This window comes from Emys orbicularis, chromosome 3 (assembly GCF_028017835.1).
Source record: "Emys orbicularis isolate rEmyOrb1 chromosome 3, rEmyOrb1.hap1, whole genome shotgun sequence".
Classification (NCBI taxonomy): domain Eukaryota; kingdom Metazoa; phylum Chordata; order Testudines; family Emydidae; genus Emys; species Emys orbicularis.
In genome coordinates, this window is record NC_088685.1 from 195250211 (window position 1) to 195394389 (window position 144179).

The following is a 144179-nucleotide window of genomic DNA, read 5'->3' on the forward strand; positions in this document are numbered from 1 at the left end:
CACTCAGTGCTAATTAGGATCCCCATCTGCACCCTGAATCAGGGGCTATGCCGTACCCCCTTAGCTCCATAGGTTGTCAAGCATAACTCAACACATGTGAGGATCTAGCCCATAATGTCCATAAATGATATTTCTGTGTTGTGTGGGGTTTTGTGGTTATCTTGTTTTTATAGCAACAAGTTCTCTAATCAGATTCATTCACTTTTTTAAGCTATTTAAACAGTCTTATCCACTGACAAAGGCATCACTAAACTTTTAAAAACTCGTATAAGTCTAATTGCTGTCTGGCAGTCTAACTGACAGATGCAAAAATAAATAAATCTGATTCAGAGCAATAATCTGAAGGGCGTAGGTCAGTGGTTTTCAACCTGTGGTCTGCGGACTTGCAGACTATGTCTAAGGGCTGGTCTTCACTAGGGGGAGATCAACATTGCTGCAATCGATGCAGCAGGGGTCGATTTAGCGGGTCTAGTAAAGCCCCGCTAAATCAATGACAGAGCGCTCTCCAGTCAACCCCGGCATGCCACCTCTCTGAGAAGAGTAAGGGAAGTCAACCGGAGAACGTCTCCCATCAACGCAGCTCAGTGAAGACACTGGGGTAAGTCGACCAAAGCTACGTCGACTCCAGCTTTGTTATTCACGTAACTGGAGTAGTGTAACTTAGGTCAACTTACCCTGGTAGTGAAGACAAGCCCTAAGATTTCCAAAGGGGTCCGCACCTCTATTTGAAATTTTTGAGGGGTCCCACAAATGAAAAAAAGTTGAAAGCCACTGGTGTAGGTGATTATGCAACTCCAGTCGTGATGCTCAATACAGGGCAGGTCTGTGTATATATTTCTGCAGATATTTTTAAACTATATTTATGCAGCTGGAGCTTGGACAGATGCTTCCTATAAATCTAATGAGAGAGAAGCTGCAATGTGCTAGTCTTCAGCATTTTTGTAATAGCTTTAAAATAAATGAAAGGGACCAAGCAGCATTTTTTCATGTGATTTGTAGGTGTAATAACCAAACAGAGCATGACTGAGGAAACAGAGATCAAAATACAGCTTGAAATATCTGTTCAATCAGTTTCTTTAAAGTTCTCAATTAACATTTTAGTAATTTTTTATTTCAAAAATTCTTGGGTACAGTTTGTTTTGTTGTGTATAATTAAATATTTTCATTCATCTCTGTGTTTTCCTTTTTGGCTCCAAGATAAGCTGGCTTTGTGTTTATACTTCATCCCTATAGACAATTCAAGAACATTAGAGGGGAAAAAAATCTGATCCTAACAGTTATTCAGCCCCTCCAACACCCCTTGATTTAAATGAGGCTACTCATGTGAGGCCCCAAAAGCTTCAATCAGCTTGAGAGACACTGCATTTGTTTTGTTCATATTAGGAAATTTATTTTTAAGGCATTTTCCACAGCTACTGGGTATTGTTGTGACTTAAGAGCATCTCTACATAGTTTTTGCATTGATTGCCTAAATTGACAGAAAAACAAATTTAGTTAAATCAGCACACCTCCCTAGTGTATAGGCAGTTACACTGGTATAAAGATGTGTTTATTGGTATAGCTACAAATATGAATACCTTTACTAAACCTACCAGTTTAGTTAGATCCGTGCAAAAACTCTGTGTAGGCCTAAGGCCTACTTTCTGAAAAATGACTAGTGATATTTTGGCAGGGGCTCAGTTTTTGGGTGTCTTTGACACCTTCAAGAAGCTTGAGTTTCAGAGGGCAGTTGCACAGCTATTATTTGAAATGTAAGGTCCAGGAGTAGTGAACAGTAGGGATGATGTTCTCTAGATTTACCACATATCACCCACTCTAGTTATTTTAACATACCTTTTTCTTCTGCATTATGGGAGTTGATCCTGCAAATCCTTATTCTCACACCAAGTCCTGTTGAGTTAAATGAAACATCACTCAAGTTTAAGGATGTTCAATACTGGGTTTAATGTCAGTTTTCTTATTGGCTACCCTAGTTCCTATGACCTTTGAGGGACAACAGTCCCATTAGATTCTGAACAGAATAGGAAATCTATTTTCCACATAGCACTGTCCCAATTCTAAAAAGCTATGTGTTTTGTAGTTTAGGACAGATGGGGGAATGAGTAGTTTTAGTGATGCCTAGAGTTCCTTCTGAGTCAATGTTAATAACTTTTTATATACACTAAGCTGTCTCTTTGGGCTGAAATGTTGCAATGTATGAAACAACTTTTTCCCCCCCATTGTTTGCATAGTTCCTTTCAGTAGGTTACATTTCTGATCTGACAAGTTTCTATAATAGACTAAATCCTGCTCCCTTTGTTCACACAAGCTATCACCTTAATTCAGTGATGCTACTTGAAAGAGTAAGTTTTGCCCTGATGTTATTTTTAAATTAAAAATATAATGTATTTTAGTTCCAGTTCTGCAATGTAAATTACAAACAAACACAGGCTGAAGGAGCGAAGGGTTTATTTTCTTGTTAAACAAAGTTGCAAAACAAATTACATTAGCTTTTCAGAATTTTCTTTATATTTTATGTGATCACTTTCACAACATAATCGGATGGTTACATATATAGGCACCTTAGCTACCAGCTTAGTTTCATGTGCATTATACCCAGAGGTGAAAGTAAGCTGATGCGGCATACCAGTAAGAAGGTGGCCGCCGGTACACAGCCGACTGTATGGGAAGAGGCAGCTGCCCCGGGGCCTGACTATTTTAAAAGGGCCCAGGGCTCCAGCCGCTGGCACGGGAGCTCTGGGGGTCCAGCGGCAATTTAAAGGGCTGCTGGCCGCCACTGGCATGGTAGCAGCAACTGGGAGGGCGAGCCCTTTAAATTGCTGCCGGAGTCATGGTCAGTGTGGGGTGGGCAGCGGTGAAAGGCTGACTGGGGAAGTCTGGCCCTGGCCTCAGCCCCAGCCCTTTGAGGGGCCCAGAGTCCCCCTCCCCCACCTTGCCCAGGACCCCGGCTGCCCTGCTTACCGGTAAGTCCGTTAAGTTACTTTCACCCCTGATTATACCCCAATGCAGATGTATTAGGGAAAGCCAGTCTTGATTCAGGATTTTTGGGAGCGCTGTAGATGCTCTGAAGGGAGATTAGACCCTGTATTTTAAAATAGCCCTTACAATTTCATCATCCATCTACACTCTAGCTCTCAACTGTGTCTTCATTGCTCCCATAGCACAAGCTATATTAGGGGAATATTGGAGATAATGGTGACCAGAGTGTTTTTCTGTACTAAAACAGCATTAGCAGCTCTCTCTTTTTTCTGTTTTGCCTTATTAGCTTTGTAACAGACAGAAGGGGCTGTTGTGTGATATCTGCTATGTCTATTCCTGGTGATTTTTCCCTATAGATTTTGGAATTTAGAAATCATTATCATCTAGTTCACTTCAATAGGTTCTTTCAAGAAATCAAGACAATTACACGGGGTTTCTCTTTTGTGAATTCACTTTCTTATGTTTTCCATCATTCACGTTGCCTCCTTTCTTAGTGTTAGATAATCATCAGTGTGAACAGTTACAAAGTCAACTATTGCTGGAAGCGTTTGGCTCCTCAGACCTCTCTTGACAATAGCAGAACTACGCCAACTTACAGACTCTGAGGCCTGGCCCTAAACTGGAAGCTGACATTGTAACACAGGTGTGCCATGCTGAAATCTGTAAGGGTAACTTTCCTGATACTAGCAGTGGGTACAGTCCACCCAACAGTTCCTCCCCCAACCACCACATAAATAGCATTATGTCTTGCAGAATACCTGACATATTTCTGGAACACTTTAAGAAAAAGCCTCTTTAATAATTCCAAATCCTCTCAATTTCTTCCTGTATTATTCATCTCTTTTTTTGTGCTTCATAGGCACAGAAACAGCTCTATGATGCACTCACTCAGTCTTGATTTTATCAGATATAGCAAGATGTGTTTTAAGGAAGTCCTCTTAATTTCTGATTTGGGTTACAACCTATGGGGCCATTTCACACTCACATATTAAAGTGGGAGCTTATTCATTTATACACAAGTTTTCATATGCTTCTATATACTTGAACTTCAGCTACAGTGGCAAATCTGGGCTTTGTGATTTACCACTGGTAGTGCAGACCAGACTCAAATGTTTTTGCTGACATAAAAATGACAAAAAACCATATACACTCCAGCCTCACCATTCCTACTGCTGGTAGACCCATATGGGTAGTGAATTAGCTGTCTTTCTGTAGATTACCCCCTTTGTCTACTTCATGCTAAAATTCTATCATGACTTAGAACTTTTTATCCGTCTTGCACTTTTTGTACAGGAAGTGGGATGTGGTGTAAACTGCAACTCTTTATCCTGCCACGCAAAATGTAACACAAACATATCGCCACTTTTACGGCTCTTTCACAGAGGAACTTGGACCTGCCAGTATTACGCCAAAGTAGCAGCACAATAAAATAAAATTAATCAATGAACATAGTAAGTATAGCCTAGGGATGATTAAAAAAAAATTCATTAAAACTGTTTTTCTGATGGAAAATTGAGTTTTCAACTATATGAAAATTTTCAAAAAAATTAGCTACTTTCTGTTGGAATTTTCAACTTTTGTCAAGAAAACCCCCAACATGTTTGAGTGTCAGCCAAAACCCCAAATATTTCTGTTCAGTAATTCCACTATGGTACATCAAAGAGTTGTAGTTCAGGCACCTCATGTCCCCACTCTCCTTCGTGTTGTGGCTTCCCAAGCCAGACTACATCTCTCATGCTGCACACGGGGGCTCAGCAAGAGGGGAGACATGGAACACGTAGGCTGGTCAGGGACCCTGGCCTACAGAAGATAATAGGAGTATGAGGTACCTGAACTACAAATTCCATGAGGTACCTCCTGAATTTCTGAACTGAATTTTTGGGTATAAAGTTTTCAGCCGCCCCCTGCAATAGTCAAAATCTAACCAGCACTAGTACATATATGGGGAAAATACTGTAGGCCAGATTCTGCTGCCCCTACTCATGTTGAGCAGTACCTCACTCCAGGAGTAGTCTCATTGATTTCAGAAATTCATATTAACAATATACAATTGATTTCTTATGGTCTGATCCTGACAATTCTCATTTACATGAATAGTCTTTGGCGTATTAAGGAGCAGGCTTTTAGACTGCTGATCTGGGAAGTGGTACAAACATCTAGATAAGAAGATTATGCTTATGGTATCTATACAAACATGCATCTACATTTTTTTTTTCTGGTTGGGAACAAAATTAGATGATATATGGTATGTGTGGTTTGAGGGAGGGGGACTTCTCTTTTCAATCAAAGGGTTTCAAACAGTATTCAGGAAAGCATATTTGGTATATCTCGCAAAGATCAGGGTTTGGACATCTCTCTAAATAATTTTTTTTAAAAGAAACCATTTACTGCTATTAATACATCTGCCTGTCAGAGACCCCTGTACATGGGACGGTAATTTATTTACAATAAGGCTGCAAATTAATTGAACAAGCATCAACTGATCCTGAGTTTTTAAGCCAATTAAAAAAACCTAACAGATCAACGTGATCCAAATGTTCAACAGAAATATAGGGGATAAACAAGTTATCATACGGTGCACAGTTCAATTTGTTGTCAGCTCCTGATAAGAGAGTCAAGTCACTCTTCCTCTTCCGAGCTTGAAAGACTCTAATCATTCAGGGTTGGAGGCCAATCAACATCAACAGACTAAAAGAGAAAGGGGGGTGGTGGGAAGCAAAAATCACTAGATCAGGAGAGCTGGTGTTTTAGAAGAGACTTGCCACTAGCGCTTTCTGCATATTAACAAAAGAATAACTTTCATTACAAAAGGGGAACAAATTCTTAAAAAGACATGACAAAACAGCATTGCACAAGAGAGATGGAGTGAGCTGGTACACAGTGGCATGGGGTATCTTGCATTTCTCTGGTGGCCCATACATTTCTGCACAGTGTAAGACTGCATTTTGAAAAAGCCAAAAAGCTTTTAACCTTTACAGTTTACACTAGGCTTTTCCAAATGTGACCTAATGCAGTGATGTTGGTCTGAGGCTGCAGCCAGCCAGCTCTAAACTGTATTTCAGGCTGATTAGGGTGAGTTAAATGTGATTAATAACTATTGTTATTGCTGATCAATACAGCAGAAACATCCAGGTATTATGGGATTGAGGACAGAGTTTGGAACTGTGGGCAGAGTTTGAGTAAAGTCCAATCACTCCCCAAATATGACTCCTCAACATGCATAGTTCATTCAAAAATTAAGATGGCTGATTTTATGTAGGTGAGATGATTAAGTCATCATTACTTCTGGTCAAAATGCACAAATCATATTTGACACATACTTTATTAGCAGCACGTCTAACAGTTAATGGGAATCTGAATTATTTTTCCCCCCGGCCTCACAGAGGCCCCATGGCCAATTCCCTTTGGGTGTAAACTTGTTGCCAGCTCTGCTCCCAAGGCAGCACATCCGTCACTAATGAAGCATCAGGCATTTGTCAAGTAGGGGTCACAAAGATGGCACATTAAACACCCTGGCTTCAAGATTGCCTAAATTAATCATACCTACTCCTTACCTAATCTACATCTTCATAAAAGGATTAGGTTCTTGGGCTAGGCTAAAATCCATTATTAGTAAAATGACTAATTATTTTCAAGTCCCCAGACATCGTTCATAGTTGTGTGCAATAATTGCACTGACACCATTCAGCATGAGAGCAATGCTTATCAACTGCAGTCTAGCATTAGTTCCTCATGTTCAGCAGTTTTCTTTCTAGGCTCATTCCCCTTTACAGGGATACAGTTAGCAAAGATAAAATCCTGATGCTGGCTGTTTCACATAAAAAAAAAGTATTAAACTGCAGCCATTTGTTTAAATATTAAACCCAAGCCTATGCTGTTCTCTGCAGTTAAAAAATGTTAGGAAAGCAGAATCCCCACAGTATCAATAATTTTTTACAATTATATTTCAGCAATTCCATTTGAAATTCCAGAAACTAAATAACTTATTTTAGTCCATCGTTTTCTTAAGGCAATCACTATATTTTAAAATATATGTAGTCAGATGACAATACTGATTATGATAGTAGAATTAAACATTTGTAGCACGTGTGCAGTTCCTCAAACGTATATGGGTGAAATCCTGGCTGCACTGTAGGCCAAACTCCTACCAATTTCAATGACGCCAGGAATTCATTTATAATTTAAAAGATTTGTAATCGGGATTCCAAACAGACGACTCTGTGTGTTTATTCTGTGACAGAGGCTTAAGAATTTAGGATCAGATAACTTAAGTCATTTTCTATTTCCTTCTTTTCTTTTTTAATGTGAAATTAGTGATCATGCCTGGTTTTTAATACTTGCAAAATCTTCCCTTCATCCTAAGATCTGGTACAGCTAGGGAGACCAGACAGCAAGTGTGAAAAATCGGGACGGGGGTGAGGGGTAATAGGAGCCTATATAAGAAAAAGTCCCAAATATTGGGACTGTCCCTATAAAATCGGGACATCTGGTCACCCTAGGTACAGCCTAGGCTTCCTCCCATACTCTGCCCTACCAATATGTCTAACTCCTGATTTGCAGGGACCATCTTTTGGTACAAGAAAAATTTAGTCTTCATGCCCATTTGCTCATTTGCCATCAGGGGTAATGAGACTAATATGGATAGGTGTTAATTAGAAACCAAGCTGAGGCTACCAGCAAGTAGTCAGATGTTATCCAGTGTTGCATTTGAATCAGTGGCATTGATACGAACGGTTATATTTCTCTTATTTCTGATCCAGCCCCACTTCTCAGAAGTTCTGTTAAAGGGAGAGGGTATGGCATGCATAATATGCAAAGCAAAACTCCCTATTGCTAAACGACACTCCACTATGCACTGATGAACATTATAAAGCCAGAGTTTAAATAAGCACGATATATCCAGGAGACCCTTCCCCAGGTAAGCAGATCCCTGCTCCCGTAGCGAGCCCCGAAGACGTCAGTGAAGGACGTCTATGACATCATTGGATTATATGGCTCAATGATAGGGTTACCATATTTCAACAATCAAAAAAGAGGACACGGGGTGCCGCCCTAGCCCCACCCCAGCCCCGCCCCCTCCCACTTCCCGCCCCCCTCAGAATCCCCCTACCCCCTACCTGTCCCCTGACTGCCCTCTCCTGAGACCCCCCCCACCCTAACTGCCCCCAGGACCCCACCCCCATCTAAGTCTCCCTGCTCCCTGTCCCCTGACTGCCCCAACCGCTCTCTACACCCCCTTCTCCCGACAGCCCCCCCCCAGAACCCCCGACCAATCTAACCCCCCCGTTCCCTGTCCCTTGCCTGCCCCAACCGCTCTCTACACCCCCTTCTCCTGACAGCCCCCCCCAGAACCCCCGACCAATCTAACCCCCCCGTTCCCTGACCCTTGCCTGCCCCCCCACCAGGTCGAGGGAGAGCTGCGAGCGCCACGTGCAGCCAAACACTGTGGTGCTGCTCTGCGGGGGAGGAGGGGGGACTCTGGCTGCTAGAGGCCCCAGTGGCTGCGAGCGGCTTTCAATCAGGCCCAGCCGTCCAATCAGCCACGCCGCACTCTGCATGAGGGGAAGGGGGAAATCCCGGACATTTCTACTTTATTAGAAATCCCCCCTGGATGGCCATTTAAAGCTGAAAAAGCCAGACATGTCCGGGGAAACCCGGACGGCTGGTAACCCTACTCAATGATGTGTTTAAAATGTTAACGATTATTTTGTATTAACATCATATTTTGCATTAATAGCAGTAAGGATGGTTAATTAAGCCAAAGCAAGAAAGTTTATACATACAGCTTATGGGCTTGTCTACACAAGGCATAATTCCAGAATAGCTATCCTGATCAACTCCATATGTAGATGCTCTTATTTTGGAATAAAACTGCCTTATTCCAAAGGAGCTTAATCCATTTTGCAATAGTTAATCTGCTTTAAATTCATACTGTACCTTATTTTGGATTATTTTTCAGGTGTAGACAAACCCTTAAAAATGCAACTGCTTTGCAGACCTCAAGATGGGATATATTACAGGGGTGGCCAAACTTACTGACCCTCCGAGCCGCATATGACAATCTTCAGAAGTTCGAGAGCCAGGGTGCATCTGCTGGAGCTCTGGGCTTCCCCACTCCCTGCAGGACTGTCTCAGGGCTTCAGCACCCCAGCACCTGGGAGGGCTCGGGGCTGAAGCCCCACTCCTGCTGAAATCCCGAGCCCTGCCAGGCTGAATCCCCAAGACCTCCCTCTTTGCTGGGCAGAAGCCAGAAGCAATGTGGGGGGACAGGATGTGGGGTCATGTCCCCCCCCAGCCCTGATTTTTGCCAAGTGTTGCTGGCCCCACTTGGTCACATGGTGCTGCCACGCCCCTCCTTGCATAGCAGCTGCTGGAGCCAGCAAGCTGGGAGCTGTGGCCGGCCGGCTGTGGGGAGAGGCAGCAGCCTTTCCCTGCAGCTCCCAGCTGTTTGCCACTGTCTCTCCAGGCAGAGCTAACACTTGGGAGCTGCAGGGAGGGGCCACTGAGGGTAAGGGTGGGGCATGATTCAAGATGTTGGGGGGGCCAACCTTTATATTGTGCCCTCACACTCTCAGCAGGCACCAGTCATCTCTGGCAGAAGCCCCTAGCCCCACCACCATGCCGCAGGGCAGTAGTCCTAAGCTCTCCCCCCACACCAGTCTGGTAGGTGGAGAATGGGGATGCATTGGGGGGGGGGGAGGAGCCGCGAGCCACACTTCAACTGTAAAAGAACCACAGTTTGGCCACCCCGATATATTATGAACAGTTTACCTCTACATCCAGCTCCAGAATGTCAGCAGTTCTCTTAAGTAGGAAGCCAATATTGGGTTTTGTTCTTCCAAAATCTCCATGGACAAACTCTTTAATGTAACTAGATCTTGCTTAAGGAAAAGTGAGTGTGGGCCTTGCGTGACCGGAGCTGATTAATGAAGAAAGGTGAAAAGGATATGGTGAAAAACACAAAGCAGAAATACAAAATCTATTTCTGTTCCTGATCACAATCCATGCTTGTGTTTGTTTTAAACTGGGTAGTGACATTTTACTAAATTCTAAACCTGTTACAGTAAACAGCAACAACCGATACTACATACCAATATTCAGTCATTAGAATGGTTTCATTTTAAAAATGTTATATAACTATTTCTCAGATAATAAATGAGTGAGTCATACTGCTAACTTTCCTTAAACAGACTCTTAGTACCTAAGTGTTAGGCAAATATTAAAACATAAAAACAAATACATTTAACCCAGGATCTAACAAACTCGCAAATACAAATTAATTACATATCTTGAACCTCCCCCACGCCCTCCATTGCATCTAGAGAATGAAACACATTTCTCCTGATTCAATGGAAGCTGGAATAGGACTCTTGGTATGTTTATTTACGCAGTTTTGGAGGCCCATATAAGAACTAGAACCAAGAGGGTGGATTAAAAAGTGTTTTTCAGGCAAAACTGAGAATTTAACACATCCACTCAGAATACACAGCAAGTTTATAATGCTACTACCCAAATCAATCTGAAAAGTACTATTGGCTATGTCTAATACTTAACGTTAATACTGAGAGGTTTTACTTAAAAAAACAAAAACAGCTGAGTGCTTAGGGTATACTACAGATGTAGAGCCAAATGCTGCCCCTCAAACACCACTGAAGACTTCAGTGAAAATACAGGCAAAAAAACCTCAGCAATTGGCATATAACATGCACAGATCTTTATCCCAATCTAGACTATGCCAAAGGCTTGCAACACTCCATTTTTAAATTACAGATAAATAAAGGGCCTGAAATCTGTGTATATCTATACATTTGTTGCTCTCCTGTACCTTGAAAATAATTATGGGCTTTTTTTTGTTACTAAGCAAAACAATGTATACCAATTGCATTTCTGAGCTTGTAACTTGTACATGTTTCAACTCAAAGCAAACTTTAAAAAAACCCTTAAAACCCAATGTATGAACTGTTGAAAAATCAGGGGTTTATAATGCAAACAGACTACACTAGCACTTGCAAAAGAAAACACCACCTGTATGACCACGGTAACAACATACTATTTCTAAAATTTATCATGCAGTAGGTCTAAAGGATACGTCCCTGCCTGAGTTTTCAGATGCAGGCGAAAGTGATGGTCATCTATGTACTTGGATTTCATGGTGTGAATGACACGAGATCTTACAGCTAAGGGCCTTCTGTGAAGAACCCGCAGAGGTGTTTTTTGATCAATCTTTAATTCCTGTTGGAGAATTTAAAACAAATAAAGAACTGTCCAACACAGAGCACACACAAATTAACACATATATAGCTTTTTCTTTTCATATAAGACTACTTTTTAATAATATATTCTGGTAGTTGAAGGATCTTCTGAGAAGTGTTTCTTCTTTAAGTCCTCCTCCAAGTATATCAAAGAAAAAAGGGGGCAACTATCTTTTAAAGTCTTATTGGGAAGGCCTCATGCGGATACAAGCTAGTGGAACCACAAATGCAGAGGCATAATAACCTTGAAATCTCCATAGTCTCTTGCTGGAATAACTCCAGGATTTACAAACTCAATGAGAGCCTCAGGGCACTCTCAAAAAAATTAAAGGCTTTTGTCTAAACTGCATCCAACCCTCCACAAATAAGAATTAGAAAGCAGAGCTGAGACGACCAAAGATTTCATCACATATCTTTAAAGAGCTTTCCTCTACAAAAAGAGGCATTGATTTGGGAAGCATCTTTTTCTAGTATGATAAAAAAAATGTTGAGCACCAATTGTCCTCATGCATTTTAATACTTCAAGCCAAAACACACACAACTTTTGGAGTAAAGACTAAGTAACAGTAGTCTCTACTTGAGAATGCTCTTGCTAGCAGACTCTTAAGGCCAATGTTCCAACACTAGAAAACCTGAACATAGAAATGGGCATTCTACCAGCCAGCATATCTCAACACAATGTGTCTCACCAACTGACACTTGGGACAGTCCATATTCCACCACTGCATTCTCTTCACTTCAGATACTTGTGTCAGACCTTTGGTTTGCATGATTTTGCACAGCCATCTGAATGTGGATTTATTTGCTGTGACTGTCCTCAAAGTGACTTTGACTGGGGCTGGACAGAACAAGCAGCTATAGCTGCTAGTTCTGCTTTAACCTCCTCCTCTGTTTTGCTCGTCTACCCTTAGCAATGTTGAGATGGCATGAAGGTAGGGTGACCAGACAGCAAATGTGAAAAATCGGGATGGGGGTGGGGGGTAATAGGAACCTATATAAGAAAAAGACCCAAAAATCGGGACTGTCCCTATAAAATCGGGACATCTGGTCACCCTACATGAAGGGCACTTGGGGAGAGAGATTTCCACCTCCAAAAGCACTTTGTGCTGTCTGATAATTGGCACAACATCTGCCTCCGATAGGCTAATAACTGGTCATCCTGGGTGAAGGAGAAGCACAGCATCAGTGACTGTGTGGTAGGAAAGATTAGACTTAACAGCATAAGAGGAATGGCAAATGGGAGAGTGGATACAATAAGCCCTAGAATAAAAGGGCACGAGGAACCCATGCTCAATGAAACACAGTGAGAGAGAAAAAGAGAGACACATGCACTACCTACCAAGAGGTAGGTACCTATAAAAGCAAGAAAAATACAGATACCTTCATATCATCTAGAAGTGCAATATCTTCCTTCTCTATTGCTTTGTCTGTCCATATTAAGGCACTGTAGGTCTTTGTCTTTTCCTCCTCACCTTCTTTCATATGTCCAATTGCCTCTCTAAACAAAAGAAATGGATCACACATAAGCATAACTACACAGTTGTATAAATGAGGATGTTTGCAGAATTCCCAAAGCATCGTTCTGAAATCCCTTGCCAGAGACAGTAAATACTGACCTGGTGACAAGCTGTAAATCTCGAACTTTTATTTTGTCTGAAGAGTTATTAATTTTCTGTGATGTCAGAAAAGGAATTAGTTAGCAAAGCTGCCCTGTTACAAAAGTACACGTGCTTTATGATTTTCATGAAGTGCAAATGATTTACCTGCTGAAGTTCCTTCATTTCCATGGCAGTAAAATGTATTCTATGAGGATTCACAAGCTCAATTGCAAAGGGCCTTCCTGGCAACATGCATAGAGTCATAAAACATAAAAACATGTTGTTCTAAATTAATGTTTGAATTTATGCATTAAGGTCGGAAGGTGTGAAAAATTTGTCTACTCTTATGCACACACATATGGGGTTTGAGGTTATCAGAGACATCGCCATCAAATGGAAGGAAAGAAACAAGGGACGTTTTTTGGCTACTAAACCTAAGTATTATCAGTAAGTGCAAATTACTGCTTCCCAGAAGACATCTTGTACAAGTCTGTGCTAATTAAAAAATAAAATAAGAAAAAAGTTAATTAGCTTATTTTCTGTCACCTACAGCAATGCCCAGGTGCAAGATGACGTTAAATCCAGCTCCCTCAACTAAACATCTGTTGAAATGGCTGCACTTTCTGTGCTCTGGGCCAGCGCTGATCCCAGGATATGCAATGCCTGGAATTATACCACAAATTAGCCAGCGTCTGGTACACCTCATTATTGATTTTTACTCTTTTTGCTACAGTTGTTTCATGTAGCTGAAAGCTATTGGAAGTATTAGCATAGCTGATTAAAGGAGCTACATCCAGAAAGTGAAATGATCATCTTGAAAGAGCAACAGGCATTTTTCTAACTAAAAGATGCAAAACAGAATTACATAACAGAAAACAATATATTTATTAATGTGACATAAATGGATTAAAATTAGGAAATGCAAGATAGAATATTTATAACAAGCTATGGATTTCTAAATGTTTGTATTTGGGCAGCCAAGAAGATTATGGTGAGGTCTATTCTCTCACACAGAGTTCTTTTTATGAAATAATGTCTGTCTGTGCCTCTAAATAAATACGTCAGTAAAATTATTGAGAGAATGTTTCAAAGTAGCATTTGTGTCACAAGCTAGTTTTCCATTTACAAACAACAAAATCTGTCTGAGTAGCTCCAAGACATCATTTTGTTCGGTTTATGCCTTTAATGAAGGGACATTCCAACCTTACCTCTGCCTAGCGTTCTCACATCCACATCTTCTCTTCCAGAGGATGAAAAATTAAAACCTTTAAAAACAAATATGAACAGAGAATGAGAGATTTTACCTTTAAATTTTTTAATCAATCTAAAGCTTTCTCAGCTTGTTTGTAGAAAAAGAAGAAAAACTGTTTAAATCGATTTTAAAATGTAGTCTGCAGTCTATTTTAACAAAACTGGAGACAGTCACTGTCTCATCCCTCAAATAGAGACTTCCTAGTTCCTCTGCCTGAGTGAGGGACATCACAACCTTGAGAAAGTTTGAAAGAGCAATTTAATCCTAAAAGGAATCCCACTCGCTGCTAATCCCTACTCCTTTTCTTACCCAGATGGAGTTAAATACCTAAAGGTTGTGACTGAACTCAATCTGAGACTCCAGCCTTTTGTTGTCCCCTCACACCGTGACTCTTATCCTGAACACACTCATGAGTTCCCAAGATTTCAGCGAGATTCCTCACTTCTGAAGCTATTTGTCTATTAGCCATACACTTGGCCAGAAGGGGAAGGGAACTTCAGGTGTCACCTACAAGAATAGACTTATTTTTTCTCTCTCAAGATATGGTAAGGATTAGATTGGTACTTAACGTCCTACCTCTGACTCCTTCCCCAGTTAACCTGCCTCAGGAGCAGTCACACCTCCATCCCTCCAAGGAAGAACATGGAAAAAATTCACACTCTGGATATGACAGTAGCTTTGTGGAGCTGTCTCAAGAGAACCCTGGAGGCCACACAAACTGGACATCTCTCTTCATTGTGTATGGGGTTTCCTCAGCTTCCACTGCCAGGTGAGTGAGGGACAGAAGCAGTGAGGTCTACCCAGCCATTCCATCAACCATTGGGGTACTTACTAGTTCTATCAGGTCACTAACCACATCAGCAACAGAAATGGGAAGGTGATCCCTTGCTTGAGTTCTGCAAGCTACCGGTTGGAGCAGACCTTCATACCTTTTCTCACCATTAATGTACAAACCAGTGTGGATAGCAGCTGTGGGAGTTCTGCATGCTAAAATCACGTGCCTCTCAGTACCTTCCCTAACAGTATGCTGGGATTACTACTTTGGGATTTTCCCAGTGTCCAGTCTGACATATACAACTGCGGGGGAAAAGGAATTTTGCTAATTTTGAATTAAATTTGTCCTTGTACCTAATGGTCACTATCCCTGAGTCTGGGGGCCAAGAAATGGACAATAAGCACCCTTCCCCTACAGATAAACTCCTATTTAATTGATTAGTGTTTAGACAGTTGATTTCTATGCACAGCAGAAAGGCAGTGTAACAAGACCAAGAGAAAAGGGTCAAGGTAGGTATTCTGGAACACTTGAGATAGAAGCAATTAATAAACAAGGCTTTCCAGCTGGGAGTATGAGGATCTGCAGCTCTAGAACCTGCTGCGTGCACACTACCTCCTAACAGCTCTGGCAGAGCATCAGTCAACAGGCTATGAGCCTTGCAGGCCCAAGCACCACAGGATGTGCTGCCCACAGAGGGCCTGATTGGCACTGCTTCCAGGGTCCCTGATGGGTCCAGGTGCAATAGTTAAGCCTGGAGGAGACACCAAGAATCTGTCTGTGCAACTAGGTGGATCCCCAGCCACCTGCTATGACAGACCCTGTTCCTTCATCTTCCTCTGATTCCTGGCTTCTGACTCTGGCTCCGACCCTTGGCTCCAGCTCAACCTGCAAGATCTGACTCCACACACTAGGCTTGACCGCTCATGCCCCAACCATGCCTGGGAGTTAAGCCCCACTCACCACTGGATGAATACATTCACACTTACTTCACTTTCACACTGCAATAGTCAGAGGATAAGATAATAAACCAATATGTTATTAATCTTTTTAGCATTTCTTAATTGTTAAATAGTGTCTTCTGTAATGAGCATTCATTTATAAATTGTTAAGAAAGAGGTGCAGGAGTTAAAACAGACTACCATACATGCTGGACCCACTGGCACTATCAGGCTCAGCTGCAGAACTATTTTAAAAGGGTAATACTAGACAAAATAAAGCAAGCATTGAATTATTTAATGATCAGGCATAACATAGACTATGGAAGGACCAGCCTTGGCTTGCAAGGACAGCTGAGAAGGATGAGAGAGTAGTTCTCTCTCCACGTGCATTCAATTTGCCTGTCTACTGAGGCTGGTAACCCAATGGGCCAGTTGTGGGAGTTGTTTTCAGGATGTGTAAGAAAAATTAACCCAAGTACTATGAATTAGATATACAATACTGGACACTCACTATCTGCTTTAAACGCTGTCATTAGGTGCTCTGAAATCAGCTCTTCCACTGAAGACTCCAGCTTTCGCTCTCCATCTATAATCCAGGGAGTTTGTGGTAAATTCCTTGAATATTTGTTGTACCTTCCTGTCAAAAGAACAAGTATGTTACCATTAATGCATCCAACACAGTGGTTCTCAACCCCCGCGGCCGGTGGGCCACTTGCGGCCCAATCAGCACACAGCTGTGGCCCATGTGACATCCTCAGTGCCATACAGGTAGTATATATATTGTGTGGATGTGGCCAACATAACACACAGAGTGCTGTATATGCGGCCCACAATGGTAAATAGGGTGAGAACCACTGAGCTCACATAATGGACTGGCGCTTTGAGTTCTAGTGTTTCATAGCACATTTTACCTAGTCTTATGGGGGTGTTGGAAAGATAAATTCTCATGTTTGTTAATAATAATTTACATACTATGGGGAGAGCACAACAGGAAGGCTCAGGAGGAAATTAAGAATGTTCTATTCAGTGCAGGGTTTGGATGATATATGTTAAATAAAGTGGGGTCCACAACTGAAAAAAGGGGGGGGGGTAAAAGGAAATATCAAATAACTTCTCATTCACTGAATGAGGCAGGGGCCGTGTGTTAACAATAGTATATGATTATGTAATTAAAGGTTGTATACACCTGCTCCAGGGGGCCAAATTAAGGCTCCACAGCAATCTTAATTCTGGAATTTTTGAGTACTTGACTTTGTCACCTTATTGTTCTTTTTAACATAGTTTGTTGGATGTAAGTAGTGTATGTATTCCTGCATCATATCACATTTCTCTTCCTTTTTCTTTTTTTTAAATGAAATTAAATGCAAAAAACAATGCTAATACATAGTTACCGCTGATATTTTACATCTTACGGATAGGGAATTCAAATGTAGGGATTCTCCAGCAACTGTAACTCAGCAATATTGCACACCTATATTAAATCATTAAAACTAACACCATGTACTAAATACTACACAGGCACAAGGGTTCTCGAATTACAGTTGCTATGGAGATTACAATTTTGAATTTCTGATTTCTGTGCATAAATAAAACAGAGATAGGAAAACACTAGATCAGAGCTATTCTCTCCATTCTGATAGTGGATATGTGCCAGAGAGGTCACAGTTAGAGCTGGTTAGAACATCATTTCATTCAAGCCAAAATGTTTCAGGGACGGGTTCGGTCACAGAGATCCCCTTGGGACTGTCACCTGACATGCTGGAATTACCTCTGAGCCCATTTTCCACTGCCAGCTTGGGACTCCAGAACCCTGCCTTGTTGAGCCAGACATGCTAGTCTGCTGCAACACAGACCCAGGTCTGGTCCACGCCCCCAAAGCTGCAGACTTTAACCAAAAACTGCTCAGCAAGTCACCTATCTCCAGCACCCAGATGCCCAGCTCCCAATGGGATCCAAACCCCAAATAAATCCGTTTTACTCAGTATAAAGCTTATACAGGGTAAACTCATAAATTGTCTGCCCTCTATAACACTGACAGAGAGATATGCACAGCTGTTTGTTTCCCCGGGTATTAATCATTTACTCTGGGTTTACTAATAAACAAAAGTGATTTTATTAAGTATAAAAAGTAGGATTTATGTGATTTCAAGTAATAACAGACAGAACAAAGTAAGTTACCAAGCAAAATAAAACAAAACACGCAAGTCTAAGCCTAATACCTTTAAGAAACTGAATACATGTAAATCTCACCCTCAGAGATGTTCCAATAAGCTTCTTTCACAGACTAGACTCCTTCTTAGTCTGGGCCCAATCCTTTCCCCTGGTACAGTTCTTGTTAGTTCCAGCTCAGGTGGTAACTAGGGGATTTCTCAGGACTGGCAACCTCTTTGTCCTGCTCCACCCCCTTTTATAGCTTTGGCACAAGGCGGGAATCCTTTGTCTCTCTGGGTCCCCACCCCTTCTTCTAAATGGAAAAGCACCAGGTTTAAGATGGATTCCAGTACCAGGTGACATGGTCACATGTCCTGTGAGACCCCAAGCCTCCATTCTTCCCAGCCTGACTCACGAACACAGGAAGGCTTACAAATAAACAGAGCCATTTACAACCAATTGTCCTGGTCAATGGGAGCCATCAAGATTCCAAGCCATCATTAATGGCCCACACTTTGCGTAATTATGATAGGACTTCAGAGTAATACTTCATATTTCTAGTTTCAGATACAAGAATGATACATTCAGACAAATAGGATGAACAAACTCAGTAGATTATAAGCTTTGTAATGATACCTTACAAGAGACCTTTTGCATAAAGCATATTCCAGTTACATCATATTCACACTCATAAGCATATTTCCATAAACATATGGAGTGCAACGTCACAGAGACATATCCAGGAGGGTCGGGGGAAGGAGAGAGAGAGGTGTAGAGCCTGATGATTAGGTCAACAGGAAACTCAAGCCTGGTCTACACTAGAAAATTAGGTCATTTTTACTACAACGGTCAGAAATGTGAAAAATCCACCCTCCTGAGCAGCAGTTACGCTGACCTAAGTTCCCAAGTAGACAGTGCTAGGTTGACAGAGGAATTCTTCCGTTGACCGATGTACCACCTCTTGGGGAGATGGATTAACTACATCAATGGGAGAATCCCTCCTGGCACGACAGGTAGTGTCCACACTGAATCATAGAATCATAGAACATCAGCGTTGGAAGGGACCTCAGGAGGTCATCTAGTCTAATCCCCTACTCAAAGCAGGACCAATTCCCAACTAAATCATCCCAGCCAGGGCTTTGTCAAGCCTAACCTTAAAAACCTCTAAGGAAGGAGATTCCACCACCTCCCTAGGTAACCCATTCCAGTGCTTCACCACCCTCCTAGTGAAAAAGTTTTTCCTAATATCCAACCTAAACCTCCCCCACTGCAACTTGAGACTATTACTCCTTGTTCCGTCATCAGGTATCACTGAGAACAGTCTAGATCAGGGGTCGGCAACCTTTCAGAAGTTGTGTGCCGAGTCTTCATTTATTCACTCTAATTTAAGGTTTCGCGTGCTGGTAATACATTTTAACGTTTTTAGAAGGTCTCTTTCTCTAAGTCTATAATATATAACTAAACTGTTGTTGTATGTAAAGTAAATAAGGTTTTTAAAATGTTTAAGAAACTTCATTTCAAATTAAATTAAAATGCAGAGCCCCCGGACCTGTGGCCAGGACCCGGGCAGTGAGAGTGCCACTGAAAATCAGCTCGTGTGCCGGTGGCACGCATGCCATAGGTTGCCTACCCCTGGTCTAGATCCATCCTCTTTGGAACCCCCTTTCAGGTAGTTGAAGCAGCTATCAAATCCCCCCTCATTCTTCTCTTCTGCAGACTAAGCGCTACAGTGGCGCAGTTTGTACCGTTTTAAGTGAGACAAGCCCCCACGTTCAATCCCTAGGCCTCATTCAGAGTGATTTGGGATGAAAAACTTTGCCCTGAATCAGGAAGAGCAGGGACTTGAACCTGAGTCTCTCACATCCCAGTACTCTAAACACCTACCCACATGTCATTTCCCAAATCACACAGCTCAGGTTTCAATCAGAAAACATACATTTCAACACAATTCCATTTTCATGAAAACATTCGGAAGGTTTTAGTTTTGTTTCAATGTGGAACAAGGCTGAATTTAGAAACCTCAAAAGCTGCCATAAAACAGAATTGTCTTCCTCTGATCTGCTCTAGTCACAGCCTCATGTTATCGCATGTTAATACAACACCTCCCACAGAACATAAGGAATGCTTCAATCAAGGAACAATCCTGAACTGGCTGGGAGATGGAACTGGGTTATCTAAAAGGACTTTTCCATCTCTCACTTCTATGAGAAATAAGAGTGTGTCATGGCAAGAACTGATTTATGAAGAATTGCAGGGTGCAAAAACCCTATTTTAATATAAAGTTAGAGAGACTTCTTCAAACTGAAATCTAGTTTATTAAAAACATAAGAGTTCAAAGCAGTTATAGGTACACTACCTTCCTCTCATCCCCTGGTCAGCTTTTATGATTTTACTATCACATTTTCCTGTTTTTAAAAATGTTCCTCCCTCCTCCCCTTGCTCTGTGAAAAACCCCACACAAACAAATGAGGAAACTGACTAATACTGCTTCTGTTGGGCAAACTGTGAAATGAATATGCACAAAGCATTGTCAAATGCACAAAGTAATCAAAATGTTAAGAGAGAGAAATACTACATCTCTCTCAATTTTAATAAACTTAGGTGTTACTTGTAACAATAGTAGGCTAAAGCCAAGCCAGATAGACACAATTTTCAATTTGACAGTTTCCTCTTAATATTGCAAATTTTTACTAAGAGTCAGGAAATGCAAAAGTGAAGCTCCTGAAAACATCATCAACTCTCATACACTCCACTCACTGGGTCAGATTCTGATTGTCATTTACACTGCTGTAAAACAAGAGTAACACCACTATAGTCAACAGACTTTGCTCTATTCTGGATTTACACTAGCCTAAACTGAGAATAGAATCCTGCACATTGTATATTACTGGATTTATATAACAAATAAACAGGGATGCGTATCCAAGGCTGTAGATGCCCCTGCCATAAGTTATTAAAACAATATGAGATCACCTGCAGAACACCAAGCCCCTCTTTCCTCCATGTCATAGTTCAGGGCAACTGCACCTATATTTCCCCTCACTGGTCCAGCAAAGCCACCCACTCTCAGGCTTCCAGCTGTCCAGCCGTAGCCTTTCTTGGGTGGAGATCCACATCTCAGTCCCTCCTGACTGGGGTATTTCCAGGCTGCACAGTTCCCTGCCTTCACTGTGTTATCCCCAACAGAGACAGGCTGCCCAAGCAGAACCTGACTGTTTTCTCTTCAGAGATGGTTAACAAGTGTAACTGCTGCAGTTATAAGGTATCACACAGGTTTCTATGCAAGACTGTATTATTCTTAAGGTAAAAGCACCACAGAGAAAACATATTAAAAACAATAAAAGAACCTACATGCATACTAATAAGCTTACAAGGAACACCCCAATCCTAACATGGATTCTGCCAGGAGCAGTCCTTCAAATCTCCATCCAAGGGGAGTCCTTGTGGTTATAAGTTCATCATAGCTTCAGCTCAGACTAAGCACCCAGTGCTATGAGGCCCCAGTAGACCCAGTCTTTCCAAGCCTAAACTAAGGATTGGGGCCCTTCATGTACCAGGGTCTCCTGTCCATTTGCTGAATCAGGAAGAAGGCCTTGAGCCAGTTTAAAACCAGGCTATTTATCCAAAAATCATTTGTTTGTCTCTTAGTCCCTGGAGAATCCAGTTTGAACTAGCATATGCATACCTCTCCAGGGGGGTGGCTTCAAAGGGCTGATAATGGAGGAACTACATTAGCATTCCCCTTCTAGTAAACAAGGTATATGTAATTCCACAACACATACACATTTGCATTTTTAATACAATGACCCCCCAAAGGTATTAAACCTAATTCAATAAGGTTTAACTTCATTCAATAAAGTTTATTCAGGATATTGCAGGAAACTGACAGTCTGTCACACTCCACACACATGGATTTTCTCAAAGGCCCACCTTTGCAGCAGCCAGTGAAAATAGATGTATGTGTTTTGCAGCAAACACATATTTGAAGGCCAACAGACTTGGGCTATTTTGATTCCATTAAAATAAATATTTCGCAGCCCAATTAGTAAATTAAAATATTACATATATTCAGTATGGAAGTGCTAGCTGGCCATGAGAATGTTAACTTTTCCATTTTAATATTTTATTTTATATCCTTTTTTCCCCCCCTTTAAATGTTCAACCTATAATACTTTTAGTTCTGTATTCTGATAATGATTATAATGCAATCTCATGCTTCAAGGCTTCAACCAGTCACCTATGGGGCTCAGGAAGGAAGGGGGTATATGGATCACCTGCTAGGATCATCTGGATCTATCTCACCTAATTGATTCCCTGCTATTGCAGGGGCCTCAGGTATTGGCAGCACCTCAATCTCTCCAGTTCTCTGTCTTTAGTCTCCTGAGGACTAAAATGCTTTCATTTAACTAACGTCACTGGGCTCAACATAGGGGTATCTGGGTGACGTTTACTGGCCTATGATATGAAGAAGGTCAGACTAGATCAGTGGTTTTCAAACTGCGAGTTGCGACCCAGTACTAGGTCGCTGAATGTAAGGCACTGGGTCGCGGCAGTTCTGGTCAGCACCACCAATTAGGTCATTAAAAGTCCTGTCAGCAGTGCTGCCCGGCTAAGGCAGGCTAGTTCCTACCTGTTCTGACACCGCACTGTGCCCCGGAAGAGGCCAGCAGCAGATCCAGGCCCTAGGTGGGGGGGACCACAGGGTTCTGCGCGCTGCCCCTGCCCCTGCCCCGAGCACCAGCTCCGCATTGCCAATGGGAGCTGGGAGGGGCGGTGCCTGCAGGTGAGAGCTTAGGAGCCGGACCTGCTGCTGGCCGTTTCCGGGGTGCAGCACGGTCCACAGTGCCAGGACAAGCAGGAAGCCTGCCTTAGCACCCCCGCTGCGCCGCTGACCAGAAGCCGCCTGAGATAACCCCGTGCCCCAACCCTGTGTCCCAATACCCTGCCCCAGCCCTGCACCCCAAACCCCTTATCCCCACCCCCACCCAGAGCCTGCATTCTCAGTCCAGAGCCCTGACCCCCCTCCCGCATCCCAACCCCCTGCCCCAGACCTGAGCCCCCTCCTGCACCCCAAGCCCCTCATCCCTGGCCCCACCCCATAGCCTGCACCCCTAGCCCAGAGCCCTGACCCCCTCCCACACCCCAGCCCCCTGTCCCAATCCAGAGCCCCCTCCCACACCCTGAAACCCTCATTCCTAGCCCCACCCTGCAGCCCTCACCCCCCACACCCTAACCCTCTGCCCCAGCCCTGAGCCCCTCCCACACCCCATACCCCTTATCCCCAGCTCCGTTGGGTCACAGGCATCAACAATTTTCTTCAACTGGGTCGCCAGAAATTTTTTTTGAAAACCACTGGACTAGGTGATCTAATGGTCTCTTCTGGCCTTAAACGCTATGAAACTATGAAAGGCAAGTTAAAAGTAATCTCTTTTCCTCTCTAGAGAAGTTCATTAGAACTTTACTCTTGCATATCTGTTTTCTTTTTCCCTATGCTTAATAACAAGAGTAATAATAAATAGCAGGAGTCCATTTGGTTACATAGTAGGGACTGTATGGCATATTTTAAAGAAAATAACAGCAAGAGAAATATTTTACCAGCCACAAAAATTGCACCATTAGTGCACTGAATTTCCAGAGCCGCACAGATATTCTTTGGTGAACTTGGGGGACATGGAAAATGCCTGAATAAAAAAAAGAGAGATTAAAAGACAAGCAATTTCAAAACATGATGCTGAATCATTGTAGCAAAAATTAATCCATGCAGTTGTTTCCATGTAAACAAAGTATGACTACAATGTAGCCTCCCTATTCATATTAAAAACTGCAAGATCCCTTGCGAATCATTAAGGGAAGAAACATGAAACACATTGAGCATAATACATTGCAGAATGTACTTTGTTAATTTATTTTGTCCACTGATGTTATAACTGTATGTATACTTCAAAGTATATTAGCAAAATGTACTGTTGTACGTTTTACAGAAATAATGAAATTCTTAATACTGTACAGAACCTAGCTACATCATCTGCTATTAAATCTTTGCTAGGAGGTGGGGAAAAGACCAATGATTTCTGTGCAGTTCAGCAAAGTGCATATTAGAAAGTTTCTGCTACCATGTTGCCACCTCATAATTTTATTGTGAGTCTCAAAATATTTGGTATTCTTCTTAAAGTCCCAGCTCCCAGAGTCATGGAATTATGTGAGAATCTTAGCATCATTTTTAAAATAAGTAATCTTCACTGTTTCAGAGAAAAGCTTGAAAGTACAAACTCTCAGGCTCAAAAGCCAGAAGTCAAATAAAAAACTTAAAATATATTTTTTAAAATCTCTTGATTTTTTGGGACTGACTCATGATTTTCAAATAGCCCGGGTTGGCAATATTGCTACTATACTATATTTTCAGTTTTAAGCATTCCAAGCACAGAGCACATAGTAATTTATTGCTGGTACAACAGGGAAGCAGCGATGGAATTGTGGCAGTTTGACTATGCAGTAATAATCTAAGGTTGTGCCCTTGTGGTACAATCTAGTCCTAAATTTGCCAATCATAAAATAATCTGGGGGAGGGGGGAACTGTTTTCATCATGTTCACTTTTCAATTCTTTGTGATCTAATTGAAGCATTGTGAGATTATTTCTTAAAAGATAACGATGACACATTCTAATGTCATCAAAAGACATGCAAATGCAACATTTCCTAACCAATACATACATATGATTACATATATCAGTAGATTTTTAACAATTAACGATACTTGTGTATTTCCCTCTAACATTTTCCTCCCCATCTTGATTCTGTACAGAAGCAGCCCAATACTAAGAAACACACAATTTCAATGTATACTTACTTACGGAAATCCTCTTCTTTTATCTTGTCCAAAGCCTTTATAATTGCCATTCTTGTGAAAACAGACTGTAGAGTGAAATGAAAAATAAAATATCTGAGTCAAGGAAATATGAGAGGCTGAAGAAAGGATGTGGGTAGGGTAATTACATCATTTTGCCATATGAGAAAAAAAAGAACTCAAATACTCTTACCAATATAGATTGGTTTTTTATACCTAAAGTTTAATTATCCTATATTCCTATGCCTGACAATGTTTCCAATATCAGCATGTGCTGACACCCTACTAATCATGATTGTTGTTCTTTAACAATACACGCTGGTCAGTATGTCTCTGATCTTGCCAATACTTACGCACATGAGTAACTTGACTTGTGTATGTAAAGCTACTCAACATTGGCATCTGCAGGATTGAGGCGTAAACATTTTTAAAGTGTATGTGTAAGCATTGAAACCTCGTATTAAAATCAATGGGACTTAGGCTCTTTTCTTTTACCCCATCTCTTTGATTCTAGAAGATATTCAAAAAATATAATTACTTGTTCTATCTCATTCTATGGTTTATATTCAGCTTCCTATAAATTGAAATACTGGCGTTTGGGTCAGGTAGCGTGGAAAATATCTACAAAATATGTTCCCTTCCACAAATCATTTCACAACAAAACATAACTTTTCCCCAAAAATATTTAATGTCTGTTTGTTTTTATAAATCTGGGATAGGATTTTCAAAAGTGCCTAAGTGACTAGGAGCACAAGTCTCATGACTTTCAATAGGACTTGTGGTCTTAAGTCATTTAGATGGTTTTGAAAAATCCCATCCCAGATCCTTCAAAGGTTCAGGGATACATAATAGCTAGTTCAGTCCCTCCATAAGCTGAAGGAGCTGCCAGATACATCTCTAACAACTTTCTACATTTTAGATTATATGAAAAAATATGTAAAAGCAAAAAAAAAGGTCAGTGGGACTGGAGGGTTCAGGCAAAATTTTCAAAAGTAAGAGCCTAAAATTAGACTTGTAAGGCCATATTTAGGCACCTAAATTAATGAAGTCGTTTTTAAAAGGGCTGAGCATCCACCCGCCCCTATTTATCTCACTGGGAGCTGCTGAGTGCTCAACACTTCTGTAAATAAGGATACAAATTTAGGCACCTATATATGGGCTTTCCGGTCTATTTTTAGGCTCCAACTTTTGAAAATCTTGGCCCCAGTGTACACTTAATAATAGTAGCAAATGTTATAGATCAATATGTACTGTTGACAATGGATAGTAGAAAGTGATGTTATGTATGGAAGACTAAATATGATTGGGCTAACGTATGTCTCAGATTTTCCATGGTGGAAAGGACTTTTAAGAGAGAAAACAAACCCTTATGAAACAATTACAGTCTACTGCTAAGGAAAAATATATACAACTTGCCATTTAAGTACATGCCCAGGACACATTCCTCAGTTTAATTTCTTTGAAAACAGCACTCCACTTGGATTTACCACCAACAAAGTGATATTTCTGGGTGCCTGCTCTGAACACCGTCAGATGTGCACAGCACAAGACAAGGTAGGTGACTCATAAGCCATGAACATGTGCCTACTGGGGATTTGTGCACACACATCTGGTAGTGAGGAAAGATATCCAGCAGGTATGGTGCTAGCCTGGGTTCAATTCCCTGCTCTGCCAAAGGCTTCCTGTGTGATCTTGGATAAGTCACTTAGTCTCTCTATGGCCATGTCTACGCTGGTGGTGGCATTTAAGATATGGGTAGCTACCATAGGTAGTCATTGTGGAGAAACTAAATGAATTCTTTGCTTCAGTCTTCACGGCTGAGGATGTTAGGGTGATTCCCAAACCTGAGCCGGCTTTTGTAGGTGACAAATCTGAGGAACTGTCACAGATTGAAGTGTCATGAGAGAAGGCTTTGGAATTAATTGATAAACTTAACATTAACAAGGCACCGGGACCAGATGGCATTCACCCAAGAGTTCTGAAAGAACTCAAATGTGAAATTGCGGAACTATTAACTAGGGTTTGTAACCTGTCCTTTAAATCAGCTTCTGTACCCAATGACTGGAAGATAGCTAATGTAACACCAATATTTTAAAAGGGCTCTAGAGGTGATCCCGGCAATTACAGACCGGTAAGTCTAACGTTGGTACCGGGCAAATTAGTTGAAACAATAGTAAAGAATAAAATTGTCAGACACATAGAAGAACATAAATTGTTGGGCAAAAGTCAACATGGTTTCTCTAAAGGGAAATCGTATCTTATTAATCTATTAGAGTTCTTTGAAGGGGTCAACAAACATGTGGCCAAGGGGGATCCAGTGGACATAGTGTACTTAGATTTCCAGAAAACCTTTGACAAGGTCCCTCACCAAAGGCTCTTACGTAAATTAAGCTGTCATGGGATAAAAGGGAAGGTCCTTTCATGGATTGAGAACTGGTTAAAAGACCGGGAACAAAGGGTAGGAATTAATGGTAAATTCTCAGAATGGACAGGGGTAACTAGTGGTGTTCCACAAGGGTCAGTCCTCGGACCAATCCTATTCAACTTATTTATAAATGATCTGGAGAAAGGGGTAAAAAGTGAGGTGGCAAAGTTTGCAAATGATACTAAACTGCTCAAGATAGTTAAGACCAAAGCAGACTGTGAAGAACTTCAAAAAGATCGCACAAAACTAAGTGATTGGGCAACAAAATGGCAAATGAAATTTAATGTGGATAAATGTAAAGTAATGCACATTGGAAAAAATAACCCCAACTATACATACAATATGATGGGGGCTAATTTAGCTACAACAAATCAGGAAAAAGATCTTGGAGTCATCGTGGACAGTTCTCTGAAGATGTCCACGCAGTGTGCAGAGGCGGTCAAAAAAGCAAACAAGATGTTAGGAATCATTAAAAAGGGGATAGAGAATAAGATGGAGAATATATTATTGCCCTTATATAAATGAATGGTATGCCCACATCTTGAATACTGCGTACAGATGTGGTCTCCTCATCTCAAAAAAGATATATTGGCACTAGAAAAGGTTCAGAAAAGGACAACTAAAATGATTAGGGGTTTGGAGAGGGTCCCATATGAGGAGAGATTAAAGAGGCTAGCACTTTTCAGCTTGGAAAAGAGGAGACTAAGGGGGGATATGATAGAGGTATATAAAATTATGAGTGATGTGGAGAAAGTAGATAAGGAAAAGTTATTTACTTATTCCCATAATACAAGAACTAGGGGTCACCATATGAAATTAATAGGCAGCAGGTTTAAAACAAATACAAGGAAGTTCTTCTTCACACAGCGCACAGTCAACTTGTGGAACTCCTTACCTGAGGAGGTTGTGAAGGCTAGGACTATAACAGCGTTTAAAAGAGAACTGGATAAATTCATGGAGGTTAAGTCCATTAATGGCTATTAGCCACGATGGGTAAGGAATGGTGTCCCTAGACTCTGTTTGTCAGAGGGTGGAGATGGATGGCAGGAGAGAGATCACTTGATCATTACCTGTTTGGTTCACTCCCTCTGGGGCACCTGGCATTGGCCACTGTCGGTAGACAGGATACTGGGCTAGATGGACCTTTGGTCTGACCCAGTACGGCCATTCGTATGTACCTGCTGCAGTGAAAAGGATGTGTTCACACTGTGGTATGTGGCTACATGTGGCAGTGAAAGGCTCTGGCGGGGGGAGGCAGTGGAGGAAAGCTCCAGAATCAGGAAGCCACTGAAACCTTTCCACACTGCCTTCTCTCTGACAGGGCCTTTCCCCACTGCTGGAATCTTTCACTGCGGTGGGAAAGGCTTCGGGAACAGGAAGGCAATGGGACACCACACTGCTAAAAATAGCAGTGGAGGTGTGGGAGGCACTGCATGGGCCTGTGGAGAACCATGTAGGGTACACAGCCTAAGGTTCTGGTGTGTCTTTACTCACCTAAGCCATGCCTCTCTGTCTGCACTGCTATTTATACCTGTGCAGGGGGGTATGCAGTGTATGTACTCTACACACCATGGTAAGTATAGGCATAGAGAACTGTGATATAGGCTGTGTGTAAAGTGAGGATAACAGCACTCCTCTACCTCACAGAGGTGCTGTGAGGATAAATGTATTAAAGCTTGTGAGGCACTCCCATAGTAGGATGATAGAAGGCATATAAGTATCTTAGATAGATTTGTACTTAACAGACATCTTAATATATTCTGTAAAAATGTACATTTATAGGTGATGAACAAATAAGACTGGCAAATTTAATTTACTTCAGAAATGTATGCTGAATCCCCTTCTCTCCAGGTGCATAGTAGTTATCTGCCTATGTACTTTCAATGTGCTCATCTCCATGGTATCTAGGCTCAGTCAGCACATAAACACCTATCTAAACATGAAACTTTCCCACTGTTTCTAGCTCCTGTTTCTCTTTGTTATTTCCTATCTCAAAGATATAATGTCTCTTCGCAAAAGCCTTCTGGATGGTATTTAAAAAAATATTATTTTCAGTTCAAACAGTCTCACTGCACTATATTTCTTCCATTGTGTTACACAAGTAGCACTATAATTACCAGAGCTGGTCAGGAAAATATTTTTTTTTTCTGAAATTTTTTGACTCAAACCAATTATTCTTCTGTTTTTGTCAAAAATTTCCTTCAACATTTTTCAAGTCTAATCAAAAAATGAATTTATTTTAGTTTTTGGTTGCTGAAAAATTTAAGTTTTTGGCAAAAATGGAAATTGCCCACAAACATTTCCATTTAATTGAAAAGCCATTTTACATCAGAAAAAGTCTGGACAGAATTTTTTTTCCAGCTCTAAAAATTACTTTCAGTCACTGGCACTAACTCAGCTCCACACATGAAAGTGACTTGTACAGAGTAATGTTTACACTTTCATATGGAACACTGTGTTACACAGACTGATACCCATTCCTGCATCTCCTAAATCATGTGTGGCTACCTTACATCTTTGGCACTAAAAGGCAGGTCCTGCTCCCTGCAGGCACTTCATTGCATGGCAAGGGGAGGAGAGGACGAGGATATGGAAAACCCACACAGGGTCTGCCTTCCCTGTGCTTCACGGGTGCTCTTTTCATGCCACTACAGGGATGAGTTTAAGTTTAGGCTGAGGAAAGGTGGATTCAGTGGTGACACCCTCTGTTGGGTGGTGTACAACAGTTGTGGGTACTACAGCAGCCATGTAGTCCCATAGTAAACAGGAAGCAGCATACCATTCTGCACATGTTTTGTTTAATTTGGAATGGTGGCCAGGGGAAAATGCTCTAGGACAATTTTATTTTTTCCCCTTTTGCTAAGACTAGATTCTCTCTCTCTTTTTTTTAAGCCTTATTTCAGCCATATCCTCCATGGACAGTAAGTAGTAGTCCTGCTATACTGATATTTTTAGTGTATCCAAACCAAATTCCTATACGTATTGGGAATGTTTTTGAAATGATAGCTCTCTTGCTGTAGGTCTGGGAATGGAATCCAGAGGCATCATAAACAGAAGAAAAGTTGAGAGTTGAGTGAATAAAAGGAGGCATATGAAACAACTGGAGAACCTTGTAGAGAGGAGGCAAAGAAAAATAGGCATTAAAGTAATGACTGAATTTCAAGAAACCTTCCTTTATTTTAACCATTGACATGAGAATTCTGATCCCAGAAGAATGATGCTGATGACAGATATGGGATTCTTACCTGTTTATTCTTTGCTGGCTTGAAACAGTCTGGACATACTGTGGCTCTAAATAGAAATAAAAAATTAATTGATATGATCACTTAAATAAAAGACACTTATCAAAATGAAAATACCCAGGTACCAGATCTAATTTTTGAGCAGCAATGCCCTACACTTTGTGTCGCTATCACTCTCCAGTCTGGGATGGAGTTAAGATTTTTCAATCTTAAATTGATGCCAGAAGGTGCCAGTCTATTTGACCTACATAAACTAAACACATTGACTTTTAATAGCATGCTATATTACTCTTCATTTTTTACTATACTTTTGTATCATTGTATGAAAAGGTTTCAGTGATGCGGCCCTCGGGCCAATGTACTAGTCCTCATGTGGCCCTCGTGGTGATTTGAGTTTGAGATCCCTGCTTTACTGCTTTCTCCTCCCCCTGCCACCACTCCCTCCACAGCTACATTATACTGCTAACTTGTCCCGTATAAACATTTTCAAAAGGTGTCCAACAGAAAGGGAGGAAGTAAGAGGGGAGGGCAGAGAACAAGGGAAGGGAACAAGAAAGACTGGGGAGGGAGAGGTAGGACAGCGAGGAGGGTGGAATAAGGACAGAGATGCAAGGCCTGGACAGTACCACAGCATTGTTTTGCCAGCAGGACTCCAGCTGCCAGCAGTCAGAATTGTGGGCTTCCCCTCCAAGCCACAGAAAGCTGACTGGAGAGGGAAATAAGGGAACTTTGATTCTTCCCTGTTCCCCCCTGGGTCACCTCCTAATGTGAAGTCCTCTCAGTCAGCGAAGAAGCTCTTGTAAAATAAGAGATTTGGGAGGGATGTGGCTGGTGGGCAGCAATAAAGTGACAAATTAGGCACTCAAAAGAGGAGTAAGTAAGGCAGTAAGGGCAGCAACAGATGAAAGGAAGTCAGAAAGGCCAGAGACATGCTCTAGTTTCTGATCTTGAGGATAGACAGCAGCTGCCAACTGACAGTATCCTGGTCAGAGAAGTTGTATGGGAAGGCACCTTCCATGCTCTGATTTAACACCTACCAGGAACATGTGCAGTGAAACTGCCTGAAGCTCTAGGGGCTAGTCTACACTTACCCGGTAGTTCGACGGCTGCGGATCGAAGTTCCGAGTTCGATTTATCGCGTCTGGTGTGGACGCGATAAATCGAACCAGGAAGTGATCCCCGTCGACTGCGGTACTCCAGCTCGGCGAGAGGAGTACCGCGAAGTCGACGGGGGAGCCTGCCTGCCGTGTGTGGACCGCGGTAAATTCGAAGTAAGGTATGTCGAATTCAGCTACGTTATTCACGTAGCTGAATTTGCGTACCTTACTTCGACTTGGGGGGTAAGTGTAGACCAGGCCTAGCTTTTGGGGGGAAAAACAGCAAGCAGGAAGACCATTTTCTCACAACATGCTCCCTCTAGCTGTTAAGGGATGTGACTACATGGTAGACAGATTTCCAGAAATCCTGGATTTCTTTGCCAGTGAGAAAAGGATTTCTATGGCAGCCGCTCTGCAGAGCAAGACCAAGTGATTATGTAGCACTTTGTGTGGGGGGGTTTTAAAGTCTTGTCTTTAAGTAGAACTAACTCACTTCTGATCCCTCCCTCCATACCCAAATTCCCGAAATAAGCGGAAAACCTCAGTATTATATACACATATGCTCACAGGTTATCAAAAGTACTTCACACACCATGTAAAGTCATCGTTTATTATAATATGAACAGTACAACAGGCCTAAATCAAATGCCTGACTCGACTTCATTTCTCTGTAATGGACCAAATCAAAATTCTAGATCCACACACTCTGACATTAAGGTTGACAATCCAGATTCAAACATTTCCAAACTTTAGGCTGTTTGGATTTGGTGCGCAGATTCGGCCCCTCAGAGATACCATAGATTTAAGCTGCAAAGAGGAACCTGGATTTGGGGTTTGGATTCAGGTCCAACTCTAGATCACAAATACTGGAGACATTGCATTTGCTACAGACAAACTCTAACAATGTTGCACAATATTAAGATAAAGATCTTGTTGTTTGTATTGCAACTTACAGGAAATGGCAATCCTCATCAGTTTCCGGGTGAGCAAACACCACACTCACTTCGAACAAGCTCTAAGACAAAAAAGAACGGTAACAATTTCCTTTTACTAAGTGCTAGCAATTTATTAACCAAATGTATAACAAATGGTTCAAGGATCCTTATTGATATATTAAAGAAAAACAGTCAAGGAGGAGGAGAAGAGGAAGATAGAATTGCAGCATAAATGGGAAACTTTTAAATGGGTCACCGAGAAGCCATTTCAGAAATATATCATAAGACTTCTATAGCACTCAACCATCTCAATGCACTTTACAAGCATTTTGTACATGGGGGAACTAGCACAGAGAGAGAATAACAGCCCAAAGCCTATTAGGCTTGGAAGGATTAGATCTTTATTGGTAAATGTCAGTAAACATTGATTTCACCGTACACACAAAAACCAATGGAAAAACTATTTCAATCGGTAATAGCAATTTACAGATAGGCAAAGTAAGAAAAATCCTGCTTGAGAACATATTAGAGTTTGATTTAAGGATATTAACTTTGCATATTTTGACATGTGATATTGACAATTGGTGTTTTAACAGTTACAAAGATTAAACTTTTTTGAGTCTGTCATTAAATGATTATCTGATCCCCTTGCTGTCTGACCTCCCCCATAATTTCCTATAACTGTGTGAACATTTAAATTGAAAAAAAATGCTTAAAATAAACATTGATATTATCTGTCAAAATTATATTTAAAAAATCAAATTCTTCCAAGCCTACCTATTATGGTCACTAAGCCTAGCAAATCATGGGACAAAACCAAACCAGTCAACCTTGTAAGCAGTTCATTCCAGGACTTAGTCTGCAATGACTGGATGCCTTTAAGCCATAAAAGAAAAGCAATGTGATTTAGTGGATTGACGACAGAACCAGGAACTCTAGAGTAATCTCAATGCTGCCCACAGTTCCCTTGCCTTCGGCAAATCATTCTCTCATTATCACACTTATTCAGATACCAACCTACCTCACAGGGCTGTTGAGAGGATTAGCTAATGTTTAAATGATTTTAAGTTATAAAGCATTAGGCTATGTCTACACTACAGAGTTAAGTCAACGCAATTTACGCCGACGATCATAAACCACAATAGTAACATCGCTTGTGCATGTTCACACAATGCTCCCTGTGTCAGCCGCATGCGTCCACAGCTGGTTCTTTAACATCGACAGAGAGAGCAGTGCACCATGGGTAGCTATCCCACCATGCAACTCGCCACCTTCTGCCTCTATTAGTTGTAGGAATGAGGAATGGATCACAGTGCATCATGGGTTCACCATCCCATGATGCAGTTTTTTCTGTCCCATTATTCCATGGGCTTCTAATCACATTTCGCCCCATTTTTCAACAGCCCCTGTAAACAGTACACCCACCATCTTTGCCTGAAATCAGGGATTCAGCACTGCTCTCTAGTCTTGTAATAAGTGTTGTGAACACAACACGACTGATCATGCAGTATTTATGAGTTGTGAATCTGAACAGGAATCCGTGATGGCTGCCGAGCTGCATGCCATGGAAAGAACCAATTCCAGATTACTTTTGGCATTCATGATTCAGTTGCACAGGGTGGACCATCGCTACTGGGCTCGGGAAACAAGCATCAAGTGGTGCGATCGCATCGTCATGCAGGTATGGAATGACGAACAGTGGCAGCAAAACTTCTGGATGCGCAAAGCTAGCTTCCTGGAATTGTGTGCAAAGCTCGCCCCTGCCCCTCAGCGCAAGGACACTAAAATGAGAGTTGCTCTCTCGGGGGAGAAGTACGTGGTGATCGCTGTGTGGAAGCTGGCAACTCCAGACTACCACCAGTCGGTCGCGAATCAGTTTGGAGTTGGAAAGTCCAACATGGAGTTTATGTTCACGCAAGTTTTCAGGGCCATTAATCACATCCTGCTAAGAAGAACTGTGACTCTTGGAAATGTGTGTGAAATAGTGGATGGTGTTGAAGCAATGGGATTCCCTAACTGCAGCGGGGCGATAGATGGGATGCATATCCCCATTTTTGCCCCAAACCATCTTGCAACGGAGTACATCAATAGAAAGGGGTACTTCTCTATGGTATTGCAGGTGCTTGTGGATCACCGGGGTCATTTCACTGATATCAACAAGGGATGGGAAAGGAAGGTGCATGATGCACACATCTTCAGGAACACTGGCCTGTACAGAAAGCTGCAAGCAGAGACTTTCTTTCCAGACCAGAAGATTCCAATGGGGGATGTTGAAATAACCATAGTGATCAGGGAGACCCAGTATACCCCTTACTCCCATGACTCATGAAGCCTTACACAGGAAACCTGGACAGCAGCAAGGAGTGCTTCAACAATAGGGTGAGCAGATGCAGAATGATTGTTGAATGTGCCTTTAGCAGATTAAAGGCTCACTGGTGCTTCCTTTACGGCAGGTTAGACCTCAATGAGGAAAATATTCCCATGGTCATAGCAGCCCATTGTACACTGCATAATATTTGTGAAGCTAAGGAAGAGAAGTTTCCCCAGGGATGCAGCATGGAGGCGGATCACCTGGTGGCTGATTTTGAGCAGCCAGATACTAGGGCTATTAGAGGGACACAACAGGGGGCTATTTGAATCAGGGAGGCTTTGAAGCAGCATTTCGACAATGAGCCCCAGTAACATGTCTTTATGTAATGCATTCAGCCAGGCTTTGTTTACTTGCACTGGGACTGCACAGCCTCCTCTCCCCACAGAGCCAGCAAATCCATCAACTCCGGTGTACTCCATGCGGGAGATCATTTAGTGTGTGGAGCTGCCATGGTCAGCTGGAAAGATGCAATGTGAGCTCTCCACGCTGAGCAAACAAGAAGTGGAATTTCAAAAATTCCTGGCCCTTTAAAGGGGGAGGGACAGATGCCTGTATACCTGGCTGCAGGGCAGTGGAGCTCAAACTGCTGACCAGAGCAGTCAGGATAGGCATTGTGTGGCACCTCCTGGAGGCCTTTATGGCAAAATAAGCAAGCGCAGTGTCTACACTGACACTGCGTTGATCTAACTTTGCCGCAAAAAGCTCTACACCTCTCATCAAGGTGATTTTGTCGGCTTAGCAGGGGAGTACATCGGCATGAAGAACATTGACGTGTGTACACTTCCACTGTTTTGTTGACAGAACTGTGTAGTGTAGACAAGGCCTTAGATCACTTATTTTTATGGTACACTTATAACTAGAGGGACTCAGTGTTTGTGGGCTCTAGAAGGTCTCTTGCTATCTTTAACGTTTAAAGACGTTTGTTTCTATATGTCATGACTAAGAAAAGACTCCTTAGTCTTTAACTCTACCAGCTAATTTGTATAAAAACTACTGCTTGCCTTGTCTCCACTAGGATTTACTTGCGATAGCTAACTTGAGGTAAAAGAGCACTTCTTTTGTTTACCAGATAAGACCAGTGACAGACTTGTCTATTTAATTAGAACCCATCAATGTTATGAGTAATTTATATGAATTCAGGAAAACAACAACTTTATTATTCATACAACACCTTTCCATCAGCAGGAACACCCAGCTCCTCCGAGAACAGGGGATGAATAATCCATTTGTATGTTTCTTTCAGCTGAACAACGTCCTCTTTTGCCAGTGATAGGCCCTGTTTTCTGAATCATAAAAAATAAACAATGAAAACTTGTATATGAGTCAGTCAAACAATCATACCTCTGACATTTCATGCTAAAAATAAGTGACCAGTCACTAACATAAAATTTGGGTATAAACAGGCCAAAACTATACCAGTGTACAGAACATGGTGTGAAGGACATGGTGCTGCTCTGTAATAATTTATGAATACTATAAACTTGTCTGATTGTCATATGGGATGCTTACTATGTCTATATTGGGTTAAATCAACAAGGCTGTGAGGAAATAAAAAGGAAGGCAAAAGAATGACTGGAGAAAACCCGCCAGGGAAACACTTCAGTGTGTTTGAGATATTGCCTGAGCTATTAACTGTGAAGATCCTACTATCTCAGCTCCAGCCAAATTACATAGCTTGTTTAGCCTGGGTTCCAATTGCCAATGCTTGTGTTACCAATATATCAAAAGGACTACAAAACAGGTCTGAGGACTCTCTCTGTCCAAAGGTCAGAGTGTGTTGAGGAGCTGTTTGTGGGAACAGACTCTCTCACATGGACCTTGGCTGATGGGTATGAAGAAATTAGGCCTTCCTAGACTCCCCTCACAGAGGGTGGGGGTGAGGACTGAGGTAAAATACATGAGTGTAGATGATACCTTTCGTTGTTTAAAATTATTTTTCTCTTATATTATGCTTTATTCCTGCTGTTAAAATTAAATAATACTTTGGTTTAAGAAGGCTGTCTGGTCCGCTGGCCACAAACTCCTGAAGGGGAGAACTGAAAGTGCCAAACTTAGTCAAACCTGCTGGCTTGAGCACTGAATCTGTGAGGTAACATAGCCTCAGGACGAGTCTAAGAGCAGGAGAATCACCCACCCCAGGGGAGGTGAAAGCATGAGGTCTGTGATCTGTGGAGGTGAACTCGGAAAGGCAGCTAGCCCTCTCACTGTGAGACAGGGCATATACTTGTTCAAGTTACAAGAGTATGTAGGCAGTACACCAAATAATTAAGGGCAGTGGAAAGTGTAACTAGCCAAAGATGTCAAAAATATTAAGAGAAAGCAGTACACACTTTTTTCAGCCCAGCAATCTGGAAGCTTACATACTGAGAACCCTTTGCCAAACAAGTAGCACATTTCATTAAAAAAAATATAGCATTACCACCCTTGACCCAAGCGCCAATGACAGGCCAATTTACTAAGAACTCACACCTTCCTTATAGGAGCTCACTGTGAAAGCTTCTCTAATGCTGATTAAACAATAAAAAGATGCTTTTAGAGATTAATAATTTACTGTTTAAACTAGCATTAAAGTAGGATAGAAATTGCTTTCCCACCTCTAAGTCTGAGTTCCTATACTGCCAATATCTCAAATAGCACTTCCCAGCATGATGGCCTCCATCAGAAGATAGCTCAATAACAATGAACTTTAAGCCAAATTGTTCCCCTACACTGATAAACACACATAGGGAACAAGAATCTCCAAAGTGTTCCTCTCATGATGCTTCTAACAGATCATTTTACTGGGGAAAGGTCTGGGAATGGGCATGGAGTTTGTCCCTCAGAACTCCCAGATCATAGGAAACTTGCTAGAGACCAGAGTCGTCTATGCAGAAGTCTTATGCCTCCGCTCCAACACTGCCTCCCAATCCTCCAAAAATTTCTTCTTCTCCCAGCCTGAGACTGTATACCCTTCTTGGTAAATTCCCCCATTGGTTTGTGAGTGGAGGACATTATGTCCCTGTCTCTCCCCCATATTGTGGGGTACCCTCTGAGTGGTCTGGGATAAGAAGATACATCACAGAGGTTGCACACACTCTCTCCTTACCTACTGGATAGATACTCCTTCAAATCACTGATATATAAACAAAAGGTCTCAATACTAATCTAATCACTGCATTAATATTTCTGGTTATATATTTGAATACCTATTACAGCCAGTATCCACAGTCTTTGTACCCTGTTCACTTAATACTACTTTTGCTGGAGACAGCTCAGTATCTTATAAGTTTATTCACAATTAATGTGATCCTTATAAGATTCAAAGACTTTACCCAAAATTGTAAGATATTAATTACTTACTGAAGGTACTTTAGCCATTAGTACAAATTGTTCATGTCCCCATGTTGTTACATTATTGGGAGAATTTTAGAATATTTAAAACTGATGTCTCACAAAAGGTGTAGATTTATATATCAGTCATATCTGAATGCAAATAATCAGTGTCATCAAACTATACATATTAATCATACTTTTTTCACCATAAGTGGAAAACAGCCTGTGAATCAGCTAGTCAACGGTAAATTCATCAACTTAAACCCTATATTCTTGAGAACCATACAATTAAAATATTGTATATTGACACAAAGTATATGAAAAGCCACATGTTAATAACCTCATTAGTAGCTACCCCAATAATAAAAGTGAAATGGAAAAATCATTAAAACACAGATGAAATTGTGTACCTTCAAACTAAGTGTGCACTAAATTCAACTCTAACTTCAAAAATTGAGATTGCTGAGAAATACAGGACTCCTGGATTCCTTAAGACATACAGAAACCTAGATGACCATTAACCTAGATGACCATTTTATACCCTGTCCCTACCCAGGTCAGTAGTAACAAACACATTACCTTCTGATAGTAATTCATTGGCTGATATTAAATGAATTGATGGACTTAGTCCAATCTGTAGTTACCTAGTGTTATTAAAACAGAATACCATTATATTTATTAGTACTTTGGTTGGCAGTCTAAGGGCCTGTCTATATGGGGAGTTGCTCCAGAATAGCTATTCTTGATTAACTCCACGTGTGGTTGCGCTTATTCTGGAATTAGAGTGCATATTCCAAATTAGTTTAGTCCATTTTGGACATGGAAGGCACTCTTATTCCAGAATAAGACCATCCACATATGGAGTTAATCAAGAACAACTATTCTGGAATAACTCCCCATGTAGACAAGCCCTAAGCCATAGTAGTGAGGCTGTGAAGGAAAGCTTAAACCGCTTGTGCTGTGCTCCTTCTTTTAAAGTGAATGTAATGTTCATGAAAAGTACTGGCATGACAGCTTGGAGATAAAATTACTTCTGTTTAGTCACAGAACAGGTATAGTACAGACTATGCATGCTTCCCTTCATAGCCCCACCAATCTGTTCTGCTCTTCTCTAGAAAGAACAGTTCTGAGTGATAGGATAGTTCAGTCTCTGATCATTCAATCCTCAGCTTCTTAGTCAACTGTGATGGTGGCTTCTGTCTACTGGGAACCAAACAAATGATTGACTCTTTACCATTAGCTAACAGTAACAGTTTTGGACATTACTGATCTGGGCTGGCTCTGAAGTGGTGACAAAGTGAAAGGCTCTGTTATCCTATTATAAATGTACCCTCACTGTATCTATCTGACAGACTGAGAACTTCTGATTCCAGTGATGTCATTTTGGCAACTTTCATGAGCACTAAATAAATTTCAAAACACTACATTGAATGGATAGCTCACACCCCAAACTCAGAAGCATTGTCCTAGAGATGCTGCAGTCACAATGAACATACTGAACAAGAAACATCCAATTTAGGCACAAATGTAGGATGTGCATATGCCAAAGCTGAAACTATAATCTTTTGCAGCTGCTCGGCATTCAGTTAAGTAGTAGCCTTCATATCAAACTTATAAAACAACTACTTGCTTGCTCTATTGCTCAAGTACCTGGATGCTTAAAGGTGCTTGCCAGCAAAAGGATGAAAGCAAATGAAGCATTTACTCCCTGGCTTCGTGTTTATTTTGAGTTCACTGTAAGTAAGGGGGGGAAGAGGGGAGGAAGAATCTTGGAGTATAGCTCCAGAGAGATTGCTGCTGTTTGCTAGCAGGGATACTTTCTCACTTTAAAAGCACCTATCAAGTGAATCACTTTGTTTTCCTACACATGGAAAATACAGTATTAATCATTTAGTCATAAATGTCTCTATCAGTGGCCCAATATTCCAGAGAAAGAAGTTCCTCATTGCTCCTACTCTGAAAAAAGTTATAGAAGTATCTCTTAATTCACTAAATCCAGTACTCTCTAGTATAAATGCTATAAAACTTACTCACCCCATTTCCTCTTTTACCAGCAGCCAGGCAGCATGCTATGAGCCATCAGCCACACAGAGGAGGAAGAGAAAAAAAATACAAGTGAAATCAAGCCCCAACAACATTCAACCATCAAACTATCTGACAGTGCTGTTAATACAAATCACTTTGTTCTAAAAGGGAAACTAATGTTTGTAAAGCCAAGAATTTCCAGATACTTATTAGGAGTTTAACTACACTTTCATTTTGCTTTGGAACTGAAAGAATAAGACAGGAGTAAACCCTCAATCCCACAGGTTTACCATATGATTTTTTTTAAAAGAGAAGATTATCAATTTTTTTTAAGTATTCCCTCTTTGCAGGAGTAGTCCCCTGTTATCTAAGTATGAGCTCTCCCCTGCTTACTGTCCCAAAAACATATCCAATAAAGAGCTCTTATCTCCCCTGGGGCAGGCACTCAGAAGCAAAGGTAATTTTTTTTTTTAGTTGGATCAATTTTCACTATGGCTATTGGAAATCTATGGGGGGAATTTTAACAAATGCTGCTCTGAGCTTTTATCCCAATTTTTTAAATAAAGTATGTGTGAAAACTGTACACACTTCTCAAATCTTTCACTCAAAATATATTTCTTAAAAAAAAAGAGAGCACATCTTTTTTTTTTTCTCATAACAATGAAACAAGTGATTTTATGGCAGTCAAGCAAGCATTTTTAAACAACTAAGTAGTATGCAGAGCACATAATGTTCCAGGACAATCTGGCAGTGGGAAAACTAATGGATGAAAACCAAAATCCAGGTGGATCACAACGGCCTGGTATTAAAAGAAGAAACACTAGAAAATGAACATTTGCTTTCCTATGTTACCAGTGAAACCTGTAACCTTCTATTGTTTCTCTAATACCTTGATATTCCCCTCCATTTGCTCTTTGGCCCTGCTATTTTAAATAACCAATATGACTCTTCCTGAGCTAGTCTGCAAGGCCACTCCTTCCATCCACACTTAAATCTTGCCTGAAAACTGACTTCTTACCCAATATCTACAATAATTAAGTCAATAAAATTTTTATCCTTATCTCTAACATTTTAGATTATCAAAATAATCTGTCATCAATCTTAACCCTACTTTATCTTAACCCTATTCCTGATATCCCAAACGCCTCTATTTTGTCCCCATCACATATTGTGTTGCATCTGAAATTTCACTGTGTCTTTTCTAAAGGACCTAGCACATTTTGGCGTGCTGTATAATTCAGGGCAAGAGGCTGGCCCTCTCTGATTTCAGACACTTCTGTCGAAATTAAAAATCTGCATTTATCACAAAGAGCAGTAAAATCTGAAGGATTATGCAGACTTTCTGTGGTGAGAGTTTCTGGCAGCCTCAATTTTCACCCCCTAATACTGTGCCATCATCTTCTAGCCCAAGATTAGCTGGGCAACAAAAAGGGCATAAAGCCCTCAACTGTTAAACCCTAACTTATAAAATTAGTAATTGATGAGGATGCTGTAACTCTGCCTAAGAAGGAAATGCCTTTAACTTGATTGAATAAAGTAGGTTTGTGTGTGTAGGATTTGCTTATGGCTAAATGCCATGGTACACTGGCCCATAAAGGGAAACTTGGATTTATTTGATCTGAAAAGAAAGACCAGTAAAAATGACTTTGTTGTAAATGCTGTCTGCAAAGACATTTCAGAAGTAATAACTGGGAAAGAGGGACCAAAAACAAAACAGGAGTTCTGACTATAATGAATTTTTGCTCATCTCATTTGAAAATTCTGATGTCCCGAACACATACAAGCTTCTGAATGACTATCTCATTCCTCTCAGTTTGAGAAAAGCGAATCAGGTTTCTCATCTGACAACACTGGCTCTAGGATAAAGAGTTAAAATGAAGTTCCCCATTTCAAACATTTCCAGAGAGATAGAACAAAAATTCTGTAGATGTCAGTGAATAGGTGGAAGGGGACTAAAAATAAACTAAAAATAAGCTAGTATTATGTAGCATTCCAAATCTATCTAGTAGTAGACTGGGGGGACTCAAAAGCAACCAATATGGAATAGGTTTCAGAGTAGCAGCCGTGTTAGTCTGTATCCGCAAAAAGAACAGGAGTACTTGTGGCACCTTAGAGACTAACAAATTTATTAGAGCATAAGCTTTCGTGGGCTACAGCCCACTTCTTCGGATGCATAATATGGAATAGCATTTAGTTCTCTGAAACTCATATCCCTTTAAGTATAAAGTTGGATACCTAGCTGAGGTCTTGTTACTTTTGAAATTTAGGCTACATCTATTGACTGCACACACTTTAAATCTTGTTACTGCTATTGTAATTAGAAGTGTACCTAGACGATCCAAGTCAAATGCAAATCACAAGAAACTTAACATCCAAAAATCATCAAATATATCTAAAATTTTATTGATGGAATATTAAACCTAATTCTATATATACATTACATTGTTTAAAATAAATCAAATCATCCCCATCTAGGTGTACAAATGTGATGTAAACCACATACCTAGCCAGACACCAAACCCTATTCCTCCCACCAAGCCATGCCTCCTTTTGTCAAACCACACATACTTTCTGCTGAGTCTGCTGGTTTGTGGGACGGGGATGGGGTGAAGATAGAAGAAGGCTGGGGAGTGGAGCAAGTGATGCTGGTTAGAAGTCAGAGGTGCTTTTGCAATACAGAATATTTCAGGGTTCACATAAATGTTTCACTTATTCCCCTCAGATCTGCACCTTGAGTGTTGAGGTATGCAGATGGGGAGATTTGAGTAGGACCTCTCCTTTATCTGCTCACCATAACCTTTTCAATTGCTCCATACAGATCTGTGGATCCTAGGTTCTGCTGCTCTACATGTACCCACTTACTGAGAAGTTGCACTAAGTAACCTCTCCCCAAAATGAGAGAGAGCTGCACGGCATCTGTATGCTGCTGATAACAACAACCCCAGGCCCCCTCCCCATCAGTCTCACATACACTGACTAGGATAATTTAGCCGTTCCCTGGATCAGAAAATCACTTCTCAGGGCAGAATATCCAAAACCACCACCTTGTGTTTTCCAGCTAAGAAGTCACAGTCCAAGGTAGAGTCAGCATGACCTCATGGTCAATGGTATCAAAAGTCAACAAAAGAGATAAAAGAATCAGCCTGGGCCCTTGACCACTCTCCATCATTAAGAGAAGATCAACCACTAATGAAATCAGTGGAGCATCTATAAAATACATGTGCCTACAATCTGATTGAAAGCGATACATCAACTGAAGGACTTCAAAGCAGAACAAAGTTGCTTATGCCACAATCTTCTCAAACTTCCAAAAGCATCCCTTTCCTAAACATCAGTAAAATAAGCTGATCACTTTTCGAGGTGCATTCCCCTAGGACTCCATTTCCTTTATTGGTGTGACGTCTTTCTACTGGATAAACCAAACTATTATTAGATTGCAATAATTGTTTAACACATTATACCTTCAATCTTGCCTATGCTCCCATTCACAGTGAATCCCATTTTCTACACCACAGGTAAACAACTACATCACTAATGACTTGATCCAAAAACCCAGTGAAATCAACTGGAATCTTTCCACTGGGCTTTTGGATTAGGCCTAAGTCACAAGAAGATACAAGACTCTCCAAAAACAGTCTTGTAAAGACTGAGTTCTACTGACTAGGCTTCTAGCAGGAAGTCAATCCATCTTTGGAAAAGAAAAGCTATCAATGACTTACAATATCTAACGCCAATATTTAAAAAGGGCTCTAGAGGTGATCCCGGCAATTACAGACCGGTAAGTCTAACGTCGGTACCGGGCAAATTAGTCGAAACAATAGTTAAGAATAAAATCGTCAGACACATAGAAAAACATAAACAGTTGAGCAATAGTCAACATGGTTTCTGTAAAGGGAAATCGTGTCTTACTAATCTATTAGAGTTCTTTGAAGGGGTCAACAAACATGTGGACAAGGGGGATCCAGTGGACATAGAGTACTTAGATTTCCAGAAAGCCTTTGACAAGGTCCCTCATCAAAGGCTCTTACGTAAATTAAGCTGTCATGGGATAAAAGGGAAGGTCCTTTCATGGATTGAGAACTGGTTAAAAGACCGGGAACAAAGGGTAGGAATTAATGGTAAATTCTCAGAATGGAGAGGGGTAACTAGTGGTGTTCCACAAGGGTCAGTCCTCGGACCAATCCTATTCAACTTATTTATAAATGATCTGGAGAAAGGGGTAAAAAGTGAGGTGGCAAAGTTTGCAAATGATACTAAACTACTCAAGATAGTTAAGACCAAAGCAGACTGTGAAGAACTTCAAAAAGATCTCACAAAACTAAGTGATTGGGCAATAAAATGGCAAATGAAATTTAATGTGGATAAATGTAAAGTAATGCACATTGGAAAAAATAACCCCAACTATACATACAATATGATGGGGGCTAATTTAGCTACAACAAGTCAGGAAAAAGATCTTGGAGTCATCGTGGATAGTTCTCTGAAGATGTCCATGCAGTGTGCAGAGGCGGTCAAAAAAGCAAACAGGATGTTAGGGATCATTAAGAAGGGGATACAGAATAAGACTGAGAATATATTATTGCCCTTAGATAAATCGATGGTACGCCCACATCTCAAATACTGCGTACAGATGTGGTCTCCTCATCTCAAAAAAGATATACTGGCACTAGAAAAGGTTCAGAAAAGGGCAACTAAAATGATTAGGGGTTTGGAACGGGTCCCATATGAGGAGAGATTAAGGAGGCTAGGACTCTTCAGCTTGGAAAAGAGGAGACTAAAGGGGGATATGATAGAGGTATATAAAATCATGAGTGATGTGGAGAAAGTGGATAAGGAAAAGTTATTTACTTATTCCCATAATACAAGAACTAGGGGTCACCAAATGAAATTAATAGGCAGCAGGTTTAAAACAAATACAAGGAAGTTCTTCTTCACGCAGCGCACAGTCAACTTGTGGAACTTCTAACCAGAGGAGGTTGCGAAGGCTAGGACTATATCAGCGTTTAAAAGAGAATTGGATAAATTCATGGTGGTTAAGTCCATTAATGGCTATTAGCCAGGATGGGTAAGGAATGGTGTCCCTAGCCTCTGTTTGTCAGAGGATGGAGATGGATGGCAGGAGAGAGATCACTTGATCATTGCCTGTTAGGTCCACTCCCTCTGGGACACCTGGCACTGGCCACTGTCGGTAGACAGGATACTGGGCTAGATGGACCTTTGGTCTGACCCGGTACGGCCGTTCTTATGTTCAATTTTAATAAGCCATACTTTTTTTTTGTTAGTGGGGAAGAGAAGAAAGTGGATTTAAGCAAAGAGCTGTTCAACCTAAAAGCACCCACTGTATCAATACAAATTCTAGAGGCCCAATCTTGTAGTTCTTTCATGGGCATAGCTCCAACCAAACTCAATAAGAGTTTTGTTGACAAATTCTGCTGGGAAGGGGAAAATCTAAAGTCAGTTCTGTAGTTGTCTCATTCTCGTCACTCTCCTGGGCTCTCTTGACTTAATATCTGGATATGGTGTTTTAAAAAAATCTTTGTAAAATAAACTAACCAGTCCCTATTGGAAAAAAATCCCTACAAAAAAATCTAATAAAGGGATTTGAGAAGGTATATCAAACTTAAAGGGACACGGTCAGGACTGGTTGGCCTTTTGGCTAAGACCAAGCGTCAGGTCAGTATAATATTTGCCAGAGGATGTGATGGAAAGAATGATTTCATAGGTCACTTTCACCCACACAGTGGTGGATGGACTGAATAATATAAAGGCCCTTTACATCCTTTAGTTAGGCCTACCCTCAGCCTTTCTGAAAGAACAAGCATAGAGTTTGGCCTGTCATGAAATAGGGATCTTTAAACCAATGCAAGAAATATTGGAGTAGGGAATAAGAATGCTTAAGATTTTGTTAGACACACAATATACTAACCCAGGGGTCGGCAACGTTCGGCACGCGGCTCGCCAGGGTAAGCACCCTAGCAGGCCGGGCCAGTTTATTTACCTGCTGACGCGGCAAGTTCAGCCGATCGTGGCCCCCACTCACCGTGGTTCGCCGTCCCGGGCCAATTGGGGCGGCGGGAAGCCGCGGCCAGCACATCCCTTGGCCCGCGCCGCTTCCCGCCACCCCCATTGGCCCGGGATGGCGAACCACGGCGAGTGGGGGCTGCGATCGGCCAAACCTGCCGCGTCAGCAGGTAAATAAACTGGCCCAGCCCGCTAGAGTGCTTACCCTGGTGAGCCACGTGCCGAACGTTGCCGACCCCTGTACTAACCGATGCATCCACTAAATCATTACTGAAGAAAAATGTAGTTGTACTGATGGAATATTATTTACCTGAACACACACTGTCTGATTCATTATACTGTGTATATATATAGTATATGATTAAGAGTGCCTCACAAGATACATGAAGTACATCTTAATATTGTTTGCATAATGACTCATGTTAAATTATAAATTAAAACAGTCTACAATAGTAATGAAGAATATACATTTGAATGAGAGAATATGTTGATTGCAGAATACCGTACTGCAGCACTTGTTAGATACAGATTTACACATCCTCATTTTAGATAGTATTTCTGGGTTTTTATTCATTCACATAATTGTAGTTGCACCTCCAAAATAGGGGAGAAAATGTAAAAAATTACAAGCTAGTGGTTTCTAAGAAAGTTTCCCAAGGGAGTTAACTATGTTAAGTGCTATCATGAGTCAAATTTCATATCTTCTCTCCTGACTTCAAAAGTAAAAGCCTTAAATAAATTGCACCAGAATTAGGAGTTACCAACTTCTCTGCTGCTGGCCTGTTCCAATTAAGAGGACCACTAGTCAAGAGATTCAGGTAGATGGAGAGACAAGGGTGTGTGGTCTGAGCACATGCCTGGGAGCCAAAAGTTTATTGTGTTGATTACAACATGAATATTTTTATTCTAATACTGTCTGAGGGACTATGGGAGCCAGATATGATATACTGTGTCCAGTCCCAGCCACCTTATTAGAAAAAAGATGAAGCGGGGAAATTCCAAGAGGTATACACAGTTCTGTAGGGAGTAATGACTACAGATATGACAAGCCTATTTGCATGAATGTCATGTGCCAGGACGGTGGATCACAACTTAAGCTAGAGGAGGGCCAGATGATAATTTCTCTAGAATTTTTTACACAAAGAGCAATTAACACTTGAACTTTCTCCCTTATGAAAAGGCATGATTCATTTCCTATTCAAACATATTTGGTCCCCACAAACCTGGCGTTCTTACTCATGATTTATTTGCAACAGGAATGCTGATTCATGAAACTGAGGGTAGAGAAGACTTTTTAATACACCTCTACCTCGATATAACGCTGTCCTCGGGAGCAAAAAAATCTTACCGCGTTATAGGTGAAACCGCATTATATTGAACTTGCTTTGATCCACCGGAGTGCGCAGCCCCGCCCCCCCGGAGCACTGCTTTACGCGTTATATCCGAATTCGTGTTATATCGGGTCGCGTTATATCGGGGTAGAGGTGTATTAAAGATACTAATCCTATGTAATTTCAAATGTGTGGCACTGCTTTGTGTCCTTCATTTTGGGCCTTTGTCCTATGTTTTATCCTTGGCAGGATGAGAACTATGGTGGTTAATTACAGTTAGTATATTATCAAAAGGCAGCACCTGAAAACTTCTTTAGTAGTTGTCTGAAAAGAACTTTACATGCTGAAAACATTCTGTGCCACACAAATGGTTAACAAAAGGGAGGATGTCTTTCTATCCTAAAACAATTTATGTTCTTGTGTAGTAAAGTATGAAAGAAGAATTGAGAGAGGAATTGCATCTTTACAGCACAAAGTATTCTGGTATGGACAATGTTATGGTATTTGCTGCTTTCCAGAATAATACATGCTAATGCAATATAAATAAAATAATCCTAAAATACATCGTCTTTAATGGAAATATGACTTACAAAATACTATAACATCATAAAAGGAAAGATACACATTTGTTGGTCTGAATTCTTGATTTGCCAACTCAATCTCCCCAGCTCGCATCCGACTGTAAGCTTGGTGTACTGGGGACTAGACAGCATGCAGCAGTTCAAGTCAGCAAAGGGAACCCATGTGAGTACAAACTATTTTTTTCCCATTTGCAGCCAAGCTTGTTTCCATCTGCTTTGCAACAATTACTCTACTTGCTTAAACTAATGTCAAAGCATCACTGAGACAGAATTGCAATGCAATGATGCCCTCTACTGAGGCATTATTGCAAGGACCCATAAGAAAAAAACAGCAACATCATTTCCTTACTCTTCTATATAGTTGAGCCATTAAATAAGATTTTGAGTGACAAGACAAACTCAACTCAACTAGAGCTGCCAAGCTGTGTGTTGCTCTTCGAATAATATATTTTAGTGGATGATGCAGGGACCTGATGACATAACAGCAAGAGTTGTGATTTTAACCCCCAGTTCAGCCCATCACTTTATTTTTGTCCCAATGAGGATAAGACAGTTACTGGAGTGAGGAGCAATGGGGCATGGAAGGCAGATGAGGGAGAGGGAAAGGGCTGAGTTAATGGGAATTACTGGGTACACCACACTTTTGAAAATCAGGCCCCTTATTTAAGTGCCTAAATATGGACTTAGGAGCCAACCTGCAGGCATCCATTTTTCAGAAATCTTAGCCAAGGTGCCTGACATTTTACAGATATCCAAAGAACCTGCTTGGATACATCTGTGCTCCCATTTTCAGCCATCTTGTAGAATGCTTGTTGAGTAATCTCCTTTCTGTATAACAACAGGACCACGCAGAGGTCAGAGGAAGAAATCAGGCCAACAAGATTACAAGACAACTTGTTTTTGTGTTAGTCTACCAGGTACGGCAGCTGTTGGACAGTACACACTGACCCTAACTCGGCCGTTTAGAATGGGAAGTGAAAAAGAATCCTATAGCCAACTGGAATTTCAGAGGGATTTTAGATAGGCAGAATGGGTGGGATCCACAAAAGGACGTAGGCGTTGCAACGCTAAGTGTCACAGCACCTAATTTTTTGGTGCCAAGAAAATCACAGGAACAATGCTCCAATCCACAAAGCCTGAGTTAGGCACCTAAGCAATGCATGGAGAGAGATAGGAGCCTTAGAATGGGATCCACAAAAGCCAGCATGCTAGGTGCAGAGCCGCCTAAGCTAGCCAATGGGAGATGCCACCCAGATGGGGGTTTGCTAAGCCTCACTTTTCTCTCAGCGATAGGTACCAATGTCTTAGCTGCAGGGAGGAGCCTATATTAATTTAGCAATCCACGAACGAGAACCTACCATCTCAAGTCAGATGGCTTAAATGCCTAAGGTGTTTCCCATGGGAATGAGGCGCCTACCTTGCTCCATACAAAACAGCTGGACGAGGAGATGAAGATGGTGTTGCCAAGTGTTCCCTCTAACTTTTTACGACCATGTGCGGAATGAATTTTGTTATGTGACATATCACCTTCATATTGGTGCACATAACAAAATTCATGTGGTGGGGGTGGGGCCGAGGGGTTCGGAGTGTGGGTGGGGACTCAGGGCTGGGGCCGAGGGTAGGAGTGTAGAATCTGGGGTGGGGCCAGGGATGAGGGGTTCGGAGTGTGGGAGGGGACTCAGGGCTGGGGCAGAGGGTTGGGTGCAGGGAGTGAAGGCTCTGGCGTGGGGCCGGAGATGAGGGGTTTGGGGTGCAGGAAGGGGCTCAGGGCTGGGGCAGAGGGTTGGGATGCGGGCTCTGGGGTGGGGCCAGGGATGAGGGGTTTGGGGGTGCAGGCTGCCCTGGGACTGCAGTGGGGAGAGAGGACTCCACCCTGCAGCAGCTCAGGGCAAGAGGAGAGGCGCCTTTCCCCGGCTATGGCAGCTCCGGCGGGCCTGGGCCGGGCCGAAGGTGGGGCTCCTCTCCGCAGCAAGTCCGGAGCAGGTCCATGTTGGGGCTGGGGGAGGGGCACCTCTTCCCCTGCCATGGCAAATCCACACTGGGGCCGGCAGGGAGGGGCACCTCTCCCCTGGCCACGGCAAGTCCGGGACAGGTCCATGTTGGGGCTGGGGGAGGGACACCTCTCCACTGGCTGTGGTAAATCCGCACTGGGGCTGGCGGGAAGGGGTGCCTCTCCCCCGGCCGCAACAGGTCCGCGCTGGGACCGGTGGGGAGGGGCGCCTCTCCCCCGGCCACAGCAGGTCTGTGCTAGGGCTGGCGGGGAGGGGCGCCTGTCCCTGCCGCAGCCCTAAGCCCCTGTGCAGGACTTAATAGGCAGCTGTGTGGCCACGCAGCTTAGAGGGAACTTAGGTGCTGCCCACCTTAACATTCAGCCCGGTAGTTAGAGCATTGACCTAGGATGTGACCCAGATTCAATTCTCTCCTCACTGCCAGAAGAGTGCTCTAACAATGAGATAAAAGTTATGAAGTGGGCACAAGCACCACCTCTATCTTGTCTGGCCAGATTTTGAATGAGACCCAATCCAGTAAGCAGCCTCTGACCACACCTACCGGATCGGTCCTGCATGCGGTCGAATAACTATCTTCCCTAGTTCATGAATTGCTTGTGGGCTTAAGTGTGTCCGATGCCTAGAGGGAGGCAGCTCAGAGACAGCACACGCTCAGAAGCAGAAACACAGGAAAAAAAGATTATTTACCTGTACTGTAACTGTTGTTCTTAGAGATGTGATGCAGACTTGTATTCCGCTTAAGTGTGTGCATGCCCAGCACACCAGAACCAGAGAATTTTGCCTACCAGTACCCATGGGAGGTGGTTCTCACGCCTTGTGCTCATAGCTCCTCCCCAAGCTATATGAAGCAGCACAGCCTCAACTACCCCTCACTGAATGCCCAGAGACTGGACTCCGATGCAGAGGGGATGGAGAGTGGGCCGTGGAATATGCCTCTGCATCACATCTTGAAGAACAACAGTAACAATACAGATAAGTAACCATTTTTTCTTCTTTGAGTAAATGCAGACATGTATTCCACTTAGGTGACTCACAAGCACTACCATCCTAGAAGGTGGGGCTCGGAGTCTATCTAAGCAAGGATTGCAGGACCGCTCTACCCAAACTAGCATTCGCCTGGATGATGCAGTAATGGCATAATGGTTCATAAACATATGTATGGATGACCACATGGCAGCCCTGCAAATGTCCAATATGGAGATGTCACGGAGGAACGCTATTGACGTAGATTCCACTCTCGTAGAATGAGCTTACACTCGCTGAGGAGGTTTAGCCAAAGCTATTTCATATGCAGTCTTGATACAGGATGTTATCCATGTAGAGATCATTTGTGAAGAGACCTCTTGCCCCTTCATATGATTCGCATATGACACAAACAGGCGAAGCGAAGCATGAAACGGATTAGTCATATCCAAGTAGAAAGCCAGACATCATCTGACATCTAACACATGGAGATGCCACTCCTCCAGAGATGAATGCGGCTTAGGAAAGAACACAGGTAAATATATCGCCTGGTTCAAATGAAACTGAGAAACAACCTTAGACAAAAGTTTGGGTGTGGCCATAAATTTACATTGTCTTTGGAGAATTGTGTATAAGGAGGCTCTGCCATCAGCGCCTGCAACTCAGATTCTCCTTACAGATGTTATCGCTACCAGGAACGCCCAAGCACAGCAAGCACCAAGTGTGGGGATCACCTCTCCACAGGATGGATCATGTCTAAACCCTGGTGAGTGCGTCACCAGGCAAAAGCTTAACTAACTCTAACACTAAATCTAACACTAATGGTGCTAGCTAACTATACACAACTAGGAAAAAACACTAAGATAGTGAGAGATTGTGATGTTAAGAACCACACAGAGCTCGGACTCCAGTCACAGGTGTTAAAAAGGAACTGCGGGGGGCAAAGGTGGCACCATCTCATATAGCATGGGGAGGGGTTATGAGCATGAGGCACAAACACCGCCTCCTACGTGTACTGCTAGGCAAAATTTTCTGGCTCTCGTGAGCTGGGCGCGTACACACCTGAGTGGAACACATTGCTGCATCTACTCAAAGAAGTAACTAGGGAACTTTTACCCTGAAAACTTAGGTGCTGAATGAGTTTAGATGCCTACTGGGTTTGGCAGGAGTTTTGTGGAAGGCAGTCGAGCCAAAACTGGGATTTAGCTGCCTAAACTCAATACTTAAGTGCCTAAATCTGCGGTTTAGGCACCTAAGTACCTTTGTGGCTCTGGACCTATGTAATTACCTACACTCGAATTTGCCCAAGATACAAGAAATAACACCTTTAATCTTAGGGTATGTCTACACTACGAGGGTAGTTCGATTTCTCTTAAATCGAATTTGTGGAATCGATATTGCAAAGTCGAACGTGTGTGTCCACACTAAGGACAGTAATTCGACTTTGTGAGTCCACACTAACGGGGAAAGCGTCGACATTGGAAGCGGTGCACTGTGGGCAGCTATCCCACAGTTCCCGCAGTCCCCGCTGCCCGTTGGAATTCTGGGTCGAGCCGCCAATGCCTTCTGGGTAAAAAAAAAGGGTCGAGGGTGCTTTTGGGTAATTGTCGTCATCCGTCCGTCACTACCGCCCTCCCTCCCTCCCTGAAAGCGCCGGCGGGAAATCAGTTCGCGCACTTTTCCGGTCAGTGACAGCGCGGACGCCACAGCACTGCGAGCATGGATCCCGCTGCGACCATCGCTGCAGTTGTGGCCATTGTCAACGCCTCGCAGCTTATCATCCACCTTTCCCAGAGGCAGATGCAGATGAACCCGGCGAGGAGGCTACGGCACCGCGGTGAGGGCCTGAAGTCTGAGACTGGCACAGACCTGTCACAAAGCACGGGACCCAGCGCCGAGGACATCACGGTGACAATGGGTCATGTGGATGTTGTGGAACGGCGATTCTGGGCACGGGAAACAAGCACGGACTGGTGGGACCGCATAGTGCTGCAGGTCTGGGATGAATCCCAGTGGCTGCGAAACTTTCGCATGCGGAAGGGGACTTTCATGGAACTTTGTGAGTTGCTGTCCCCTGCCCTGAAGCACAATGACACCCGGATGCGAGCAGCCCTGACTGTCCAGAAGCGAGTGGCCATAGCCCTCTGGAAGCTTGCAACGCCAGACAGCTACCGGTCTGTCGCGAACCAGTTTGGCGTGGGCAAATCTACCGTGGGGGTTGTTGTGATGCAAGTAGCCAACGCAATCGTTAAGGTACTGCTCTCAAAGGTAGTGACCCTGGGAAACGTGGAGGTCATCATAGATGGCTTCGCCGCGATGGGATTCCCAAACTGCGGTGGGGCTATAGATGGAACTCACATCCCTATCCTGGGACCGGACCACCAGGCCAGCCAGTACATCAACCGAAAGGGCTACTTTTCAATGGTGCTGCAAGCACTGGTGGACCACAGGGGACGTTTTACCAACATCAACGTCGGATGGCCGGGCAAGGTTCATGACGCTCGCGTCTTCAGGAACTTTGGTCTGTTTAGACGGCTGCAGGAAGGTATTTACTTCCCGGACCACAAAATAACTCTTGGGGATGTGGAGATGCCTACAGTGATCCTTGGGGACCCAGCCTACCCGCTAATGCCCTGGCTCATGAAGCCCTATACTGGCGCCCTGGACACTGAAAAAGAACTGTTCAACTACCGGCTGAGCAAGTGCAGAATGGTGGTGGAGTGTGCTTTTGGCCGTCTCAAGGGGAGATGGAGAAGCTTACTGACTCGCTGTGATCTCAGCGAAACCAATATCCCCATTGTTATAGCAGCTTGCTGTGTGCTCCACAATCTGTGTGAGAGCAAGGGGGAGACCTTTATGGCGGGGTGGGAGGTTGAGGCAAATAGCCTGGCATCTGATTACGCCCAGCCAGACAGCCGGGCAATTAGAAGAGCCCAGCGGGACGCGCTGTGCATCCGGGAGGCTTTGACAGCTAGGTTCCACAGTGAGCAGGGTAACCAGTGACTTTTAAGTTTCTGTACAGAGAAGCTGAACCTGCACCCGTTTCTTTTCCCAGTTACTGTTGACTATCCTCTCCAGTTACAGACCCCCTCCACCCCCTTCCAAAAAAATAAAATCAGTTTTATTTTGTTAATGAACACCGTTGTCTTGATTACTGTTTTCGCGGGAATGTTTTAAACCTGGGACGCAGACTGTGGTGGGGAGCGGGTGTAGTGTACTGATGCAAATGATCCTTCTAAAATCCAGGAATGACAGGATTCGCAGTGGCGGACTGGTTGTTTCAAAGGAGCCTGCCAGCCCTCCGGAGCGGGACTGCGTGTATGTGGGGGCTATGTGACTTTATGGCAGGGGGAGGAGGGTTACAGATCCCCTGCTGCGTGGCTCTGTGATCTAGGACAAGGACCGCTGCATAAGATCTGTAACTGCCCTCCCCCGCCACAAAGTCACAGAGCAACCCACCCCCCCACGCACAGAACATGAAAACCACCTCCCAGCCTGACCGGGGTAACTACTCACTGCACTGTGTGTGTGCCCTGCTGCTGGACCTGCCCCCGCCTGTGTACCCTGCTAAAGGTTACTGTCCTGTCCAATTACCAAGCCCCTTCCCCCCCTTCAGACAGACTGTCCCACAAAAGAACATGATTGAAACACTAATGAACAGAAACTTGTTTTTTATTAACAACCACACATGAAACTGGGGGGTGAAACTTGGACGGGGGCTTGGGTGAGGCGGGCAGGAAAGGACTTTTCAAATTTTGGGGAATGACAGCCTTCTGGTGCTTGAGCAGTCTGCAGGGGTCGAGTGAGAGTTTTCACGGACTCTGCCGCCCCTCCTTCTTTGGACTTTGGGCGAGGGGGGTATGGGACTTGGTGGCGGGGGAGTGCGGTTCCTGATAGACTGCAGCGGGGCTCTGTCCTCCTGCCTCCGTTCCTGCAGAACATCAACAAGGCGCCGGAGCGTGTCCGTTTGCTCCCTCAGAAGTCCAAGCAGCGTTTGAGTCGCCTGCTGGTCTTCCTGCCGCCACCTCTCCTCACGGTCCATGCGTGTCCGGTGCATTTGGGACAAATTCTCCCTCCACTGGTTCTGCTGTGCTGCCTGGGCTCGGGAGCAGCCCATTAGTTCTGAGAACATGTCCTCTCTCGTCTTCTTCTTCCTCCGCCTAATGTGCGTTAGCCTTTGGGAGTGTGATGTCAGGCTGGGTTGGGAGACAGTCGCAGATGTGGCTGTGGGAATGAGGAAAAGGTAGTGAATTCCTCCGAAACATAAATGTAGTTGTGAACAAAGAACATAGTCTTTCTCTGTGAACAAGACCATGCACCGCACCTATCACATGCGCACTCAGGACAAGGTCGAATTTTCGGACCTCGCCTTCAGTGCCTGGGGTTTTGCACTGTAGATCTGGGAAGCGTGGCAGGACACCGTAATCTCTGTAGCAGGCAAAGATGGTAAGCCGTAGACTTGTGGCTGCTTAAAACTTTAGTAGTACCACTGGCCTCCTTTCACATTGAAAGCAATGCCAGTCTCTGCTGCCAGCAATCGGCCAAGCATGAACTCTGTCCCTGTCCCACCCCCTCGCGGATGTCCCAGGGAAAGATCCCTGTATGCTGCCCCTCTCCCGCATCCACCGCGTGGCTGCAAACCAGCAGTTACAGTTCTGTAAAGGAACTTGCAAGCAGTCCCAATACTAACAGTCCCCTACCTAATTCAAAGCAGGTCATCATGAGCGACATAACTATCCTGAGGATCTTGGAAAAGAAGGAAAGGATGTTTCGAGAAAGCCTGCAAAGACCAGGGCCCTATGCCGCCATGCTGTGCAAGGTAATGATACCGGACTACTTGCTCGTCTCCTGGCGCGGGAATGTCTCCTACTTCGGAGGACCTAGTAAGGCCGCTCTCCCCAGGAACCTGATGAACAGGCTTTCCCATTACCTGCAGGAGAGCTTCGTTGAGATGTCAGTGGAGGACTATTGCTCTATCCCCGGACATATAGACCGGATTTTCATATAGCTGCAGTTGCAGGGACTATAGAGTGGAGCAGCTTGGGCAGCAGAATCATGCACAACCGGACACTGTTTGATTTTTTTTAAATAGTTGGAACTGATTACTTAAGCGCCCAGGGTAAAGAAATCATGAAGCACACCTTGTTCTTATTGTTAATATTCCAGTTTTTAAAAAAATAAATGTTTAGATGTTTAAAGCACTTACCGCTTGATCCTTCCCCTGAATCTGTGTCCGGGTTACATGCTGGGGAGGGTTGGTAGGGGATCTCTGTAAGGGTGATGAAGAGCTCCTGGCTGTCGGGGAAATCAGCTTGGTAAGCGCTGTCGACTGCCTCGTCCTCCTCATCTCCTTCCTCATCTTCCCCGTCCGCTAACATGTCCGAGGAACCGGCCGTGGACAATATCCCATCCTCAGAGTCCACGGTCAGTGGTGGGGTAGTGGTGGCGGCCGCACCAAGGATGGAATGCAGTGCCTCGTAGAAACGGGATGTGTGGGGCTGGGATCCGGAGCGTCCGTTTGCCTCTTTGGTCTTCTGGTAGCCTTGTCTCAGCTCCTTGATTTTCACGCGGCACTGCGTTGCATCCCGGCTGTATCCTCTCTCTGCCATGGCTTTAGAGATCTTCTCATAGATCTTTGCGTTCCGTCTTTTGGAGCGCAGCTCGGAAAGCACAGACTCATCGCCCCACACAGCGATGAGATCCAAGACTTCCCGATCAGTCCATGCTGGGGCCCTCTTTCTATTCTGGGATTGCACGGCCATCTCTGCTGGAGAGCTCTGCATCGTTGCCAGTGCTGCTGAGCTCACCACGCTGTCCAAACAGGAAATGAGATTCAAACTGCCCAGACAGGAAAAGGAATTCAAATTTTCCCGGGGCTTTTCCTGTGTGGCTGGTCAGAGCATTCGAGCTCGGACTGCTGTCCAGAGCGTCAACAGAGTGGTGCACTGTGGGATAGCTCCCGGAGCTATTACCGTCGATATCCATCCACACCAAGCCTAATTCGATATGGCCATGTCGAATTTAGCGCTACTCCCCTTGTTGGGGAGGAGTACAGAAGTCGAATTTAAGAGACCTCTATGTCGAACTAAATAGCCTCGTGGTGTGGACGGGTGCAGGGTTAATTCGATGTAACGGCGCTAAATTCGACATAAACGCCTAGTGTAGACCAGGCCTTAGTAAAAATGCCACAGGCTCTCTAATGATCACTAATGTCCAGGACCTTCATCCCACTATGTTTACTGAAAAATTGTACTCCACCTTAGATAAGAGATTTATCTTAAGTATTTATAGGTTGCCATTCACAACAGTTAATCTCAATGCCAGTTTAGAATAGAAGGCAGATGCACACTATAAAACATGTTGTAACTAATATACTTAATACAGCAATAGTTTTCATTACCACTATATATTGTAATCTGTTGTTTTGCCCAAAATTATTGGAGTGTCACATCTGTCCATTTTCTGCTATTTTCTAAACACGAGGATAGGAATGTAAACAGTTCAAATTTGACTAGACTGTCCACAAATTTTAGTACTTCACAACTGCATTCAGATTTCCAACAAAGCATGAGTCAAGTAGCCAGGAAGTCTACTAAAATAAAATATGTACTTTTACCTCTTTTACAATGTTACACAGTTAGAGTTCATCTTCAAATTCTTTCATTTGTATTCTGCACTACCAAGTACCATCTATTTCAGGAAAGGTACCAGCTGTGCTGTTCCTTCCCCGAGACAATCCACACTGCAGTGCTCAAGTCTTCACCAAAGGGAACTATACACCAAGGTTTTGAAGAAACTCCTTTTAGTTTTCAGATTTAAAGAAACTCATCCACTGAATATTGGAGTCATTCAGATATCTTTTTAATTAAAATAATACTTGGCAGGAGGAATGGGAGGATAGACTTTAAAAAAAAGACTACAGTCTTTCTCTAATCATTTCTGAAAAAGACTTCATGATTAAAAATAGCATTGCTTAACTTATTCTTTATTTTTAGTGCATATTTAAAGGTACTATTTTATTTTGAAGCAAAATCAATTAAATGTAAGCCTTCTCCACTTCTTATGTTCCCAGGGCACATTCTTTGTTCTTACGCGTTTAAGTTACAATGGTCAATAGAAGTATCTGTAAACACTTACCTCTCTAACGGACAACTGTGGTGGGAGCGACACAGAAAATACAAAGCTAGTAAACTGGTATTCAGCAGAATTAACCTTTTGGCACACCTAAAAGAGAAGGATATGAATCCTCAGTAAGGGAGTTAAACTGATAATCTTTTATGATATTCTTTATTCTAGTGCAAACCTTCTATAACATTACTTTTTGGTATACATTCACATATAAAATGACCATAAGCTCACTAAATCCTACCCAGTTAGAGACAGGGTTTTTTAGGTTTCTTTAAGGACTGTAACTTGCAGGCAGATTTTATATTATTGTCACAGTAAACCCTCATTGTTATGCTACTATAAAAGAAACCCAACTCAATATTTTATGTTAGGTTTCAGAGTAGCAGCCGTGTTAGTCTGTATCCGCAAAAATAACAGGAGTACTTGTGGCACCTTAGAGACTAACAAATTTATTAGAGCATAAGCTTTCGTGGGCTACAACCCACTTCTTCGGATGCATATAGAGTGTAGCGAATCATAAAAATAAGACTAGGCTTGGCAGAATTAGATTTTTTAAAATAATTTCAAGGGATAATATAGATGTTTATGTTTAAACATTTTTTTTCAATTTTTAGCGATCTAAATTTTTCAAAGCTGTGTAAAACTGGGGGGAAAGGGGCAGTCAGATAATCATAGAATCACAGGGTTAAAAGAGACCGCAAGGGTCATCTAGTCTAGCCCCCTGCCAAGGTGCGGGATTTGTTGTGTCTAAACCATCCAAAACAGATGGCTATCCAGCCGCTTCCTTTTGAAAACCTCCAGTGAAGGAGCTTCCATGATTTGAATCTATTTTGCCCCACACAAAGCACCCTAGTAAATAGACTTTTAAATTATTTGAACTCCATTCACTTTTCACTAATGGCCACCTTGTTTAAACCTTGTTTAAACACCCAGTTTTGGAAATGAAGAGCAAAAACATGGTAATCTTCTAAAACTTTAACTAGGTCTACTTTAAGGTACAGGCTATGATTAATTTAAAAAAATTCTGATGCATTAAATTAGGTTTGCTTAAAGTCTGGCCTAATTTGCTACTGTGACTGCTTACAGTACATTATTTTTATATTACTATTAATTAAGAAAGAATATTCATTAAGAGGAATATTTCAGAGCAACACTTAGTAATTATTTAATGGCAGTAGACACTGCAATTCAAAAAGTTAAAACTTTGTAACTATTAAAACACAAATTGTCAACATCACATCACAAATATACAGAGTTAATATCCTTAAATTAAACTCTAATAAGTTCTCAAGCAGCATTTTTCTTACTTTGCCTATCTGTAAATTTAGATTATTATTAATGAATATATTTTTTCATTGGTTTATGTGTATACAGCGAAATTGACATTTACACCAAAAAAAAATCTAATCCTTGCAAGCCTAAATAACACTTATTGAAGGGAACAATCCCACAGTCGTAGAGGAATGAAACAAATATAGTCTAACTCCATCTCTCGCTGTTGCAATTCTACAATAACGCAAATGCAGAAGTCCTTAGGATAGTACACTCACAAACATATTACTTTATTACTTTGAAGATTATGAATTACCCGAGATAAAATACTCTCTCTTTTATTTTAAAAGCAAATGCCTACATTATTTCAAGATTAGTGTGTAATTTTTACAAATATAAGAGGCAGCATCAGAGCCCAAAAAAACTAGCAGGCAGACTTTGTCTTTCCTATCTTTCCCTTTTTTACCCAGATACAGTATGTCCATAGGTACAGAATATATGGCCACTGCCTCCTTTGGCAGGCCCCACACATTGAGTGAAGCCTGTTGCACAGGTGAGCTCCTTCCTTAGGAGGCATCTATTCGCATCCGGTGGGCTCCCTCTCCTCTCAACTACCATTGTTGCTTCTCCTCGCTGGGAAGAGTGAAAATCCCAGTGGTATCCCACCCGCAAATTGGGAAAAGAATATCCTAGCGTTGCTCCCCAATGCCCAGGCCTGAAGAAGGGGAGTGAAAATCCCAACAGCAATCAAAAGCAAATGCTGCTGCTGCCTCTCCTCTCACCCTGCACGTCTCCTACCCATCCCCCACACGTAACGGTCACGGCCCCTACCACCCTTCCTCTCTCCCCTCAAATGCTGCCAACCCTAAGTATTAGAAAACCATGAGTCTGCTCTCAAAAAATCATGAGAGAGTCTTAAAAATAATACATTTTCAGTTCTTTCTCTTATCCTTCCGCTGCTGGAGCCCTCAGGGTTGCTGCTGCCTCTCTGCCACCCTATCCACCCATCTGTGCAAAGGTCTCCTGATGTCTAGGAAAGCAGCAGGAACAGGAGAGCACTACAACAGAGCACCATGCAGAAGTGTGTGACAAGCACTAGTTGACGTAGGGAAGGAAGAAGGATGGCAGCAACTGATTTTTGGGAGCAGGGCTATAACTGACTTTGGTTGCAGGGAGGGGAGTATCTAATTATTGGGAGAGAAGCAGTAACAGTTTGGGGATGGGGAACAGGTGCTGGGGAATAGAGATGGGATGAGGGGAAGGGAGAATGAGGAGCAAGGGTCCCTCTAAGCTGCACGGTTATATGGCCATGCAACCTGCTGGCAGGCATTGTAAACAACCATGTGCCTGTTGCAGAAGGGAGCTGCTCTTCTCTGAGCTGTCCCTACCTGTCCCTCCCTCTGGAGAAATGAAGTGTGAAAGGGAGCAGATAGGTGGTGAAAAGGAGGCAATAATGAACATGGAGCACAGAATGAATGAGGAGGGAAGGTAAGTCCAAGGAGCGGGAGGAAGGAGAAGGAAAGAATGAGTAAAGAGGTAGACAGAGAGATACACTGAGCAATCAAAATGAGTTATTTTGATACTCAGTCTTTCCAGAATCTAAGCTAACCCCTAATTCAGAATCTTGAGAACTTCAGTCTGTATCTGCTACTTAAATATACAGCATCAGATATTTAACTAACTCCTATTAAGCACTGGCTGGTGTAATACCAGAGCTGCTAGCTACACACCTCTGCTGGAGTTCACAAACATATTTGGGGGCACTGTCCCAAAATCCACATATTTTGGTAACTGTTAAAAACATGTTTGCTTGCAGTGTTGTTGTAGCCATGTTGGTTCCAGGATATTAGAGAAACGAAGCGGGGGAGGTAATATCTTTTACTGGACCAACTGCTGAAGGGCTCTGAAGAGCTTCTCTGTGTAGATCGAAAGCTTGTCTCTTTCACCAGCAGAAGCTGGTCCAATAAAAGATATTACCTCCCCCACCATGTCTCTCTAAAAACAAGTGGTAGCATTCCAATTAAAATCAATACTGTATGTCAATTGCACTGTTAGGATAAGGAGTTTCTCTTAAGAAAGAATCAGTCTTGGCTGTTTTTTAACCAATTGCTGTCAGGTTTTCTATTGCCACTCAATGGCATAACTTTAAAAAGTCAACACTAAAAATCTGGTCCATAACGAAGAATATATTTTGCCTATGAAAAAGGAACAAACTCATGCACTGTAACAATAGAAACTGCACAATTCTATCTGGTCCCAGTTTATTGGCTATGCTGAATCCAATGTTCATTCTACTAAATAAACTAGTCTTATTTATCAACACTAACATCAAAGCTTCCACTCAGTTTTGAAAGCCCCCCTCCACATTTCACTCTGTTACCCTAGCAATTTTATCCTTCATATATGGTGTTTATAATGCTCTTCACACTATCTTTTCCCCTAATTCACAGTCATATTTTCTCTGATAACTTGTATGCTTATAGTCTTTTGTACCACCAAATTACTTAACATTTTTCCTTAGTCTGTGGCTTCCTAAAGATAAGAATACATTATAAGGGCGATTCGTGCTGCTTTACAACTCATCTATCCAGTAGAAATAAGCACCTAAGAGAAATCCTGAACAGCACAGCACCATCAACTGCATTTCATCCCTTATTTATTCTCCAGTCACAAAGCATAAATAAAGATGGGCTCACCATCTACAACCACATTGTAGTAATACTGTATGCATGTACCATGGAACTGCTGTCAGCCCTTTGCTTTTGAAACATGATCACGGAGGTCTGTCTGAGGTCTAGTTAGATTAGCTTCAGGAGACAGTTGAAGGTTCACCTGTTTTCTCAGGCTTTTTTAGTTACATTATAGCAAGGCCAGGGTAAAATATGATCCTCAGCAACCCACGGGTAATTCCCCTTTGTTGACTGTACATGAGATACCCAGACACCACGCCAATAGGCGTTATTTAAGTCGTTAAATCAGTAATTGCAGATGAGGAAACAAACCTAAGCATTTCCCCATCTGCTCTTGATTTAAGTTACACAGAGTATTTTAAATCTAGATGGAGCCACTCAACTACATATGGGACTGAAACTGATTAATGATTTAAAAAAAACAACAATTACTAAATCACAGGGTTTCCACTGTAGGATTCTACCAAACACACATTTAACAGCTCATAGAAAAATGTGTCTACAGAGCAGGAAAAGATCACTTACCTTCTTAACAAAATCTATCTCGCAGAACTCCTGAAGAATTCCCAAGCACACGTTGCAAACCTTCGGAGTAGAGTTCTCCATAGCAACATTTACATCATCTGCCACAGGGGTCTGCTGGAGGGCCCCATTTTGATTCAAATCCTCAGCCCCTTCTCCCATGTTCTCAAGTCTGATTCTCTTACATGGGGGGTCAGCTATTTCACAACAAAATTTGTCCTCTTTTTCTTTATTGTACTCCAGGAATTCAGGCAGCTCTCTAAGCAAATCCTAAACAACAAAGAAATGAACAGTAAAATGTGTGCGTTTGCTTCACAGCTAACACACAGCTTCTCCCTCCTATGTGTAAGACTCATATATGCAGGCGGTCCTACGACAAGCACCAATAACTCCAGTTCCAAAAGGTGATATTAACTGTTCTAGTTTAGCTTTAAGTAGTGCTTATAATTACTAGCTTTTCATAATCTGTGTTGAAAGATTTATTTGCAGAATTCAAAAAATTCAAGTTGAAATATTACAACTGTAAATGGTACACAGAGAAATTACATTTTGCTGAACAGACAACAGACTTCTTTATAGTATGTAAATAACAGTAGAAGCACTTTACTATGGCCCTGATTTTCAGAAGTCCTGTGTATCCATAACTCCAGCTGAACTCAGCGGAAGCTGCAGGTGCTCACTTCTGAAAAACTAAACCCTGTGTAACTTAGAGTATGTTGTCATTTAACATCTCCATTTCATTGTCCAATAATTACAGTAGAACCTCATTAATTCTCAGTTTGTTAATCTACAGACCTAATAATTCCCTCTGAAAAAATTAGCAGACTCAGGCAAGTCTCAATAAAGGTGAAATAATATGTGCTGCAATGAGGTCTCATATCGCTCAGACTTCAAAAAATTTAAATTGTATTTATGTGCAATAACTAATATACTACTACATACATAGTTACAACTAAACAACCCTTGCAATAAAATTGTATTTTGAGATGCAGTATCATTAATTTATTTTTTTTAAATCACATTAGTTTGGCTTACTCACTAATTCCCAAAGTTTAATAATTTACATGGGCAGTGAATTAGCAAGGTTTTGCCATATCTTGCAAGAGGAAGAAATGCAATTTTGTCTAGTAGCTAGATCATGGGATTGGGAGTCAGAAGTTCCGCATTCTATTTCTGGTTCAACCACTGACTTGCTGTGTGACCTTGGGCAAGTCACTTAACTTCCCCCGTGTAACAACGTCTCCATCTGCAATGTGTTATAAAGACTAGCAAATAGAGAGTCCTAACTCAGAGGAGTTGTGAGGCTTAATTATTTTAAGCACTTGGAAATCTTGATTGATATACATTTTCTGACATAGCTACCATACTTCCTGTGTGTGTTTTTTGTTGCCTGATTTTAGGAAGTTAATATTATTAATTTGGATAATATGGGTTATAGGCTCGCCAATTTATCTGATCAAAATATAATAAGGTTCTTGTCCCAGAATCAGGCTACACAGAGTTTGCAAGGACCGTTGGGATGTATGAAAGGTCACACACTCTGAGACCAATGTAGACTTAAAGACTTTTATTGAGATAAATGGAATAATAATCAAATAGTAAAATAATCAGAGTTACAAAGGCAATAATATTATTCTAGAGATATATGTGCTATTATATACTATAAAGCTTTTGATTAATATACTCACACCCTTCTTTGATAACCTGGTCATAGAATATCAGGGTTGGAAGGGACCTCAGGAGATCATCTAGTCTAACCCCCTGCTCAAAGCAGGACCAATCCCCAGACAGATTTTTGCCCCAGATCCCTAAATGGCCCCCTCAAGGATTGAACTCACAACCCTGGTTTAGCAGGCCAATGCTCAAACCACTGAGCTATCTCCCCCCCCCAAAGTACCGCATGCTAACCGACTGCACCACTGGAGACAAAGACATAAGAGACAAAGGACCAGCCTCGCCTCTGGCATGCCAAGAGAGTTCTGGTCCAGCTTCCTCAATTCTTGCGTGGGAGGTGCAGCGCTTAGGAGAAGCTAAAGAGCTAAAAGCTATCGAAGCTAACTTAGAGTTTTACTTAACTAACTGACTTAAAACTTACAGTTAAGAACTAACAGACTAATGGACTAATAAACAAAGAAGGCTTGAAACTTGAAGCTCATAAACCCTGAAGCTTAGAACCTTAGAAGCTTCCTTGGCATGGTGGGTCACTGCTCTTACAGAGCTTGAGTACTCAGGCCCTCCTTCTATGTCCAAACTTAGTTTCCTCACCCACAAAATGTTAGGGTACCATAGGCTGGTATGTTTGTACGTACTGATGACATACACCTCTACCTCGATATAACGCTGTCCTCAGGAGCCAAAAAATCTTACTGCGTTATAGGTGAAACCGCATTATATTGAACTTGCTTTGATCCACCGGAGTGCACAGCCCCGCCCCCCCAGAGCACTGCTTTACCGCGTTATATCCGAATTCGTGTTATATCGGGTCGCGTTATATCGAGGTAGAGGTGTACATACATATTAATAACATTAGATCATTCTCACATTTGTTATTTCTGTCCTACCCGGTTATTTTGGTTCTTTCCTTGTGGTGTTCCTGTTAAATTTACAGAGGGTATGCACTTAGGAAGCCCCCCATGCCAACCTACCTCTACGTATCCTTTATCTATCTATGTTAAAGGTCGCAGCCATATATGGACCTTATGCTTTCTCTCATCACCACCTATATAGGTGAAAGGTCGCAGACATATGTATGCTAATTTTGCTTTAGCTCAACATACAGGATGTAGCCTGTAGGTCCCTTGCGTTACAGCCAAAATACTTTTATTATAATAGATTTATAGGTTTATATTAAACAAATACTCAAACCCATAAGAAAATAAGAAATCCATAAGAAAATATATATAGGCAAGCAAGCAGGCTAGCCCTATAGGCTACATTTTATAAATACACACATCTGACCCAGACTCATCTTATATTCCCTAGTGCTCAGACTTTTGTCAAGGGGCGGAGAGTCCTGCCTCCACAATGCTACCTTAGGAGAGACAAACTGGTGGCTTTAAATTCTAAAAACAACTTTCTCTTGGAACAATAACATTTTCAATTTAAAGATTTAGGGTCATTCTCTCGGAAAGGTCGTTAACTAAAACTATTATCATTAATCACTTATATAGTGAAATAAACTTACATGGCACTTCAAAGAGTGAGGTATGTTCCTTGTCCCAAACAGTTTAATTTTCTAAGGACCTGATCCTGCAACTGATAGTGTGCAGGCACAGTAGTCCACCTAGTCAATGTGGCCCAGAGGACTGGGCACTGTATAGAATTTGTGAGACCTGGGTTCTAACTCCTGGCTCTACAACTAGCCTACTGGGTGACTGTGAGCAAATCACTTCACTGTTCTATGCCTCAGTTTCCCTATGTGTAAAATGGGGATAATGACACTGAATTCCTTTGTAAAGCACTTTGAGATCTACTGATGTTAGGAACTAGGTATTGAGAGCCACAATAGAGTTTAAGACAGACATGACACAGGACAATAGCATAGATAAAGGAGGGCATGGACAGCACTGGGGAGTAGAGGATTCCTTGACAAATTGGGTTTTAAGGAGGAATTTGGAAAAGTAAAGAGAGAGATGAGAAGACTAACAGACAAGAAGTGGAAAACTATTTCAAGCAGAGGGACAGCATGAATTAACCTGGGAGTGGGAGAATACGAGGGAGTAGTAAGGAGAGATGATTATGAGAAAAGCTGGGTAGAACAATTAGAGGAGAAGGAAATGAACATAGATGTAGGCGGAGGGCAAATGAGAAGACTTTGTAGACAAGGAGGAGGCAGGGTGGATAAAAATCAATGATTTTTTTTTAAAAAAAAATCCTATTTTATTTAAATCTTTTTTTAAATTTAAATGAAATAAAAGTTTATTTTTAATAGAGGTAAATCTAGTTACAATTAAATTTGAAACTGACAGCCTGAGTTAAGGCCTAAACTTTTTATAATCTGTTAAAATCACTTAAATTAAATACAAAAACAATATTAAGCAGTACGTTTGCTGTCAAATTTTAAAGGAAGTCTAACCATTGAACTGATGGAAGCCCCTGGCTGAGCACCTAGAACCAGAGTTTGCTGAAGCACTAAACTAGATTTTGACAGCCATAACTTCTTATGCAGGTGCAGAGAGTATTTTTTTTTTCATTTCAGTTTACTCAACCAGTTCAATTCAATGACTAGTTCATTCAAAGTTAAGAAGCCAATTAGAAGATGAAAAGCTGGAAAGCTTGTTTTCCTCTTCCAAACTATGAATAAAAATTAGGTGTGAGAGGATGAGATCTACTAGTTCTAAAATCTTGAAGGACATGGTGACCAGAAACAATCAGTTCAATTCACTAACTACAGATAATATTTTCTTTGTTAAATAAGTTAGTTTTAAACACAAAACATATTATGATAATTTTTTGATAAAACTTTTCTTATATATACAGCACATTTAAGGTAGTTTTATTTAATTAAAAATTAAAATGTTGGTTTGGGGCATTTTAATTTCATCTTAATTTCTATCCAAATACAGCTTGACATTAATTGTTTATTTATGATTTATCATCTAGTAAATAAGAAATGCATCATTCACCATTTTCTAACATAATAAAAATTAAGAATCTGAATAGCTATATAATTGCTAAGTAAATATGTACAGATATAGTGTTTCTTCCAAGTTAGCAAAGCGAAGCACCAAATTTAGTGTAAAGGCTATATTTTGTTGCAAATCCACATTTTAACGGATACCAATGAGAATCAAACTTTTCTTTTGGAAAATAACTAAAAGTACAAACGCAAAATGATTAAAATGTATGATTTAAGTGAAGTTTTCCTGCTTGCTGATTTAAATCATGAGTCAAATCAGTGATTTAAATTGCTTTGATTTAAATCAAACCATCTTGGGAGGAGGAGTTTGATATGATAAGAGAAAGGCGGCCAAAGAAGAGATTCAAGTGTGTGATGATGACAGGGTCAGAGCAATAGAAGTGGAAGATGACTTTAGATTTTGGCCTGGGATGTGGGGAGAGTGGTGGGGAGTACAGAGAAAGATTAGTTATCAAGTTGACTAATGCATGGACAAATATTGCAGGAGCAGAGACAGGGAAGAAGTGTTGGAACTCAGTGAGAGACTGGATGTGGGGAGAAGAGGAGAGAGAAAACTCAAAGATGACACCAACATTGTGAGTCTCTGAAGTAAAGGATCCTGGAGTTGTCAATGGAAACAGAAGGGAGATGAGAAGAAAGAACGAGGAGTACTTGTGGCACCTTAGAGACTAACAAATTTATTTGAGCATAAGCTTTCGTGGGCTAAAACCCACTTCATCAGATGTATGCAGTGGAAAATACAGTAGGAAGATATATATACACAGAGGACATGAAAAAATGGGTGTTGCCATACTAACTATAATGAGAGTAATCAATCAAAAAAAAGATGGTGGAGTTGGAGCTGAAGTAAAGATAAGCAAGTTCAATTTTGGAGAGTCTGAGTGGTCAGACATCCTAGAGCAGTGGCCCTCAACCTTTCCAGATTACTGTACCCCTTTTCTGGAGTCTGATTTTTCTTGTGTACCCCCAAGTTACACCTCACTTAAAAACTACTTGCTTACAAAATGAGACATAAAATACAAAAGTGTTACAGAACACTATTTCTGAAAAATTGTTTACTTTCTCATTTTTACCATATAATTATAAAATAAATATTGTACTTACATTTCAGTGTATAGTATATAGAGCAATGTATACTGTAGCAATGTAGTCTGTATGAAATTTTAGTTTGTACTGACTTCGCTAGTGCTTTTTACATAGCCTGTTGCAAATCTAGGCAAATGTTTAGATGAGTTGATGTACCCCCCTGGAAGACCTCTACATATGCCCAGGGGTACATGTACCTGGTTGAGAACCACTGTCCTAGAGGAACAGAGAAATCTGGGAAAAGGAGGAGTGTGTGAGGGTGGAGAGGTAGATTTGGAAATCACCCACATATGGAAGCTACCAGGGAAGGGGATGACCTCTCTGAGACAAACCGTACAGAGAAAAAGAGAACAGGGCCAAACACAGAACCAGAGGGATGCCAACAAACAGGAACAGAGATGTGGATGAAGAGACATAAGAGAAAAGGCTGATGGAACAGCCAGTAAGAACTGAGGAAAATCAGAAGAGAACAGATACCAACAAAGAGGGTAGTTTAGAGCAGTGGTGTCCAGCTTGTGGCCACAGAGACTCTAAATTGTGCGCCTGGCAGGCAGACGTTCGAAGAATGTGTGTTTGATGACAAACTGAAAGTATGTCCCCAAACCAGGCCCTGTGATATTTAAACTAAAGTTCCTCAATCAGCCCCATCATTACAAGGAGGGCGTAAGGGGCGCTGCCTCCTATTGCTTCCCCTGCAGCAGCTCTGATATGAGCCATTGGTACTCTGAGCAGTTGCTGTCCCTTCCCTGCTGCAGCTACTCAGCAGCACCCAAACTGGCCACCTACGGCATTGCCAGGAAAATAGGAGAGAGCACTTCTAGCTAAAATAACAGGAGTACTTGTGGCACCTTAGAGACTAACAAATTTATTAGAGCATAAGCTTTCGTGGGCTACAACCCACTTCTTCGGATATGCATCCGAAGAAGTGGGTTGTAGCCCACGAAAGCTTATGCTCTAATAAATTTGTTAGTCTCTAAGGTGCCACAAGTACTCCTGTTATTTTTGCGGATACAGACTAACACGGCTGCTACTCTGAAACCTGTCACTTCTAGCTACTCCATTGCCTGCTTTCCTACAGGAGCCCCAGCGAGAGCAACATAGGAGTTTGACTGGTTCTGCATGAGCCTAGGAAAGTGTGTCGCAAAGGGTAAGTACCCTGCCCACATGCAGCCACCCAGTGCAGCCCACAAGGGGGGTGGAAATGAGAAGCTGAGAACTAACAATTAGTTACAGCTCCTTGATTCTCTGCCCCTGCACTAGTTAGAGCACTACTTAGTGGCATCTCCATCGGGAGACCTGAGCTCTTTCTGTGCTACCTAAGTGGGGCAGATCCTCTGGCCTGTTCTACTCTATTTGTGCCAAAGTACTGATTATGGCCCACTGACCATTTTGAAATAAAATATTTGGCCCTTAAGCTAAAAAGATGGAAACCATTGGTTTAAAGTTTGAAGCATCATACTGAAATCCCAATAATCTCATGGACTACAAATTCAAATCCTCTAAGGTCAGCTATGCCCATCATCCCTCTGAATTTGATAACTGAGTTCCATACATGTTATTATATAGGGGATCATTTGTAAGATTTAAAAACCAGAAATCCTTTCTAGTCTGTGTGGACAAAAGAGATGTGTGCCAGTTAATGGTCCCCTTACACCCAAGAGGTGGCCGCATTTTAGTGGTGTGGGTATGGGAACAGCCGTATTATTTAATATATCATAAGAATGGCCCTACTGGGTCAGACCAAAGATCCATCTAGCCCAGTATCCTGTCTTCTGACAGTGGCCAGTGCCAGGTGCCCCAGAGGGAATGAACAGAACAGGTAATCATCAAGTGATCCATCCCCTGTTGCTCATTCCCAGCTTCTGGCAAACAGAGGCTAGGGACACCATTCCTGGCTAATAGCCATTGATGGACCTATCCTTCATGAATTTATCTAGTTCTTTTTTGAACCCTGTTATGGTCTTGGCCTTCATAACATCCTCTGGCAAGGAGTTCCACAGGTTGACTGTGCGTTGTGTGAAGAAATACTTACTTTTATTTGTTTTAAACCTGCTGCCTATTAATTTCATTTGGTGACCCCTAGTTCTTGTGTTATGAGAAGTAGTAAACAACACTTCCTTATCTACTTTCTCTATACCAGTCATGATTTTATAGACCTCAATCATATCTCCCCTTAGCCGTCTCTTTTCCAAGCTGAAAAGTCCCAGTCTTATTAATCGCTCCTCATACGGAAGCCATTCCATACCCCGAATAATTTTTGTTGCCCTTTTCCGAACCTTTTCCAATTCCAATATATCTTTTTTGAGATGGGGCGACCACATCTGCACACAGTATTCAAGATGTGGGCGTACCAGGGATTTATATAGAGGCAACATGATATTTTCTGTCCTATTTTCTATCCCCTTCTTAATTATTCCCAGCATTCTGTTCGCTTTTTTGACTGCCACTGCACACTGAGTGGATGTTTTGAGAGTACTATCCACAATGACTCCAAGATCTCTTTCTTGAGTGGTAACAGCTAATTTAGACCCCCATAATTTTATATGTACAGTTGGGATTATGCTTTCCAATGTGCAATACTTTGCATTTATCAACATTAAATTTCATCTGCCATTTTGTTGCCCAGTCACCCAGTTTTGAGAGATCCTTTTGTAGCTCTTCGCAGGCTGTCTGGGTCTTAACTATCTTTAGTAATTTTGTATCATCTGCAAATTTTGCCACCTCACTGTTTACCCCTTTTTCCAGATCATTTATGAATATGTTGAATAGGACTGGTCCAGAACAGACCCCTGGGCGACACCACTATATCATTAAGGCTATTTCCATTTAAGAACTTTTCCATCTACTGACAGTAAGCTTGAATTTAAATATATGCATAGAGAGAATGATTTACAACTAAATGTTTTGGACCCAATTTAAATGTAAAAAATAATGCTTTAAATTTACGAAAATACTATTTAATAGCTTTTCATGATTAGTAATGGAGAAAAACTTATGCAAGGTGAATTTAACAAGGCTGCATGAGATGACTTCCTGGAAACTGGTATCGTATTGAACCTATTTTCCTGTACTATACTATTATTCACTTTTAGCAATAAACTTGACTCATATTGGTTATTTGGTCTCTTGTGTATATTTCATAACATACCGAAGTTTGGTCAAGCAATTGGCTATACAATATGTCAACAGTATTCTGATGAATAGTCTATCAATAAAGCTACATAGTATCAGAAGATTAGTAGTATTCATTTTTCATAATTTATTCTACTAAACCTCTTCCTCACAGGCATGTATCTTGTGTAAGGATCTGCATATTGAATCAATAAGTCAGAACTATCCCAAAGAAAACTTTTTGTTGTTGTTTTTTTAAATACATCTTCATGTTCATATGTTTTAATTAAAAATAAAACAGGAAACCTTGTATGGATGCCTGTAAGATGCCTGTAACCCCACACAGCAGAATCTGAAAACACATCGCGGGCAAGTGCCAGTATTCAGTAATAGCTGAGCAATGGATCTGTTCTTTTCTGTCAATGCAAACATTCTGGATAATCCTAATTAAAAATAAAATAAAACAGGGTTAGTAAGTGATTTTCATGTTTCACTGCTAAACATAATCTGCATAGAAGAAAACAAAGTTAGAAGTATCGCATCATCACCCAAACAACCCCCCCTAGAATAAACATCATTTGGTACAAACAGTACAAGGATTCACACACCAGAACAGTACTGGGGATCATTGCACCAGTTTATAATTCTCATAAGGCTTAAATGAAGTTTTGTCTTACGTCAGAAGCATCATTTGTTTGGTGAAGTTAATCTATTCCTAGTGACCATTTTTGCACATTACACTTGTTCATTATTTGTAGTCACAGGATTATTGACCCAAGAGAAAATAGCTCTGCTGCTGAAGCCCAGTAGTCATAGCTGTTTGGGGGGAAAATACACAGACTCATAGACACTAAGGGCAGAAGGGTCCATCGTGATCATCTAGTTCAACATTTTTCAAACTGGGGTCTGCGGACCCCTGGGGGTCCCCAAGGGAACTCCAGGGGGTCTACGGACCCCGCTGATCAACTCCTCCCTCTCCCTCCCTCTATCCTTCAGAGGCTACTGAAGCCAAACCAGGAGATTTTAATCGGCGGTGCAGTGGGGCTAAGGCAGGCTCCCTGCCTGCCCTGGCTCCACGCCGCTCCTGGAAGCCGCCGGCACATCCCTGCAGGCCCTGCAGGAGAGGGTCTCCGCGCTCTGCCCCCGCCCCTAGTGCAGACTCCGCAGCTCTCATTGGCTGGGAACTGCAGCCAATGGGAGCTGCAGGGGCAGTGCCTGCAGGCAGGGGCAGCATGCGTGGAGAGCCCCTGGCCCCTTGCCTAGGAGCCACTGCCAGAGAGATATGCCAGTGACTTTCAGGAGCTGCCCCCCCTCCCACACCCAAACTCCCTCCCAGAGCCCTAGGGTGACCAGACAGCAAGTGTGAAAAATTGGGACGGGGGTGGGGGGCAATAGGAACCTATATAAGAAAAAGACCCAAAAATCGGGACTGAGATTGGTAAATTTATGGAGAGGACGGTATGATGAGACTGCCTAGACTGGCAAGTGGCCCATCTGTGACTGCTATTAGCAAATATCCCCAATGGCTAGAGATGGGACACTAGATAGAGAGGGCTCTAAGGGCTTGTCTATACTACTGTTTAAGTCGATGTAAGCGATGTCCCTAAGGGGTGTGAAAAAACCACACCCTGAACCACATAACTTACATGGACTTAAACCAGTGTCTACACCAGGTGTCGGCAACCTTTCAGAAGTGGTGTGCCGAGTCTTCATTTATTCACTCTAATTTAAGGTTCTGCGTGCCAGTAATACATTTTAACGTTTTTAGAAGGTCTCTTTCTAGAAGTCTATAATATATAACTAAACTATTGTTGTATGTAAAGTAAATAAGATTTTTAAAATGTTTAAGAAGCTTCATTTAAAATTAAATTAAAATGCAGAGCCCCCCGGACTGGTTGCCAGGACCTGGGCAGCGTGAGTGCTACTGGAAATCAGCTCGCATGCCGCCTTCGGCACGCATGCCATAGGTTGCCTAGCACTGGTCTACACCATGCTATATCAGCAGGAGACGCTCTCCCACTAACACAGCTTCCGCCCCTTGTTAAGGTGGAGTAATTAGGTGGATGGAAGAGCGCTCTCCCGTCGACATAATGCATCTTCACCAGATGCACTGCAGCAACCCTCATTTAGTGTAGTGGTGAAGACAAGCCCTACGTTACTACAGAGAATTCTTTTCCAGGTGTCTGACTGATAAGTCTTGCTGACATGCTCAGGGTCTAACTCAGAGGTGAGCAAACTACGGCGGCCCGCAGGACCCTCCTGCCCCACCCCTGAGCTCCTGGCCCAGGCAGCTCTTGCAGCCTGACCCGGTGCTCTGTGCTGCACGGTGGTGTGGCTGGCTCCAGCTGGGCAGCACGGCTGCCTGTCCTGGTGCTCTGGGTGGCGTGGCCGTAGCGCCGCCAGCCACTGGTGCTCCAGACAGCGTGGTAAGGGGGCAGGGAGGGTTGGATAGAGGGTAGGGGAGTTCGGGATGGTGGTCAGGGGGTGGGGGTGTGGATAGGGGTCGGGGCAGTCAGAGGGTAGGGAACAGGGAGGTTGAATGGGGGCAGGGGTCCCGGGGGAGCAGTCAGGAAGGAGACAGGGGGTTGGCTGGGGCGGCGGGGGGCAGTCAGGGAGAAGGGGGGGTTGGATGGGGCAGAGGTCCCAGCGGGCAGTCAGGAATGAAAGGAGGGGTTGGATGGGGCGGCGGGGGGCAGTCAGGGGCGGGGCGTCTGGGGGCGGTCAGGGGGGTTGGATGGGGTAGGAGTCCCAGGGGGGCCGTCAAGGGGCATGAAGCAGGTGGGGTCGGATAGGGGGCGAGGGCCGGGCCATGCCTGGCTGTTTGGGGAGGCACAGCCTCCCCTAACCGGCCCTCCATACAATTTCGGAAACCTGATGTGACCCTCAAGCCAAAATGTTTGCCCGCCCCGGTCTAACTAATCACCATATTTGGAGCCAGGAAGGAATTTTCCCTCAGCTCAGGTTAGCAGAGACCCTGGCGGCGGGGGGGGGGGGGGGGTTCGCCTTTCTCTGCAGCATGGGGCCTGGGTCACTTACAGGTTTAAACTAGAATAAATGGTGGATTCTCTGTAACTTGAAGTCTTTAAATCATGATTTGAGGACATCAGTAACTCAGACAGAGGTTAAGGATCTATTACAGGAGGGGGTTGGTGAAGTTCTGTAGCCTACGATGTGCAGGAGGTCAATAGATGATCCTGGCCAAACCAACAAGCCTGCTCAGGCCTGCTGCCAGGGAGTGGCGCCCTCTGACGGCTTCCCTTTCCTCCCCTACCAGAAAGTATTATTCTGTATGGGCAGGGAGAGGGGACATGAATTCTGCACATGCACAGCGGTGCAGAATTCCCCCAGGAGTATCCCTTCTGACAGCATCCACCCCATTCAACTGCATATGGGGACATCTGAATGCATGTTTGAGGAAACACTATAAGTTCTTTCATACGAAGTTCATACATGAAGGGGAAACCCTAACACAATTAACCATTCAGTGTGTATGTAGGTATATGGGGGGGGGGGGGGGCGGAACCACACGTGTAAGTGTATCTATAGGGAATTGACCCTACCCCGCCCTGTACAAGACGAGTACGCACAACCAGAAGGCAGTGGAAAGCGTGCACATCCCGGGGGCGCTGAAGGGCATGCCTACGGGCAGGGCTGCAGACCCCCGCACGGAAGTGCTGTTTGCGGCACACAAGGGGCACCCCGCAGCGCCCCCGCTAGTGGGAGCACACCCCGGGGCTCCACATGTCCCCGTTCAGCACCGCGCATGCGGGTGAGCCCCTGCCATGGGCTGAGGGAGCTACACACCCGCGGTGCAGACCCTCCCTATCCCCATGGCGGGGGACCCTACGCCGGGCCCAGGGGCGCCTCCTACCTCCTCCGCCCGGCGCAAGCAGCGGGAGCCTTTCTTGATGCCGGGGGAAGCATTAACTCTCTGCCCCTAGAGCGCGGCGCGCATTCCCGTCCCCCCGGAAACAGGCGTCCCAGCTGGAAGGTTCCGGGCCCGCCGCCGCCATTGCTCAGCCCGGGATCCGAGGAGGCAGCGGTCGCTTCTTCCGCATCGCGTGCCCGTTTCCGCCCGCCGCTGACAGTCCTGCCGGTGTAAGGACACAAACAGCTCCCAGCGATCCTCAGCCCTAGTCCGGGGGAGGGAAGGTCTCCGGACCGCGGAGACAGCACACCCGCCGAGCTGGGGAAGGCCTGAGCAGCGGCAGCCAGAGACGTCGAGCCTCAAGCGCGGCCTGGCCCGGAGTCGCCGCACCCTCCGGCGGATGAACGGCTCGGCGCTCCCCCTGTCAGGCCTGGCAAGGCTGCGATCAGGTGCGGAGGCTGGGCTGGGGCGGCTCGGCCGGGCGGGCGCAGCGGAGCCGGAACGGAGGAAATGGCGTCTCAGCCGCCGCCTCCCAAGCCCTGGGAGAACCGGCGCCTTGCGGGAACCGCGGCCCCGGCCTTCCAGTGAGTGCACCGGCCCCTTTCCCGGGATACAGCCTCAGAGCCTCCCCCCCACGGACCCTGCCCTGCCCCGCCCCCTATGCAGGGGGAGAGAGGCTCCCTCCCAGGGACCCTGCCCCGTCCCTCCTTCCACGGGGGGGGGGGGGGGGAGACAGACCTCCCCACCCCAGGGACCCTGCCCCGCCCCTCCTTCCACGGGTGGGAGCAGGGCCGGCTCTAGGATTTTTGCCGCCCAAGGCAAAAATAATTTTGGCCGCCCCCCCCCCCGTTTTTTAATTACCCCCACCCCCGGCCCCGCCTCAACTCCGCCCCTTCCCCAAATCCCCAGCCCTGCCAGCGGCACGCGAAACAACTGTTTCCCGCGCCCCCGGCCGCTCGGGATCTCCCCCTCCCTCCCAGGTTTGAGAGCCTGGGAGGGAGGGCGAGTAGCAGCGCGTGAGCGGCAGCAGCAGCGGAGGTGAGCTAGGGCGGCCAGGGCACATTTTTAGGGGCGGCATTCTGGCGCCGGCCATGCACCAGCTAAAATGTGCTGCCCCAAAATGTGCCGCCCCAAGCACCAGCTTGTTTAGCTGGTGCCTAGAGCCAGCCCTGGGTGGGAGAGACTCCCTCCCAGGGACCCTGCCCCGTCACTTCTTCCACGGGGGGTTATGAGACTTCCTGCCACAGGCCCCTCCCCCGTGGGAAGAGAGAGACATGGACTTTGCTTCCCTGCCTTCCCCCCCTCCCCAGTTTGTGAAGATTTTGGGATAATGTTAATATAAAATGATTATGGGTACTGATCTTGAACCTCTGAATTTGTTTAGGTCTGCTGATTTGGGTGCCAGCCTGCTGACCAGGCCTGGACAACCCACACTCACACGAGTACCTCCGCCTATTTTGCCACGACCATCTCAGCAGGCAGGGAACAATAGCCTGAGCAATTTCAGACCTGCATACAGCAGTTCCTTTTCTCCAGGCTATGGCACATATGGAAACTCCTTTTATGGAAACTACAGCCCTTACAGTTATGGATATGGTGGTGTGGGCTATAACCGGTTTCGTACAGACGATCTACCTCCCAGCAGATTTGTTCAGCAGGCTGAAGAGAGCAGCAGAGGTGCATTTCAGTCCATTGAAAGTATTGTGCATGCATTTGCCTCAGTCAGTATGATGATGGATGCTACCTTTTCAGCTGTTTATAACAGTTTCAGGGCTGTATTGGATGTAGCCAATCACTTCTCCCGACTCAAAATACACTTCACAAAGGTGTTTTCAGCTTTTGCATTAGTCAGAACTATAAGATACTTCTACAAACGGATGCAGCGACTGCTGGGTCTGCGGAAGAGCTCTGAGAATGAGGATTTGTGGGCTGAAAGTGAAGGAACTGTGGCTCGCATTGGCCCAGAGGACCGGGCAGCTAACTCAGCAAAATCCTGGCCGATTTTCTTGTTCTTTGCTGTTATTCTTGGGGGTCCCTACCTCATCTGGAAGCTGCTCTCCACGTACAGTGATGAAGAAACAGGTAAAGGAAATCAGCAAATGGAGGAGATTGTAGGTTAAAAAATAAACTATTCATGTTCTTGCCACAAAGAAATTAGTAAATCATACCCTAAAAATGCTGAATTCAACAGGGAGTTGGAGATTAAGGTATTAGAATAGCCTATTCTTTGATGCCATGTTAATTGATCCATTCAGTTCACTATCAAAGAGGTTCTACTTCTAGGGAAGGTAAGACTTTAGGGCTGAGTTCTGCAGCTGCTTCATATGTATACAACTGCAGAATCAGATTTCTTATGTGAAAGAAACTCTTCTTTGGCAGCAAGATTCAACTAGGTATTACAATATAGCACTTTACTAATAACATGTTCTTTAGTGAACTTGGGGGAAAAACTTGGGCACTTGCTTGCTTTATTCAGTCAATCCATCAATCTGGTGACTTGGAATAGAAAATTCTGCAAACCAGGACACTTATATGCAGAGGCCTAAATGTGGATTCAGAAGCCTAACTTGAAGCACCTGAAAATGTTGGTAATTGTATAGTGCCATATGTGTATGGCCCTGTAATAAATGTTTGTATAATGCTTTTAAGATTTAAAGTGTTACATAAATGTTCCTGTGACCCATTATATTTAGTATATGCATACTTGTGGAAAAATTCAGTTTCTGTTATAAAGTACTTTAAAGATCCAGATGATTATGCTGCTTTTTAACTCTTCTGTGAAATAGTGTCTAGTAACTGGGCAAATGGAGATGATGATCATGTAATTGGAAGAGCAGAATATGACTTCACTGCTGTTTCAGAAGAAGAAATTTCTTTTCGTGCTGGTGACATGCTAAAATTAGCACCCAAAGGTAAGATTATGATTTATTGTGGATTTATTTTCTAATTTCCAATCACTTTTTAATGCTTGTGCACGGAGTCATATTGACAGCCCTTTGAGATCAAAAGAGATGTATTTTAGTTGGCCCAACTCAACAGGCCAGTGATTGTATGGACGCTCCAGAGAAGCAACATGCCAAATTTTTTTGAGTGGGTTTTGCTTAATTTCCCTAAAATGTTGGCCAGTACAGTAACTCATTTTGAGACATGCCCAAAGATCACTTACACAGTACATCTTCACCAACCACTGTACTCCTCATATTTCCTTATGGGCCATGCAACAGTGCTGTGACAAAAGTTAGATCTGTGCAGCGCTTTCATTTTCAGACCACTTCAAACATTAATCCTCATGGCATCCTTTGGAGACAGGTAAATTGTTTGCATTTCTGTCTTATTACAAAGTCAGTTTCTCTGAGCTGGTATGCATTCTACCTGACTCCCACCAGACTTCAGTGAAATCTACACACGTGCATCTGAGGGCAGAATGTGGCCATTGTAATAATCACTGAGGAAACTGTGCTATTCAGAAGAGGATAGTTGTCACATACACACAGCACACTGAATCCTGTAGATAAATGCAAATATTCCAATCTTTTGAGTATGTGTAGGCCAAAAAAAGATATACCTGGAAATATACTAACAGTAATTTCTTAGAACATTTTGTATTTATACTTTGTGTAATCAATTGCATGTAGTTAACTACAGTGAAGGGTCTGATCTTCAAAAAGACTTTCAAAGTCCTTTTTCCTCTGCAGAAAATATCTTGTATCCTTTGGAAAAGGGGTGTACCTTTTTTAGCCTCTAACTGGACTGCTATAACAGGAATTGACAAATCCTGTTGTATCTTTTTTTTTTTTTTATGGCTGTCAAATGATTTTTAAAAATTGTGATTAATCGCGAGATTTTTTTTAATTGCAATTAATCATGCTATTTTAAAAAATAATCATGATTAATCACAAGATTTAATTGCACTGTTAATAATAGAATACCATTTATTAAAATATTTTTGAATGTTTTCTACATTTTCAAATATATTGATTTAAGTTACAGCAGAATCCAAATGAACAGTGCTCACTTTATATTACCGTATATACTCATTCATAAGCCGCATTTTTTTTTTTTTTAGTAAAAAAGGGAAGAACCAGAGAAGGGGGTCGGCTTATGAACGGGTATAGAGAGGGAGAGGTAGGACACAGCCCCTCCCCCCCCCCCAACAAAGGGGGCAAGGAGAGGCAGCACAGCCAGAAGGGAAGAGGCGGGGCCAGAGTCTCTTTGCTTCTGGCCTTACTGCTCTCTCCCCAGCCTCCGAAGCAGCTGCAGCTCCAGGGCTGGCAGGCTGCGGCCGCGCAGCCCAACCTGCCAAAGCAGCTCCTGCCAGGCCAGAGACATCCTCACCTGGCCCACCCCAGCTAAGGTGGGAAGCGATGGGATGGGAAGAGTGTGGGGCTCCAGGCTGGGGTGGGGTCATGTGGGGGGTGGTCACAGGCGTTACTCCCCTGAACCCCAGCTTCTCCCCCTCCTCCCCCAAAAAGTTGCTGTCCCGGCCCATCAGGGTAAGCCGCTGGTGGACTAGGACACTTTGTTTACTTAGGTTTATCTCCGTGCCTGCAGACTCTCGAGGTAAACAAACCATCTTGGCCCACCAGCGGCTTATCCTGATGGCCCGGGAGCCAAATTTTGCCGACCCCTGAATTATAGGGTCAGCTTATGAATGGGTCATAAAAAATTTCCATTTTTACTTATCCATCTGGGGGGGGGGGCGGGCGGCTTATAAACAAACCAGCTTATGATCGACTATATACAGTATTTTTTATCATAAATATTTGCACTGTAAAAAAGATAAATATAAGAAATAGTATTTTTCAGGTCACCTCATATAAGAACTGTAATGCAATCTCTTCATTGTGAAAGTGCAACTTACAAATGTACAATTTTTTTACATAACTGCACTCAAAAATAAAACAATATAAAACTTTAGCGCCTACAAGTCCACTCAGTCCTACTTATACAGCCAGTCACTAAGACAAACAAATTTATTTACATTTACAGGAGATAATGCTGCCGGCTTCTTATTTACAGCGTCACCTGAAAGTGGGAACAGGCGTTTGCGTGGCAGTATTAGTAGCCAGCGTTGCAAGGTATTTACGTGCCAGATAAGCTAAACATTTGTATGCGCCTTCATGCTTCGACCACCATTCCAGAGGACATGCTTCCATGCTGATGACTGGTTTTGCTCGATAATGATCCAAAGCAGTGCGGACTGACACACATTCATTTTCATCATCTGAGTCAGATGCCACCAACAGAAGGTTCATTTTCTTTTTTGGTGGTTCAGGTTCTGTAGAGTCTGCATTGGAGTTTTGCTCATTTAAGACTTTTGACAGCATGTTACACACCTCCTCCCTCTCAGATTTTGGAAGGCACTTCAGGTTCTTAAATCTTGGTTCGTGTGCTGTAGCTACCTTTAGAAATCTCACATTGGTATCTTCTTTGCGTTTTGTGAAACCTGCAATGAAAGTGTTCTTAAATCGAACAAAATGTGCTGGGTCATCATCCAAGACTGCTATCGCATTAAATATATGGCATCATGCAGATAAAACCACAGAGCAGGAGACATACAATTCTCCCCCAAGGAGTTCAGTCATAACTTTAATTAACGCATTATTATTTTAACGAGCATTGTCAGCATGGAAGCATGTCCTCTGGAATGGTGGCCGAAGTACGAAGGGGCATATGAATGTTTAGTATATCTGGCACATAAATATCTTGCAATGCCAGCTACTATAGTGCCATGCGAATGCCTGTTCTCATTTTAAGGTGACATTGTAAATAAGCAGGCAACATTATCTCCCATAAATGTAAACAATCTTGTTTGTCTTAGCAATTGACAAAACAAGAAGTAGGACTGAGTGAACTTGTAGGCTCTAAAGTTTTACATTGTTTTGTTTTTGAGTGCAGTTATGTAACAACAACAAAAAACTACATTTGTAAATTGCACTTTCATAATAAAGAGAGTGCACTACAGTACTTGTATGAGGTGAATTGAAAAGTACTATTTTTTTTCTTTTTTACAGTGCAAATATTTGTAATAAAAAATAATAATATAAAGTGAGCACTAACTAATGCAATTTGTATTCTGTTGTAATTGAAATCAATATATTTGAAAATGTAGAAAAATATCCAAAATATTTATAATAAATTTTCAATTGGCATTCTATTATTGTTTAACAGTGCAATTAAAACTGCAATTAATCATGATTTTTTTTTAATCAAGTTAATTTGTTTTTAGTTAATCGCTTGAGTTATCTGCGATTGACAGCCCTACTTTTTTTTAATATATTTTAATTAGGGCCCTACCAAATTCACGGCCATGAAAAATGCATCATGGACCGTGAAATCAGGTCTTGTGTGTACTTTTACCCTATACTATACAGATTTCATGGGGGAGATCAGTGTTTGTCAAATTGAGGGTCCTGATCCAAAAGGGAGTTGCAGGGTGTTGATGCAAGGTTATTTTAGGGGCGGTTGCAGTATTGCCACCCTTACTTCCATGCTGCCTTCAGAGCTGCGCAGCCAGAGAGAAGTGGCTGTTGGCTGAACGCCCAGTTCTGAAGGCAGCACCCCTCCAGCAGCATTGCAGAAGTAAGGGTAGCAGAATCGCAACCCCCGCCTCCAATAACCTTGCGACCCCCCCCCCCCCCCCACACACACACACAACTTCTTTTTGGGTCAGGACCCCTACAATTATAACACTAGATTTTCAGATTCAAATAGCTGAAATCATGAAATTTACAATTTTTAAAATCATATGACTGTGAAATTGACCAAAATGGACTGTGAATTTGGTAGGGCCCTAATTTTAATATATAAACTTCTATATTTGATTTTCTATAAATATTAGCACTATAAACACCACATGAACAGTTATCTGGCTTGTCATGTGACTGACTAGTTGTTGACTTAATAGCAAGTATTCTCCCATGTTTCTGCTGAGCTTTGAATTAGATGGCTGTATAATGTCTGATGTCTGGTGAGATCACAAACTCTATGAAAATGTTTTAACTGTTATGCATTTTGAATTGCTTTGTAACTATAGCTTAGTTTTCTTATCAGAACAACAACCCAAAGTACGTGGCTGGCTTTTGGCTAGTCGTGATGGTCAAACAACAGGACTTGTGCCAGCTAATTACATCAAAATATTGGGTAAAAGAAGAGGTCGGAAAACAGTGGAGCTGGAAATTATTACAGAGCAGCAGCCGGCTTTTACCAACACAACACCTGTTAGAGGAGCCACTGATGCGGATACTTTAGAGGAGCAAGAAGATGGATTTGAGTCTGTTTTTGTTGAAATGAATAAGGTTCCCGTTACCTCTGACTCCACTGTGATAGGTGGAGATAAACAGGATCTCTGATGCACCTGGATAAAATTTAGTGACTGAACTATACTTATCAATAATCCTTTTGATATTCTTAAAATTGTAGAAGTACACTGTTAGGACTGTATCAGGTATCTCGCTGCTGGTGACGGGTGAACAGATAACGAAATAATTTACCCAAACTTTAATAGCATGCTTGGGTCACTTAAAGTTGTACATTTGTGGCCCTGCCCAGCAAACTATTGGCAATTGTGAGATCTCAGGCTGGGGGGAGTTCTGTAGAGGCAACTGGGTAAGCCAATGTGTTGCATCTCTAGCTGCACATTTTGGTCATTCGAAGGAATAGTGCTGATGAATTCTAGAGGTAGCAGTGACCAGTCCTCCTTATTGGAGAAATAATTGGCTTGATATGAGGCCTTTGACACAGGGTGTTGAGAAGGAAAACAACCATTTCTAGCAGAGGCCTCCAAAAATTGTATATTGAAGAGCCCTTAAAATACTTTCTTTTTTTGGCTGCTTTTTGGTAAAATTAGTGCTTCCACTACCACAAAGAAAAATTAAAGACTTCAGTCCTTTGTTATAAAAAGGTGATTATCTTAAGAAACAGGATTAGCACTGTGAAGGAAGGTATATTCAACTGGAATTGTAAGCAGATAAATGCTATTACCGGTGTTTTATTTGTCTTTTATTCTAATGTTGTTTTCAAGAAAGTATAAGCGCGGTTTTTCCCCCCCCACCATTTTGGGAGCTTTTCCTCATCAGAGTCCTGAGGACCACATGTTTTGTTCTGGTTTATTATGTACATGCTTTAGGCCCTACGTATCTTCCAGCCAAGCAATGTTAAGGATGCTCATTTTTATCAACATCTCTCGAGGGCCTAGTGAGCTAAGTTAGCACAGCCACACTTCCAGCCAGGTATATAATAGCTTATCAATTTCTAGTAATTATGTATTTTAACAGCTACATCCAAACTTCCCGTGTTTCAGTGCAATTTCTTTTTGAACTTTTGTGAGAAAATTCAGCCTGATTTTAACACAGCAGGAATGCATCACAGCGTGGATAGGAAACATCTGTGTTGCCATTAAATAGATGCGGTTTTCTATTGATAATCCCACAAAATAGGAAACAAGAAAAAAAGCTGCCCATTTCATTGTCTCATCATGGAGTTGGATGAGTTAACTGCTAACTTTATTATTCCTAATGCACTTCACGTGTTAAATCTGGTATTTCCCCATAAAATCTGAGGTACATTGAGAACCATGATTGCATAAAGACTATATTATATATTATAAATGTATATTAACAATATACATTGCCTTCAAATCTATTTATTTACTTTTGTGAGCTCTGTACTGAAGTCATACTTCTCTGGGAAGCAAAGTTAAGTAAAGATTCCTCTATCGAGACTCACTCACATTAATATTAGATTTGATTAACACAGAATCATTTTCAGTTCAGGCTGTAGTTCTTATGTAGTTCTTATATACTGTGTTGAACCCTTCAATGTTAGAACAGATCATACAGTTCTAATGTACTACAGCAAAGGAAAAATACTGATGGCTGTGTATTAATAAATCATTTCAATTAAGTAGCCTGTTTCTTAAAAACAAAAACCCACAGCAGCACCTAAGCTAGTTAAACTCGCATACTTATACTAGCTGTTCCTGGGGGAATTCTGTGCCAAAAAATTAAAAATTCTGTGCACAATATTGTAATAGCCCAATATAATCATGCCGGTTTCAATTATTTTGGTAATTTATTTCAAAAGACCTCTCAGCAAGTATGTTTGTAACAATACAGACAACAGAAAAGATTCAGGAAATATTTTTTTGACAAATAGATTCCTTACTAGGCATATTAATACATAACTTTCAGTAATCATTTAACCTAGAGAAATGTATTTCTCACACACACCCCTCAGAAGCAGTGCAAAGGTTTGGGAGGAGTCAGGGGTAATGGAGGAGCTGAGGGAGGGAAAAGTAACTGCTGGGAAGGAGCCTGGATGTGAACTTGGAGGGTTGTTGGGTGTGGGTGGGAAAAGTATGGAATGGGGGTTTTCTGGTCAGGGAGGGATTGTTAGGGAGCCTCCCCCATGCAGATGCTGGCTAACCCCTAGCTTCACTCATTCAGTCATGCCCATCTGCCCCAGGCCCCATGTGTCCCTGCACCCCCACTCCCATTCAGTCCCTGCCCCAGTCTGTGACTCCCACAACAGCCCCATATACCCCACGCTGTCTGGCTCTCATATCCTGTGCCTCCTGAGCTGGTCCCACAGAGAGGGCACTGTGAGGAATGCAGCTTCTTCTCTTCCCTATCTGCAGCTGGGGCTGCTCGCTCCAGGAGCAGATGCTCTCTGTCCTAGCGCACAGTGACTCCAAGTAGGCGAAAGGTGTAACTGCAGGACTTTTCAGCAGAATGTATTTTCAGCTGAGGAAAAAAAAAAAAATCTGCATGGCACATGAATTCTCTGTGTGTAGGAATAAGTAGCATAATGGATTTGGTAGTTTTAATTCACATTTCTATAGATACCTTCAACATCAATTTCCATTGCAAGCTTCATTAATATGTTTACATTTTAAGTGCACTTGCTAGCTGTTAGTACTTAGGCAACTTGTGGTGAACAGAATTGCTAAGATCTAGACAAAACAGTTACAACAAGCTATTGCTAACCTCAGGTTGGGTAGTAGTCTAAGGGTATGTCTTCACTACTGGCTGGATCGGCGGGCAGCGATCGATCCTGCGGGGATCGATTTATTGCGTCTAGTCTAGATATGATAAATCGATCCCCAAGCTCTCTCCCGTCGACTCCTGTACTCCAGCTCGGCGAGAGGCGCAGGCAGAGTCGACGGGGGAGCGGCAGCAATCGACTCACCATAGTGAAGACACCCCGGTAAGTAGATCTAAGTACATCGACTTCAGCTACGTTATTCACGTAGCTGAAGTTGTGTAACTTAGATCGATTCCACACACACGCACACACCCCAGTGTAGACCAGGTCTAAGTGGCTGGTATGCTGGAGCCCTGGATTTTAGAATAACCTCTGGACTCTTGCTGTGTACAATGGTTAGGAGCATAAGAGATAGGGCCCTGGCTCCTGGGGGACAGTGTAGTGAAGCATTTTTGCTACTGCTTGCTCAGTAAGATTATATGTAGCTGCTATGGGAGAGGGAAAGGAAAAAACAGCCCACATTGAAGGGGTGAATGAAAAACTCTGAGCCAGTACACATTTCTGAGAAACCTTTCTCAACATGCCAATGCACCAGATGAGGGATTAACTAAAATTTGGATGGGACTCTCTCTGCTGCAGAAACAGAATGAAAACTGAGGACTAGAATGTGCATTAAGATTGTTAGAAAAGTACATCAGATGTTCAGTTTCTGCCCACATTCTTTGTTCCTGATGGATTTAATTATTTTACTATTGGAGCATCAATTTTTCTTGTATCAATAAAGAATTTTAACTGGAGCAGTAGTCTCTTAAAAGAATAAAGCTTTTTTTAAAAATGCCCGTTAAATCAGGCTTCTACTTTCCTAATCAAGACTAGATTGGAAAACACTTTCAACTGAATGTTAATTAGAATCTTTAAATCTCATTAATTCTTAATAAAGACGTAGTTAAATTTCACATCTGAGTTTTTCTGATCATGTTCTTTAAAAGTATTCTCTTGGTAGAAAAGGGGTAGCTTATAAATAATTGGACATTGACTAACCTGTCTTACTGTGTAGTAGCTTGACTTAGTCTATCAAATCACTGTAAATGTTATAACTATGCATAGAATTCTGACCCTTTCAATCCTGTTTACTCACTTTAATGGAAAAAGGGCTGAGAAAATGGTGTAGTAAGTTGTATTTTATTTTAAAAATTCTGAAATTGTATTGACTATATAAATGTATTAAAATTGAGATTTTGGCTTTGTTGGATATAAATTAACATCAGAACAAGAATGAGTTTAAAATGGAATCCTGTGAGCTAATTATTTCCCATACCTCTGTGCATATGTCAGGTTCTTGCAAAAACAGTTTGTATGCTTTAGTTCTGAATGAAAACAATTTAATTGTTAACTAATTGTGCAAATTACGTAAGAACAGAAAATGTTAAATATATTTTTTAAAACTGCATTAGAGATTTGAGGTTTCCTTGGGAAAAAATATTAATATTTTAGTCTTTAATAAGAGCCAGGGTAAAATTCTCAACAGTGCCTAAGTCCCATTTTCAAAAGTGACACAGACACAAAGGAGCCTAAGTCTTACTGACTTTCAGTGTTGTGAAAGTGTAGGGGAAAACAGTTAAAATTACTCTCAAACAACGAGCAATTAGTTAAAACTGTAAAAGTGACGTAAAAATTCACCTTCCACATTTTACAAACATCTTTGACTCTGATATACAAAATTGCTTAGGATCTTTCAGCATATCCATTAGCAATATGTATATAATTTTACTACATGAATAGTGATGGATATGCTGAATTTGTACCTACTGTTTGTCAGACAAAGTGGCTTGTGAAATGCATACAGTACATTTTTAAATGACAATAGTGTCATTAACTGCATGTACAAACTGTCAGGGTACTGGAATACTTAAATTACTTTAACTGATCCTTTCCATAACTCTGTGATTATGGTTTTATGAAGTTTGCATAAGGATTAAATATTTTGTCAGGGGACTGATAAGTACAGATGTATTTAGAACTGTACAGTGGCTAAAGTGTCCTGAGACTTTTAACATAGAAGTCAGTGTAATAAAAAGGTGGGATGTGGTCTCAATGACTAGAAAGCTTCACAAATATTGTGTGTGTGGATTTTTAGGTTTTTGAAGGAAGAGTGCTTTGCCAGCGTTGACTAGGAGGCTGTTCAAGGCTTAAATGGTAGTAGAAAGAAGTAATGATTTAAGGGAGTAGTCATGGATTCAGTGTATGGAAGAAGGTGTAGGAGATGAGAAAAAAGATATAGGTGAGGACTGCTTGATTTATGCAGTACACCTAAGCAACAGAACTTGAAATCCCTCTTAGGACATTTAGTTGTATGTACTTGGATTACCTCTGAATTTTAATCTTAAAATAATAGTCTCTTTGGTACATGAACTGTATCTTCATATATATATTTGTACAGTACCTAGCACAATGAGATCCCAGTCTTGATGGGGGCTTCAAGGTGCTACTAGAATACTAAATAGTACATACAAATTCAGAAGACTTGTTCGAGTTTTTGAATGGTATTGCAAACTGAAAGACATTACTTTTTGTCTAGCAGAATAAAGAATAAAATAAAAAATTGAAAAATATTAGTCTATTTTCCTTGCATAGGCTCAAAAGATTACTCTTCTTATGGAACTAAAAAGCCTCTGAGCCAGCCAGATTATTTTAATATGTTTGGCCTCACTAGAAGCACTTTACCGGTATGGGAATACTAGTTACTATATCAGTGAAGTGTTCCTCGTGTGGACACAGCTACACTATCAAAGCTGTCCTTTGTACCAGTATCGCAAAACCACCCCCCATGCATGAAACAAGCTCTATTGGTTTAGCAGACCCATTCAGCCACAGTCTTCCTGACTTAACTATCAACTTTTCCTCGTTTTGCTGTACAAAGTCAGCATTAATTGAATCTGGGAATTGCTGTCAGGAAAATGGGGAATTATGCTATTTATCTCATTATGTATTTGATTCTATGTCCGTAGAAATCAAAGGGAGTTTTGTCACTGTCTTCAAAGGATGCAAGATCAGGCCCTTAATATGCTGATTCCGTTTTTGTGTGTGCTTGTGTACACTTTTCACAGCCTGTCTCCTAATATAGCACTCAGCTTTTCTTCAACGAAGTTGGTGACAATGATGATCACGGGAGTGAGAAAAGGACAGGAATGTAGTATAGTATATGGGTTTACAGCAGTAGGATGAAATTAAGAAAAGGAAAATAAGGTAAATGAAAAGAAAAATCCAGGCAGATTTTTAATAATGTAGGCTGGTCTCCCAAGTGAAGTGGTGGGATACCCTCATCTGGACATGCTAAAAGTTGATTGAAAAGAGAAATGCACCGCAGGGAACAAACCTGCAGTGACTAATAGAGTAGATGAATGAATAGATTTCCTATTTCTAGGAATCCATGCAGTGTCAGTGCTCTCACCTGTTTGGAAACCTTTTCTTTTTCTAATTTTATTTTAAGAATGCATGCCTTCTCTGACATTCACCTTAACTCATTTCTTAGTTCATCCACTTGCTGCTGATGTTCTCTGCAAGAAAGGAAAAAATAAAATAGTCAGCTACCCTTAGGGACAGATTGTAATTTCAAATGTGTGTTGTGCATCACTGCAGTTCTAAAACATTCATTACTCCATCTGCACCTTAAATATGTAGACTTCTCAATATGCTTGTGTGAAATTAGAATCTCTTACAGAAAATATTCAAAAAGTAACGTAAATACCTCCTTTGGGGTTTTTTTGGAAGCATTTTTCATAAAAAGGTGCATAGAGCATGAGAGAGGCATTTTTTAAAAGTATTTTATGTAAGGCTAAATAAATAAAATAAAGTTTGAAAAATTTTCTTACTCCTAAAGTCCTGCTTCAAAATTAACTACTGAACAGTTCCATAAGAATCCCTAGTAGTATTCTGGTAGCCTAAAGGTCCAAAACAGAATCAAGAGTCTTATGCTGAATGTTGTAAAAATATTGAATGAGATAGTCCCTCTTCCAAGAGCCTATAAAATGTAACCAATCTCTTTCCAAAGAAAAAGTGATGAACAGAACTAAAATACTCAAAAAATTCTACTCTAAAACGTGATTCTGTAAAAATGACAAAATACTTTGAGAGAAAAAAAAACTAATTTTTTTGGGAGGGGGGGGGGCAGAGAGGGGATTTGTGTACAGCTCAACCAGAATTTGCCTGTCAGTAATACAGGATCAAACGTACTCACGTTATAACTTAAAATGTGTTGTTGTTTTTTCCTAATTAACAGCTCAGCAAATTCAGCCTGGAATCTGTGTCATTTTTCCACACACATCAATAATAAATAAATATTTGTAAAAGTTCTGCAGGCTAAATTAGGTCTTCAATGTCAACTATGTAACCTTGATCAGTAAGTTTGCATGTGTATAACTGATTTGAGCTTAGTAAATAACATTGATGTTGCACATGCAGGGAAAGGATCCTTCCCATCCTCTAATAGTCTATGTGTCACTTCGTAATTGTTTTTTTCTAGTTCAGTGGATGTGCCATACTCAACAATTTGCACACACAAAAACACCTGGAATTTTCAGAGGAAAAATCTCAAGGGTGTAATGTTAACAAGTTGGGAATCATTTCAAAATTAATGATGAGGTTATGGAGTATTTAGGCAGGAAAAAATCCCATTTATTTAATCTCTCAAAGACTGCAAATCATTGGATCATATTCCTGCGGTGGGAGAAGGGACCCGGGAACATCATGAAATTCACCTCACAGAATTCCCCATTCATCTTAACCTTGAGAGGGAGGGATATATTGGTGCTCAGAGGAGGCAGATGGCATGTCTTCAAAACCATGGAATTTCTGGGGACATGCAAGGAAAAGAAGCTCCTGTTCCAACCACATTTCTCAAATCATAGAATATCAGGGTTGGAAGAGACCTCAGGAGGTCATCTAGTCCAATCCCCTGCTCAAAGCAGGACCAATCCCCAACTAAATCATCCCAGCCAGGGCTTTGTCAAGCCTGACCTTAAAAACCTCTAAGGAAGGAGATTCCACCACCTCCCTAGGTAACCCATTCCAGTGCTTCACCACCCTCCTAGTGAAAAAGTTTTTCCTAATATCCAACCTAAACCTCCCCCACTGCAACTTGAGACCATTACTCCTTGTTCTGTCATCTGGTACCACTGAGAACAGTCTAGATCCATCCTCTTTGGAACCCCCTTTCAGGTAGTTGAAAGCAGCTATCAAATCCCCCCTCTTTCTTCTCTTTTGCAGACTAAATAATCCCAGTTCCCTCAGCCTCTCCTCATAAGTCATGTGCTCCAGCCCCCTAATCATTTTAGTTGCCCTCTGCTGGACTCTTTCCAATTTTTCCACATCCTTCTTGTAGTGTGGGGCCGAAAACTGGACACAGTACTCCAGATGAGGCCTCACCAATGCCGAATAGAAGGGAATTCTCACGTCCCTTGATCTGCTGGCAATGCTCCTACTTATACAGCCCAAAATGCTGTTAGCCTTCTTGGCAACAAGGGCACACTGTTGACTCATATCCAGCTTCTTGTCCACTGTAACCCCTAGGTCCTTTTCTGCAGAACTGCTGCCTAGCCATTCAGTCCCCAGTCTGTAGCAGTGCATGGGATTCTTCCGTCTTAAGTGCAGGACTCTGTACTTGTCCTTGTTGAACCGCATCAGATTTATTTTAGCCCAATCCTCTAATTTGTCTAGGTCCCTCTGTATCCTATCTCTACCCTCCAGCGTATCTACCACTCCTCCCAGTTTAGTGTCATCTGCAAACTTGCTGAGGGTGCAATCCACGCCATCCTCCAGATCATTAATGAAGATATTGAACAAAACCGGCCCCAGGACTGACCCTTGGGGCACTCCGCTTGATACCAGCTGCCAACTAGACATGGAGCCATTGATCACTACCTGTTGAGCCCGACGATCTAGCCAGCTTTCTAAAACAACAAGGAGTCTGGTGGCACCTTAAAGACGAACAGATTTATTTGGACATAAGCTTTCGTGGGTAAAAACCTCATTTCTTCGGATGCATACAGTGAAAGTTACAGATGCAGGCATTATATATTGACACATGGAGAGCAGGGAGTTACTTCGCAAGTGGAGAACCAGTGTTGACAGGGCCAATTCAATCAGGGTGGATGTAGTCCACTCCCAATAATGGATGAGGAGGTGTCAATTCCAGGAGAGGAAAAGCTGCTTCTGTAATGAGCCAGCCACTCCCAGTCCCTATTCAAGCCCAGATTAATGGTGTTAAATTTGCAAATGAATTTTAGTTCTGCTGTTTCTCTTTGAAGTCTGTTTCTGAAGTTGTTTTGTTCAGTGATAGTGACTTTTAAATCTGTAATAGAATGACCAGGGAGATTGAAGTGTTCACTTACTGGCTTATGTATGTTACCATTCCTGATGTCCGATTTGTGTCCATTTATTCTTTTGCGGAGGGACTGTCCGGTTTGGCCAATGTACATGGCAGAGGGGCGTTGCTGGCACATGATAGCATATATAACATTAGTGGATGTGCAGGTGAATGAGCCCTTGATGGTGTGGCTGATGTGGTTGGGTCCTCTGATGGTGTCACCAGAGTAGATATGGGGACAGAGTAGGCAACGAGGTTTGCTACAGGGATTGGTTCCTGGGTTGGTGTTTCTGTGGTGTGGTGTGTAGTTGCTAGTGAGTATTTGCTTCAGGTTGGGGGGTTGTCTGTAAGCGAGGACTAGCCTGCCTCCCAAGGTCTGTGAGAGTGAAGGATCATTTTCCAGGATAGGTTGTAGATCGTGGATAATGCGCTGGAGAGGTTTTAGCTGGGGGCTGTATGTGATGGCCAGTGGTGTTCTGTTATAGTCCTTGTTGGGCCTGTCCTGTAGTAGGTGATTTCCGGGTACCCGTCTTGCTCTGTCAATCTGTTTCCTCACTTCTGCAGGTGGGTATTGTAGTTTTACGAATGCTTGATAAAGATCTTGTAGGTGTTTGTCTCTGTCTGAGGGGTTGGAGCAAATTCGGTTGTATCTTAGGGCTTGGCTGTAGACAATATACAGGAAGCCTGTGATCATGCAGGGGTTTAGATTAGATGCTCTAAAGGTCTCTTCTGGCCATAAAGTCTACTAGTTTTGGAAAAACTGAGTGTAGCATTGGGAGCAGCCTCTTATGTTTTACTGTCTAGCCGGCTTGCTTCCTAGAATGAACACGCATTGATCCACGGAGTGATCCACGGAGAGTAGCTCAAACCTTCAAAGTTTGAAGGCTAGCAGCAGGACATTAGCACTTCAGGGGAGGGGTGGGTGTGGCAGTGACATCACAAAGGCCTTTTGCAGGACCTCAGCCTATTGGGCAAAGGTGGTAGGGAGGTGGTGACCTCAGAGAGAGATGCTGACATGAGCCAGGCAGGACGGGGCGCAGGGCCAGGGAAACCTCAGAGACCCCTGTGGCTTTGCTTCAGCAAGTCTCCTTCTCGAGGTCTCTCTTTGAGGACTGAGAGAGTATTAGGGTTCACGTACGTGAGCGCGAGGAGGAGCCTTTTTCGAGTTGTCTCCTTTCCTTTTACTGATTTTACTAGAAAACAGACGTCCCTGTTTAGAAGGTAAGAGCCTCCAAGAAGTTTTGGAACCTGCTCAGTCTGATCCATCTGGTGCCAGCTGAATTCTAGGCATGGAAAACACTAGTTCAAGGTGGCAGAATTTTATTCCCCACCTGGGATTTTGTCCCGTAGGATCACTGGGGACATTAGGGTTTGTCCTTTTCGTTTGACCTTTTCCTCCATCCCTCCTCCCTTTCCCTTCATCTCTTACTTCTTTTGTCCTTTCTCTTGTTCCCCTCCCACCACCAGGAGTGGTGTGTGTGTCTGTGTGTGTGTCTGTGTCTGTGTGTGTGTGTGTGTTGCTGGGGGTGCTCTTCACCTCCCCTTGTGGGAAGTTCATCCAAAACTGTGGGGTTGAAATAGTGCTTGGACTCCATTGACACTAGATGCTGCCATCCTGTGGCTTAGCATTAGTGTCTGGGATGACTTGGGGCAAGATCTCAACCTCCCCGCAACCCACTTCACTGCTGGCAGAATCCCTCCTGCCCCCCCTGCTAGAGCCGCCTCCCTGCCCAACCTGGGTGGGGGTGGAGAAGAGGGTTCTGAGAACTTGAGCTGTGGTTTGGAGGTGGAACAGCTGTCAAGGGCACTTTTTGAGGGGGAGGTAGCAGGAGCTCACCCTACAAGGAGGGGGGTTGGCACTGGAGGTTACTAGAAAGGACAAGAAGACTCCATTCTGGGGTTCAGGAGGTGAATCCATCCCTCAGTGGTGGGCAGGTGCTGGGTGGAAATACTGCTGGTTCCAGGTGCCCTTAATTCCCCCTGATTCCTCGGGGCGTTTGAGTCTCTGACAGGTTCTCGTTCCCTTGCAGCAGGAGGACGTCACGGCCAAAGTGATGCACCAGCTCCGCATCATCCGGCTCTTGCGCCAGGTGCCTGAGGCACTGCAGGGGCTGTGCCTCTGAGGCCACCAGCAACTCCCGCTCCCTGCTGCAGGTACTGCTCTGGCTCACTGTAAATGGGGAGCTAGTGGAAGGGGAAATGGAGCCCCCTGACACTCACTACAAGGGAAAGTGGTGGATTCTCCATCTCTTGATGTCATTGAATGAAGACTAGATGCCTATCTGGAATGTGTGTGCCCAAAAAGTAACTATTGTACTATACAGGAAGCCCGTGACCATGCAGGGCGTTAGAATAGATGCTCTAAAGGTCTCTTCTGGCCATAAAGTCTACTAGTTTGGGAAAAACTGAGTGTAGCATTGGAAGCAGCCTCTGATGTTTTACTGTCTAGCCGGCTTGCTTCCTAGAATGAACACGCATTGAGTGGGGTGATCCAGAGAGAGTAGCTCAAACCTTCAAAGTGTCAGGCCAGCAGCAGGACATTAGCACTTCAGGGGATGGGTGGGTGTGGCAGTGACATCACAAAGGCCTTTTGCAGGACCTCAGCCTATTGGGCAAAGGTGGTAGGGAGGTGGTGACCTCAGAGAGAGATGCTGACATGAGCCAGGCAGGACGGGGCGCAGGGCCAGGGAAACCTCAGAGACCCCTGTGGCTTTGCTTCAGCAAGTCTCCTTCTCGAGGTCTCTCTTTGAGGACTGAGAGAGTATTAGGGTTCACGTACGTGAGCGCGAGGAGGAACCTTTTTCGAGTTGTCTCCTTTCCTTTTACTGATTTTACTAGAAAACAGACGTCCTGTTTAGAAGGTGTCATAACTATAAAAGGAAGGGTAACAGCTCTCTGTGTACAGTACTAAAATCCCTCCTGGTCAGAGACTCCAAAATCCTTTTACCTGTAAAGGGTTAAGAAGCTCGGGTAACCTGGCTGACACCTGACCCAGAGGACCAATGAGGGGACAAGATACTTTCAAATCTTGGAGGGGGAAAGGCTTTTGTGTGTGTCCTTTGTTTAAGGGGTTGTTCGCTCTTGGGACTGAGAGGGACCAGACATCAATCCAGGTTCTCCCCATCTTTCTAAACAAGTCTCTCTTATTTCAAAATTGTAAGTAAAAGCCAGGTAAGGCGTCTTAGATTTACTTTGTTTTCTCAACTTGTAAATGTACCTTTTACCAGAGTGCTTATCTTGTTTGCTATACTTTGAACCTAAGACAGAGGGGATTCCTCTGAGCTCTTTAAGTTTGATTACCCTGTAAAGTTATTTTCCATACTGATTTTGCAGAGATGATTTTTACCTTTTGCTTTAATTAAAAGCCTTCTTTTTAAGAACCTAATTGATTTCTCCTTGTTTTAAGATCCAAAGGGGGTTTGGATCTGTATTCACCAGGAGTTGGTAAAAGGAAGGAGGGGGGAAGGGTCAATTTCTCCTTGTTTAAGATCCAAGCAGTTTGGATCTGTATTCACCAGGGAATTGGTGAAAGGTTTCTCAAGGCTTCCCAGGGAGGGAATTCTTAAGATGGTGGCAGCGGACCAGAGCTAAGCTGGTAGATAAGCTTAGCAGTTTTCATGCAGGCCCCTACATTTGTACCCTAAAGTTCAAAGTGGGGATACAGCCTTGACATGGTGGCACAGCGGTGGGATCGTTTTAAACCCAAAAGCCAGTAAGAGATTTTTTTTCCCTTCTAGCTGCTTGGAGAGCAGAGCTGAAGGTAGATGCATATCTTATCTCTCCTTGCCTGAAGGCAGAGGTGTTAAGTTTTTTTAACAAGGTCCTTTGTTAAGAGAAGGGTTCAATTAATGAGCAAACAACTGGTAAAGATAATTTACAAGCTGAATTGTGTTTTTTTTCTTTTTTACATCCTCGGAAGTAGCTAGTTAGAAACTCTCTGTTAACTCAGCAGCACTCAGCAGGAGCCTGAGCTAAATACATCCCAGTTTCAGTCAACTGCAGAGGGTGAGACCCAGCACAAGAAAACCAGGAAAATAACTACCAGTGAAGCAGCTAGCAAACTAGAACTGGCCAGACTAGAAGCAGAAGAAAATGAGAAAAAACATCAGAGACTACTTCAAATTAAAAAACTCGAGGAAAAAGCCAAACAGGAGGCCCATGAAAGAGAAGAAAAAGCCAAACAGGAGGCCCATGAAAGAGAGGAGAAAGCCAAAGAGGAGGCTCACAAGAGAGAGATGGAGCTGGAAAAAGCCAAAGAGGAGGCGAGAGAAAAAGAAAGGAAGCATGAACTGGAAGCAGCAAGTGCTAAGCAGGATGCATCAGACCATCCTAACAATTCCTCTCCAAGTACCACTTCCCATCCCAGGAAATTCCCCACCTACAAGGCAGGCGATGATACTGAGGCCTTCTTAGAAAATTTTGAAAGGGCCTGCCTTGGATACGACATCCCTCCAACCCAGTACATGGTAGAGCTGAGGCCGCAGCTCAGTGGACCCTTAGCAGAAGTGGCGGCTGAAATGCCTAAGGAACACATGAACAGTTATGAACTTTTTAAAAACAAGGCCAGACTCAGAATGGGGCTAACACCCGAGCATGCCCGTCGGCGGTTCCGAGCCCTAAGGTGGAAACCAGATGTGTCATTTACCCGGCATGCCTATCACATTGAAAAAAATTGTGATGCCTGGGTATCAGGAGCAAATGTTAAATCTTTGGAAGATCTGCTTTCCCTAGTAAAAATGGAGCAGTTTTTAGAGGGTGTTCCTGAGGAAATAGAAAGGTACATCCTAGATGGGAAGCCCAAAACTGTAACCGAGGCGGGGGAGATTGGAGCCAAATGGGTGGAGGTGACAGAAAAGAAAAAAGCTAGTAGCAGTTGGAGCGAATATCAGAAGGGGCAAGCCGAAACAAAACCTTATCACCGGGGACAACCCAAGACCCCACCCACATCCCAAGGGAAACCCCAGACGCCTTCTCACCCCACCACACCAGTCTCCAGCAACCAACATCGTCCCGGTGATACCTTAGCAGGGCGATGTTTTAAATGTAATGAACTGGGGCACATAAAGGCTCACTGCCCCAAAAACCCCAACCGATTACAGTTCATTACACCCCAATCACACCAAAGAACCCCAGACCCAGATGCCTCTCTCATACCCTCGGAGCGAAGGGAAACCTTGAGAGTGAGCGGAAAGAAGGTTATCGCTTGGAGGGACACTGGGGCACAAGTGTCAACTATCCACCAATCCCTAGTGGACCCCAAACTCATCAACCCTGAGGCTACAGTGACAATTCAACCCTTCGTGTCACAGTCTGTAACCTTGCCTACAGCCCAGTTGCATGTCCAGTACAAGGGCTGGTCAGGAATGTGGACTTTTGCAGTCTATGACAATTATCCCATTCCCATGCTGCTGGGGGAAGACTTGGCCAACCATGTGAAGCTAGCCAAGAGGGTGGGAATAGTCACCCGCAGCCAGGCTAAGCAAGCTTTCACCCCCATCCCTGTTCCTGAGCCGTTCACCAGGGCCCCGTCTGTGTTACCGGAGACCCAAAACCAGGTGGTGGAACCGGATCCCCTGCCAACGACTGCAACAGCCGTAGTGGATCCAATCCCAGAGACCCAGCCAAAGCCAGTCCCAGAACCGGAACTGGCAACGCAACCAGCACCAGAACCATTGCCAGCACTGAGTCCAGCGCTTGCAACCCCGTCTACAACTCCAATGCCAGAGGGCACCAGCGAGCCTAAACTGGCGGAAGCAGCAGATAACCCTACCCAAGAGGCTCAGCCAGAGCCTGAAATACCACATAGTGCACCAGCGGACAGCGGTTCACAGTCAATGGAAAAAGCCCCAGCACCTGCATCGCTTCCAGAGGGACCAAGCCCCAGTCCACAGTCCAAGGAGGAACTGATGTCTCCAGCATCAAGGGAACAGTTCCAGGCCGAGCAGGAAGCAGATGACAGCCTTCAAAAAGCTTGGGCAGCGGCACGGAGCACCCCACCGCCTCTCAGCTCTTCTAACCGATCCCGGTTTGTTGTAGAAAAAGGACTTTTATACAAGGAGACTCTTTCTGGTGGGCACCAGGAAGACTGGCATCCTCAAAGACAGCTGGTAGTTCCCACTAAGTATCGGGTAAAACTCTTGAGCTTAGCCCATGATCATCCCAGTGGCCATTCTGGGGTGAACAGAACCAAAGACCGGTTGGGGAAGTCCTTCCACTGGGAGGGAATGGGCAAGGACGTTGCTAATTATGTCCGGTCTTGTGAGGTGTGCCAACGAGTGGGAAAGCCCCAAGACCAGGTTAAAGCCCCTCTCCAGCCACTACCCATAATTGAGGTCCCATTTCAGCAAGTAGCTGTGGATATTCTGGGTCCTTTCCCAAAGAAGACACCCAGAGGAAAGCAGTACGTACTGACTTTCATGGATTTTGCTACCCGATGGCCGGAAGCTGTACCCTTAAGCAACACCAAGACTAAAAGTGTGTGCCAGGCATTAGCAGACATTTTTGCCAGGGTAGGGTGGCCCTCCGACATACTTACAGATTCAGGAACTAATTTCCTGGCAGGGAACATAAAAAACCTGTGGAAAGCTCATGGGGTAAATCACTTGGTTGCCACCCCTCATCACCATCAAACCAATGGTCTGGTGGAGAGGTTTAATGGAACTTTGGGGGCCATGATACGTAAATTCGTAAATGAACACTCCAATGATTGGGACCTAGTGTTGCAGCAGTTGCTTTTTGCCTACAGGGCTGTACCACATCCCAGTTTAGGGTTTTCACCATTTGAACTTGTGTATGGCCGCGAGGTTAAGGGGCCATTACAGTTGGTGAAGCAGCAATGGGAGGGGTTTACGCCTTCTCCAGGAACTAACATTCTAGACTTTGTAAGCAACCTACAAAACACCCTCCGACACTCTTTAGCCCTTGCTAAAGAAAACCTAAAGGATGCTCAGGAAGAGCAAAAGGCCTGGTATGATAAACATTCCAGAGAACGGTCCTTCAAAGTAGGAGACCAAGTCATGGTCTTAAAGGCGCTCCAGGCCCATAAAATGGAAGCATCGTGGGAAGGACCATTCACGGTCCAGGAGCGCCTAGGAGCTGTTAACTATCTCATAGCCTCCCCCACCTCCAACATAAAGCCTAAGGTATACCATGTTAATTCTCTTAAGCCCTTTTATTCTAGAGAATTAAACGTTTGCCAGTTTACAGCCCAGGAAACTGATGACGCGGAGTGGCCTGCAGGTGTCTACTATGAAGGAAAAAGGAATGGTGGCGTGGAAGAGGTGAACCTCTCCACGACTCTGGGACGTCTGCAGCGACAGCAGATAAAGGAGCTGTGCACAAGCTTTGCACCGATTTTCTCAGCCACTCCAGGACGGACCGAACGGGCATACCACTCCATTGACACAGGTAATGCTCACCCAATTAGAACCCCACCCTACCGGGAGTCACCTCATGCCCAAGCGGCTATACAAAGGGAGATCCAGGACATGCTACAGATGGGTATAATCCGCCCCTCTACCAGTGCATGGGCATCTCCAGTGGTTCTAGTTCCCAAACCAGATGGGGAAATACGCTTTTGCGTGGACTACCGTAAGCTAAATGCTGTAACTCGTCCTGACAACTATCCAATGCCACGCACAGATGAGCTATTGAAAAAATTGGGACATGCCCAATTCATCTCTACTTTAGACTTAACCAAAGGGTACTGGCAAATACCACTAGATGAACCCGCTAAGGAAAGGTCAGCCTTCGTCACCCAGGCAGGGGTGTATGAATTCAATGTACTCCCTTTCGGGTTGCGAAATGCACCCGCCACCTTCCAAAGACTTGTAGATGGTCTCCTAGCAGGATTGGGAGAATCTGCAGTTGCCTACCTCGATGATGTGGCCATTTTTTCTGATTCATGGACAGAACACCTGGAGCACCTGAAAAAAGTCTTCGAGCGCATCCGGCAGGCAGGACTAACTGTTAAGGCTAAAAAGTGTCAAATAGGCCAAAACAGAGTGACGTACCTGGGGCACCAGGTGGGTCAAGGAACTATAAATCCCCTACAGGCCAAAGTGGATGCTATCCAAAAGTGGCCGGTTCCAAAGTCAAAAAAACAGGTCCAATCCTTCTTAGGCTTGGCCGGATATTATAGGCGATTTGTACCACACTACAGCCAAATCGCCGCCCCGCTGACAGACCTAACCAGAAAGAAACAGCCAAATGCAGTTCAGTGGACTGAGAAGTGTCAAAAGGCCTTTAACCAGCTTAAGGCAACACTCATGTCTGACCCTGTGCTAAGGGCCCCAGACTTTGACAAACTGTTCCTAGTAACCACAGATGCTTCCGAGCGAGGCGTGGGAGCAGTTTTAATGCAGGAAGGACCGGATCAAGAATTCCATCCTGTCGTGTTTCTCAGCAAGAAACTGTCTGAGAGGGAAAGCCACTGGTCAATCAGCGAAAAGGAATGCTACGCCATTGTGTACGCGCTGGAAAAGCTACGCCCATATGTTTGGGGACGACGTTTCCAACTACAAACAGACCATGCTGCGCTACAGTGGCTTCATACCGCCAAGGAAAATAACAAAAAAACTCCTTCGGTGGAGTTTAGCTCTCCAAGATTTTAATTTTAAAATACAACACATTTCGGGAGCTTCTAACAAAGTGGCTGATGCACTCTCCCGGGAAAGTTTCCCAGAGTTAACTGGTTAACAATTGTTTTTGGAATAAAACATATTGTTAGTTTTTATATAATCAGTAGTATGTCTAAAGGTACGTGTGTCTTATTAACTCTGTTTTCTCCTAGAGCTCCAGGAAAGAAATCACAGCCAGTGTGGAACCAAACGTCCAACACTATCTGTGATTTGGGGGGGCGTGTCATAACTATAAAAGGAAGGGTAACAGCTCTCTGTGTACAGTACTAAAATCCCTCCTGGTCAGAGACTCCAAAATCCTTTTACCTGTAAAGGGTTAAGAAGCTCGGGTAACCTGGCTGACACCTGACCCAGAGGACCAATGAGGGGACAAGATACTTTCAAATCTTGGGGGGGGAAAGGCTTTTGTGTGTGTCCTTTGTTTAAGGGGTTGTTCGCTCTTGGGACTGAGAGGGACCAGACATCAATCCAGGTTCTCCCCATCTTTCTAAACAAGTCTCTCTTATTTCAAAATTGTAAGTAAAAGCCAGGCAAGGCATCTTAGATTTACTTTGTTTTCTCAACTTGTAAATGTACCTTTTACCAGAGTGCTTATCTTGTTTGCTATACTTTGAACCTAAGACAGAGGGGATTCCTCTGAGCTCTTTAAGTTTGATTACCCTGTAAAGTTATTTTCCATACTGATTTTGCAGAGATGATTTTTACCTTTTGCTTTAATTAAAAGCCTTCTTTTTAAGAACCTAATTGATTTCTCCTTGTTTTAAGATCCAAAGGGGGTTTGGATCTGTATTCACCAGGAGTTGGTAAAAGGAAGGAGGGGGGAAGGGTCAATTTCTCCTTGTTTAAGATCCAAGCAGTTTGGATCTGTATTCACCAGGGAATTGGTGAAAGGTTTCTCAAGGCTTCCCAGGGAGGGAATTCTTAAGATGGTGGCAGCGGACCAGAGCTAAGCTGGTAGATAAGCTTAGCAGTTTTCATGCAGGCCCCTACATTTGTACCCTAAAGTTCAAAGTGGGGATACAGCCTTGACAGAAGGTAAGAGCCTCCAAGAGGTTTTGGAACCTGCTCAGTCTGATCCATCTGGTGCCAGCTGAATTCTAGGCATGGAAAACACTAGTTCAAGGTGGCAGAATTTTAGTCCCCACCTGGGATTTTGTCCCGTAGAATCACTGGGGACATTAGGGTTTGTCCTTTTCGTTTGACCTTTTCCTCCATCCCTCCTCCCTTTCTCTTCATCTCTTACTTCTTTTGTCCTTTCTCTTGTTCCCCTCCCACCACCAGGAGTGGTGTGTGTGTGTGTGTGTGTGTGTGTTGCTGGGGGTGCTCTTCACCTCCCCTTGTGGGAAGTTCATCCAAAACTGTGGGGTTGAAATAGTGCTTGGACTCCATTGACACTAGATGCTGCCATCCTGTGGCTTAGCTTTAGTGTGTGGGTTGACTTGGGGCAAGATCTCAACCTCCCCGCAACCCACTTCACTGCTGCCAGAATCCCTCCTGCCCCCCCTGCTAGAGCCGCCTCCCTGCCCAACCTGGGTGGGGGTGGAGAAGAGGGTTCTGAGAACTTGAGCTGTGGTTTGGAGGTGGAACAGCTGTCAAGGGCACTTTTTGAGGGGGAGGTAGCAGGAGCTCACCCTACAAGGAGGGGGGTTGGCACTGGAGGTTACTAGAAAGGACAAGAAGACTCCATTCTGGGGTTCAGGAGGTGAATCCATCCCTCAGTGGTGGGCAGGTGCTGGGTGGAAATACTGCTGGTTCCAGGTGCCCTTAATTCCCCCTGATTCCTCGGGGCGTTTGAGTCTCTGACAGGTTCTCGTTCCCTTGCAGCAGGAGGACGTCACGGCCAAAGTGATGCACCAGCTCGGCATCATCCGGCTCTTGCGCCAGGTGCCTGAGGCACTGCAGGGGCTGTGCCTCTGAGGCCACCAGCAACTCCCGCTCCCTGCTGCAGGTACTGCTCTGGCTCACTGTAAATGGGGAGCTAGTGGAAGGGGAAATGGAGCCCCCTGACACTCACTACAAGGGAAAGTGGTGGATTCTCCATCTCTTGATGTCATTGAATGAAGACTAGATGCCTATCTGGAATGTGTGTGCCCAAAAAGTAACTATTGTACTATACAGGAAGCCCGTGACCATGCAGGGTGTTAGAATAGATGCTCTAAAGGTCTCTTCTGGCCATAAAGTCTACTAGTTTTGGAAAAACTGAGTGTAGCATTGGGAGTAGCCTCTGATGTTTTACTGTCTAGCCGGCTTGCTTCCTAGAATGAACACGCATTGAGTGGGGTGATCCACGGAGAGTAGCTCATACCTTCAAAGTGTCAGGCCAGCAGCAGGCCATTAGCACTTCAGGGGATGGGTGGGTGTGGCAGTGACATCACAAAGGCCTTTTGCAGGACCTCAGCCTATTGGTCAAAGGTGGTAGGGAGGTGGTGACCTCACAGAGAGATGCTGACATCAGCCAGGCAGGACGGGGCGCAGGGCCAGGGAAACCTCAGAGACCCCTGTGGCTTTGCTTCAGCAAGTCTCCTTCTCGAGGTCTCTCTTTGAGGACTGAGAGAGTATTAGGGTTCAGGTACTTGAGCGCGAGGAGGAGCCTTTTTCGAGTTGTCTCCTTTCCTTTTACTGATTTTACTAGAAAACAGACGTCCCTGTTTAAAAGGTAAGAGCCTCCAAGAGGTTTTGGAACCTGCTCAGTCTGATCCATCTGGTGCCAGCTGAATTCTAGGCATGGAAAACACTAGTTCAAGGTGGCAGAATTTTATTCCCCACCTTGGATTTTGTCCCGTAGAATCACTGGGGACATTAGGGTTTGTCCTTTTCGTTTGACCTTTTCCTCCATCCCTCCTCCCTTTCTCTTCATCTCTTACTTCTTTTGTCCTTTCTCTTGTTCCCCTCCCAGCACCAGGAGTGGGGTGTGTGTGTGTGTGTGTGTGTGTTGCGTGTTGCGTGTTGCGTGTTGCTGGGGGTGCTCTTCACCTCCCCTTGTGGGAAGTTCATCCAAAACTGTGGGGTTGAAATAGTGCTTGGACTCCATTGACACTAGATGCTGCCATCCTGTGGCTTAGCATTAGTGCCTGGGATGACTTGGGGCAAGATCTCAACCTCCCCGCAACCCACTTCACTGCTGCCAGAATCCCTCCTGCCCCCCCTGCTAGAGCCGCCTCCCTGCCCAACCTGGGTGGGGGTGGAGAAGAGGGTTCTGAGAACTTGAGCTGTGGTTTGGAGGTGGAACAGCTGTCAGGGGCTCCTTTTGAGGGGGAGGTAGCAGGAGCTCACCCTACAATCGTGAGGGGGGTTGGCACTGGAGGTTACTAGAAAGGACAAGAAGACTCCATTCTGGGGTTCAGGAGGTGAATCCATCCCTCAGTGGTGGGCAGGTGCTGGGTGGAAATACTGCTGGTTCCAGGTGCCCTTAATTCCCCCTGATTCCTCGGGGCGTTTGAGTCTCTGACAGGTTCTCGTTCCCTTGCAGCAGGAGGACGTCACGGCCAAAGTGATGCACCAGCTCCGCATCATCCGGCTCTTGCGCCAGGTGCCTGAGGCACTGCAGGGGCTGTGCCTCTGGGGCCATCAGCAACTCCCGCTCCCTGCTGCAGGTACTGCTCTGGCTCACTGTAAATGGGGAGCTAGTGGAAGGGGAAATGGAGCCCCCTGACACTCACTAAAAGGGAAAGTGGTGGATTCTCCATCTCTTGATGTCATTGAATGAAGACTAGATGCCTATCTGGAATGTGTGTGCCCAAAAAGTAACTATTGTACTATACAGGAAGCCCGTGACCATTCAGGGCGTTAGAATAGATGCTCTAAAGGTCTCTTCTGGCCATAAAGTCTACTAGTTTTGGAAAAACTGAGTGTAGCATTGGGAGCAGCCTCTGATGTTTTACTGTCTAGCCGGCTTGCTTCCTAGAATGAACACGCATTGATCCACGGAGTGATCCACAGAGAGTAGCTCAAACCTTCAAAGTGTCAGGCTAGCAGCAGGACATTAGCACTTCAGGGGAGGGGTGGGTGTGGCAGTGACATCACAAAGGCCTTTTGCAGGACCTCAGCCTATTGGGCAAAGGTGGTAGGGAGGTGGTAACCTCACAGAGAGATGCTGACATCAGCCAGGCAGGACGGGGCGCAGGGCCAGGGAAACCTCAGAGACCCCTGTGGCTTTGCTTCAGCAAGTCTCCTTCTCGAGGTCTCTCTTTGAGGACTGAGAGAGTATTAGAGTTCAGGTACGTGAGCGCGAGGAGGAGCCTTTTTCGAGTTGTCTCCTTTCCTTTTACTGATTTTACTAGAAAACAGACGTCCCTGTTTAGAAGGTAAGAGCCTCCAAGAGGTTTTGGAACCTGCTCAGTCTGATCCATCTGGTGCCAGCTGAATTCTAGGCATGGAAAACACTAGTTCAAGGTGGCAGAATTTTATTCCCCACCTGGGATTTTGTCCCGTAGAATCACTGGGGACATTAGGGTTTGTCCTTTTCGTTTGACCTTTTCCTCCATCCCTCCTCCCTTTCTCTTCATCTCTTACTTCTTTTGTCCTTTCTCTTGTTCCCCTCCCACCACCAGGAGTGGTGTGTGTATGTGTGTGTGTGTGTGTGTGTTGCTGGGGGTGCTCTTCACCTCCCCTTGTGGGAAGTTCATCCAAAACTGTGGGGTTGAAATAGTGCTTGGACTCCATTGACACTAGATGCTGCCATCCTGTGGCTTAGCATTAGTGCCTGGGATGACTTGGGGCAAGATCTCAACCTCCCCGCAACCCACTTCACTGCTGCCAGAATCCCTCCTGCCCCCCCTGCTAGAACCGCTTCCCTGCCCAACGTGGGTGGGGGTGGAGAAGAGAGTTCTGAGAACTTGAGCTGTGGTTTGGAGGTGGAACAGCTGTCAAGGGCACTTTTTGAGGGGGAGGTAGCAGGAGCTCACCCTACAAGGAGGGGGGTTGGCACTGGAGGTTACTAGAAAGGACAAGAAGACTCCATTCTGGGGTTCAGGAGGTGAATCCATCCCTCAGTGGTGGGCAGGTGCTGGGTGGAAATACTGCTGGTTCCAGGTGCCCTTAATTCCCCCTGATTCCTCGGGGCATTTGAGTCTCTGACAGGTTCTCGTTCCCTTGCAGCAGGAGGACGTCACGGCCAAAGTGATGCACCAGCTCGGCATCATCCGGCTCTTGCGCCAGGTGCCTGAGGCACTGCAGGGGCTGTGCCTCTGAGGCCACCAGCAACTCCCGCTCCCTGCTGCAGGTACTGCTCTGGCTCACTGTAAATGGGGAGCTAGTGGAAGGGGAAATGGAGCCCCCTGACACTCACTAAAAGGGAAAGTGGTGGATTCTCCATCTCTTGATGTCATTGAATGAAGACTAGATGCCTATCTGGAATGTGTGTGCCCAAAAAGTAACTATTGTACTATACAGGAAGCCCGTGACCATGCAGGGCGTTAGAATAGATGCTCTAAAGGTCTCTGCTGGCCATAAAGTCTACTAGTTTTGGAAAAACTGAGTGTAGCATTGGGAGCAGCCTCTGATGTTTTACTGTCTAGCCGGCTTGCTTCCTAGAATGAACACGCATTGAGTGGGGTGATCCACAGAGAGTAGCTCAAACCTTCAAAGTGTCAGGCCAGCAGCAGGACATTAGCACTTCAGGGGATGGGTGGGTGTGGCAGTGACATCACAAAGGCCTTTTGCAGGACCTCAGCCTATTGGTCAAAGGTGGTAGGGAGGTGGTGACCTCACAGAGAGATGCTGACATCAGCCAGGCAGGACGGGGCGCAGAGCCAGGGAAACCTCAGAGACCCCTGTGGGTTTGCTTCAGCAAATCTCCTTCTCGAGGTCTCTCTTTGAGGACTGAGAGAGTATTAGGGTTCAGGTGAGCGCGAGGAGGAGCCTTTTCGAGTTGTCTCCTTTCCTTTTACTGATTTTACTAGAAAACAGACGTCCTGTTTAGAAGGTAAGAGCCTCCAAGAGGTTTTGGAACCTGCTCAGTCTGATCCATCTGGTGCCAGCTGAATTCTAGGCATGGAAAACACTAGTTCAAGGTGGCAGAATTTTATTCCCCACCTGGGATTTTGTCCCGTAGAATCACTGGGGACATTAGGGTTTGTCCTTTTCGTTTGACCTTTTCCTCCATCCCTCCTCCCTTTCCCTTCATCTCTTACTTCTTTTGTCCTTTCTCTTGTTCCCCTCCCACCACCAGGAGTGGTGTGTGGGTGTGTGTGGGTGTCTGTGTGTGTGTCTGTGTCTGTGTGTGTGTGTGTGTTGCTGGGGGTGCTCTTCACCTCCCCTTGTGGGAAGTTCATCCAAAACTGTGGGGTTGAAATAGTGCTTGGACTCCATTGACACGAGATGCTGCCATCCTGTGGCTTAGCATTAGTGTCTGGGATGACTTGGGGCAAGATCTCAACCTCCCCGCAACCCACTTCACTGCTGGCAGAATCCCTCCTGCCACCCCTGCTAGAGCCGCCTCCCTGCCCAACCTGGGTGGGGGTGGAGAAGAGGGTTCTGAGAACTTGAGCTGTGGTTTGGAGGTGGAACAGCTGTCAAGGGCACTTTTTGAGGGGGAGGTAGCAGGAGCTCACCCTACAAGGAGGGGGGTTGGCACTGGAGGTTACTAGAAAGGACAAGAAGACTCCATTCTGGGGTTCAGGACATGAATCCATCCCTCAGTGGTGGGCAGGTGCTGGGTGGAAATACTGCTGGTTCCAGGTGCCCTTAATTCCCGTTTGAGTCTCTGACAGGTTCTCGTTCCCTTGCAGCAGGAGGACGTCACGGCCAAAGTGATGCACCAGCTCGGCATCATCCGGCTCTTGCGCCAGGTGCCTGAGGCACTGCAGGGGCTGTGCCTCTGAGGCCACCAGCAACTCCCGCTCCCTGCTGCAGGTACTGCTCTGGCTCACTGTAAATGGGGAGCTAGTGGAAGGGGAAATGGAGCCCCCTGACACTCACTGAAAGGGAAAGTGGTGGATTCTCCATCTCTTGATGTCATTGAATGAAGACTAGATGCCTATCTGGAATGTGTGTGCCCAAAAAGTAACTATTGTACTATACAGGAAGCCCGTGACCATGCAGGGCGTTAGAATAGATGCTCTAAAGGTCTCTTCTGGCCATAAAGTCTACTAGTTTTGGAAAAACTGAGTGTAGCATTGGAAGCAGCCTCTGATGTTTTACTGTCTAGCCGGCTTGCTTCCTAGAATGAACACGCATTGAGTGGGGTGATCCGCAGAGAGTAGCTCAAACCTTCAAAGTGTCAGGCCAGCAGCAGGCCGTTAGCACTTCTGGGGATGGGTGGGTGTGGCAGTGACATCACAAAGGCCTTTTGCAGGACCTCAGCCTATTGGTCAAAGGTGGTAGGGAGGTGGTGACCTCAGAGAGAGATGCTGACATGAGCCAGGCAGGATGGGGCGCAGGGCCAGGGAAACCTCAGAGACCCCTGTGGCTTTGCTTCAGCAAGTCTCCTTCTCGAGGTCTCTCTTTGAGGACTGAGAGAGTATTAGGGTTCAGGTACTTGAGCGCGAGGAGGAGCCTTTTTCGAGTTGTCTCCTTTCCTTTTACTGATTTTACTAGAAAACAGATGTCCCTGTTTAGAAGGTAAGAGCCTCCAAGCGGTTTTGGAACCTGCTCAGTCTGATCCATCTGGTGCCAGCTGAATTCTAGGCATGGAAAACACTAGTTCAAGGTGGCAGAATTTTAGTCCCCACCTGGGATTTTGTCCCGTAGAATCACTGGGGACATTAGGGTTTGTCCTTTTCGTTTGACCTTTTCCTCCATCCCTCCTCCCTTTCTCTTCATCTCTTACTTCTTTTGTCCTTTCTCTTGTTCCCCTCCCAGCACCAGGAGTGGTGTGTGTGTGTGTGTGTGTGTGTGTGTGTGTGTGTGTGTTGCGTGTTGCGTGTTGCTGGGGGTGCTCTTCACCTCCCCTTGTGGGAAGTTCATCCAAAACTGTGGGGTTGAAATAGTGCTTGGACTCCATTGACACTAGATGCTGCCATCCTGTGGCTTAGCATTAGTGCCTGGGATGACTTGGGGCAAGATCTCAACCTCCCCGCAACCCACTTCACTGCTGGCAGAATCCCTCCTGCCCCCCCTGCTAGAGCCGCCTCCCTGCCCAACCTGGGTGGGGGTGGAGAAGAGGGTTCTGAGAACTTGAGCTGTGGTTTGGAGGTGGAACAGCTGTCAGGGGCTCCTTTTGAGGGGGAGGTAGCAGGAGCTCACCCTACAATCGTGAGGGGGGTTGGCACTGGAGGTTACTAGAAAGGACAAGAAGACTCCATTCTGGGGTTCAGGAGGTGAATCCATCCCTCAGTGGTGGGCAGGTGCTGGGTGGAAATACTGCTGGTTCCAGGTGCCCTTAATTCCCCCTGATTCCTCGGGGCGTTTGAGTCTCTGACAGGTTCTCGTTCCCTTGCAGCAGGGGGACGTCACGGCCAAAGTGATGCACCAGCTCCGCATCATCCGGCTCTTGCGCCAGGTGCCTGAGGCACTGCAGGGGCTGTGCCTCTGGGGCCATCAGCAACTCCCGCTCCCTGCTGCAGGTACTGCTCTGGCTCACTGTAAATGGGGAGCTAGTGGAAGGGGAAATGGAGCCCCCTGACACTCACTAAAAGGGAAAGTGGTGGATTCTCCATCTCTTGATGTCATTGAATGAAGACTAGATGCCTATCTGGAATGTGTGTGCCCAAAAAGTAACTATTGTACTATACAGGAAGCCCGTGACCATGCAGGGCGTTAGAATAGATGCTCTAAAGGTCTCTTCTGGCCATAAAGTCTACTAGTTTTGGAAAAACTGAGTGTAGCATTGGGAGCAGCCTCTGATGTTTTACTGTCTAGCCGGTTTGCTTCCTAGAATGAACACGCATTGATCCACGGAGTGATCCACAGAGAGTAGCTCAAACCTTCAAAGTGTCAGGCTAGCAGCAGGACATTACCACTTCAGGGGAGGGGTGGGTGTGGCAGTGACATCACAAAGGCCTTTTGCAGGACCTCAGCCTATTGGGCAAGGGTGGTAGGGAGGTGGTGACCTCACAGAGAGATGCTGACATCAGCCAGGCAGGACGGGGCGCAGGGCCAGGGAAACCTCAGAGACCCCTGTGGCTTTGCTTCAGCAAGTCTCCTTCTCGAGGTCTCTCTTTGAGGACTGAGAGAGTATTAGGGTTCAGGTACGTGAGCGCGAGGAGGAGCCTTTTTCGAGTTGTCTCCTTTCCTTTTACTGATTTTACTAGAAAACAGACGTCCCTGTTTAGAAGGTAAGAGCCTCCAAGAGGTTTTGGAACCTGCTCAGTCTGATCCATCTGGTGCCAGCTGAATTCTAGGCATGGAAAACACTAGTTCAAGGTGGCAGAATTTTAGTCCCCACCTGGGATTTTGTCCCGTAGAATCACTGGGGACATTAGGGTTTGTCCTTTTCGTTTGACCTTTTCCTCCATCCCTCCTCCCTTTCTCTTCATCTCTTACTTCTTTTGTCCTTTCTCTTGTTCCCCTCCCAGCACCAGGAGTGGGGTGTGTGTGTGTGTGTGTGTGTGTGTGTGTGTGTGTTGCGTGTTGCGTGTTGCTGGGGGTGCTCTTCACCTCCCCTTGTGGGAAGTTCATCCAAAACTGTGGGGTTGAAATAGTGCTTGGACTCCATTGACACTAGATGCTGCCATCCTGTGGCTTAGCATTAGTGCCTGGGATGACTTGGGGCAAGATCTCAACCTCCCCGCAACCCACTTCACTGCTGGCAGAATCCCTCCTGCCCCCCCTGCTAGAGCCGCCTCCCTGCCCAACCTGGGTGGGGGTGGAGAAGAGGGTTCTGAGAACTTGAGCTGTGGTTTGGAGGTGGAACAGCTGTCAGGGGCTCCTTTTGAGGGGGAGGTAGCAGGAGCTCACCCTACAATCGTGAGGGGGGTTGGCACTGGAGGTTACTAGAAAGGACAAGAAGACTCCATTCTGGGGTTCAGGAGGTGAATCCATCCCTCAGTGGTGGGCAGGTGCTGGGTGGAAATACTGCTGGTTCCAGGTGCCCTTAATTCCCCCTGATTCCTCGGGGCGTTTGAGTCTCTGACAGGTTCTCGTTCCCTTGCAGCAGGGGGACGTCACGGCCAAAGTGATGCACCAGCTCCGCATCATCCGGCTCTTGCGCCAGGTGCCTGAGGCACTGCAGGGGCTGTGCCTCTGGGGCCATCAGCAACTCCCGCTCCCTGCTGCAGGTACTGCTCTGGCTCACTGTAAATGGGGAGCTAGTGGAAGGGGAAATGGAGCCCCCTGACACTCACTAAAAGGGAAAGTGGTGGATTCTCCATCTCTTGATGTCATTGAATGAAGACTAGATGCCTATCTGGAATGTGTGTGCCCAAAAAGTAACTATTGTACTATACAGGAAGCCCGTGACCATGCAGGGCGTTAGAATAGATGCTCTAAAGGTCTCTTCTGGCCATAAAGTCTACTAGTTTTGGAAAAACTGAGTGTAGCATTGGGAGCAGCCTCTGATGTTTTACTGTCTAGCCGGTTTGCTTCCTAGAATGAACACGCATTGATCCACGGAGTGATCCACAGAGAGTAGCTCAAACCTTCAAAGTGTCAGGCTAGCAGCAGGACATTAGCACTTCAGGGGAGGGGTGGGTGTGGCAGTGACATCACAAAGGCCTTTTGCAGGACCTCAGCCTATTGGGCAAGGGTGGTAGGGAGGTGGTGACCTCACAGAGAGATGCTGACATCAGCCAGGCAGGACGGGGCGCAGGGCCAGGGAAACCTCAGAGACCCCTGTGGCTTTGCTTCAGCAAGTCTCCTTCTCGAGGTCTCTCTTTGAGGACTGAGAGAGTATTAGGGTTCAGGTACGTGAGCGCGAGGAGGAGCCTTTTTCGAGTTGTCTCCTTTCCTTTTACTGATTTTACTAGAAAACAGACGTCCCTGTTTAGAAGGTAAGAGCCTCCAAGAGGTTTTGGAACCTGCTCAGTCTGATCCATCTGGTGCCAGCTGAATTCTAGGCATGGAAAACACTAGTTCAAGGTGGCAGAATTTTAGTCCCCACCTGGGATTTTGTCCCGTAGAATCACTGGGGACATTAGGGTTTGTCCTTTTCGTTTGACCTTTTCCTCCATCCCTCCTCCCTTTCCCTTCATCTCTTACTTCTTTTGTCCTTTCTCTTGTTCCCCTCCCACCACCAGGAGTGGTGTGTGGGTGTGTGTGTGTGTCTGTGTGTGTGTCTGTGTCTGTGTCTGTGTGTGTGTTGCTGGGGGTGCTCTTCACCTCCCCTTGTGGGAAGTTCATCCAAAACTGTGGGGTTGAAATAGTGCTTGGACTCCATTGACACTAGATGCTGCCATCCTGTGGCTTAGCATTAGTGTCTGGGATGACTTGGGGCAAGATCTCAACCTCCCCGCAACCCACTTCACTGCTGGCAGAATCCATCCTGCCCCCCCTGCTAGAGCCGCCTCCCTGCCCAACCTGGGTGGGGGTGGAGAAAAGGGTTCTGAGAACTTGAGCTGTGGTTTGGAGGTGGAACAGCTGTCAAGGGCACTTTTTGAGGGGGAGGTAGCAGGAGCTCACCCTACAAGGAGGGGGGTTGGCACTGGAGGTTACTAGAAAGGACAAGAAGACTCCATTCTGGGGTTCAGGAGGTGAATCCATCCCTCAGTGGTGGGCAGGTGCTGGGTGGAAATACTGCTGGTTCCAGGTGCCCTTAATTCCCCCTGATTCCTCGGGGCGTTTGAGTCTCTGACAGGTTCTCGTTCCCTTGCAGCAGGAGGACGTCACGGCCAAAGTGATGCACCAGCTCCGCATCATCCGGCTCTTGCGCCAGGTGCCTGAGGCACTGCAGGGGCTGTGCCTCTGGGGCCATCAGCAACTCCCGCTCCCTGCTGCAGGTACTGCTCTGGCTCACTGTAAATGGGGAGCTAGTGGAAGGGGAAATGGAGCCCCCTGACACTCACTAAAAGGGAAAGTGGTGGATTCTCCATCTCTTGATGTCATTGAATGAAGACTAGATGCCTATCTGGAATGTGTGTGCCCAAAAGTTACTATTGTACTATACAGGAAGCCCGTGACCATGCAGGGCGTTAGAATAGATGCTCTAAAGGTCTCTTCTGGCCATAAAGTCTACTAGTTTTGGAAAAACTGAGTGTAGCATTGGGAGCAGCCTCTGATGTTTTACTGTCTAGCCGGCTTGCTTCCTAGAATGAACACGCATTGATCCACGGAGTGATCCACAGAGAGTAGCTCAAACCTTCAAAGTGTCAGGCTAGCAGCGGGACATTAGCACTTCAGGGGAGGGGTGGGTGTGGCAGTGACATCACAAAGGCCTTTTGCAGGACCTCAGCCTATTGGGCAAGGGTGGTAGGGAGGTGGTGACCTCACAGAGAGATGCTGACATCAGCCAGGCAGGACGGGGCGCAGGGCCAGGGAAACCTCAGAGACCCCTGTGGCTTTGCTTCAGCAAGTCTCCTTCTCGAGGTCTCTCTTTGAGGACTGAGAGAGTATTAGGGTTCAGGTACGTGAGCGCGAGGAGGAGCCTTTTTCGAGTTGTCTCCTTTCCTTTTACTGATTTTACTAGAAAACAGACGTCCCTGTTTAGAAGGTAAGAGCCTCCAAGAGGTTTTGGAACCTGCTCAGTCTGATCCATCTGGTGCCAGCTGAATTCTAGGCATGGAAAACACTAGTTCAAGGTGGCAGAATTTTATTCCCCACCTGGGATTTTGTCCCGTAGAATCACTGGGGACATTAGGGTTTGTCCTTTTCGTTTGACCTTTTCCTCCATCCCTCCTCCCTTTCCCTTCATCTCTTACTTCTTTTGTCCTTTCTCTTGTTCCCCTCCCACCACCAGGAGTGGTGTGTGGGTGTGTGTGTGTGTCTGTGTGTGTGTCTGTGTCTGTGTGTGTGTGTGTGTTGCTGGGGGTGCTCTTCACCTCCCCTTGTGGGAAGTTCATCCAAAACTGTGGGGTTGAAATAGTGCTTGGACTCCATTGACACTAGATGCTGCCATCCTGTGGCTTAGCATTAGTGTCTGGGATGACTTGGGGCAAGATCTCAACCTCCCCGCAACCCACTTCACTGCTGGCAGAATCCCTCCTGCCCCCCCTGCTAGAGCCGCCTCCCTGCCCAACCTGGGTGGGGGTGGAGAAGAGGGTTCTGAGAACTTGAGCTGTGGTTTGGAGGTGGAACAGCTGTCAAGGGCACTTTTTGAGGGGGAGGTAGCAGGAGCTCACCCTACAAGGAGGGGGGTTGGCACTGGAGGTTACTAGAAAGGACAAGAAGACTCCATTCTGGGGTTCAGGAGGTGAATCCATCCCTCAGTGGTGGGCAGGTGCTGGGTGGAAATACTGCTGGTTCCAGGTGCCCTTAATTCCCCCTGATTCCTCGGGGCGTTTGAGTCTCTGACAGGTTCTCGTTCCCTTGCAGCAGGAGGACGTCACGGCCAAAGTGATGCACCAGCTCGGCATCATCCGGCTCTTACGCCAGGTGCCTGAGGCACTGCAGGGGCTGTGCCTCTGAGGCCACCAGCAACTCCCGCTCCCTGCTGCAGGTACTGCTCTGGCTCACTGTAAATGGGGAGCTAGTGGAAGGGGAAATGGAGCCCCCTGACACTCACTGAAAGGGAAAGTGGTGGATTCTCCATCTCTTGATGTCATTGAATGAAGACTAGATGCCTATCTGGAATGTGTGTGCCCAAAAAGTAACTATTGTACTATACAGGAAGCCCGTGACCATGCAGGGCGTTAGAATAGATGCTCTAAAGGTCTCTTCTGGCCATAAAGTCTACTAGTTTTGGAAAAACTGAGTGTAGCATTGGAAGCAGCCTCTGATGTTTTACTGTCTAGCCGGCTTGCTTCCTAGAATGAACACGCATTGAGTGGGGTGATCCACAGAGAGTAGCTCAAACCTTCAAAGTGTCAGGCCAGCAGCAGGCCATTAGCACTTCAGGGGATGGGTGGGTGTGGCAGTGACATCACAAAGGCCTTTTGCAGGACTTCAACCTATTGGGCAAAGGTGGTAGGGAGGTGGTGACCTCAGAGAGAGATGCTGACATCAGCCAGGCAGAACGGGGCGCAGGGCCAGGGAAACCTCAGAGACCCCTGTGGCTTTGCTTCAGCAAGTCTCCTTCTCGAGGTCTCTCTTTGAGGACTGAGAGAGTATTAGGGTTCAGGTACGTGAGCGCGAGGAGGAGCCTTTTTCGAGTTGTCTCCTTTCCTTTTACTGATTTTACTAGAAAACAGACGTCCCTGTTTAGAAGGTAAGAGCCTCCAAGAGGTTTTGGAACCTGCTCAGTCTGATCCATCTGGTGCCAGCTGAATTCTAGGCATGGAAAACACTAGTTCAAGGTGGCAGAATTTTATTCCCCACCTGGGATTTTGTCCCGTAGAATCACTGGGGACATTAGGGTTTGTCCTTTTCGTTTGACCTTTTCCTCCATCCCTCCTCCCTTTCTCTTCATCTCTTACTTCTTTTGTCCTTTCTCTTGTTCCCCTCCCACCACCAGGAGTGGTGTGTGTATGTGTGTGTGTGTGTGTGTGTGTGTTGCTGGGGGTGCTCTTCACCTCCCCTTGTGGGAAGTTCATCCAAAACTGTGGGGTTGAAATAGTGCTTGGACTCCATTGACACTAGATGCTGCCATCCTGTGGCTTAGCATTAGTGCCTGGGATGACTTGGGGCAAGATCTCAACCTCCCCGCAACCCACTTCACTGCTGCCAGAATCCCTCCTGCCCCCCCTGCTAGAACCGCTTCCCTGCCCAACGTGGGTGGGGGTGGAGAAGAGAGTTCTGAGAACTTGAGCTGTGGTTTGGAGGTGGAACAGCTGTCAAGGGCACTTTTTGAGGGGGAGGTAGCAGGAGCTCACCCTACAAGGAGGGGGGTTGGCACTGGAGGTTACTAGAAAGGACAAGAAGACTCCATTCTGGGGTTCAGGAGGTGAATCCATCCCTCAGTGGTGGGCAGGTGCTGGGTGGAAATACTGCTGGTTCCAGGTGCCCTTAATTCCCCCTGATTCCTCGGGGCATTTGAGTCTCTGACAGGTTCTCGTTCCCTTGCAGCAGGAGGACGTCACGGCCAAAGTGATGCACCAGCTCGGCATCATCCGGCTCTTGCGCCAGGTGCCTGAGGCACTGCAGGGGCTGTGCCTCTGAGGCCACCAGCAACTCCCGCTCCCTGCTGCAGGTACTGCTCTGGCTCACTGTAAATGGGGAGCTAGTGGAAGGGGAAATGGAGCCCCCTGACACTCACTAAAAGGGAAAGTGGTGGATTCTCCATCTCTTGATGTCATTGAATGAAGACTAGATGCCTATCTGGAATGTGTGTGCCCAAAAAGTAACTATTGTACTATACAGGAAGCCCGTGACCATGCAGGGCGTTAGAATAGATGCTCTAAAGGTCTCTGCTGGCCATAAAGTCTACTAGTTTTGGAAAAACTGAGTGTAGCATTGGGAGCAGCCTCTGATGTTTTACTGTCTAGCCGGCTTGCTTCCTAGAATGAACACGCATTGAGTGGGGTGATCCACAGAGAGTAGCTCAAACCTTCAAAGTGTCAGGCCAGCAGCAGGACATTAGCACTTCAGGGGATGGGTGGGTGTGGCAGTGACATCACAAAGGCCTTTTGCAGGACCTCAGCCTATTGGTCAAAGGTGGTAGGGAGGTGGTGACCTCACAGAGAGATGCTGACATCAGCCAGGCAGGACGGGGCGCAGGGCCAGGGAAACCTCAGAGACCCCTGTGGGTTTGCTTCAGCAAATCTCCTTCTCGAGGTCTCTCTTTGAGGACTGAGAGAGTATTAGGGTTCAGGTGAGCGCGAGGAGGAGCCTTTTTCGAGTTGTCTCCTTTCCTTTTACTGATTTTACTAGAAAACAGACGTCCTGTTTAGAAGGTAAGAGCCTCCAAGAGGTTTTGGAACCTGCTCAGTCTGATCCATCTGGTGCCAGCTGAATTCTAGGCATGGAAAACACTAGTTCAAGGTGGCAGAATTTTATTCCCCACCTGGGATTTTGTCCCGTAGAATCACTGGGGACATTAGGGTTTGTCCTTTTCGTTTGACCTTTTCCTCCATCCCTCCTCCCTTTCTCTTCATCTCTTACTTCTTTTGTCCTTTCTCTTGTTCCCCTCCCACCACCAGGAGTGGTGTGTGTGTGTGTGTGTGTTGCTGGGGGTGCTCTTCACCTCCCCTTGTGGGAAGTTCATCCAAAACTGTGGGGTTGAAATAGTGCTTGGACTCCATTGACACTAGATGCTGCCATCCTGTGGCTTAGCATTAGTGCCTAATGCTAAGCCATTGGGGCAAGATCTCAACCTCCCCGCAACCCACTTCACTGCTGGCAGAATCCCTCCTGCCCCCCCTGCTAGAGCCGCCTCCCTGCCCAACCTGGGTGGGGGTGGAGAAGAGGGTTCTGAGAACTTGAGCTGTGGTTTGGAGGTGGAACAGCTGTCAGGGGCTCCTTTTGAGGGGGAGGTAGCAGGAGCTCACCCTACAATCGTGAGGGGGGTTGGCACTGGAGGTTACTAGAAAGGACAAGAAGACTCCATTCTGGGGTTCAGGAGGTGAATCCATCCCTCAGTGGTGGGCAGGTGCTGGGTGGAAATACTGCTGGTTCCAGGTGCCCTTAATTCCCCCTGATTCCTCGGGGCGTTTGAGTCTCTGACAGGTTCTCGTTCCCTTGCAGCAGGAGGACGTCACGGCCAAAGTGATGCACCAGCTCCGCATCATCCGGCTCTTGCGCCAGGTGCCTGAGGCACAGCAGGGGCTGTGCCTCTAGGGCCATCAGCAACTCCCGCTCCCTGCTGCAGGTACTGCTCTGGCTCACTGTAAATGGGGAGCTAGTGGAAGGGGAAATGGAGCCCCCTGACACTCACTAAAAGGGAAAGTGGTGGATTCTCCATGTCTTGATGTCATTGAATGAAGACTAGATGCCTATCTGGAATGTGTGTGCCCAAAAAGTAACTATTGTACTATACAGGAAGCCCGTGACCATGCAGGGCGTTAGAATAGATGCTCTAAAGGTCTCTTCTGGCCATAAAGTCTACTAGTTTTGGAAAAACTGAGTGTAGCATTGGGAGCAGCCTCTGATGTTTTACTGTCTAGCCCGCTTGCTTCCTAGAATGAACACGCATTGAGTGGGGTGATCCACGGAGAGTAGCTCAAACCTTCAAAGTGTCAGGTCAGCAGCAGGCCATTAGCACTTCAGGGGATGGGTGGGTGTGGCAGTGACATCACAAAGGCCTTTTGCAAGACCTCAGCCTATTGGTCAAAGGTGGTAGGGAGGTGGTGACCTCACAGAGAGATGCTGACATCAGCCAGGCAGGACGGGGCGCAGGGCCAGGGAAACCTCAGAGACCCCTGTGGCTTTGCTTCAGCAAGTCTCCTTCTCGAGGTCTCTCTTTGAGGACTGAGAGAGTATTAGGGTTCAGGTTGTCTCCTTTCCTTTTACTGATTTTACTAGAAAACAGACGTCCCTGTTGAGAAGGTAAGAGCCTCCAAGAGGTTTTGGAACCTGCTCAGTCTGATCCATCTGGTGCCAGCTGAATTCTAGGCATGGAAAACACTAGTTCAAGGTGGCAGAATTTTATTCCCCACCTGGGATTTTGTCCCGTAGAATCACTGGGGACATTAGGGTTTGTCCTTTTCGTTTGACCTTTTCCTCCATCCCTCCTCCCTTTCTCTTCATCTCTTACTTCTTTTGTCCTTTCTCTTGTTCCCCTCCCACCACCAGGAGTGGGGTGTGTGTGTGTGTGTGTGTGTGTGTGTGTGTGTGTGTGTTGCTGGGGGTGCTCTTCACCTCCCCTTGTGGGAAGTTCATCCAAAACTGTGGGGTTGAAATAGTGCTTGGACTCCATTGACACTAGATGCTGCCATCCTGTGGCTTAGCATTAGTGTGTGGGATGACTTGGGGCAAGATCTCAACCTCCCCGCAACCCACTTCACTGCTGCCAGAATCCCTCCTGCCCCCCCTGCTAGAGCCGCCTCCCTGCCCAACCTGGGTGGGGGTGGAGAAGAGGGTTCTGAGAACTTGAGCTGTGGTTTGGAGGTGGAACAGCTGTCAAGGGCACTTTTTGAGGGGGAGGTAGCAGGAGCTCACCCTACAAGGAGGGGGGTTGGCACTGGAGGTTACTAGAAAGGACAAGAAGACTCCATTCTGGGGTTCAGGAGGTGAATCCATCCCTCAGTGGTGGGCAGGTGCTGGGTGGAAATACTGCTGGTTCCAGGTGCCCTTAATTCCCCCTGATTCCTCGGGGCGTTTGAGTCTCTGACAGGTTCTCGTTCCCTTGCAGCAGGAGGACGTCACGGCCAAAGTGATGCACCAGCTCGGCATCATCCGGCTCTTGCGCCAGGTGCCTGAGGCACTGCAGGAGCTGTGCCTCTGAGGCCACCAGCAACTCCCGCTCCCTGCTGCAGGTACTGCTCTGGCTCACTGTAAATGGGGAGCTAGTGGAAGGGGAAATGGAGCCCCCTGACACTCACTAAAAGGGAAAGTGGTGGATTCTCCATCTCTTGATGTCATTGAATGAAGACTAGATGCCTATCTGGAATGTGTGTGCCCAAAAAGTAACTATTGTACTATACAGGAAGCCCGTGACCATGCAGGGCGTTAGAATAGATGCTCTAAAGGTCTCTTCTGGCCATAAAGTCTACTAGTTTTGGAAAAACTGAGTGTAGCATTGGGAGCAGCCTCTGATGTTTTACTGTCTAGCCGGCTTGCTTCCTAGAATGAACACACATTGAGTGGGGTGATCCACAGAGAGTAGCTCAAACCTTCAAAGTGTCAGGCCAGCAGCAGGACATTAGCACTTCAGGGGATGGGTGGGTGTGGCAGTGACATCACAAAGGCCTTTTGCAGGACCTCAGCCTATTGTTCAAAGGTGGTAGGGAGGTGGTGACCTCACAGAGAGATGCTGACATGAGCCAGGCAGGACGGGGCGCAGGGCCAGGGAAACCTCAGAGACCCCTGTGGCTTTGCTTCAGCAAGTCTCCTTCTCGAGGTCTCTCTTTGAGGACTGAGAGAGTATTAGGGTTCAGGTTGTCTCCTTTCCTTTTACTGATTTTACTAGAAAACAGACCTCCCTGTTTAGAAGGTAAGAGCCTCCAAGAGCTTTTGGAACCTGCTCAGTCTGATCCATCTGGTGCCAGCTGAATTCTAGGCATGGAAAACACTAGTTCAAGGTGGCAGAATTTTATTCCCCACCTGGGATTTTGTCCCGTAGAATCACTGGGGACATTAGAGTTTGTCCTTTTCGTTTGACCTTTTCCTCCATCCCTCCTCCCTTTCTCTTCATCTCTTACTTCTTTTGTCCTTTCTCTTGTTCCCCTCCCACCACCAGGAGTGGGGTGTGTGTGTGTGTGTGTGTGTGTGTGTGTGTGTGTGTGTGTGTGTGTGTGTGTGTGTGTGTGTGTGTGTGTGTGTGTGTGTGTGTGTTTTGCTGGGGGTGCTCTTCACCTCCCCTTGTGGGAAGTTCATCCAAAACTGTGGGGTTGAAATAGTGCTTGGACTCCATTGACACTAGATGCTGCCATCCTGTGGCTTAGCATTAGTGTGTGGGATGACTTGGGGCAAGATCTCAACCTCCCCGCAACCCACTTCACTGCTGCCAGAATCCCTCCTGCCCTCCCTGCTAGAGCCGCCTCCCTGCCCAACCTGGGTGGGGGTGGAGAAGAGGGTTCTGAGAACTTGAGCTGTGGTTTGGAGGTGGAACAGCTGTCAAGGGCACTTTTTGAGGGGGAGGTAGCAGGAGCTCACCCTACAAGGAGGGGGGTTGGCACTGGAGGTTACTAGAAAGGACAAGAAGACTCCATTCTGGGGTTCAGGAGGTGAATCCATCCCTCAGTGGTGGGCAGGTGCTGGGTGGAAATACTGCTGGTTCCAGGTGCCCTTAATTCCCCCTGATTCCTCGGGGCGTTTGAGTCTCTGACAGGTTCTCGTTCCCTTGCAGCAGGAGGACGTCACGGCCAAAGTGATGCACCAGCTCCGCATCATCCGGCTCTTGCGCCAGGTGCCTGAGGCACTGCAGGGGCTGTGCCTCTGAGGCCACCAGCAACTCCCGCTCCCTGCTGCAGGTACTGCTCTGGCTCACTGTAAATGGGGAGCTAGTGGAAGGGGAAATGGAGCCCCCTGACACTCACTACAAGGGAAAGTGGTGGATTCTCCATCTCTTGATATCATTGAATGAAGACTAGATGCCTATCTGGAATGTGTGTGCCCAAAAAGTAACTATTTTACTATACAGGAAGCCCGTGACCATGCAGGGCGTTAGAATAGATGCTCTAAAGGTCTCTTCTGGCCATAAAGTCTACTAGTTTTGGAAAAACTGAGTGTAGCATTGGGAGGAGCCTCTGATGTTTTACTGTCTAGCCGGCTTGCTTCCTAGAATGAACACGCATTGAGTGGGGTGATCCACAGAGAGTAGCTCAAACCTTCAAAGTGTCAGGACAGCAGCAGGACATTAGCACTTCAGAGAATGGGTGGGTGGGGCAGTGACATCACAAAGGCCTTTTGCAGGACCTCAGCCTATTGGTCAAAGGTGGTAGGGAGGTGGTGACCTCACAGAGAGATGCTGACATTAGCCAGGCAGGACGGGGCGCAGGGCCAGGGAAACCTCAGAGACCCCTGTGGCTTTGCTTCAGCAAGTCTCCTTCTCGAGGTCTCTCTTTGAGGACTGAGAGAGTATTAGGGTTCAGGTACGTGAGCGCGAGGAGGAGCCTTTTTCGAGTTGTCTCCTTTCCTTTTACTGATTTTACTAGAAAACAGACGTCCCTGTTTAGAAGGTAAGAGCCTCCAAGAGGTTTTGGAACCTGCTCAGTCTGATCCATCTGGTGCCAGCTGAATTCTAGGCATGGAAAACACTAGTTCAAGGTGGCAGAATTTTATTCCCCACCTGGGATTTTGTCCTGTAGAATCACTGGGGACATTAGGGTTTGTCCTTTTCGTTTGACCTTTTCCTCCATCCCTCCTCCCTTTCTCTTCATCTCTTACTTCTTTTGTCCTTTCTCTTGTTCCCCTCCCACCACCAGGAGTAGTGTGTGTGTGTGTGTGTGTGTGTGTGTGTGTGTTGCTGGGGGTGCTCTTCACCTCCCCTTGTGGGAAGTTCATCCAAAACTCTGGGGTTGAAATAGTGCTTGGACTCCATTGACACTAGATGCTGCCATCCTGTGGCTTAGCATTAGTGTCTGGGATGACTTGGGGCAAGATCTCAACCTCCCCGCAACCTGCTTCACTGCTGCCAGAATTCCTCCTGCCCCCCCTGCTAGAGCCGCCTCCCTGCCCAACCTGGGTGGGGGTGGAGAAGAGGGTTCTGAGAACTTGAGCTGTGGTTTGGAGGTGGAACAGCTGTCATGGGCACTTTTTGAGGGGGAGGTAGCAGGAGCTAACCCTGCAAGGAGGGGGGTTGGCACTGGAGGTTACCAGAAAGGACAAGAAGACTCCATTCTGGGGTTCAGGAGGTGAATCCATCCCTCAGTGGTGGGCAGGTGCTGGGTGGAAATACTGCTGGTTCCAGGTGCCCTTAATTCCCCCTGATTCCTCGGGGCGTTTGAGTCTCTGACAGGTTCTCGTTCCCTTGCAGCAGGAGGACGTCACGGCCAAAGTGATGCACCAGCTCCGCATCATCCGGCTCTTGCGCCAGGTGCCTGAGGCACTGCAGGGGCTGTGCCTCTGAGGCCACCAGCAACTCCCGCTCCCTGCTGCAGGTACTGCTCTGGCTCACTGTAAATGGGGAGCTAGTGGAAGGGGAAATGGAGCCCCCTGACACTCACTAAAAGGGAAAGTGGTGGATTCTCCATCTCTTGATGTCATTGAATGAAGACTAGATGCCTATCTGGAATGTGTGTGCCCAAAAAGTAACTGTTGTGCTATACAGGAAGCCCGTGACCATGCAGGGTGTTAGAATAGATTGTCTATAGGTCTCTTCTTTCCAGAAAGTCTACTAGTAGCTCAAACCTCCAAAATGTCTGGCCAGCGACAGGACATTAGCACTTCAGGGGATGGGTGGGTGTGGCAGTGACATCAGAAAGGCCTTTTGCAGTACCTCAGCCTATTGGTGAAAGGTGGTGGGGTGGTGGTGACCTCACAGCGAGATGCTGACATCAGCCAGGCAGGACAGGGGCGCAGGGCCAGGGAAACCTGAGAGACCCCTGTGGCTTTGCTTCAGCTGAATTCTAGGCATGGAAAACACTAGTTTAAGGTGGCAGAATTTTATTCCCCACCTGGGATTTTGTCCCATATCACTGGGGACATTAGGGTTTGTCCTTTTTGTTTGACCTTTTCCACTATCCCTCCTTCCTTTCTCTTCATCTCTTACTTCTTTTGTCCTTTCTCCTGTTCCCCTCCCACCACCAGGAGCGGTGAGGCGGGCTGGCTCCAACTGGCTGTAGGATCTGCTGCTGCAGGGGTTTTGGGTTAGGGGTGTTCCTCTTGGGGAGGCAGAGGCAGAGCAGAGAATGAGCTTGGGTAGAGTCAAGTTCTTCTTGTCCTGGTTAAGTGGTGACTGGGCTTTTAAGGGGACCATGCTGATCGTCCACACACACACCCTGCCGAGTGCTGCAGGGAGGTGAAGGTGGAAACGGTTGGCACAGAGATGAAGCAGACTGAAGTAGGGACAAACACAAGGGTGGAGCAGTCCATGGTGGGTTCCTGTGCGCTGCCCTGAAGGGAGTATAGAGCATGGGCATGGGGAAGGCCAAAACTCACATCCAGGTAGATCATCAACCTACTCCTCTGTCCCAAGGGCCAGGAAGGCCTCTGGTTTTTGCTCTCTTCGGTAGCTGGAGCTGCTCTGATTTGGGGGTGGGGTGAGCAGAGGTGGGAAGAGGCCATAGGATTTAATCAAGTGTCAGGGGGAGACTCCCCCTCTGCGGGAGATTATGTTGCCCCTCTGTGGGGAATCCCTTCCTTGCAGATGCTGGACTCTGCCAGGAAGTCCAGCTCCCATCCCTAGCAGCTTGGCTGTTCCCTACCTGCTGTGCACCAGGCCCTCTGCAGAGAGCTGCTCTGGGCAAGGACTGCAGAGCCAGCTGTCATCCTGGTAGGTGTAGCCCCAGGTTCCATAACCCTGACCCATGGTCTCCCTCCGCTGGCAGGCTCTGAAGAAGGCCTGCCCAGAGACATGGATGCCATGCTGAAGAGCTTGTTGACAGCAACCCCCAGCACAGACAATCTCCAGCACATCTTGGAGATGAGCATAATGGTCAGGGGGAGCAGGAATTTTACCTTAGCCCTGGGGAGGCCTGGAAATGAGAGACTGGATGATCCATGTTTCCATTGTGTCCTGATACCTGAGAGCCATCCGTGGTCAGGGCAGTCAGTGCAGGGCAGTGTTGGGGCCCTTCCACCTTCCGGGATAGAGGGAAGGCGCTGGTACTCGACAACAGGGCTCTGCCTGGTTCTGTTGAGCACTAACTCCAAGGCCCCAGGCAGGCTTGTGGAGTGAGAGCATCAGACCCCTGTGAGGTCCAGGAGAAGGCCCTCCGAGAAGAGCACTGGCTCCTTCCTAGGAAGCTGCTGAGATTCTCAAGGAGGGATTCATCCCTTCTCTCCCATGGACACAGAGGATTGTAAGGAGCAGGGCGTTGTCCTTTATCCAACAGAGACCTGTCCTAGCTCTCACCCACAAACCTGGGAGAGAGCTGGGCACTTGACCGGATCCTACCCCTGCACTTGCCCTGGTACACTTTCTTCTCCCCTTCTGCCTTGGCTATTAGGCTATGGCTCTATGAACATGAATCAAACAGGAACTTCTTCTCTATCTCTAAGCCAAACTGATTTATCAAGTCTGACCCCTCAACATATTCCAGGGGGCGTATTTCCAGTACATGTATAGAACTCATTATACCCCACTCAGACCTCCATCACACAAAGATATTCATCACCAGAGTGTTGTCAGCTTTCCAAACATAAGAGCGGCCATACTGGGTCAGACCCAAGGTCCATCTAGCCCCATATCCTGTCTTCCGACAGTGGCCAATGCCAGGTGCCCCAGAAGAAATGAACAGAACAGGTAATGATCAAGTGGTCCATCCCCTGTCGCCCATTCCCAGCTTCTGGCAAATAGAGGCTAGGGACAGCATCCTTACCCATCCTGGCTAACAGCGATTGATGGACCTATCCTCTATGAGCTTACCTAGTTCTTTGTTGAACCCTGTTATAGTCTTGGTCTTCACAACATCCTCTGGCAAGGAGTTCCACAGGTTGACTGTGTGTTGTGTGAAAAAATACTTCCTATTTTTAGTTTTCAACCTGCTGCCTATTAATTTCATTTGGTGACCCATAGTTCTTGAACGATGAGGAGTAAATAACATTTCCTTATTTACTTTCTCCACACCAGTCATGATTTCAAAGACCTCTATCATATTCCCCCCCTTAGTCATCCCTTTTCTAAGATGAAAAATCCCAGTCATCTTAATCTCTCCTCATTTGGCAGCTGTTCCATACCCCTCCAGATCCCTTTCTTGAGAGGTAACAGCTAATTTAGATCCCATCATTTTATATAGAGAGTTGGGATTGTATTTTCCAATGTGCATTTCTTTGCATTTATCAACATTGAATTCTGAACATTGAACATTGCCATTTTGTTGCCCAGTCACCCAGTTTGGTGAGATCCTTTTGTAGCTCTTTGCAGTCTGCTTGGGATTTAACTATCTTGAGTAGTTTTTTTATCATCTGCAAATTTTGCCACCTCACTGTTTACCCCTTCTTCCAGATCATTTATGAATATGTTGAACAGCACTGGTCTCAGTTCAGACCCCAGGGGGACACTACCATTTACCTCTCACCATTCTGAAAACTGACCATTTATTCCTACCCTTTGTTTCCTATCTTTTAACCAGTTACCAATCCATGAGAGGACCTTATTAGGTACCTGTATGGTACAATAATTCTGCATTGAATCAGTTGATTCAATTGCTTATTCTTTGGGGTGCAGAGACCCTCTGTTCTCCCGCTGGGGTGACAGAACCCTGATTGTCACATCTGTCTTTCAGGCTCTGTCCCAGCCTCTCACAGAGATGTATCCTGCAGCCAACCCAGCTCAGGGAGCAGTGAGGACAGGTGATCTCATCCTGTCAACCCAAGCAACATGGGTCTCATTGAGGCTCCAATGGAAGATCCCATGCATCTTGTGGAGGTAAGAACCATTGACTCTTCCTGCCACTTGGGGCTCTTGCAACAAACGGGGCTACTGCTACATCCCCTGGTTGGAAGCTTTACCTATCCCTGGATCCCAGCCCTGGTACAGAGACCTATTTCTCATCATGATATCCTCATTTTATTCTCAGAGGATGTGTCCAGGATCCTGGATAATGTTTTCTGCAGGCGGTTTGAACGGGGAGAAATCAGTCACTGTCACGACCCAGAGGTCTTCAACCCGGGGCTGTAGGGTTCATGGAAGCAGCCACACTCCAACCCTCCACCTGGAAGCCTGCTGAAAATTGCTTACCTAGGACCCATGAAGCTCAGCCCCAGTTTGAGGCTCCACTCCTGAGGTCGTATTGAAGGAGTCCCAGAGAAGCTAATTGGCCCTCTGGCCCTGCTTAAGGCAGCAGCAGGAAAAGGAAGCTGATGGAACACCAGGGCTGTTCCCTGTTCTGGACCGTGTGCTGCCTGTTTCTGCCGCCGCTCCCCTGGCTTGATTTCCTGGCATCTGATTTGTGGTTGTGATCGCAAGTTTCTCTTGTGCTTCTGATCTTCCAGAATCCTGACCCAGCTGACTCTCAACTCCTGTCATGTGAGTGTGGACTCTGGCTCTCACCAGTAGGTCTGGCTGCCCTTGACCCAGCCTTGACATTGTACAATTTCTCCAATGCTCTTTTTTGCTGTCCAGCAAGATACACCAGTACCTTGGCTCCCAAAGTCCTGGTTGCCTGCTATTCAAGGGCTGAGGGGTAGTGCTTGTATTGCCCCCACCCCCACCCCAGATGCTTTGCCTATGGGAATCTCCCTAGAGCAGAGGAGAAATCTCCTCTTTTCTTAGGATCAGTCCCAGCAGTAATTCCACCCACCCTGGCCTCACCTCAGCTACTTTGTTGACCTGGGATCAGGGACCACTTTTGAAGCCCTTAGCATGTGGGTGGAGGTGGGAGCAGAGGCTGAAGCTCCAGCAGTTTCCACCAAAGAACACCACCTTGTCTTTCTATGGTCTGACTAGGGCTCACCATCCATCTTGGAGCTGAACACCAAATGGGAGCTGATAGATTGTCCTTGGTGGGCCATGTTCTTGTGTGTGATGGAGCTGTGTGCCAGAGAGGGCCAGGAGAAGATGCACCACGCATGGCCAGGACTGGGCTAAACAGTCTGTAATGGTAGGTGAGTCAAACCATGGCCACATATAGATACCTTAGGCATCCGTGGGGACTGAATCTGGGCCCTTCGCTGCCAAGAGCACAACTCACTCCAATTTGAGTCATTACGGTAGTGACCCCTACCAGCCCCTCTGAGGGGGTCAGTATTATCTCTGTTAGCTGGCGCACAGGGATGGAAAGCAACTGGCTGCAAGGTCACACACAACATCACTGCCAGAGGCAGGAAGAAAGCATGGTACTGATACCAGTCGAGCTCCAACCACTAGACTCCACCCGCCTCTAAAGCCAGAGAACCCCAGGAGCCCTGACTCTGATAGCTAGGCCTTAAATGACAAGACTAACCTCCCTCCCACTCAGGAAGCCATAGAAAGGGACCATCTGCTGAGCTCCCCTTTGCAATGACACTGTCAGAGACCATTGCTAGTGGGTGCCAAGTGACTGAGCAGGGAACTCCTTGAGAGACTCCTAGAGACTTGCATGTGTTTCACTGTGACCCTCTGGGGTCCGTGGAAAGAGAGCTGCATTGAAGAGACTCTCCTGCTCTAACAAAGGGTTTCTATGCTCCTAGAGAGTCAGCCAGTGAGGCCAGTTTTCAGAATGTGGAAGAGCTGTTTGGCGATGAGTTGGAGGATTCACCATGTAGGTGGCAGCAGCTGCAGTGCCTGGGGTCCCCATGGGCCAAGCCTCTACTCCTGACACACTAAGCTAATTTCCCACTGCTCTCAGTGGGGCTTTGGCTTTAGCTGCTGGGCCTGCGTGCCTAGACAGAGGACGCAGGTATTTCCATCATGCTGCTCAATGGCAAATACAGCCATCCACAGAAGTGAAGAATTGAAGTGAAAGAGTAAAGCTGGAGCATCCGCTGAGCTGCTGCAATCAAGTGAGCAGAGCTGGGGAGAGAAGAAGGAGAACGCGAAGGTGGCTGGTGGCAGTAAGGAGGAAAAACAGTTTGGGAGCCAGGAGCGTAGAAATAAATAGTTAATGATGAATACTGTGGGCTTTGTCTTGTGTTGTGAAGGGTTGAAAATGGGTCTCTTTACTATCACACTCAACTTTAAAATAGCCTTGTACGATGAAAGGGCAGGTCTATAAAGGTAAGAGGTCACTCTAGGGGCTTGACATCCCAGTTTCTGTCACTATTGCATGCTTCTATCAACATGATCTCAAGCCAACAAATCCCTGAGGTGGTAGCAGTAGTGAACTCTTCTTCTCTTTTTCTGGACTAGCTACCAGAAAAAGGACACAATACATGTGGCCAAGGAAATAGAGAGGCATGGGGGTCAGTCGCAGTGTTGCCTGTTAATATGGCTCTTGTCAGGGAGCACGGCAGGTTACTTTGGACTAGGTAGGAGCCACATGTCTCCAAACCTGCACATCCCGAGGCTCCAGAGACCTCTCTTCAGATCCCAGAGCTTATGTTATGTGTCCTCTCCTGCCACACTCACCTGTTGGTGACTAATGCAGTCACAGAGTTCAGGCTCAGTGTCATGCATTCCTCTGGGCTGCGACAAGCAGGAGGACTTGAGCTGCAATGGATCCTCCTGTGCATGGGCTGAGTGGGCAACCTCCCTAATGCCATATCTGGTTTCCAGCCCATCTACACTAAGGAGGAGGTGATGGACTTACCCCAAAGGTGGGTGTGGGAAGAAGCAGAGTGAAGCGGTGATCAGAAAGCCATCCCATAGCATTCCACCTAGAGTCATTCCAACAACCACCTGGCTCCCTCCTGCTGTAGGCCGCAGCCCCTAGGTTCCATAGGGAATTTTTGAATGAACCCTCTAGAAAGCTGCCTCTGGCTCTCTACAAGCTCTCACAGAGCCCTATCATGGGAGGTAAGGAATAAGGTCCTGCCTCCCGCAACTGCTCAGGGGAATCTTCTCAGAGAAATCACTACAGGGCGTTATGCATCTCTACAAACAGATCACTTTGCATTGTGTAGTCAAGAAGCTGCACCACTCTTTTTAGAGAAACATTAACTCCCACAGGGATTTCTGCTCTAATCCTCCGGGCCTGAGGGAAGGATTCTGTGGGAAAAGAGGCCGTTCCCTTGCTCCAATCCAGGCTCTGCTGTTCTGATGCTGCAGAGCAGATAGGGAAGGCTTGAGGGTTCCTGGAGAGCATGCTGCAACGCCAGCAATCCCATGCTGCAATGCCAGCAATCCCATTCTGCCTCAGCCCTAGGGACACGTTCTCTTTCTCCCCCGGCAGCTTCCAATGGAGGGAAGAAAGGAGCACGTAAGATGGAGTCTCTCCCTGGCTTATAGATAACCCAACCTGCAGTAACCCAAGTGTGGACTCAGAGGAATGCTGTGGTGCAGTGTATGTGCCCTGCAAGACATCTCTCGTGAAGGGAAGCAACACTGCTCTTGGCACTGGAACCTGGGCAATAAGGAAGAGGAGCTGGAAATTCTCCCTGGGGTGGGGAAATGGGGAAACCCGGTGGGACGATGTGTATGACTGGAATGTTAATGTCACTGGTTACAACCCATTGAGGTAGGGGAGAGAGGATAAAAGTGGTGGGCAGGGTGGCACTTTAGATTAGACCAGCGGTTCTCAAACTGTGGGTCAGGACCCCAAAGTGGGTTGCAACCCCATTTTAATGGGGTCACCAGGGCTAGCTTAGATTTGCTGGGGCCTGGGGCCAAAGCTGAAGCCCAAGCTCCACTGCCTGAGGTTGAATCCAAAGCTTGAGGGCTTCAGCCCTGGACAGTCAGGCTCAGGTTGCAGGCCCCACGTCTGGGGCTGAAGCCCTTGGGCTTCGATTTTCGCCTCCTCACGCAGGGTGATGGGGCTCGGGTTTTGGCTTTCCCCCCACACCTGGAGCGGTGGGGCTCGGGAGGGCTCAGGCTTCAGTCTCCCCTCCTGGCGTCGTTTAGTAATTTTTGTTGTCAGAAGGGAGTCGGAGTGCAGTGAAGTTTGAGAATCCCCACATTAGACACATCATTACCTGTTTTATGCTCTTGGTTATTGAGAACCCCAGGACCTCGAATGGATAGGGATTAATCTGCTAATTCACACAGCCCAGCAGGTGAACCGGTGGGGGGCTGGCACAGTTCACTGAATCCAAACCAGAGAGCAGGAAACGTTTCTCCTTTTGCACCTGTCTGTGACTTGTGGGAAGAAATTAGGTTAGCACGGGGGACTTCCTACTGGGAGACAGACGGGGAGGTCTCCCGTAGCCAGGAGTAAATCATCCTTGGAGATTTTGAAAAATTATAAATACTTTTCTAATGCAAAGTACCCAACTAAGGGTGACTCTATTGTGGGCCTCCTTGTGGTGGATAAAGATGAACTGATCACTGGACTGGATGTTCGTGGTTGCTCTGGGGCACTGATCATGACTTGACAGTATTCAGTAAGGACCAGTAAGGAGGTTTTGGAACAAATTGATAAATTAAACAGCAATAAGTCACCAGAACCAGATGGTATTCACCCAAGAGTTCTGAAGAAACTCAAATGTGAAATTGCAGTACTACTAACTAACTGTGGTATGTAAGCTATCCTTTAAATCAGCTTCCATACCAGATGTCTGGAGTATAGGTAATATGACACCAATGGTTTTAAAAGGCTCCAGAGATGCTCCCAGCAATTACATGCCACTAAGGCTAACTTCAGTACCAGGCAAATTGGGTGAAATGATAGTAAAGAGGAGAATTATTAGACACATAGATAAACACTATTTGTTGGGGAAGAGTGAACATGGTTTTTGTAAAGGGAAATCATACCTCATGAATCTACTAGAATTCTTTCAGGGAGTCAACAAGCATGTGGATAAAGGTGATCCAGAGCATATAGTGTACTTAGATTTTCAGAAAGCCTTTGCCAAGGTCCCTCACCAAAAGCTCTGAAGCAAAATGGGATAAGATGGAAGGTCCTCTCTGGGATAGGTAACTGGTTAAAAGGCAAGAAAGAAAGGGTCTGACTAAATGGTCAGTTTTCAGAATGGAGAGAGGTAAATAGTGGTGTCCCCCAGGGGTCTGTACTGGGACCAGTACTGTTCATCATACTCCTATGTGATCTGGAAAAAGGGGTAAACAGTGAGGTGGCAACATTTGCAGATGATACAAACCAACTCAAGTTACAGAGTGGTAGCCATGTTAAGCTGTATCAGCAAAAAAAATGTGGAGTCCTTGTGGCACCTTAGAGACTAACGAATTTATTTGGGCATAAGCTTTCATGGGCTAAACCCCACATCCGATGAAGTGGGTTTCAGCCCATGAAAGCTTATGCCCAAATAAATGTGTTAATCTCTAAGGTGCCACAAGTAAACCAACTCAAGTTAGTTAATGCCAAAAGAGACTGCAAAGTGTGGCAAAGGGATCTCACCAAACTAGGTGACTGGGCAACAAAATGGCAGATGAAATTCAATGTTGATAAATGCAAAGTAATGCACATTGAGAAACATGATCCCAACTCTACATCTAAAATGATGGGGTCTAAATTAGCTCTTACAACTTAAGAAGGAGATCTTGGAGTCATTGTGGATAGTTCTCTGAAAACATCCACTCAATGTGCATCGGCAGTCAAAAAAGCAAACAAAATGTTGGGAAATCATTAGGAAAGGGAAAGGGATTGTTACCCCAAAATCTCTGTGTGGAATAATAAGGAGGTGACATATACAACAGGTTCAACTCCTACCAGCATCTATCAGCTGGGAGAATTAGAAATCTGTGTGCCTCCCGCCCATGTTGCATTGAAATAAAGGATAGAAAGAATATAACCTTAAACAGAAAGCAGATTTATTAAGGGATAGATACAACTGTGGGGAAAGTCACTATGGGGAACACTACAAATACCCATGAATAGATTCCAGCAAGGGGGCATAAAGCCCAGGCCCTTAAACTGTCCCTTGGCTTAACTAAGAAATGTCCGAAAAATAATTACTGTCTCTCTTCTAGCTGCAGGTGGAGGACACTGGCAACGGATGGTCCGTCTCAGGATCTCTGGAACATCGGAGGATCTGGCTCTCTACTGCCCAAGCAGGAGATCAACAGATCTGAACGGATAGCACAGCCTTCACTGGACCCTTTGGTGGATTACAGGAGTCAGGTAAGTATCAGAGTCCTTGACAGATGTTAGTAAGCGAAGTCTTGATCTAATGCCGCACAAAGAACCTGGACATGGCTGCCTCGATGGTGGACAGCACCTGCATCACCACTAACGGTCCCTTATACGCTCTCTGAGGCGCGCATTCCTGAGGCACACTCTGACAGGCACCGCTCCCAACCGGTTCCTGCCAGTTCTCTGTCCCTCAGGTTCCGTGAGGAAAACAGAGTTTTGGCGGGAAAATACCATGAAGAAAGGGTACCAAAACGGCGTTCAAACCCTTCCTATCATATGCGCCATCTTGAATTTCTAAACTCCATTTTGAATTGCAGCAACATTCATAACAGAATATGACCATGTACCAAAATCACCTTACAGGATAGGTAAGAAGACAGAAATGTAATATTGCCTCTCAATAAATCCATGGTATGCCCCATCTTGAATACTGGAGCTGGTCTGAAAAAGATATCCTGGAATTGGAAAAGGTACAGAAAAGGGCAACCAAAATTATTAGGGATATGGAACAGCTTCCGTATGAGATGAAATTAATAAGACTGGGTGGAGTTTTCAGCTTGGAAAAGAGGTGACTAAGGGGGGATATGATAGAGGTCTATAAAATGGTGACTGGTATGGAGAAAGTAAATAAGGAAGTGTTATTTACTCCATCTCATAACACAAGAACTAGGGGTCACTAAATGAAATGAATAGGCAGCAGGTTTAAAACAAAAAAGGGAGTATTTCATCACAGAACACACAGTCAACCTAGGGAAACTCTTTGCTAGAGGATGTTGTGAAGGCCAAGACTATAACAGAGTTCAACAAAGAACTAAATAAGTTCATGGAGGATAGGTCCATCATTGGCTATTAGCCAGGATGGGCAGGGATACAAAACCATGCTCTTGAAGTGTCCCTAGCCTCTGTTTGCCAGAAGCTGGGAATGGGCGACAGGGGATGGATTGCCTGATGATTACCTGTTCTGTCGATTCCCTCTGGGGCACCTGGCATTGGCCACTGTGGGAGGATAGGATTCTGGGCTGGATGGACCATTGGTCTGATCCAGTATGGCTGTTCTTATGACCAACAGAGGGCAGACCCAACCAGCAATATGTATATTTGGTGCACTGAAAGGGTTAACTTTCCAAAGCTGACCAAAATGATTAGTGAAAGTGTTTTGGAGCAAAAGAATTAAACAGAACAATGTGAATGAAAATTGGGAGCTATTGTTTAAGGAGCTTGTTAGATGGGGCATAACCCCCATTACATAATTAGCTGAACTTGCAATGGCCTTCCACTCAACTCGCTGACATTTCTCTGTCTGTAAATGTGGTAACCGTTTTTAAATCTAGATCCAATCAATTACAGCATGTCAGGGAACATTTTAGGCATCAATGGTCTGATCATTGGGTTGATGGCGGTAAACAAGAGATTCCCATACGGCTCCCACCCTCCCTCTCTCTCTCTCTCTCTCTCTCAATGTCTCCCCCCGCCCCGCCAACAGCCACCCTCATCCTCTCTCCCCTTTCTGCCCCTGCATCCTCTGCAAACTTTCAAAGACGGATGCCTCGTGATGGCATTCGCTCGTGGGGATGTTGCCTAGTGGTCAGGGTTTCAGCCCTTCGACATGCGGAGGGGAAGGGCGCGGCAGATGGTGGGGGAGCCCAGGGCCTCCCACAAGGTCTCACCCAGGCCACTCTGAGGGCAACACAAGGGTGTGACACTTCCTACCAGCCAGTTATTGTCCAAAGTTCAGAGTTTATCACAGGAGGCTCTGAAGGGTGTCAGCTCACTGCTTGGCACCTCTTCACAGCTGGGCGTGGCATGGCAGCTCTCTCCCTCTTGGGGTGGCAGCTGCCTCTGTAATGCTGACAGACCCTGGTTGTTGGGACCTCTGGAGCGTAGTGCATGAGCCTCTACAGCATGAGCTAAAAGCCAACTGGCTGTTAGCTAAGACTGTAGAGCAGACTCATTTTATCTTTCTCTCTAAGTGGTCTCGGTTCCACTAGATGGGACACACCACCACACCCAGAAGGTGTGTGGGTTACATACTTCCCCTAGCTGAGGAAGCGCGTCCTGAGCTTCAGAGACTTCCCAGTTGAAATCCCAGATGACCCCTGTAACGATGCGGCCTCTGGTGGGACACTACTGAGAGTATCAATTCAGGACAAATTGCTTGGAGCAGGACAGTCACAGCCCAAGGCTGGGTGTCCTTTATTATTAAGGCACGCCAAACCAGCCAAACAGAAAGGACTTTCTTTTTACCCCACTGGCTAACCAGAAGTCATACAAGCAATTCCCTCAGATACCCCAGTTCCCTTGTATCACCACCAGCACCACTCCTTATGAGGATGAATGGTTATGAAAACCAATACCAATGCAGAAAAGGACCTAGGGGTTACAATGGACGAGAAGCTGGATATGAGTCAACAGTGTGCCCTTGTTGCCAAGAAGGCTAACGGCATTTGGGGCTGTATAAGTAGGGGCATTGCCAGCAGATCGAGGGACGTGATCATTCCCCTCTATTCGACATTGGTGAGGCCTCATCTGGAGTACTGTGTCCAGTTTTGGGCCTCACACTACAAGAAGGATGTGGAAAAACTGGAGAGAGTGCAGCGGAGGGCAACAAAAATGATTAGGGGGCTGGAGCACATGACTTATGAGGAGAGGCGGAGGGAACTAGGATTGTTTAGTCTGAAGAAGAGAAGAATGAGGGGGGATTTGATAGCTGCTTTCAACTACCTGAAAGGGGGTTCCAAAGAGGATGGCTCTAGACTGTTCTCAGTGGGAGCAGATGACAGAACAAGGAGTAATGGTCTCAAGTTGCAGTGGGGAGGTTTAGGTTGGATATTAGGAAAAACTTTTTCACTGGGAGGGTGGTGAAGCACTGGAATGGGTTACCTAGGGAGGTGGTGGAATCTCCTTCCTTAGAGATTTGTAAGGTCAGGCTTGGCAAAGCCGTGGCTGGGATGATTTAGTTGGGGATTGGTCCTGCTTTGAGCAGAGGGTTGGACTAGATGACTTGGTGAGGTCTCTCCCAACCCTGATATTCTATGATTCTATGATTCTAATACTCCAGTAAAAGAAAAAGGTTCTCCCGATCCCAAAGGACCAAGCCCCAGACCCAGGTCAATAGACGAGTCAGATCTTACCCACAAATCACGCTGTTGCCAATCCTTTCGAATCTAAAATGTAAAGGTTTATTCATAAAAAGAAAGAAATATAGATGAGAGTAAACATTGTTAAAGGAACAGTTACATACAGCAATGGCAAAGTTCTTGGTTCAGGCTTGTAGCAATGATGGAATAAACTGCAGGCACAAATCACGTCTCTGGAGTACATCCACAGATTTGGATGGGTCATTCAGTCCATTGTTCAGAGCTTCAGTTTGTAGCAAAGTTCCTCCAGAGGTAAGAAGCAGGACTGAAGACAAAATGGAGGTGTTTCCCGGGCCTTTTCTATCCTGTGCCATGTGGAAGGACCCCTTTGTTCTTACTGTGGAAAATCACAGCAGCGAGGTGGATTTTGGAGTTACATGGGCAAGTCACGTGTCCATGCAGGACTCAGTTCTTTACAGGTAGAACAACCATTGCTCACATGCTACCTTGAACGTTCCCAGGAAGGCTTCTCATATGTGGATTGGAGTCTCCCAAGGTCCATTGTCAGTTAAGTGTTTCTTGATTGGGCACTTAATCTGAAAATTCCTTTCTCAAGAAGCTGACCAAATGCTTCACTAATGCTACTTAGAATCAAACACAGTGAGATACAAATACATAACCAATACTCTTAACTTCAAATACAAAATGATACACACATACAGACAGCATAATCATAACCAGCAAATTACAACCTTTTCATAGACACCTCGTTTGACCTCCCTTGTACAAGATTTGGTGCAACTATAGGACCTTGGTTGCAACAATGATCTATACGGTAACAGTTCATGTCAGTAATGTCACAACCCCCCACTTGTAACACTGACAGACCCCAGTCATCAGCGGGCAAGATCAAACTTGGGACCTCTAGAGCTTAGTGCATGAGCCTCTATAGCATATGCTAAAAGCCATCTAGCTATTAGTTAAGGTTATAGAGCAGACTCATTTAACTCTCTCTCTAAGTGGTCTCAGTGCCATTAGATGGGACAGAACACCACACCCTGGTGCAACAGGAACAGGTCCTCCCTTCCCTCAGGGAGAGGGACCTTCAGGCAGTTGCTGAGGGAATGATCCTGCCTTCCTTCAGGGCCTGCAACGTAGAGGTCCTTCCTCTTGCCTGGTCTGCCCACAAGTCCTCGTCCAGTCTGTGCACCCCCTGCAGGTGTGATGGAGCTGGGCTGGCTGAGGCCAGAGCAGCTCCTTAACCCCTTGTTCCCCAGTGTGGGGTTTGTATTCCCAATCACAAGTCCAAAGAGAGGGGGAAAAACCTTGAAGATATAGCTTTCCATACTCTTATTAGCTAACAGGCCTAGCAGGGCCTGAGGGCGTATTTTTCCAAGGAGAGCTTTTTGTTATCTTGGGTATGCCGATCTAATGCTGCAGATGGTGACTTTAGATGATGCTTCGTGCAGCAGGGCATTCTTTTGCCCTGTGTTGTCCGGGCTTTTCTGTTGCTGGATTCAGGAGGAGGGTTGATGAGATTCCACTCTGCTGCCTGCAGAACACTGCATTCGAATCAAAAGTATGTTACTTTGGGTCCTGTTTTCCTTCTGTTCCTGGAAGGTGATGTTTGGAAGTTTTTCATGGAGCAGGAAACAAAGTCCGAGTCAGTATTGGTAAATGTCCCCAAAACACGACTTCAGCCTACCCTGCATCAGCGAGATCCAGCCTCTTAATTTCTTTGGTATTGATTTAAAGTAAAATCAGTGTTACTCACACACCTGCATAGGATGTGCATGTGTGAATCTTCCAAGGGCAGAAGTGAGATGGAGTGTACATGAGACTTTATGAGTGATATCGAAGCATTCCACAATGTTGGAAATCATGGCCTTGTGGACAGACAGAAACCAAAGTGGGGGATTCTTTCTCCCTCCCACCATGGCAATACAATGAACATACCCTCTGTTTCATTTCATTGGAAGACACTTCCACAGCTGCGGGGTCAAGCCTGCTGCCTTGGACTGCGGGTGCTGCAAGTGGCCAGCAGTGGGCCAGAAGGAGGAGGACCATGCAGGAGCTTTTGGAGATAGGGGCAAGGAGGAACAAGGAGCACGTTGCTTTCAAAAGTTCCAAGGAGGAAAGGGACACGGTCCAGGAAGAGAGGAAGAGCAGGGAGCAGGACTGATTGCTCAGAGAGAGAATGCAGGATATGGGGGCCAGCAGGGTGGTTCATCCAGGTCATGTCACAGCGCCAGCACCAGTGCATGTGCCAGCTGCTATGTCTGCAGGTGTGCAGGTACATGTAACTATGACAGTGGAATGGTGTTCCTGGTCCTGGCTCAGAATGGTTAGAAGGTGGAGTTTGTGGCAGAGCTAGTGAGCAAAATTACAGATGGGGTTTCGGTTCCCAACTATTGACAGTTGTGTGTCTCAGAGAAAGATCCTTTAACCCCTCTCTCCAAGAGACGTACCCTTGTCTCCAAAACCAGTGAGGTGGCAGAGCGCCTACAGGTTTATGCCATATACTACAGATTTTCTGGGCAGCCTTGAACTCTCTGATTCCCTGATGAATGTTCTTCTGACACTTAATGGCTTTTATATTTTTGCTCTAGCAATTATTCAGACACTCAGCCCAATAGGCCAGATCCTGCTTCCATGTGGAGCCTCACTTTCCTCCTCTCTGAAGTGGGGATAATCCTAACCAACAATTAGACAGTGTTTGATCCTCAGATCTTGCTTCCCAAATCCCTGCCCTCCTGGTCCAACACCGGCCTCTTCCCCATTTCCCCAAACTTCCATATCTATGCTAGTGCCTGTCTCATCCCCCAACTGCAAGGTCTCATACACGGTCTCCTTCCAGCAAGCTGAAGCTGCCCCTGGCTCTGGAGCTGGAATCGCATGTCCTGAGAGCTTCCCTTGCATGGTGGATTCACCGTGGGCATGAGAAAGGACAATACCCATATGCAGGTAGAACATCAACCTCCACCTCCATCCCAGCAGCAGGATGGCCTCTGGTCCCTGCTCCCTCGGACAGCTGGAGCTACTGAGAGGTGGGGTTGGAAGAGCATGAGAACAGCCCATGAGGTTAAAAAATGGCAGGGAGAGCCTCTTCCCTCCATGGGACATTACGTTGTCCCTCCGTGGGCAGTCCTTTCTTTCTGCAGGCTGTGCTTTGGTTCCTGGACTCTGCCCAGAGGCCCAGCTCCCATCCCTAGCAGCTTGGCTGTTCCCTACCCTGCTGTGCACCAGGCCCTCTGCAGAGAGCTGCTCTGGGCAAGGACTGCAGAGCCAGCTGTCATCCTTGCAGGTGTAGCCCCAGGTTCCATAACCCTGACCCATGGTCTCCCTCCGCTGACAGGCTCTGAGCAAGGCCTGCCCAGAGAACATGGATGACGAGTTCTAGATCCTGCTGACAGCAGCCCCCAGCACAGACAAACTCCAGCACATCTTGGAGGTGAGCAGAATGGGGAGGGGCAGCAGGGGTTTTACCTTAGCGCTGGGGACTCCTAGAAAGAAGAGACTGGAAAATCCATGTTTCTATTGGATCCTTCCGAGTATGCATTCGTGATATAAACTCACTGGGTGACCTTGGGGTTAACTCACTTCTCCCTTACGGCATCAGTCTTCTGCCCTATCAAATCTACCCTGGGGAATAAGGACAGAAGACCCGACAATCACCTTCACCTGTGGGTGTCTGGCCCAGGGAGCCTAAACCAACTGGACTATCTGCCCCATCACCTAAACTGCCCTGTATTTTCCTCCTAGGGCCTTAAATGCTCAGCCTGACCCCTTCCCGGCTTGTCCCTGACCTTTAAAGGACTATCCAAGCCCCCCCTCCCCATACCTGCTCCCCTTGGGGTCTCTCTCCTGGCTGAGCACAGGCTGCCCTTATATCTCTCAGCAGGCCTGGGTCCTAGTCACATGCTGATTCTTGTCACGTGACCCCCACACTTATTCCCTTCACCCTAGGGAGCTGCATAACCTGGGCTAGGTGCAGTTGAGCACCAACCCCTTTCCTGGCCATCTCACCCAGGGACAGGTTGAAACTGGAAACCTGTGGGCTAACAGTAACTGTTTGCTCCCAAAGGTGCTGAAGACACAATGGAAGAGGAAATCCTTTGGCCTGGATTTAAATTATTCCAACTGAAAGTGAATGAGAGAAAATAGATGCAGAGTTATCTTCCTAGCAGCAGAAAATGTGGAGATTGATAGACGTTAAGGTCAGAAAGGACCATTATGTGCATATAGTCGCACCTCCTGTATAACTCAGGCCCTAGAATGTCACCAAGTGGTTCCTTCAGCCAACCATAGCATGGGACTGAGCCAGAGCATGTCTTTTGGAACGACGTCCACATGCATTAGAGGCAGCTGGCTAACAGAAAATCTTTCTTCTGCAGTGACGTGGGATTAAGGGACATGGAGGAAAAGACATGGAGGCTGTGATTAAAGCTAGGGCAGCGAGGCCAGGATAACTGGGACTAGGTCCCAGGACTGGCTATCACAAGACCTGCCATTTTCTATTCCTGGCTTTGGGACCATGAGCGAGTCTCTTCACCGCTGGGTGCCTCGGTTTCCCCAACTATCAACCAGAGCTAATCAAGGTTTTGTTTGTTGTCCCCATTTTACAGGGTGGGAAACTGAGACGCAGTTGGGACCTGGCTACACTACAGGTCTGTAGTGCATTTGTAAGCTGCTGACCCCCACATGTTGATCAGAGCCTATGGACAAGACAGCTCCTAAAGGTGTGTTTGTTCTGTGCTTATCCCCTATGTACCAGCAGGGCTGGACGGCCTTTTCTCACTGTGCTGTGGGGAGCAGGTCCTGGGTACTAACGGTTTGAAGAAGCTCTCAAGGACTAATTTTTTAACATAATTTTTATCAATGAATTGGGAGAAAACATACAATCACTGCTGCTAAGACTGGTGGGTGAAAAAATACTGGCAGAGTGGTAATTACTGATGAGGAGAGGGCAGTGATACAGATCAATCTGGGTCATTCAGCAATTGGACCCATTCAAAGAAAACAAGTTTGACCAGAGCCAAATGCAAGGTCCTATACCAAGCAAGAAGGCATGCCGGGCACACCTACAGAATGGGGAAGTGTATCCAGGAAAGCAGTGACTCTGAAAAGGATTTAGAAGCCATAGTGGAGAAGCCACTCAACATGAGCTCCCAGTGTGATGCTGTGGTGAACAGGGCTAGAGCCATCATTAGACGTATGAGCAGAGCCGTGAGTACTATAGGGAGGTGATACAGCATCAGGGAGGCTGATACTGGAATATGGCACCCGGTTTTGGTGTCCTCATTTGGAAAAGATGTTGAGAAATTGGAGCTGGGGCAGCAAAGAGCCACCAAATGTTCTGAGGGCTGGAAAAAAATGCCTTCTAGAGCGCTATTGAAAGATCTCAACCTGTTTAGCTTATCAAAGGAAGATTGAAAGTTGACTTCATTGAAATGTTGAAGTGCCTTAATGGAGAGAAAATATTGGGTATTAAAGGGCGCTTTAATCTAGCACAGAAAGTCATAACAAGACCCAATGGCTGGAAGGTGAAAAGAGACAAATTCCTATTACAACAGCAAGGATGATTCACCACAGGAACAAGCTACCAAGGAAAGTGGTGGATTCTCCATCTCTTGATGTCATTTAATGAAGACTAGACGCCTTTCTGGAATGTGTTTGCCCAAAAGTAGCTATTGTGGTATGCAGGAGGCCTGTGATATGCAGGGGGTAAGATTAGATGCTCTAAAGGTCTCTTCTGGCCATAAAGTCTACTAATTTCGGAAAAACTGAGAGTAGCATTGGGAGCAGCCTCTGATGTTTTACTGTCTAGCCAGCTTGCTTCCTAGTATGAACACTCATTGAGTGGGGTGATCCACAGGGAGTAGCTCAAACCTCCAACGTGTCTGGTCAGCGGCAGGACATTAGCACTGCAGGGGAGGGGTGTGTGTGTGGCAGTGACATCACAAAGGCCTTTTGCAGGACCTCAGCCTATCGGTCAAAGGTGGTGGGGAGGTGGTGACCTCACAGAGAGATGCTGACATCAGCCAGGCAGGACAGGGGTGCAGGGCCAGGGACACCTTGGAGACCCCTGTAGCTTTGCTTCAGCAAGTCTCCTTCTCGAGGTCTCTCTTTAAGGACTGAGAGAGTATTAGGGTTCACATATGTGAGCGCGAGGAGGAACCTCTTTCGAGTTTTCTCCTTTCCTTTTACTGATTTTACTAGAAAACAGACATCCCTGTTTAGAAGGTAAGAGCCTCCGAGTGGTTTGGAACCTGTTCAGTCTGATCCACCTGGTGCCAGCTGAATTCTAGGCATGGAAAACACTAGTTTAAGGTGGCAGAATTTTATTCCTCACCTGGGATTTTTTCCCTTAGAATCACTGGGGACATTAGGGTTTCTCCTTTTTGTTTTACCTTTTCCTCCATCTCTCCCTCCTTTCTCTTCATCTCTTACTTCTTTTCTCCTTTCCCCTGTTCCCCTCCCACCACCAGGAGGTGTAGAGTCTGTGTGTGTGTGTCGTGGGGTGTGTGTGCTCTGCAGCTCCCATTGTGGGAGCTCCACCCAACAAAGTGGGGCTGAACGTCCTCTGACAGTGATCCCCACCGGTGACCTGGGCCAACCTTTGGGCTCTCTGGTGAGAACCCTCAGCCTCCCGCCCCTCAGTGGCTGCCTCCATCCTGGGGCCACTAGATGGAGACGCTGTTCTAGCCCCAGGAGTTGGAGCCTGCCTCTGGGCAATCTGCTAATGCCTCACATCCTGTTGGTTTTAGGTCTTCGGAAAGTTCTTCTAGGAGGGACAGAGAAGATTCTTCCTCCGGACGGCAGTGCTGGCCATCCACGACCCCCTGCTGCGTGTCAGCCAGGTTGGGCTGGTCCTGCCTACTCCCTCTTGGGGGAAGCTCAGCAGCTGATGGGGGACAAGGTAAGCAGCTGCATTAGACTCAGGAGATTGGGGCAGGGCCCAGGCCTCATTCCCATCCTATCGCCATTCGCTGGCCTGGCAGCAAGGAGCCTGGTGGGGAATGAGAGCGAGAGCAGGTGCTACTGGGAAGGGAGATGAATTCACCTCCATGAACAGGAGGGAACCAGCTTGTCCCCGGAGCAGCTCCAACACAGCTCTTTAGCAAGGCTAATTAATGACAAGCATTACCTCATCACGGACTTATTTTCTTTGGAAACGGTGCTTTTGCTCTTGGGAAGAGCAGACGAGTCCCCTAAGTGCCATCTGCGAGTCTCTCCTGTCCAACAGGGCCTCACCGAGCTCCCGGTGACCTAATGTGTGTGTCAACCAAGCCACCACCCAGAGAGAACGGGAGGATTCAGTCAGCAGAGGCTGCTGATCTGCCCCATTCACCAGGGCTGCCATCCTGTAGCTTCAGCATTAGTGTCTGGGATGACTTGGGGCAAGATCTCGACCTCCCTGCAACCCACTTCACTGCTGCCAGAATCCCTCCTCCCCACCCTGCTAGAGCCCCCTCCCTGCCCAACCTGGATGGGGGTGGAGGAGATGGTTCTGGTAACTCGATCTGTGTTTTGGAGGTGGAACAGCTGTCAAGGGCACTGAGGGGGAGGTGGCAGGAGCTCACCCTACAAGGAGCAGGGTTGAACCTGGAGGTTACTAGAAAGGACAAAAAGACTCCATTCTGGGGGTCAGGAGGTGAATCCATCCCTCTGAGGTGGGCATGCTGTGTGGAAATGCATGCTGCTGGTTACAGGTGCTCTTAATTCCACCTGATTTCTCGGGGCGTTTGAGTCTCTGACAGGTTCTCGTTCCCTTGCAGCAGGAGGACATCACGGCCAAAGTGATGCACCAGCTCCGCATCATCCAGCACTTGCGCCAGGTGCCTGAGGCACTGCAGGGACTGTGCCTCTGAGGCCATCAGCAACTCCCGCTCCCTGCTGCAGGTACTGCTCTGGCTCACTGTAAATGGGGAGCTAGTGGAAGGGGAAATGGAGCCCCCTGGCACTCACTAAAAGGGAAAGTGGTGGATTCTCCATCTCTTGATGTCATGGAATGAAGACTTGATGCCCTTCTGGAATGTGTGTGCCCAAAAAGTAACTATTGTACTTTACAGGAAGCCCGTGATCATGCAGGGGGTTAGATTAGATGCTCTAGAGGTCTCTTCTGGCCAGAAAGTCTACTAGTTTTGGAAAAACTGAGTGTAGCATTGGGAGCAGCCTCTGCTGTTTTCCTGTCTAGCCGGCTTGCTTCCTAGAATGAACACTCATTGAGTGGGGTGATCCACAGAGAGTAACTCAAACCTTCAAAGTGTCAGGCCAGCAGCAGGACATTAGCACTTCAGGGGAGGGGTGTGTGTGGCAGTGACATCACAAAGGCCTTTTGCAGGACCTCAGCCTATTGGTCAATGATCGTAGGGTGGTGGTGACCTCACAGAGAGATGCTGACATCAGCCAGGCAGGACGGGGCGCAGGGCCAGGGAAACCCCGGAGACCCCTGTGGGTTTCCTTCAGCAAGTCTCTTCGAGGTCTCTCTTTGAGGACTGAGAGAGTATTAGGGTTCACGTACGTGAGTGCGAGGAGGAGCCTCTTTCGAGTTTTCTCTTTTCCCTTTACTGATTTTGCTAGAAAACAGACATCCCTGTTTAGAAGGTAAGAGCTTCCGAGAGGTTTGGAACCTGTTCAGTCTGATCCATCTGGTGCCAGCTGAATTCTAGGCATGGAAAACACTAGTTTAAGGTGGCAGAATTTTATTCCCCACCTGGGATTTTGTCCCGTAGAATCACTCGGGACATTAGGGTTTGTCCTTTTTGTTTTACCTTTTCCTCCATCCCTCCTTTCTTTCTCTTCATCTCTTACTTCTTTTGTCCTTTCTCCTGTTCCCCTCCCACCACCAGGAGGGGTGTGTGTGCATGCGTGTGTGTGTGTGTGTTGCTGGGGGTGATCTTCATCTCTCTTTGTGGGAGGTCCATCCAAAAATGTGGGGTTCAAATAGTGCTTGGACCCCACTTACACTAGATGCTGCCACTTTGGTCGTTGATGCTCCAGTTGGGTGGGGAAGGCACCTCCTAGGGAGTCCAGGATAGTGTGTGGGGGTCTCTTTCCTACTGACTCTTGAAGGAGTTGGGGGCTGAAGGCATCACTGAGAGGGGGGAGTGTGGGGCCCAATCTGCCCTGGGTCCCGGAGGTGGAAAGGGGGCACATTGCCCCACCATGCCCCCATCTTTCCCCTGAGTGGCAGCAGGCGTCACCCTGTCCCCTTCCCTCCCTGGTGCAGGGACCCCCAGGGACTCAGAGGATGCGGGGGAGGAATAGGTAGACCTGGCCACAGAGGATGCTGCTCTCAAAAACATCCGAGAGCAGCTCCAGGGCCGAGAAAAGGTACAAAGGTTCCCCAGCTGTGCTGGAACCGAGATTGTCCTGCCCCTTCCCAGCACCCTGACCCCCTGCAGAGGGTCTTGTCTCTGATGAT

At 45.4% G+C, this 144179-nt stretch overlaps 2 protein-coding genes across 2 annotated transcripts; one reads left to right on the forward strand and one right to left on the reverse strand.

Moving 5' to 3' along the window:
* Positions 1-5206: 5206 nt before the first annotated feature.
* Positions 5207-75484, reverse strand: PUS10 (pseudouridine synthase 10). The gene is made up of 18 exons (XM_065401524.1): positions 75421-75484; positions 71856-71992; positions 62717-62983; positions 58239-58325; positions 40206-40240; positions 36031-36142; positions 32507-32568; positions 30460-30505; positions 24793-24857; positions 23541-23626; positions 16306-16431; positions 14038-14094; positions 12995-13071; positions 12848-12903; positions 12612-12729; positions 11069-11211; positions 9751-9850; positions 5207-5667 (listed from the first exon to the last, which is right to left on the reverse strand). Exons 2-18 carry the CDS (start codon positions 71979-71981, stop codon positions 5629-5631), a joined length of 1602 nt encoding a protein of 533 aa, XP_065257596.1. The 5' UTR covers positions 71982-71992; positions 75421-75484; the 3' UTR covers positions 5207-5628.
* Positions 75485-75898: 414 nt separating this feature from the next.
* Positions 75899-84309, forward strand: PEX13 (peroxisomal biogenesis factor 13). Its single transcript, XM_065401146.1, has 4 exons — positions 75899-76001; positions 76802-77499; positions 78204-78329; positions 82471-84309. Exons 1-4 carry the CDS (start codon positions 75928-75930, stop codon positions 82767-82769), a joined length of 1197 nt encoding a protein of 398 aa, XP_065257218.1. The 5' UTR covers positions 75899-75927; the 3' UTR covers positions 82770-84309.
* Positions 84310-144179: the final 59870 nt, after the last annotated feature.

Bases quoted from the DNA above. Each gene is read 5' to 3' on its own strand.
- PUS10 (XM_065401524.1), bottom strand. From the start codon at position 71,981: ATGTTTGCATTGACAGAAAAGAACAGATCCATTGCTCAGCTATTACTG. The intron at 12,904-12,994 runs GTAAATCATTTG...CTGACATCACAG, and splicing joins AAATGAAGGAACTTCAGCAG to AAAATTAATAACTCTTCAGA. The intron at 9,851-11,068 runs GTATCCTTTAGA...AGCAAGATCTAG, and splicing joins CTGAAAACTCAGGCAGGGAC to TTACATTAAAGAGTTTGTCC.
- PEX13 (XM_065401146.1), top strand. From the start codon at position 75,928: ATGGCGTCTCAGCCGCCGCCTCCCAAGCCCTGGGAGAACCGGCGCCTT. The intron at 77,500-78,203 runs GTAAAGGAAATC...TCTGTGAAATAG, and splicing joins GTACAGTGATGAAGAAACAG to TGTCTAGTAACTGGGCAAAT. The intron at 78,330-82,470 runs GTAAGATTATGA...TTTTCTTATCAG, and splicing joins GCTAAAATTAGCACCCAAAG to AACAACAACCCAAAGTACGT.